At 37.0% G+C, this 144,179-nt stretch overlaps 4 protein-coding genes across 8 annotated transcripts in view; all 4 read left to right on the forward strand.

Annotated features, from left to right (window-relative positions):
- Positions 1-57, forward strand: part of LOC127180225 (filamin-A-interacting protein 1) — a 17,213-nt gene extending 17,156 nt beyond the window's left edge. Inside the window, exon 6 of the mRNA XM_051134227.1 lies at positions 1-57. This exon is cut by the window's left edge and continues 939 nt beyond it. The gene's annotated coding sequence lies outside the window, so the exon portion shown is untranslated.
- A 2,082-nt stretch (positions 58-2,139) lies between these two features.
- Positions 2,140-13,014, forward strand: tmem30aa (transmembrane protein 30Aa). The gene is made up of 7 exons (XM_051133247.1): positions 2,140-2,611; positions 2,770-2,889; positions 7,353-7,460; positions 7,752-7,839; positions 8,939-9,085; positions 10,729-10,941; positions 12,003-13,014. Exons 1-7 carry the CDS (start codon positions 2,363-2,365, stop codon positions 12,194-12,196), a joined length of 1,119 nt encoding a protein of 372 aa, XP_050989204.1. The 5' UTR covers positions 2,140-2,362; the 3' UTR covers positions 12,197-13,014.
- A 2,016-nt stretch (positions 13,015-15,030) lies between these two features.
- LOC127179601 (cytochrome c oxidase subunit 7A2, mitochondrial) lies at positions 15,031-18,087 on the forward strand. The gene is made up of 4 exons (XM_051133248.1): positions 15,031-15,166; positions 15,717-15,806; positions 16,484-16,568; positions 17,876-18,087. The coding sequence occupies exons 1-4, from the start codon at positions 15,149-15,151 to the stop codon at positions 17,932-17,934; spliced, it is 252 nt and encodes an 83-aa protein (XP_050989205.1). The 5' UTR covers positions 15,031-15,148; the 3' UTR covers positions 17,935-18,087.
- A 1,586-nt stretch (positions 18,088-19,673) lies between these two features.
- col12a1a (collagen, type XII, alpha 1a) lies at positions 19,674-94,709 on the forward strand. 5 transcript variants are annotated; one of them, XM_051132909.1, is made up of 66 exons: positions 19,674-19,827; positions 20,455-20,560; positions 24,459-24,575; positions 24,665-24,805; positions 26,568-26,618; positions 27,376-27,639; positions 27,986-28,150; positions 28,234-28,407; positions 28,486-28,776; positions 29,080-29,682; positions 30,299-30,577; positions 30,666-30,938; positions 31,022-31,291; positions 36,595-36,864; positions 38,766-39,032; positions 39,154-39,346; positions 41,586-41,710; positions 44,128-44,277; positions 44,763-44,882; positions 45,831-45,995; positions 46,086-46,232; positions 48,971-49,113; positions 49,461-49,590; positions 51,808-51,953; positions 53,599-53,722; positions 53,843-53,979; positions 56,475-56,604; positions 56,724-56,863; positions 58,886-59,018; positions 59,131-59,151; positions 59,260-59,399; positions 60,910-61,039; positions 61,193-61,332; positions 62,659-62,788; positions 64,329-64,471; positions 67,027-67,156; positions 67,950-68,092; positions 68,248-68,377; positions 68,523-68,642; positions 68,740-68,886; positions 68,985-69,101; positions 70,619-70,771; positions 70,854-70,928; positions 71,509-71,648; positions 71,734-71,857; positions 71,989-72,132; positions 73,162-73,326; positions 73,417-73,455; positions 73,572-73,710; positions 75,059-75,201; positions 75,509-75,618; positions 79,809-79,967; positions 80,248-80,325; positions 81,912-81,998; positions 82,457-82,510; positions 82,700-82,795; positions 83,929-83,982; positions 84,534-84,587; positions 84,797-84,850; positions 85,892-85,963; positions 86,159-86,194; positions 86,315-86,381; positions 86,486-86,668; positions 87,037-87,114; positions 90,745-90,915; positions 93,934-94,709. In XM_051132909.1, the coding sequence occupies exons 2-66, from the start codon at positions 20,491-20,493 to the stop codon at positions 94,077-94,079; spliced, it is 9,330 nt and encodes a 3,109-aa protein (XP_050988866.1). In that variant the 5' UTR covers positions 19,674-19,827; positions 20,455-20,490; the 3' UTR covers positions 94,080-94,709. The 5 variants fall into 5 exon arrangements, with proteins under 5 accessions (XP_050988866.1, XP_050988861.1, XP_050988862.1 ...); XM_051132904.1 differs by lacking the exons at positions 51,808-51,953; positions 53,599-53,722 and having other exon boundaries at positions 93,931-94,709; XM_051132905.1 differs by lacking the exons at positions 51,808-51,953; positions 53,599-53,722.
- Positions 94,710-144,179: the final 49,470 nt, after the last annotated feature.

Here is a 144,179-nt window from a genome sequence, read left to right on the forward strand (position 1 = left end):
TTTCTGTGTGTAACTATTGTTGTGAACTTGCATTGATAAGAGCCTCAGTGATCTGTAATGGACAAGATTTTTATTACTGTTTCTAAGTAAAAATGTTTGCTTTCAGATAAGTCAAAATGTCTCTTTTTCCATTTTCTAGACAAAATATATATGTGTGTGTGTATATATGTCAGCACACAGGGCAGCCGTGGCCTAATGGTTAGGGAGTCGGGTGCTGTAACCGAAATGTTGCAGGTTTGAGTCCCAGGTTTGGCAGGGATGGAAGGTGGGGGGAGTGAACAACCAGTGCTCTCTCCACCCTCAATACCATGACTAAGGTGTGTCCCTTGAGCAAGGCACTGAACCCCCAACTGCTCCCTGGGTGCTGCAGCGATAGCAATGTGGCTGCCCACTTCTCCGTTTGTGTGTTCACCATACTTGGCCACACGTCACATCCTTTCCTATATATATATTGCATGGACTTTACTAGACCCCTGAAGGTGTGATGTTAGCAGCAGATCCTTTAAGTTGCGAGGTGGTGCCTCCATGGTTTGGACTTGTTTGTTCAGCACATCCCACAGATGTTCAGTGGATTGAGATCTGGGGAATTTGTTCAGTTCAACACCTCAAACTCGTTGTTGTGCTCCTTAAACTATTCCTGAACCATTTTTGTTTTGTGGCATGGTGCATTGTCCTGCTGAAAGAGGCCACAGCCACCAGGGAATACCGTTTCCATGCACCAATGCTTAGGTTGTTGGTACGTGTCAAAGTAACATCCACATGGATGGCAGGTCCCAAGGTTTCCCAGCAGAACATTGCCCAAAGCATCACACTGCCTCTGCCAGCTTGCCTTCTTCTCATAGTGCATCCTGGTGCCAGGTGTTCCTCAGGTATGCAATGCATACACACACCAGGCCATTCACATGATGTGAAAGAAAATGTGATTTATCAGACCAGACGTCCTTCCATTGCTCTGTGGTCCAGTTCTGATGCTCACAAATCCACCATTGGCACTTTCTGCAGTGTACAGGGGTCAGCATGGGCTCCCTGACTGCTCTGCAGCTATGCAGCCCCATACACAACAAACTTCGATCCACCATGTGTTATGACACCTTTCCATCAGAACCTTCTTGAGCAATTTGAGCTGCAGTAGCTCATCTGTTGGATCGGACCACACAAGCCAGCCTTCGCTCCCCACATACATCAGTGAGCCTTGGCCGCCCATGACCCTGTCGGCAGTTCACCACTGTTCCTTCCTTGAGCCACTTAGACACTGACCACTGCAGACTGGTTACAGCCCCACTAGAGCTGTAGTATTGGAGATGCTCTGATCCAGTCGTCTAGCCATCACAATTTAGTTCTTGTCAAACACAATCAAATCCTTGCCCATTTTTCCTGCTTCTAACACATCAGCTTTGAGGACAAAGTGTTCATTTGCTGCCTAATATATCCCACCCACTAACAGGTGCTGTGATGAAGAGATAATCAGTGTTATTACTGTCAGTGGTCATAATATTATGCCTGAACAGTGTATATATATACATAGTTTGGTCGAACTGTGAAGGCTACTGAATATAGGTAAGGTCCATAAATTGTAAGCAATTCTAATCATGCTGATCCTAGTTGTTTCAAATCATGTAAACAAGTTCATGAATCTTTAAATCAAATGTCTTTCAATTATCACCATCATTCCCTTAAAAAGTGTATGAGGTATTAAAGAAATTACAATTTACAAATATAAATTACTATGTAGCACCCAAAAAGCCAGCAGAGGGTACATGTGAAGTACTACAGTTGTAAAATGTTCTTACTCCTCTGTAATTTTCTGTGTAATTATACAGCAGTAGGCTATGTTAAAAAAAAGGAACATTTAAAAGATGAAAAAGAAGAATTAGGGAGAATCAAATTATGAATGATTTTTTTTTTTTTTAGTATTGTGTGAGTAATATGTAATCAGTACAAAAGTAACTGTAATCCCTGATTACAATTATTTTAAGATGTAATATAATCTAATTACATACATTTTATTTTTGGACGTAATCCGAATTATATGTAAACGGTTAGCTGCTAATGCTGATTTGAAACTTTATATCTGGACAAGACGATTATTGCAGAAATGACGCGTTGGGGGAGGGGTGTCGTTTGTTGACGTCATGACGTCGCTTTCAGTCTACTGGCTGCTGTACTTCCTTGTTTACCGTCTTGTCCATGGCCAACAGAGCTACCGAAATAATCAGTATTGGTGTTAATGGCGCTGTCATAATGCGGTAAACACAAGCGATAGCAGCGAAATAATACTCACAACTGTAAATCAAGGCGACATATTTGAAGTTGTTGTGTATTGTGCTCGCTATCCGCGCGGCTTCAGGAGGATTAAAGAGCGATGATGGCGTCCAGCTATAACGCGAAGGATGAGGATGGCCATCATCCGGGATCGGTGGGCTCCGGCGGCCCGGGCGCCGTCAAGAGCAAGAAGCCCGATAACACGGCATTTAAACAGCAACGTTTGCCCGCCTGGCAGCCCATTCTGACCGCGGGCACCGTCCTGCCTGCCTTCTTCATGATCGGACTCATCTTCATCCCCATCGGCATCGGACTCCTCGTCACCTCTAACAACATCAAAGAGTTTGAGGTACGTACCGTCACCATAGCAACATCATATTACGTTAATGTGCGTGTTATGCACTGATCTGTAATAGATATATACATTATGTATATCAGTGGTGTCATCATGTATAGATGATGGCATGATGTTTTGTGGTACTGTAACTCGTGTCGGTTCTGTTGTAGATCGACTACACTGGTGTTGACATGTTCAGTCCGTGTTTCAACTGCTCGCAGAACTACAGCTGGAACAGCACTAGTGCATGTACCTGCTCTGTGCCCTTCACCCTAGACCAGCCTTTTGAGGTAAATTACCCTTTTCCTCATTGTCAGACATTCAACAAGCACACTAGAAAGAATTTCAGTACAAATCTTATGACTAGATGAAGAACCCAGTTAGACTGGTAACTAAAAGATCAAAACTGAATGTCTGGTGACCACCTGAGCAGCACTAACAGCAACCAAAAACCATTTTTTTCTGTGATATTGGTAGACTCGTTCAAATAAACAGAGATGGCAAAAGTAAACACACCCTTCACTTAAATAGAAGTACAGATACTCATGTTTAAAAATACTCTTGTAAAAGTAGAAGTACTGACTACACTTTTTTACTCAAGTTAAAGTAAAGAAGTATGAGCTCTGACATGTACTTAATCAAAAGTACCCATTACTACTACCTGTTTTAGTGTCATACTAATAACTGGACCTCACATCGTATTGACACAATACAAAATAACGTATATTTAAAATTTTGTTAGCTAATGAATGTATCAAGGCTGAACAACCACTATGTAGAACAGGGTGGAACTCATTTCCATTTTCCTTTTCAGTCTCTTCATTTTCCATGATATCTCTCTGCATCTCACTGTGTGTGTTTATTTTTTTCCACTAATTTTCTTGTACCTGTCCCTTTTCCCATCAGCCATCTATGAACAGAAATGTCTCCACCTTCTTGCAAAACAACTACCTCATTGTATTTGGTTTGCAATAACATAAGTTTATTTTAGGTCAACTTAAAGGATCACATTATGACCATGTATTGTTTTGTCTTAAAATTACTTAAATACTGTAGATTTAATAAAAATATGTTTTCTGTATTGCCTAAATGTCAAAATTAGTACAATAATAATTACATCATGACAATATGTTTACAGAAAAAATTCTAACACTGAACGTTATTGCATTATTCATATTAGTCATATTAGCCAAAATTAACCATGTTTTTTTTTTTTATTTATTTACAGATTAATTTACTACAAATTTCATCCTTCAATACTTAAGTTCAGTAACAAAGTATTTGTACTTAGTTACTTCCCATCTCTGCAAATAAACTGTGATCTTCATGTTCTTTAGCAGTGTTTCTTTAACTTCATTTCTACTGCCATAAGTGATGGCAAGCCATCCTTTTTCATGAATACAAAAGCAGCCTTAAACCACTTCCTCCACTGTGCTTTACAGTTGAGATTAGGTTCCTATTTTTTATGCAGTGTGTGGTTTTTGTCACTATTAATTTAAACTTCCACTACTGTTCAAGTTGAGGGGTAAGTTCTTTTTTTTTTTTTTTTATTTCTTTTTTTTTTTTTTTATAATTTTTTTGTAAGTCTCTTATGTTCACCAAGTCTGGATTTATTTTATTTTATTATTAGAAACAGTAATATTGGGAATAATATTACAATTTAAAAAATGTTTTCTGTGTGCGTTATATGCAGCATTTTATTCCTGTAATGCAATGCTGAATTTTCAGCATCATTACGCTAGTCTTCAGTGTCCTTTAGAAGTCATTCTAATATGCTGATTTACTGCTCAAGACACATTTATTATTAGTATGAATGTTGAAAACAGTTTTTGCTGATTCAATTTTTATGAAATCCTTAAGTTTTCAGGATTCTTTTATGAATAGAAAGTTTAAAAGAATTATATATATTTTTTTTTGTAATATTATAAATGTCCTTACTGTCACTTTTGATCAACTTAATGCATCATTGCTAAATTTAAGTACTGATTTCCTTCCAAAACTCATACTAACCCCAAACTTTTTAACTTGTGTAACTTTTAATGTGGTGAAATATTTAATTTGGCATTAATGAAAATCAGTTTGGTATTGCTTGTTTAGCCAAAATAACATTAAAAATATATCTTCCCAAAAATGTTTGAGCTGTAAAAAGATGTGAAACTTTTGTATTGTTGCACAGTGGATTGTGAAAATTACACAGTACTTTATTTGATATGCAAAACCCTCATTTCAATGCAAAAATAAAACAATTACAAATAAAAAAATAAAAAAAATAGAAATGACAGTATGCTTTAATGTATGTTTCATTCCTGTTTTTTTCCACACTTCGTCTTGTGATATGCCCTGAGGTCATCACAGACCAACTTGGAGTCTGTTTTGGGCATTTCTTGTCTATACTGTTAAAACAGAGGCGGCTCTTTATGGTTGGATATATTTAGGGGCCAAGCACCAGAGGTGCGGTGGCACCTATTGTATCCGTTGGCGTTATTATTATTCCGCTTCTTCTTCTTCTTCTTCCTCTTCCGCCGCAAGTCTATGGCAGCCCATAGAACCGCTTGCTGGAAAGTTGTATAATTTTGCACACTGATAGAGGACAGTCCCAACATTAACCATAGCAAGTTTGGAGTCTCTAACTCAAACTCTCTAGCGCCACCACTTGTCCAAACTTTCAAAAGATTTATGCTAATAACGTTTGAACCGTAAGGCACACAACAAAATTTTTTTTTTCCTCTGATTCCTTGGCTTATGCCGAGTGGAATGGACACCAAAATTCAAAAATCGTAAGGTTTAGTTTTTTCGCTATTCTCAATTGTTCGTAAAACCTACTTTTTCGAACTCGTCCTAGGCCGTTGCACCGATTGTCACAAAAATTGATCCAGATCATCTTCAGACCACGCTGGCAAAAAGTTATGGAATTCAAGTCGATTCGTCCAGCCGTTCACGAATAACACGCGAAAGAATTCTACGAAAAGCTAGCAAAAATCAATGTGAGGCTATATCTCCGTAATAGTTTGTCATATTGACACCAAACTTGGTGTGTCTTATAACAAGCATGACCTGAGCCTACCTGCAGTGTTTCGGTGCAGTGCCCCCTAGTGGTCAGGAGTCTGAATGATTTGTCCAAAAATCACAAAACTGGTCTCTTTAGATTCGGTGTGTCATACCGAGTCGAACCATATCCAATTTTCCCATGTCAGCCATTTTGGGTGTCGGCCATTTTGAATTTAGCTTTAAAATGCTGTATCTTGAGAACGGATTAGCGTATCGTTTCGACATTAATTACAAAAATGTTTGGCACCATGCCCTGAATGTACATAAAAATTTTGGGGCCAGCGCCACCTTGTGGTCAAAAGTTATAACGAAATTTCAAAAAATGCTAATAACTTTTGCGTACATTAGCCTATTGAAATGAAACTGATTTTGATAGATTCCTTCGGTCATGCTGAAAACACCGATACCAATTTTGCCAATTTTGGCTGAACTTCCTGTCCGCCATTTTGATTCATGTTGAAAACCTACTTTTTCGAACTCCTCCTAGACCGTTAGTCCAATTTTCACCAAATTTGACTCAGATCATCTTCCGACCATGCTAGCAAAAAGTTATGGATTTTGTGTCGATACACGAAACCGTTTTCGTTTAGTGCATCAACGAATTTACTGGAAAGATGCCAAATTGCATCCGAGTCTGTATCTCTGCAAAGCTTTGACATATTGACACCAAATTTTATATGTGTTATTGTCACCACACTCTGACCAAGCCACATCAATTTGGTAACAGTGCCACCTATGGGTCAGAAGTAATACGCCATTCACTAAACATTAATAATGAAATTTACAAAAATGCTAATAACTTCTGTTTACATTAGCCTATTGGAATGAAACTGATGCCAATAGATTCCTTGGGTCAAGTCGAGAACATTGATACCCATTATGCCGAAATTGGCCAAACTTCCTGTCCGCCATTTTGATTAATGTATAAAACCTACTTTTTCGAACTCCTCCCAGACTGTTAGTCCAATCTTCACCAAATTTGACTCAGATCATCTTCAGACTATGCTGGCAAAAAGTTATGAATTTCGTGTCGATATACAAAACCGTTTTCGTTTAGCGCATCAACAAATTTGCTGGAAAGATGCCAAACTACATCTGAGGCTGTATCTCTGCAAAGCTTTGACATAATGACGGCAAACTTTGTGTGTGTCATTGTCATTTCACACAGAACACGTCACATCAATTTGAAAACAGCACCACCTGTTGGTCAAAAGTGATAAGCCATTAAATTTTATTACGATTGGTTGTATTTATGATTTTTCAGCCATTTCAACTGATATTATCCTAAAATGGCTTAAGTTACTCACTGTTGTAGTCGGTCTGCTGCTCCTTGCCGTGCTTAACTCCTCATTCTGCCTCTTTTGTGCTTGGCCCCGCAATTGCTGCTTGCAGCTATATTTATCTGTAGTTCCATTAAGCTGCAATATTTACTTGGCCGGTGGACAGTTTATTGGGCAAATAAATAGTCTAAAGTTGCATTAGATCTCATGTATTATGCATTAGCATTTTAGAGGAGAGCTTATTGATCATGCTTTTAAGTAGGTTAAAATAGAGTTCTTTCCCACTCAAAAGTTAACAGGTTTCAGATCAATAATGTATGCACTGGCTGTGAACTTGCATCTATAAATAATAGAAATAGCCCTAGGACAAACATTTTGTGCCTTGTCACTGGATATTTTTTATGCTTATGTATTTTCTTTTTTAGAGTAATGTTTTTATGTACTATGGACTCTCCAACTTCTATCAAAACCATAGACGTTACGTCAAATCAAGAGATGACAGCCAGCTGAATGGAGATAAAAGCTCTTTACTGGTGAGTGGTTTGAGGTAGTGCCTTTGAGTAACATTATGAAAAACATGAGTAAAATTAAAACTTTTAAATATTGTTTATTTTGTTGTGTTTAAAGACTGATGGTGAACGTTATAAATATTTTTTTTTATAAAAAAGTTCCAATATTTAATGCCTTCATTTGCTTTCAGTTTCATTTAGAAGTTTTAATTTTTGTTCTAGCCTTGATGCCAATAATAATTTGTGAGAAACTTTCATGGAATAAAAGCATAGAATGTCATGTAGTTTTCAAGTGTTTAAGTCTTTGTTCTGCAGAACCCGAGTAAAGAGTGTGAACCTTATCGAACGAGTGATAAGAAGCCCATTGCTCCCTGTGGTGCCATTGCTAACAGTCTCTTCAATGGTAAGACAAATACTAACGCTTGTTGCCGGGTTCACTTGTAGAGTTTTCACACTGACATTAGATGTGTCCTATCTATCTAGTGTACAAATATCTACTTGCGGTGCGTTTAGGAGAGAATCTCAATGCGTAGCTGTTCAATGAAGGAATGATCTTGCGACACGACTGGTTGCATACATGTTGTACTGTTTACAACAGAGGAAAAGGGATGCTGTACACAATCTGGGCCACACAGAACAATATTTACTACAAATATTTAGTCAGAGTTCGACATAAATGAGGAGATGCATTTTTGAGCAGCGCTTTTAGAGGTGCGCGTATTGTGTGAACAGGTATGATTCTCTCTTGAACGTGCTTTGAAGAGCTATTCAGGAAATATTTTGTAAATAAAGACTCACATGGCTATATAACATTTGGACGAAACCACTGAAGTCACATGGGTTACTTTACAATGAATTTATGGCCTTTTTGGAGCTTGAAGGTTTTATAATTACCATAAACTCCACGGTTAATCAAAATAAAACAGAACTCCATCTCTGTATCTGCTCCGAGTTTTGGTCGCGTTAAAGTACATTTGGAAACGCAGCAAGCGCCAACTATGTTCCCAGACTTTTATTGTGAAATCAGTTGTAAAATAAAAAAAAAAAGGAAAGAAAGAAAAGAAATCAGTTATAAACCAGCTGCTGTCAACAAAAAGAGAAGCATTTCAGCATTTTTCTGTCAAAATCAATAAATATCATTCTGACAACCATAAATATTAGTATTGTAGTTTTACAGTTAAATAAAATTTGAGCCAAATCGTGCAGCCCTAGAAGCACAGCAAACCTGGAATTTTAAATTGGAGTTTTATCTGAAAAATATATAGTTTAGCCAATGGAATTCAGCTTGTTTGAGAGTTTAATACAAATGTATATCAGATATGAGTTGTATCAAAAGATTGAATTTGTGCATTAAACTTGCTGTGTAAAACTAACATGTACGATGTGAATGCCGTAGTCAGTTAATATGGGCCTCAAAATAAATACTCACTGCTTACACAAGCTATGTGAAACAGACCTAAGGTCGTTCTGACTGCTCTCTGTAATTTATTTCATAATTGTAGATACTTTGGAGCTGTTTTATATCCAACCAAACGGAAGCAGAATAGCTATTGATATGGTGAAGACGGGCATTGCTTGGTGGACTGACAAGCATGTGAAGTTCAGAAACCCAGGAGGAAACAACAACAACCTCTCCCATGTGTTCAGAGGTACATAAGGCTTAACCCTGTAAAGCCTACTGTATCATATTTGGTACATAAATTTCTTAAGCCTATAAATGATCAACATGATTAAAACCTTGCTGAAAAACGCAATCTACTACATACCTTCTGTCGTCTGATAGTTTAGACTTTTTTATTGAGTAAAAGGTCTTTTAGTATAATTATACAAATGTCCACCTTCAGCTCGTGCTTTACATGTCTTTTAGCTGTGAAATCCTTACTGATTTTTATAAAGTAAACACAATAACTTTGATTTTGTTGGTAATATCTCAAAATGAACATTTACTGGACTGAAGCAGCTTAGCGTAACTTGATTATCCAGACATAGTTTTTCAAAAAAAAAAATCATGTGAGTCTCAAATCTGATCAGCAGGCTTTTGAGAAATGTTTATTTGTTCATCTTTCAGTCATCATTGTAATGCATTGCATTACATGTATTGATTGTCAATCTAAGCATCTTATTAAAGGAGAAGTTCACTTCCAGAACAAAAATTTACAGATAATTTACTCACCCCCTTGTCATCTATTCAGGAATTATCTTCATGTAATGGACTTCAATGGTGCCCCCAAGTTTGAACTTCCAAAATGTAGTTTAAATGCGGCTTCAAATGGCTCTAAACGATCCCAGCCAAGGAAGAAGGGTCTTATCTAGCGAAACAATCAGTCATTTTCGAAACAAATTGACAATTTATATACTTTTTTTTAACTGCAAACGCTCGTCATGTGTAATTCTGCATGACCTCTGTTTTTTTCCAGTTCAATACGGTCAATACAGTTAGGGTATGTTGAAAAACTCCCATCTCCTTTTGTTCCCCAACTTTAAAATTGTCCTACGTCACTGCAGAAGTACAGACCCAGTGTTTACAAAGTCAGCATGCAAAGGCGATCAAATGTCCTTTACAAAAAAGTTTAACGTCAATTTTGACGTTAAAGTAGAAAACGAGACAAGAGTTTTTCGACATACCCTAACTGTACTGACCCGGATTACAGGTACTATGCATGCGCATCACAGAGACAAGACAAGACGAGCATTTGAGGTTAAAAAGTATATAAATTGTCAGTTTGTTTCGAAAATGATAAATCCTTTTGCTAGATAAGACACTTCTTCCTTGGCTGGGATTGTTTAGAGCCATTTGAAGCTGCATTTAAACTGCATTTAAACAAGTCCACTATATGGAGAAAATTCCTGACATGTTTTCCTCAAGAAACATAATTTCTTATTGAGTGAAGAAAGAAAGACATGAACATCTTGGATGACAAAGGGGTGAGTAAATTATCTGTACATTTTTGTTCTGGAAGTGAATTTCTCCTTTAAGACATACAATAGGGAGATAAAGAGTGATGACTGATGTTTTTTTAATCATTTAATGTAAGTGTCTGCTATACTGTTATGAAGATCTTATTGATTTACATTACAAGCTATCAGAATTTCAGAAAAAACTTACTTTTTGGCCTAAATTTGATTCAGTTGCATAATTCTGCTCAATTTGAGTCTCTGAATAAAATTAAGGTGTTTTTTTTTCTCCTTCATTATGAGCTCCATATTCTCACTTTATCATACTATATGAGCCAAAAAAGCCTGGTGTATTACATATGGTATTATTGCTAACTTTTGTTATTTGTGATCACAGAGACAAGTAAACCTGTAAACTGGCGCAAACCCGTTTATGAGCTGGACCCGTCTGATCCTGATAACAACGGTTTCATCAATGAGGATTTCATTGTGTGGATGAGAACTGCTGCTCTCCCCACTTTCAGAAAACTCTACCGCATCATTCAGAAGAAGAAGGACAACATGACCCCAACCTTACCGCCTGGAAACTACAGCCTCGAAGTGATCTACAGTATCCTTGAGAAATCTGCATAATGCATTGCCAAAAAGAAGACTTAAAAAAATGAAAATTTTGTCATCATTTACTCACTCTCATTAGGGCCTGAGCCCAAAGGGGCGAATTTTCAAAATGCTTTAAATTCAGCATCTTCATTTTACTCTATTTGCTTCAAACTTCATCAGAATAATGTCAAAACACGGCCGATGAGAATCTGTAAAGCGGTCGTTGATACATTAAAGGCTGTTGCTATGGCATGGATTTTTGAAAAAATATAGCTGTGAATTAATGAATACTACTCCTACAAAAAACATTGAATTCACACCAGACTTTATCAACATGATGCCAACATACTGAAAATGGTAAATTGCGACCAGATTTGTGATATCTTGAACGCTTTTGACATGGTGATTTATTAAAGTAAAAAAGATAACTGTAATTTTCTTATATCTTTAAAGTGCAGCATCCAAACTCTTTAAAACTTTTTACATACATAGAACTTCTCATTCTGAGGAAATATGCTGAGATTCACAAAAATCCTCTGTGAATAAAAGTAAAAAGTCTCTGCATGTCCTAATGGCCATGGATTCCAGCATGTGTGCCAATTTTCAAGAGTTTTTGAGCATGTTAAGGCCCCTAAAAACCCCAGAAGGTTTTCAGTTTTCCTAATTCTACCTGCGCTGCAATTGCGCTGACGGCTCGGGCCCATCATCGTCCGTCATCGCTATATTGTTGTTCTTGAACCTGTATGAATTTCTTTCTTCTGTCAAACACAAAAAAATATATTTTTAAGAATGTGATTATCTGGTCCCCATTGACTTCCACGGCATGGAAAAAAAATACCGTGTTAGTCAGTGGGGCATTCTGTTTGTCATTCTTCAAAATATCTTATTTTGTGTTTGACAGAAGAAAGAAATGAATACATGTTTAGAACAACATGAGGGTGAGTAACTGGTGAATTTTTATTTTTGCATAAACTATTCCTTCAAGTGTAAACATTTAAAAACTGTTTGTTTGAAATGGAAACAATGTCGGTTGAAATAAAATGACAAGATTCTTTAACGACGTGAACCCAGATTACCCTGTGCGCAGCTTCGATGGCCGCAAGCGCATGATCCTCAGCACGATTTCCTGGATGGGAGGGAAGAACCCTTTCCTGGGCATTGCCTACATCACAGTAGGATCCGTGTGTTTCTTCCTGGGAGTGGTGCTACTGATCATCCACCATAAATACGGCAACCGCAACAACAATGCTGACATTCCCAATTAACTAAGTAATTATCAGCACACCACAGTCTGTACACTGACATGAGATTACAGTCCGACTGTAGTATCTCGTGCTCCTGTACACACACAGGTGCCCAGAAGGACTACTTGCAAACTTATTGTGTATGCACTGGCAGTTTTCAATGATCTGTTTTAAGCATTTATTTCATCCATACCAAAGCTGTATATTTTATGATCTTTTCACATGAAGTATTTTAGAGTAACTGGATGATGGGTAGTTATACAGTACGACTGTATTTAAATGATACCTACCACAAAAAAAGTCCAGGTCATATTTTGTCCCATAATAATAAAATAGAATAAAAAATAATATATATATATATATATAAGCATACAGCATACAGACAGTAAAGCACTTTGTACTGACGTATATATAGTGCAAAATAAGAATTTTCATTTGATTTTGAGGTAAAAAATGTTTTTGTTGGACTTGAGATTCATCCATTTGGGTATTATTGCTGATGGTATGACACAATCACAACAGTCATGGATTTAATTTTTTTTTTTTAAGAATAAGAATGCAATATTTCTGATGGTTTGACACATGCATATCAGCAAGGATTGTGTTACTGTATTGAAATGCTAAACTGTGAGCATCTAGATATGCTTGAAGCTAATGTGTTCATTTATTATTTTCTTAGTTACTGCTTTGAAAAACTTGTTCTGTGCAATGTGTATTTAAAAAGGATATGTGTGTGTTTTCCAACTGATAAGAAATCCTTTATCCCGCTCATCTGTTGTTGAGTCATGTCATTTGCTCAAGAGTTGTGTGATAATAAACAACAAATGCATGAGTGCTGAGATGTGCTGTGGTGCTTTAAGGACTTACACCTGCCTCAGCACTAGAGATAAAGTGGATACAAATGAGCTGACAAATGGTGTCTGGCCTTTAGTTCACTGCAGGATAGATGGGAGTTTACTGGAAATGTTTTCTTTTTCCTCCTAGAAAACCCTTGATTTTCCACTGAAATGTAGTTTACACACCTGTCACTACTACTATTTTTAGAGTATCTCTAACTGCTCCTAATGTTGTACTACCCAAAAACTGTGGAAGGAACGACAAGGCAGATGTGGAGATGTTGGGTCTTGGGAACTTATTTTGTATTCAATCCATTGTTTTATAATTATACCTGGATGGGCCTAATGTGTCTATTTCTCATCTTTCATACAGCCTTTTTTGTGTGTTTGTAGTTTGATTTTAGGTGTAACCTCCTCAAATTCTTAAACCTTTCTGTTATGAGAGTATATACTAATATTTATCTCCTCTTTCACTGACATCAATCTTTACCAACACCAGTGCTGATCATAACTACCACAATTCATTCATACCATACTCCTAAATTTGCATTTTTTTGCTATATATAGTATAGTATTTGCTCCATATCCCAAACCTAGGAAATGTGTGCTATCAGGAGGAACACTTTTTAAAAACTGTTGTAACTTATTTATTTGTTTATTTGGTAGCCCTAGTGTAAAATACATTTGTGAAATGTATTCTTTCTATTTATATAGACAAAATGTATGCTGTTTAACATTAACACACACACGAATGAAACAGAAATCTCCCTATGGACCCATGAGTCATTAACTCTCAAGTATCCTTTGGGACAAATTTGGGCAAAATCATTTTTGTTGTGTGTGTGTGTGTGTTTTAAAACACCTTAATCTGAGCAGTATAAGACTTGGCTACTTTTCCTAAGTTTGCCACCTGAACACACACACAAAAAAAGTTAAGTGACAGAAAAAAACTCCTTAATTTGCACTTAATGGGCACACAAAGAAAACGAATGGGAAATACAATTCATATAATTCAAAGCATTTTTTTCCAATAAAAATCAATCAATCCAACACAATGCAGATCAAGCATAACACATAAATGAAGGAGTGTGCCTATACAACATTCTCAGTGTGGCAAACAGACACACACACAAACCCACATATAAAGCATAGCATGAGCTCATAACAGAATAAGACGACTTTTTTTTTCACTCACACATACAAAACCAGAGAACTGAATGAGCTTAGCCATTTTGCCACTGTTGATGATTCCAAACAAAAATGTCTGGAACAGGCTACTTGTTAGGTTTATTGTTTATTCTTACCTGTTTGGCACTTTTTACTTTTTGAGTTATTGAAATTTGATTTTGTATTTATTTATTTATTTTGTTAGAAATAAATGATTACTCTGTCTCCTACTTCGTCTTTTCCTTATAGCATGGTCAGATTTGTATGTAAGAATTTGGCATCTTTCTATAGTCTCAATCAACACAAATGTTTTTTGTTTGTTTTGTTTTGTTTTGTTTTTAATCCTACAGGTTTAGCTTGTGATTTAGGGGCTATTGATTTTTTTTTTATATATTTTTACATTTTTATACCATCATTAGTCACCAGATGTCACCAAAGCAACCAAAATTCTAGGATTTGGCTGTTTAAATTTACTGGAATTATTATTATTATTATTATTATTATTATTATATATTATATATATATATATATATATATATATATATAATATATATATATATATATATATAAAATATAACATAAACAATGGACATATTTTACATATATTACATTAAATATGATACTTTAAGACGTAAATTGCTAAAAAAAAAACATCAAAAATCACACAAAAAAAAAAGAATAAACGCAAAAATGGATAGTTTTTATTTTATCGAGGGCGGTGATATGACATCTATTTAAAAAAAATTGGGGTCACACGAAGGACAAATTAAGGGCTGCTGTACGAAGGATACTCGAGGGTTCAATAAAAGAACCGGACCTCCCAAACTGTTCTGTCCAGTAGGTGGCAGTAATGCGCCTCTTGCTGCTTATTCTGCGTCAGGCCTGAGCAGAAGAAGGAAGTGACATTTTCAAGTGTCCTTGTACTGGTGCGGCTTCCTGAACGTTGCGGACAGAAGGAGAAATTATCACCATGTTTAGGCACTTAAGGGTGAGTTTTAAAACTTTTATTTGTGTCTTCATTTCATTTATGTGAGGAAAGCGATTGATTTCGTTTTCACAACACAGCTTGTTTAGACTTTTACAAGAATTAGAAGCATCGTTAGCCTAGCAGCAGCTCTCATGACCTCCTGCTCCTTACAGAGGAATATCGAGTATTTCTGCAGATTTTACTTTAGCTGATATAAATTAGCTCTGTAAGGAATATACAAATACTTTATTAGTACGTTGATATGTAAAGTCATGTGATTAGTTTGACGAATGTCTTTCAAGGTCGATAAATCGGAGCTTCCTGGAAAGCGTTACATTATGTTGATGTTTATTGTTATTGTTGAATTTATTATATAAGTGAAGGTTGGATTTTGGTATTTGAGACCTTATGTCTGGCCTTACATATCAGCTTATAGAAGTCCACTGTGACCCAGATATATACAGGTTTGACGCTACACATTTATTTCTGAACTTTATATTGTTTTACCTTATGAACATGAAATTTCTTAAGCTCATAACTGTGCTTTTTATTCACCTTTTTTTTTTTGTAGACCCTGCAGCAGGTCTCCAGACGGACCCTTTCCAGTTCTGCACCCAGACAGCTGGAGAACAAAGTCCCACTCAAGCAGAAGTTGTTTCAAGTTAGTCCTCTAAACTAGTTCTGATCTAATCCAACTAGACTTTCAGCCAAAGATTTTACTGATTTTAGTTGCTACACTTTTTTTTTTTGTTTTGTTTTTTGTTTTTTATTTGTCCTCTTTGGCACTCGCTAATGGTAATGTTAAAGTTAAGATTGCAATTTGTTCCCAGGTTCTGGACTGATGGTCCAGTGTGGATGAACAGATAAGTACGAAATGATTCGCTAATAGGGTTCACTCGTATAGTAGGCTGTAATTACTAATCATTGCATGTGTTGTAATGCTGAAATAGTACAAAGTGTCAAATTAAACAAGTAGTGTTAAGCTTCACTTATTCTATAACTGCGATATCACTGGCTTTGATGCTGGCACATTCTGCTTACGGCAGTCTGGCGATAAATCGAGGGTGGCTGTTATATTGTGCAATGTGTATGATCAATTCTGAATGTTCAGTTTGGAGTAAAATTGACCAAAACAAGTGTTTTCTTAGAACATAGAGTTTGCATAGTTTGAGTACTTTTATTAAAAGAGATCTGTAGCGTTATTCTCACTTCCTAAAGCTGCAAATGCAGAATTTGGCTTTTCCTCTTTAATCTGTTTTTATGCTTTACACTTGTGGCCCCCCCCAAAAGCAAGTGCTGGTGTATCAAGTGCTAATATACCATTTCTGTTTCTTTCAGGAAGACAATGGCATGCCAGTTCATTTGAAGGGAGGCACTACAGATGCTCTCTTGTATAGGGCAACGATGGCTCTTACTGTCTTTGGTAAGCTATAGATGTGTGGCTTGCCATTTTGGCATTCACTTATGTTATTTTTGCTTAGTCTGCTTTTCTTTTTGTTTATGTGGAATCCCGTTTACAAGAGATTACAATCAGCGTGGTTCACAGTAGCCTGATGATTAATACCCTCAGTAAATAATATTACGTTACTAACCTTTTTTTGTTTTGTAAATACTTTGTAAATATAATAGAATCTCTTTAGCCCAGTGAAATCTGTTCCAAAATTCATCTGTTGTTTTATGTTTAAATGTTTCTGGATTCCTTTTTAATTGTTAAATTAAAATTTATTTATTAAGAAAGCATGTCTAATTGAAATTGAGACAAATTAATAATTTAATAATTTGTTAAAAGTGTGACAACAAAATTCCATTTTCAGTGTCCAATGAAATCTGTTTTAGTTTTCCCAAATTCTGGTTAATAGTGTAATGAATTCAATTAATGGTTTAATTAAATCTATTAATCAAAATTATTATTTATTATATTTATTATTTTGTTATTGTTTAGTGAGAATGTATTTTCTGTTTTATTTAAATTATTATTTATCATTATTTAAATAATATTTACTATTTAGGTTATTAGAAAATGTATTATCAAAAACTCTGGTAATCAAATAAAGGCATAAAATATTAACAGTTTAATAAATATTCTATAATGTGATTAACTAAAAATTCAACACTTACTTTTTTTGCCAAAAAAAGTGCTACTGGTAAAAATACAATACAATTTTATTATATTATTATATTGTATTATATTAATAATATAAGTGTATTATATCCCTTAAAGTTTTTTTTTATTATTGTTGTTGTTGTTGTTATTATTATTATTATTATTATTTTGTTATTAATGGAGAATGTTTTTGTGGATCCTGGCATACAGTTCATGCATGTTGTTTGCTATATTCCCAGTTATGTGATTTGACAATATTTACATCCAGATTTCAAACTGGCATGCTAATGACATAGTTGTCATTTACACAAATGGAGCAAAACAAATTACAAAAATCTAGATTTTTGAAAATAAAAAATGTTTATTCCTGTACTCGGCTGTGCAGCTAGTTCCTATAACTTAACTGTATTTGCATATTTGATTGAGAAAGGTGTGTTTAAAATGTGTAAATATTTCTGAATGTTTAACAGCAGTACAGTTGCTTATACTCATACATGGAAATATTTCTGAGGATCCCAGTCTTTAAGGGTGTATTTTGTACTTTCCAATTTAAAAATGTAGTGAATATGTAATTCTTTGGCTCTGTAAACAGCACTTTTATTGTCCCACCCCTCTTCTTTCCACAGGGTGCGGTTATGTGTTGTATGCATTGATCGATGCAGCGCTGCCCAAGAAGAAGGATTGAACATGCCCCTCCATTCATGTGTCTGGGTTGTAAAGATCTCTAATCCTCAGAATTATATATCCTGTCAGTTGTTTTCAGTACATTGGATTAATATTTATTGATTGTACTGTAAAGCGCAATCATTATGTAATAAAACGTTCCACTTTACTGGCAGCATGTGTTTTCCTCTCAATTGTATTTTCACTACATTTCATTAGATTTAAAATTGTTGAAGCGAAAGTAGCTACAGATCTTTTCTTCCATCCTATGACATGCATCCAAGTGAAACTGATTATCAATAAAAAAAAGATGTAGGGTGGGACTTGATTCTATACATTGGTTGTTGATTGGATGTTGAGATGGGGGCGTGGCACTCAAAAAAGGAGGCAAAATAACATGAGTTGGCTTATGTGTCCTGCTGCATTCATCGCCAGAGAAATGCCACTTTTAATCAGGTCCAGTTATGACACGGATTAAACATTACAAGTTTAAAATAAATAAATAAAATTAAACATGTACATGGATGAATCATTTACAATAAGATCTATAGTAGTCAACATTCGAAATGGATAAAGTTCATTAAAGTTGTCTTAAGACAAGAACAGGTATTGTTTTGGTTTTAGGTCAACTTTGATTAAAGGTTTTGATCCACTTCAAATGTTGACCACTATAAAATGTACATTTACGAAATAGGGTGAATTTTCATATCATGTTATATTTCAAACCAGAATCTAATCTTGATCACATTCATGACTTTTTCTTGATATGAAGCAAGAATGCTGAGAGTAAAACTGTCCTTATGTAGATGTATGAACTTCACAGTATGGTGGACAGTTGTTAAGCTATGCTATGTAGTGTATGGTAATTATGTTATGTTATATTATGTATATGAAATATAGTATTGTAGGATTTTCAACATTTTTTTTTAATGCTTAATAAAGTAGCTAATAGTAGGCCAACTTTTCTTTGGTAGTGTTAAAACGAACAAATTCAAAATTAATAAGTTAAAAGTAATGCATTTTGATAGTTTTATGTATAGTATTTATGAGAAAAACGGATCTGACCTGAAAAAAAAAAGGTTGTTGGAACGGGTTTCCTTCAGAAATTGCTAGTAAATTTCACAATGACAAAGAATCTCCCTCTACCGGTAGTTTACGACACATACCGTCAGCAGTAAAGTATGTACTTCTAGCACGCAGCTGTATTGTGTGGTTTGGTTTTCAGCCTGGCCGTCTGTCTGCACAGCGCTCTCATTATAATTAGCACGACTGTCCAACCAACAGAATGTGTGCGATTGCGCCAACGTTACAGATATATATTTGCATAAACACTTCATTTGATGTGTGGTGAGCTTCCATATTAACAAAGCGTTTAAGCGGTCACGTGGTTGGAGTGATACGACGACACCTCTCACACAATAAAACTATATCAACTTTTTGAAAATTTGTTCTCAAGGTATCTAAACACGAGGATTTCATTAGCCTACAAAACAGTTCTAGAAGATTACGCTAAATCGTTCTATTACGTAAATAAGTTAGCTACGCTTCACAAATGAGCATATTTCATTCATTCTAATAATTTTCCGAGTTAGAATTTTTTGCCAATCTTTTCCAAGCACAATCGAAGGCATATTTTATCTAATTTAATATCTGCATCCCACTGAAGTGCATTCTTCCACAGCAGTCCCGTATCTCTGATTTAAAAGTGGGGGCTCCATTCTTGAGGAATTTCGTAAGGGAGTAAAGTTGGGAACAACCCCCTATTTAGTGTCAGGTTGAGCTCAGATACCTCCCATTCTCTCAGAGGTTTTCCCTCACTGCCGGAGGAGCGAGAGGAGGCTCTCAGTCAGTCAGTCTGTCTGGAGGGGGACATCAGCCTTTACTTTCTGTTTGTGATACTGACGGACAATTACAGGTCTGAATATGATTTCTTTATTTCATTCAAACATTTCTAATGTGCTATTTATTAGAAATTTGTATGGGATTTTTAATTAACGTTTTCTGGGAATTATATAAACGTTACATAAATAGCTATTACTCGGCGAGTTTTAATGATTGAAATTTTGTAGTGAGTCTGAGGTGATTTATGTGAAATTTAGAAGATTTAATCACAATTCTGTAATTTATTAATGCATGTCTCTTTAGCTCTGCCACGTCTTTTGTTTTTAAAATGTTTAAGTTTTGATCAATTCAAGAGCTTTTAAACGTTTAGCAGAAATCACATCGATAGGTTGGTCTAATCTATAGGCTATTAATCAGATGAATGTTGGCATTTTCACTGGACTTGTATCAGACTCCACGTGGAGGCGCTCGTGAGCCGTCATGCGGATCACTCTCTCAACGAGAAGCAATTCTACATTTGAATTCTGTTATGTATCTAATTGCCGTTTATGTGTTCGGTTGTTAAAATGATTCACACGTATTTTGTACAAAATGCTAAGCACATCAACAATGCATTGGTATAATGATGCTGTTAATTAAAATAATGTGCAATGGCTATACAACAAATGATGATTTTCTCTCTTTCTCTCTCTCTTTGTAGATTAATTAATGAGCTGCTGACTGTGTCTGTGTAAACATGAAGATCAGGCTGTCTTTGGCTGCCGCTGCCCTCTTTATTATATTACTGAATTCAGTAGAGGCTGAAGGTATAGTCCATGCTGTCTGTCTCTCTTTTATATATATATTTTAATAAGGTTTTTTCTTTTTCTTTTTAATTGTAAAATATGTTTTTGTTCATTAATTGGACACCATACAGCCATTACTTTTAAATATCCCAACCTATATTCAACTGTATTACTATTTCTTATAAATCAATTTATATTTCTATATATTTATATATATATATATATATATATATATATATATATATATATATATATATATTATAGAAAGTAAGAATATATATATATATATATGTAATGTGTGATTCCAGTCTTACAAAAGAAAAATCTATTCATACTTAAAATGAAAAATTAGTCATGTAATCTGTAATTTGTTGCGAGGCATGCCTCAGCAGTTCTGCAGATATGCAGCATGAAACAAAGCAGTCTGGGATGATCATCACCTCTTCTATGAGTCAGTTATTGTCCAATGAATTACCATTAGTGCTGGTTAATTACAGGAGTGGAAATGAAAACATTGTTACAAAGGCATTATTTAAAAAAACAAAACAAAAAAAAAAACAGTAAACTGCAGACTTTTAACTTACTTGCTTTTTGCTGTAAATTACTATAGGATTTTGAACTGCTCAAAAGTGCAGTTATCATGCGTCAAAAGACATGCTACAAAATCACAGTGTGTACACAGTGTGTAGCTAGATCAGGGTTGCCAGGTCCTAGAAAAAAAATGATTCAGAACCTGCCCAAAAGGAATGAAAACAAGCCTAATTTTCCCCGCATCCAATCAGAGTTGACAGCTGCTGGATTCCCATGAAAAGCCTTAGAATTGACTTAGCTAAGCAGTTAAATGAACAATTTTACGACTAATTTATATGTAGTATGTGTAAGTAGTAAGTATGTGTATTAAATTTGTATTTTATATCTCTGAAGTTACTAAATATAGGTACTTAGATTTAATCGTTTTTTTTCCTTTAAAATGCATATTGTCCTTAATTCTTCTGTACAGTTCTTTATACATTAAATCTTCTCAGAATGTATTATCAACACAAACCTGGCAACACTGAGCTGGATAGGCACAGAAAATGTGCTTAAAATATAAAATACTTTTATTAAAAACTTTTTTATTTTATGCTTAACTAAATGGGTTCCAGAAGTAAAACGGATAAGCGTTTTCTACCGCATGATTTGAAGTTGTTTTAGTTTTAGATGGATCTGTAATTAAGGTCGCCACACAGCATCAGTTTAGCCCACCGACAGCTGTCTCTAGCGAAAGCGATGTGATGTGAGAACGTGAGGATGAAGTCTGATTCAACTGGAAAACCAAATGGAAACATTCGTTTTCTTTGTGTGTGCTGTAACAGAATGGAAAGATGTAACATGAGAGGGCTGAATTAGTCCTCAGACAGCACAAAGACAAAGAGCCCTTTTAGGTTTCCTGCAGCCGCTTGCGAAAACGCTGAGTTGCAATGCATATGGAAAGTTAATATGCAGTAATGTTTAATGTCAGCACATGTTGTGGAATTACTTTGGCATCTGTTCGGCTTCTCCGGGAGACTCCAACCTCTTTTCCGAGCTGCCTGGCAACGACGCTAGCCAGAAGGAATGCCTGACTGGCTGGAGGTTATTGACATGGGGCAGACTTTCTCTCCGGGGCATGGGAGAAGTGCTCTCCTGATGGGCCTCCTCATCCTGAAATTTCCAGAAACTCAACACGAGCAGACGTTTGTGTCACTTTCAGTATTAAACTGTCAACAGAGTCAACAAAGCTGTCACATTCCATTATTTAACAGTTCACTGAGCCGCTATTAAAGCTCACATCTTAAGTCAATGGTAGGTAGCATTTCACGCATCGGTTGTGCGCGCTGGTGCCGTGACACCTCCCGTAAGATGCCTCGTCTGTGAATCAGTGAAGACTCATGGGTTCGGCCTGTTCGGACACATGAAGGGAATCGGCCCAGACCGTTTGAGTTTGACGCGTCAGGTTGGTGAGCATTCTTTCTCCAGCAGGTCGTGTTGTTTGTCGTTTTCCTGGTGTGTTTCCTCCACCGTTTATTTTAAAATGATATTCTGCTGCTCTGGCCTCCATCCACGCACACTTCTTTCCACCCAAATCTTTCCTTCTTTTTCTTTACGCATGTGACGTTTTGCCACGTCCTCATTGTTCAGCTGGCCATCAAGTAGAAGTAAGAACAGTAGTGCATGGAAAAAGATGATCAAGGTTTCTACAAACGTTTCTGCTCTCATAGATGATAATAAATCTATAGCAGACACGGTGGATCTTCATTTCCTTGATGATGAAGAGCAGTAATACATGTACTAGTTTACAAATCCTTACAATACATTCTTAAAAATAACGGTTCCGATTAGAACCAAATTCTCTACTTCTTTATAAAAAAATCCGGTTCTGGTGGCTAAAAAACCGCTCAGAAACTAAAATAGTAATCTGAAGAACTTATCACGTAGTGTAACATCAACAACTTTTGTAATCTCCAAAGAACGACAAAGTTTGACCATTGAAGCACCTTTATTTTTAAGTGTACTAAACACTATTGTATACTCTTAAAAATGAAAGGTTCTTCATTGGCATCAATGGTTTCATGAAGAACCTGCGTTTCTTTTACACAAAAGGTTCTTTTAAGAACCGTTCACTGAAAGGTTCTTTGGGGAACCAAAAATGGTTCTTCTACGGCCATCTTGGAACCCTTATTTCTAAGAGTGTGATATCGCAAGCTGCACTGGTTAAATACACTAATTCATTTCTGTAATATTAAGCATGTTTAATATCATTTTATCATTTTGTTGTTTGCATTTTGGGTGGTATCTGCTTTTTTTCCTAAGCATTCTTTGCATTCAAGACATTATTCTGACAGCAGATATTTACATCAGTCATAAGCATTCATGCATGTAGATGTAAAATGGATGTTGGGTACCTAAGTGGACATCTCATCATCGTTAGATTGCCGCCTGCTGAAATGATCCACGATGGTTTGATGTAGGCTGCATGTCAATAATGTCTATGACAGAATATCATTTTGAAATACATTTGTTGTGTTGTCCTTTGTGTACATGGAAACAGTGTAATAAGTTGTTTACCTATGTACATATGCATGACACTTTGACAACCAGACGAATGCGGATCGATTTTCTACTCATATATGCGTGATTTTTATTTATTTTTTGTGCTGTACATTTTCCTTTACACTTCTCAATTAGGAGTGTTGTCTTGTCACGTTCACCTTCTGTATGAAAAGGAACTACACAAAAGTCTGTCACGACAAGTTGTGTATTCTTTTTATGAGATTTGCAATGGATACGTGCCTTACGTGTAAAACTTGTTAGTACTCAAGCCTAGTACTGGAATATATGTGTATATACAAAGCGTATATATAGCATATATGTATTTTTTTCTTTACTCCTGACAGAGCCATCTGGACATCTTTGACATCTTGAAAACTTGATTCCATTGTATAATCAATATCTTGGGAATGGAAACATTGTCTTGATTTGATTTATTTTTTGTCACCAGAGTTCTGTTTCCAGTGAACGGGCATGCCTTGTATTGATTGCATTCAGCATGTATTGGATGGTTGTCTGCACATGGATTGGCGATGACATTTGTTTGTGATAGGTCTTGAAATGTGTTTAGATCTTCTCTGCTTGAGCTGCAGACCATGAGATTCTGGGTTATGCAACTCAAGAAAAGGCCATTTGAACCGAAATGGCTTCCGTCACTCTCTCATGTTGTGTTTTGTCACCTTTACTCTTGGTTCTGTTTGTCTTGCCCAACAATAAACAACTAAACTTCAGACCTGAAGTGTTTGTCGTTGGGTTTGTTAAAATCATCTAATGTTTCTTCAAAATGTCTTATTCATTCAGATATGGCAGTCTCTCATTGGTCTTGACTCTGTTAACCTCTTGTTTGCAGTGGAGCCTCCTTCAGACTTGAAATTTAAAATCCTAAATGAAAACACAGTGCATATGTCATGGAGGAGGCCTCCGTCTCGGATACAGGGCTACAGAATACAAGTAATATCAGATACAGGTGAGTAATGTCAACAGCTGCACGTTTCACATCATCTGCATGTTTTTTGATCAGCTTTGAGTGACTTGATATGTCATTATCTGTTCCAGATGATTCTAAAGATTTCAGTCTTCCTGCCTCGGCCACAAACACATCAATCACGGATTTAACTCCAGATGTGGACTATTCGGTGTCAATCAATTCATATGATGGTGCGGAAGAAAGTATCCCTATCCTTGGACAAATAACAAGTAAGTGCATACCAGGCATCTTCAATGTCTTGTTCTTATTAGTTTTGTTTGCAAAGGCAAGCAACCGTCATGGCATTTGTTCATGTATTAAAGGAGAACTCCACTTCCAAAACAACAATTTACAAATAATTTACTCACTCCCTTGTCATCCAAGATGTTCATGTCTTTCTGTCTTCAGTCGTGAAGAAATTATGTTTTTTGAGGAAAGCATTTCAGGATTTTTGCCCCGATTTTGAACTTCCAAAATGTAGTTTAAATGCAGCTTCAAAGGGCTCTAAACGATCCCAGCCGAGGAAGAAGGGTCTTATCTAGTGAAACGATTGGTTATTTTTTCCGAAAAATTTAAATTGTATACTTTTCAAGCACAAAAGCTCTGGGATGCGTGTCCACAATGCTACGAATTAGTGATCGGTCGTTCTTTTGAACGAATCTTCAGTGTGACTCGGGAAGAATGAGTCGTCTCGGGGAGTGATTCATTCAGTCGTGCATGCACAACATCCTATTAGATTCTGTACTGGAATTAGTTCACCTATTTCGAGTCTTCGGTTTTTCGAGTCGTTCGTTCATCTTATGGGGCTGTCACGTGATAAACGAATGACTCGAACCCGAAGACTCGAGAGATGAACTAATCAATTCTTTTTCCGGCTCACACTTCATTGGTTAAGTTTATGGAGCTGTCACGTGATGAACGAATGACTCAAACCCGAAAATTTGTCAGATAAGAGGTGAGATGAGCTAATCATAGACTAAAGACCCAGGTAAACAATGAATTAATATTTTCTCTTTCTAGCATTATAGTTTTGTCTTGTTTGTAGTGTGATCAACGTTTGTGTAAGCAATAGATGTGTTAGGGACGTAACGCATAACATTTTAATTATATTTTGCTAAAATGAACGAAATGATTTGAAAAAAGATTTGTTCATTTTTCTGAACGAGACTCAAAGGTCTCAAAGGAGTCGGTAAAATGATCCGAACTTCCCATCACTACTACGAATCAAGTCTAAGTTCATTGTCTGTGTACTTCGGCTCAGAAAGGTAGAGAATGGCGAAAAACTCCATCTTATTTTCTCCTACAACTTCAGAATCATCTGAGATCATTGTACCTTTTTGTTTATAAACAGTGTTTGACTTACTTGCACTTTCTATCTTTGCGGGTTCACTTTGTAAACACTGGGTCTACAGTTCTGTGTGACCTTTCGACGTCATTCAGTAGTATGCAGCGTCATGAAGCGTCGTCCCAGAGCCTGTGCTACAGGAGCTTTTGTGCTTAAAAATTATACCATTTTTTATTTTCCGAAAAAATGACAGATCGTTTCGCTAGATAAGACACTTCTTCCTCGGCTGGGATCATTTAGAGCCCTTTGAAGCTGCATTTAAACTACATTTTGGAAGTTCAGAATTGGGGCACCAATGAAGTCCATTATGTGGAGAAAAATCCTGAAATGCTTTCCTCAAAAACCATAATTTCTTTATGACTGAAGACAGAAAGACATGAACATCTTGGATGACAAGGGGATGGGTAAATTATTTGTGAATTGTTGTTCTGGAAGTGGACTTCTCCTTTAAACCCTGGTGTGAAATACCTTTTCAACCACCACAACACACTACAATGGTGAAGTTTTGCATGGGCAAGCAGCATTGTGTGAAATTGCTACAAATGAGGTGTTGTTGATTGTTATTTTTGATAAATCCATTTGCCAAAAGGAATTGTAAGCTTGTGAGACATTGTGAGACATTGACCTGGCTTCTTCTCCTATTGCAGTTCAATCCAGCAACACAAGTGGAACAAGAAAGCCACCGTCAGAGGCTGTCAGTGAGTATATTCAATCAAACCATTTCTTCATCATTCCAGATGTTAGTTTTTCTTCTTGTCATCTATGAAATGGAATTTTATATGCAATGTATTAGATCACATTTTTCCTTTAAACTTCATTCGACCATTGTAGACTTGTTACTACTCGCAAAAAGAAAGATTGCTCAGGGCTGTGGTTGGCAGTGTAAAAATTGCCTTTAATTAAAAGCATTAAAATATAATCAGAGCTCATAAAACATTTTGCGTTGTACTGTTAGCAGTGGCTGTTATAACGCAGAGTAGGGCTCTGGGCCTTTTTAGCCTCATTCATTGACTCTTACCCACTCAGACATCACATTTTAAACTAGTGGAAAGGATTACAGTCCTGACCCAATTCTATTTCTTGTCAGTACCGGTGCCAAAACAAATCCAACTGAAATTCCAGAAAACCAGCTCTCAAGATGTACATTTCTCAGTAAAGTTTTGGCATCATGTCTAAAGTACAGAATTAAGTATATTGAAAGTTTCCATTGCTTTGAAAGCATCATTTTTGTTGGGAAATGTTGAAGGAAACATGCAGAAGAGTTAACATTTTTTTTCTAGGGGTCATTAAAAATTGTGAACTTGCATAAACAAATGCGTAAATAGACTGCTTTTGTAAACAACAGCATGTTTTGTCCATTAATGTGTCAAAACAAATATGTAAAATGACAAAGATTGTAGCAGATCCATAGCAGACTGTTACAATGCTTTCTCTAATGCCTCTTCACTCCCGCAGAGTGTTCAGTGAGTGCTGTCACGGACCTGGTTTTCCTGGTGGATGGCTCTTGGAGCGTGGGAAGAGAAAACTTTAAATTCATCCGGAGTTTTATTTGGGCCATGGCAGGAGCTTTTGACATTGGAGAGGATAAGACCAGAGTGGCTGTGGTACAGTACAGCTCAGATACCAGGACAGAGTTCAACCTGAACCAGTATTACAGACGGCCTGATGTCCTACGAGCCATTAAAAATCTGCCCTACAAGGGTGGTAATACCATGACAGGTGTGTAAAAGAGTTAAGATTTACTATACAATAATTAGGACTTGTTTCTGTATTAACATCCTTGTTGGTCCTGGAACAACCCTAGTCAACACTGATCATCTAATCAGAGTTTGGAGATTGTGAATGTTGTAAGGAATTGGGTTTGGCTTGGAGTGTGAACAGCATTCTTATCAATCTCTCATGCGGTAACATGTAGGTAATGTAGGAAACCCCCCCCCCCCTTCTTGGCAAAATTGCTCACAAAATTATACCTCACCTAATTTTCAAACATGAAAAGAGTACCAACCTTTCCAAAATAATCATCCACATGAATAAATTTGTATCTTGGTTTCTTACACTCAACCAGGTGATGCAATGGACTATTTGGTAAAAAACACCTTCACTGAGGCGGCTGGATCCAGGAAAAGCTTCCCAAAAATAGCCATGGTCATCACAGATGGAAAGTCACAAGACCCAGTAGGAGAGTATGCCGAACGGCTGAGGAACATTGGAGTAGAGATCTTTGTTCTGGGTATGTGTCTAAACATCTGTTTAACATGTTTCTGATCCAAAACTGTATTGAAGCCTATTTCAAGCCACAGTTTATGTCTTCAGGTATCAAAGGAGCAGATGAGGATGAGTTGAAGGAGATGGCCTCCACTCCTCACAACAAGCATATCTATAACGTTCCAAACTTCGACATGATCAATCAGGTGCAGAAGGAGCTCATCACTCAGGTGTGCTCTGGTGTGGAGGAGCAGCTAAATGTCCTTACAAGTGGAGAGGAAGGTACTGACCATGCACACATGATCTAGCTAAATTCACGGAAGATTTATAAATCATAAACATCTATTCTTTTTTCACTAGTTGTTGAACCAGCTTCAGACCTCAGAGTAACTGATGTCTCCTCCAAATCCATGAGAATTGCATGGGATGCGTCTCCTGGTGACATCACAGGCTATAAGCTCCAGGTGTTCCCCATCATTTCTGGCGCCAAGAAGCAGGAGCTCTACACAGGGCCCACATTCTCCGTGGCCAATGTCAGAGACCTGTCTCCTGAGACAGAGTATGAGATCAGTCTGTTTGCCCTTAAAGGTCTGACCCCTAGTAAGCCGCTAGTTGTCACCGAGAAAACGCAGCCTGTGAAGGTGTCTACAGGTAAGATGCTAACAACTAATTTCATGCATGATTCCAATTATTCCAACAAGGTGTGAAGGTGTGAAAGAGATTTGAGCGCAAATTATTTCTTGATCAAGAATGCAGTGGTAACTGTTCATGGATCACCTTCTTGTGGGAATCGAATCAGCAACCTTCTGGTTGCCAGCCCAAATCTGTAAACTATTGCAATAATCATAGTGTATTCCAGACATTTCATAGTTCCACCCTATCCATAGTTTATCTGTGTACTCTCAAAGTGCAATTTGTAAAAAATAACTACATCTTGTGTTTTGTCCACTGTAGAGTGCTCCCTAGAGGTTGAGGTCCAAGCTGATATTGTCCTTCTGGTTGATGGCTCGTACAGTATAGGACTGGCTAACTTTGCTAAAGTTAGATCCTTTCTTGAAGTGCTTGTCAGTTCTTTTGACATCGGACCCAACAAAGTGCAGATCAGCTTGGTTCAGTACAGCAGGGATCCTCACACCGAGTTTGCCCTGAACAAGCACCATGACATTGCAGCTGTGCTCAAGGCAGTCAGCACCTTCCCCTACCGTGGAGGCTCCACCAACACTGGCAAGGCCATGACCTACGTAAGGGAAAAGATCTTCGTTCCATCCCGTGGCGCTCGTGGTAACGTGCCCCGAGTCATGGTGCTCATCACAGATGGCAAGTCTTCGGATTCTTTCAAAGACCCTGCGAACAAACTAAGAGATACAGAAGTGGAGATTTTCGCAGTGGGAGTCAAGGACGCCGTGCGCTCCGAGCTGGAGGCAATTGCCAATGCTCCTGCTGATAACCATGTGTTTGAGGTGGAAGACTTTGACTCTTTTCAGCGCATCTCTAAGGAACTAACCACATCCATCTGCCTAAGAATTGAGCAGGAGCTCCATAACATCAAGAAAAGAAGTATGTTTCACCTTTTTTTGTGTCTAATTTCTGTTCATGTTTATGTGAGTGAGATGTATGGATAGCTTACCATGTAAGCGACCAAATAGGACATGTTCCTGGAGCAACAGCCTTGATGGACCTGGAATAACATTCTTATCAACCAATAGCATTTTAGGAATGAAGAAAGTGTTAAGGTTATAGCTGGGGTTAGGGATTTGAACAACAGTCTTATCAGCCTGTCTATTCCCTCTGATAAGCTGCTTACTCTGGGAAGTTAGTTAAGCATAGGGTTCAGACTATGTTTGTTTGATGGGAATGTTGTTCCAGGATCAACAGAAGATGATCCAAGAACACACCCTGCTTGGGACGGCCACTGATATGGTTTCATAACACAAATAGTTATGGAAATACTAGGTTCTGGAAACAGGGCAGATTAGACATACTAAACATTAAGAACAAAAAATGATCAACATCACATATTTATTGTGTTTATTCATGTCTTCTCCTGGAGCAAATTCGCAAGCAAGACCAAACTTAAAGCATAGAAAGACAGATTATAAACTTTAAAGAAAATATACATTGTAAAAAAACTTTTTTTTGCTTTTAACTTACAGTGCTGTATTCTATCATACAGGTTTGGTTCCACCAAAGTCGCTAAGTTTCTCTGAGGTCACCTCCAGAAGCTTCAGGACGTCATGGACTTCTGATGGAGAGGATGTTATCTCTTTTCTGGTCCGTTTCAGACCAGCGGCTGACATAACTGGAGACTACATCTCTTTGGTGGTTCCTCATGACACCAGCAGTACGATTTTGCCCAATCTCACACCCCTGACCACCTATGAGGTTAATGTCATCGCCCAGTATGATAAAGGAGACAGTTTTCCTTTGATAGGCGAGGAGACGACTTTAGAAGGTATTTAATCATAGTCAAAGTTGTTTATCACTGACATATACAGCTTTTTTGCATATGACTGCTAACATACACCTCTCTTACAATTCAGAATTAGGCTCTGTCCGTAACCTTGTGGTGAGCGACGAGACCGTAGACAGCTTCCGCGTGTCGTGGAAAGCTGCTCCAGGAACAGTGCTGAGGTACAGACTGTTGTATGAGCCTGTGGGTGGAGGAGATAAACTGGAAGCAGAGACTGATGGGAGTCAGGTCACCACTGTGCTCTACGAACTGCTACCCGTCACAACCTACCGTGTCACAGTGTACGCTGAATATGCCAGTGGAATGGGTCCCTCCATGGACACCGAGGGCACCACCAAAGAAGGTCAGCACTGTTGGAAGTTTTGTTCTTTTCCCTTGAAATTCTAAAACAAGTAAATGAATCCCATATTTGTTATTCTCTCTCAGTTCGGGGCTCTCCACGTGACCTGAGGGTCTTCAACGAGACCGTGTCCAGCATGAGGGTCTCATGGCGGGCCGCTCCAGGCAATGTGCTTCAGTATAATGTGGCCTACAAACCTGACGGTGGGGAAAAGAAAGAACTGTTTGTTAAGGGAGACACAACAACTGCTTTGCTGAAAAATCTGTTGCCGGACACCGAGTATGAGCTGTTCGTTAGTGCCCGTTACACCTCTGGCCTCGGAGCGCCGCTTATGGGAACAGGCACCACTCTGGAAGGTAAGGAGACTTGAGGTTTACATTTGAAGCTTGTGCTATCTACAAAGCAATTTATCCGTCTTCAGTACACTGGAAATAGATGGGTGATGGATGGTTTATGACACCCAGATAGCAGTCTGCACCAGTGATTGACCTACACTACTTTTTCAATCATAGATAACTTATAGGCAGTTTGGCTACTGTGAGAATGTCAAATTCTGATAATTCCCAAATATTTTCAGATATAGAACTTTATGGCAAAGTGTTCAAGGAAAGCTGTTCATTTCGATGTTTTTTAGACGGGGCCCTCTGCTACCCTAATTGTCTCTTCGCACGTTTCTGTATCACACTCTTAACAGAGAACAGATGTACTTGAAAGACATTCGGTGTTGTCTGTCAGTGTGAAGTGCACTCCGTAATTTTGGGAACCAAATGGATGACCTTTTAGATGTCATCTAATGACAGATCTCACTGTGTAGATTCCCCGACGCTCTGGGTTTATGCATTTGGCGTGTGGGAAGCAGATGAATTAGCTGAGCTTGTGAAAATGTCCTCACTCATGCTTGGCATTGCAAGAAGAGTGAATGGAAACAAAACCTCAGAAGATGTTGGTTTGGAGAAATCTTTTCTAGTGTCTAACCATGGTCTAGCAATCAGAATTTGGGGTTTTTAACTTAAATCATACAGTGTATAGTTTTGTCCTACTTTTCCAAAGTTACTCATTTAAAAACCACATCATGTCAATATATAGATTACATACTGTTTTGATGCTGTGCAAGATTTTAAGTGATTGCTAGTTATTTGTGTCCTATTACTGTACGTCTAATAAGAGTGGTCTCAGACCACTAGGAGCCAGTTTTCGTCCACATAAAAAACGCTTCCTTTTTTGCTTTCGCAAAACGTAAAGCACATGTCTCTCTCAATATTCTCTTGATGGAAAGCATGTCAGAACTACCATTAACTTGTGGGCTTGTTTAATGTTAGCCACTGCCAAACAATTTCATTCAAAGTTTTTAGCCTTAACGTATCTGCCATAAATGCCCAATACATCCTGAACGTCTTTCTTTGGATGTATTTCAAGCAGTGTCATATTAAAATTACCGATTACAGCATCCAACCGGAACAACTAATGACTGTCCTCCGCTCATTATACAAAATCACATATTTCAGAAGCTTGTCATTATGTATGCTGACTCATACCACCTTCCAACAAAGAGCTAAAGGAAAAATGTGACTAATTTTTGGCTGATGACAAGGCGTTTCCAAACTGAGCTGTGTTAAACTTCATATCCTGGAGCATAACACAGCTTTCTTTGTTTTAGTTGCCCCTAGCCTCCAGAAAAGTGCACTGTGGGGCCAAACCCAGTCAAGGCATTTAGGAAGTGACCTTAAACAAGAACTTTAGAAACCGATCAGCTCATTATGAGGATGAGAATCCTCTTCAGCCGACTGAACTAAACTGTTAAAAATGCCATCACAGTTGATGAATTCATATCTTCTTAATGCAAAAAATGTAAACTTGTTTTTCTAAATCCGCCAGTTTTCTCCAGGGGTCTTTTAACATCTGGTGAAAGTGGTTGCAGTCAGCATGAGTTTTGTCTCATGATTTTTGTGGAAAATGGGCTTGGGCTGCAGAATCATTGCCAGCACCAGTTTATGTCTCTTATCCAAAACTTCTGCCCTGTTTTACTGAAAACGAGTTGAATTCCGTGAGAAGAGAGTGGACAGACCTCATTTTCTCATTAGGTACTGTCCACTTGGATCCCAGGCAAATTTTGCAAAGCTTAATCAGAGTGCTATTTGAAATTATCCAAGTGTAAGTCACGCTAGATTATTTGAGAAGTTTTCGTCAGCTTTGTATGGCAGTTACTTAAAATCACGTTCAGGATGTTCAGTACCAGTGTGTTCTCAGTTTGTGGCCACCCCGTTGGTTTATTACCTCTTAAAGATTGATTTCTCAGATGTGTCATTCTTTATTCCACTCAGTCTGTGACAGAGTTTGCTTTTTCTGACTGTGGGCACGGGTGAGAAGAACTAGAAATTAGATCCAGGGCCTGAATTGGATAAAGTCTACATGAAGCAGCTACAAAGAGGAAATCAGTGGAAAGTGGTGCTAAATTGTTCATGATGTAGTTAATTCTCTGTTTAGCTAAAGTTGGCACTCATGATCAGGGGCTCAAGGTTTGGCTGGTTTGATGCAGCCCCTGCTCTTAAAAACTGCGACTACACAAAGAAAATGTAGCAACATATAACATGCTTATATACTATAGTATACTACAGTATACAGTAGTCAACATTTGAAGTGGATCAAAACTTTTCATCAAAGTTGCCCTAAAACCAAAACAATACCTGTTCTTGTCTTAGGACAACTTTGAGGAACTTTTTTGATCCACTTCAAATGTTGACTACTATATACCCTGCTGAAAAATCCAGCATTGCTAGTTACCAGCATAAGGTATGTTTTGCATGCGGTGACCAGCATTGGATGCTTGTTGCTGGTCCACAAACTTTTATACCAGCCTGGACCAGCACTACACCAGCACTAAACAACATAAACCAGCTCTATACCAGCCTGGACCAGCTTGGAATCCATGCTGGTTTATGGTGGATTTTTCAGCAGGGTATTTTGCCAGTAGTTGATTGTTTAGGAGGGCTATTGTTTGTGATGTCCCTCAGTCCTGACTGAGAATGAATATGCCTGTAATATGCATGAGAGGTCAATCAGAGCGGGAAAGTTCATGTTTTCTGACCCTGTTCCCCACTGCCTCCTGCCTACCCTGGAATTGTTCTATTGAAATAAACACAAAAAAATCACTTAATATGCACGAGGTGGTCAGACCTTTGGGGAATAGGCATTGGAAAATTTGTCTTGTTTGCAGGAACTCCAAACTTTTCCAACGTGAAATAATTCAGGATGATAGTCACATTAGTGCTAGAACTCCTGTTCCCAGTTAACATCAACATTTTGCTTGGATGGAGCACTAAAACAAGGATCAAAGAAGGAAAAACAGCATATGTGAAGGTCCAAAAGAAGCCTGGTTTTAATCTGGCCTCAACACATAACAGTATCAGGACAGCATTAATAAACGCATGCACGATATCGCACTGTTGCATCTCTGTTTAGCGGCTACATTTTCTGTCATTGCAAAACCACGAGTGAATAATCATTAATAGCATGTGCTTTCTGAGTAAACGTGCGCTGCAGTGCCTGGCATTGGCAATTTGTCTGCATTTTAATAATCAAAAGCAGCCTGCAGAAGACATTAACATATGATCTGCTCTCTTCTGCGCTCTGTCAGTAAAATCAGACCTCTATGCTGGATGTAGAAACAACTTCAGATCCAGACAAGCTGGCACATAGTCCTGAATTCTATGTCTGTTTCATCTTGAATTAGTTACTGGAGTTCGCTAAGGCATGCATCATTGTTGGCTAAGTGATTTGAACACATCCTTAAACTATTAACTGCTAAACTTCAGTCCATAACTTGGTGCTACAAATACAATTGTGTGTGTTGCTGCTTTACTAAGCAATCAGGTTTTTCACCTGGTGGGTATGAAAATGACTGAACCATTCAACATCTCAGCTTTTACACAGGCAACCACTGCTCTCAAATTAATTGGAACATCAAAAAATCTAGCTTCTTTTCTTATTGTCCCTCCCAACTACATTTTTTTTTATCCTTTTTTGAATTGGCAACTGTCTAAAATATTCCAACATAAAAAGCCCTGTACAGACGTTTAAGAAGAATTTGACTTTGGAGCGCTCTCTGGAAAGAAATTGGAACATATTTTCTTCAGCAGATATCCTGTCATTTGCAGTCCCTATCCTCCCAGGCCTATGAGATATCTAGCCCCCTTTTGAGCTATGACGCAGAGCCTGGTAATTGCACTTTGACTTGGGCTGTTGTTTCAGACTGACAAATGGCCCGTTTGGCTTGTTTTAGACCAGCAGAGCTCAATGTGTGGGAGACAGGTGACTATCCTAAAGTCAGGAGAACATGATGATGGGTGGTGAGAGAAAAAGGTGTTACTGTGGAAGTTTCACACTGCAGTTTATTCTAGCTGACTATGCTGTCAGCATGCCGCCATTTCCATATCATTTCAAGTCCCTGTCCTCTCTTCTGCTGAGAGAAAGAAAGAGTGTGAGAAGATAGGTAGGTGGTATGGCACAGATCAAAAAAACGAGCTACATCTGCAGTTTTAGCAGTCTGTGTTTAATGGATCAGGTTTCGTGTTCAATGGAAAGTAGATGTGATGACAGATGTGTGGCAGCAGGGAGAGAGATTATTTTTGCAGAGCTGTTTTCCAGGGTACGCGTTACTGACAGAGTAAATCAAAGCAATCACGAGCTACCGGCGTCTAAGACAGACTAGTGGAGATTAGATAAATGCTCATTGAATGGAGTAGTTCACTCAAAAGTCTTTCTTCTGTGGAATACTGAAGAAGAACTTTAGCAGAATGTGCAAGCTGCTCCTTTATTGAAAGTAAACAGTGGCCAGGCCCATCAACTTAACCCTAACCCAACAGTCCAGTTTCAAATCAAATCCAAAATGTACTATTGTAAAATTATGACAAGCTGTTTTTTTTTTTGATAACCTAAAAAAATCCCATCTTCAGTATGTTTGCTGGTCTTATTTGGTCTAATCAATCTCCAAGCCTGCCCTAGAAAGTTTATCTCCCTGCTGAAAATCCAGCCTTGCTGGTCACCAGCATAAAGTATGTTTTGCATGCTGGGGCCAGCATGGGATGCTGTTTTTTGGTTTGCTTGTCCCAAGTATGGGAAGCAGGAGAACCAGCTACTCCATCTCAGTTTTGCTTGAGAACTGCTGGTCCATCAGTTACAAAAGAACTATACCAGCTCTAACCAGCATAAACCAGCCTGGACCAACATGGAATTCATGCTGGTTTATGCTGAATTTTTCATCAGGGCTCTCAGCCTGACTAGCTGTCAGAAACCCTTTAAAACCATCAAGGCACACCTGTCTAACAGGCTTGGCCAGACTGGGATACAAGTTAACCAATGTAGCCTGGTTAAACCCACCTACAGTATTTTGTTGGACATAGCTGGTCTAATTAGTATCTAAGCCTGACCAAACTGGCTTTAACTGGATCAGGAGATTGGCAAGTGTGTTATCCAGTATGAAAAGGTGTCAGAAACCTTTAAAACATGGCTGCCTAGCCAGCTTGGCCAGGCTGGGTGACCAGTTAACCAGTGTAGCCTGTTTTAAGGGAAGTGTGGTGAATCTGTTACCAAACTTAATGAGTTTTTGCGTGTAACATGATCTGTTTTTAAAGCTTGTGTGTCTTTTTTCTCAATCATTTAGAGCTTGGTTCACCTACGAATCTGGTTACTTCCGATGTCACTGAGAGCAGTTTTGTAGCATCCTGGACCGCCGCCCCTGGCAATGTACGCCTTTATCGGGTCACCTGGAAATCCCTCTTTTCGGAGGAAGCTGGCGAGAAAAGTGTCCGTGGGGACACAACCACCACTGTTCTGGACGGGCTGTCACCAGAGACCCGCTACAAGGTTTCTGTCTATGCTGCCTACAGCAGTAAGGAGGGGGAACCGCTGCATGGAGAGGAGACCACAGATGGTAAGTCCATTCCCGCCTGCGTAATGAATCCAGCATATGACCAAACTCTCTTTACCTCACTCTGTTTGTCTGAGGTGGGCCTTTCGTTCTAAGGTAACCTACCCCAGAGAGGGAAAAAAAAAACTTGATATGATGTATATAATGTCAGAATATTCCAGTGACATGCACATAAACCTGAATAATCTGCCCAACCAATCTGGGGTGCGTTTCCCGAAAGCTACTATGGTCGTAAGTTCCGTCGTTACCAATAGATTTCAATGGAACTAACTACCATAGTTAGCTTACGATGCTTTTGGGAAACGCACCCCTGAACCAGCGTGCACAAAGTTCAAAATGAAACTCAACACAATTCAGCTACTAGCAAATAAAGTAATATATGTAGAAGCCACATAACTTTGTTCAGTCATTTTTTGAGGACATGAATGATGCCTTACTCATGAATGAAGACTTACCACATTTTTTAGCTGAAAGAACAAAAATCCCACAGATTTACAGCCAAGCCATGACTAGAGACCAGAATATCATACAGACCAGTGAGCAACTGCTTAGCAGTCACTACAGGTGTGGTCACACTGACCTTAGCTCATCAAAATTTCAGAAGAAATCCAGTAATTTTCAACAGGAATCTGTAAGTGAGGGTGAAGCAAATTTTACTCATGTTAAAGCTGTTCACGTGAATCAACAGATAGCGTCATTTGAAACTGACTTCTGAGTGAGTGACTTCATACATTGCTAGAAAATTTACACAAAGGCACTTTTTTGTTTGCTAAATTTTGCTGAGATTTTGAAACGACACTGCATCTTTGGAACACCCAGGTAATCATATTGAAATATGCAATTTGAACATCTTGGCACCCACTCTCAACACCCTACCAAGTTTTGCATTTTGAGGCAAGCATCACTTATATTTTCTTCAGAAAATGTTAAAATCAATTCTCAAGTTTCAAGTTTAGTGTCAAAATCAAGTTTAGTGTCTGCTTTAAAACTCTGCAACATAATGACATGGTCTCTGCAATATGTTGGAAACAAAAGCTCTTAAGCAGAAATGTCTCAGTGTTCATTCTGATGTGGAAAAAGTGAAAGACTGACTTCCATTTCCTTTCATAAGCTCAACACCAAATGGGGGCAGAACGTCATTGCCGTGGGTTTGCGTCATTGCCACCGTTTCCTCTGAAATACCTTTGCTGTGGGCTATTGTAGCATATGGCTAATTTAATGATTTACACATGCTCTCTATTATCAAGGGATGCAGGATTTCAACACACTCTCCAGCACTTACTGCATCCTCCTATTTAATGGAGCAACTCACTCCAGTTTAGAACTGGTTAAGCGTGCTGTAAATTTGTAATTGGTTATCCTGCTGTCTGGCTGTTTATTTATTGTCTGTCATCTATAAAGTCCAGCAGTTGAGCCGAAACCAGTCTTCTGGCTCAGGTGGCTACATTTTATGTCTGCCATCACTCTACTCCTTACCTCCTTCAATATCAGCACTAATACAGGGTGTCCTTTTGGATCAGGGATTCTTTGAAAACTTGGAAATGTTGTTTTCCACCCATAAAAATCCCAGTTTGTAAAAGGTCTCTCCATCTGAAAATGTTCCGTAGGACAATTAAAGTGGACAATTCATTCCTTTCCCTCTTGTGTAAAAACACTCTAGTCACGGCATAAAAAGAGAACATTGCACAGAGCATTGCAAAGCGTCTGCGTTATGCATGACGTACAACCATTTCGGCATGTCTGGTTTCACCCGGTTTGGAGATCCGCGAACTATGTCGGATCAAGACTATCTTGGCAGACAAACTTTCTTTATTCAGATGGTTTGGTTTTCCCGACCCCCAGGAAATGTGGTGGAATCAGTCCAACATTTATTGGACATTGTGTTTCATTTATCTCCCCAACAGTGTCGGCTGCTGCCAGAGTTCTTATGGTTTCAGAAGAAACAGAGAGGACCATGCGGGTGACATGGCAACCAGCTCCTGGCAATGTTGTCAACTACAGGGTGACATATAAACCTCAGGGTGATACACGCCAGTTGGCCTCCAAAGCACCAGGAGGCACTAACACTTTAGTCCTGAGACGGCTGCAGCCCCAGACCACTTATGATATCACAGTCATTCCCGTCTACAAGTTTGGTGATGGTAGAGCAAGACAAGGAGTAGGAACCACATGTAAGTTAATAGCAGATATTTGACAACTTCACTTGAGAAGTTTTTTAGGTTTAAGCTGTTTGACTGTGAACGTGTTCGTGCTCTTTGTTGTCTAATTTGACACTTTTTATTATCTCTGCAGTGTCTCTATATAAAGCTCCCAGAAACCTGCAAACTTCAGAGCCCACTAAAACCAGTTTTAGGGTGACCTGGGATCCTGCTCCTGGGGATGTGAAGGGCTACAAGGTCACCTTCCATCCCACTGGGGAGGACATGGACCTGGGAGAGTTACTAGTAGGCCCCTATGACAACACAGTGGTTCTGGAGGAGCTAAGGTACGAGACGCCAATGCAGACACATGAAAAATGTAACACACTGTTACACATCTGTTAAACACTGAAGATAGGGCCTATAAACACCTTTAATGTGAATGTGAAATGGGCAACATGTACCTTCTTAAAACATGTTAATGGTAGTTTTCAGTCATGAAGACCTGTAGGGCAAAATATGCAACATCGACACTGTTATTGAACTGAACTGAATCAACATTGAACTAAACTGAGCTGAATAATGACACCGTTGTCTTCTGTAGAGCTGCTTATAGCATTATGTGTGTGATAATTGATAAATTAATGCAGTGATATTAAAAGATCAAATTGCAGTTAATCACAAAATATGAATGCAATACGCTAAATTGCACATTAAGTGCATTTTCTTTATAATGGTTATCTATGGGAAGGCACTCTTTTTTTATATTCTGGGTTCATCTGCTTGCCTGTACATATTGGGCCTCATTTATCAATCTAATGTAGAAACGAGTGCAGATCTGGGTGCACAAATCAACTTACGAAACATTTGTATGCTGCCAATGCCGTCGTACAAATGATTGTACTTGATAAATGTGGCGGCTAAAAACAATCGTCATTTAAATATCACACCCCGATTTAGGAGCCTTGCCCCTAGAGTTTACGACACGGAGAAACGAACCCCGAGAAAGAGAAAACACCTTTTAACCTTATATTTGCAAACAATAGCATTAATTTATACAGTATGTATATTAAATACCAATAAATATAACAAAACATTTATAAACATTATAGCCTATTTAGTTCTCCTTAATCCACAAGAAACCTTTCAAACTGAACGGTATTACAGAACATGAATGAAAAATGAGTAGCTATAAAATGTTATATTAAAAGTAAAACACAAATTAGGCTAGTGAATACAGAATACAAATGTCAAGCTAAAATGAATAAATGAGTAAAGCGAAACTAAACAGCATTGGGCTCACAAGCCTCTCGTCGACATCCAAATGTTTCCATTCTTTGCCATGTAACATTTAGTTGCTTAACTATTGTCCATGATGTTGTTGAAATGCAAAATAAAAAATAAAATAACAATATTTAGACATAAACAAAAAATTATTATCCATGATGTAAACAAGTCTTTATACTTCACTTGTGTTCCAATATTCACGTAAATCATCCTTCACATGTGTAAAAATGTTTATTTTGGCGCTGTATGCTGATTTTACAGCGGACCTTTTAAATTGAGCAGTGTAACTTTTATGTTTGCTTGCCTGCATTTTAGTTTGATTAATGGCTAAAATGTGAAGTTAGCAATGCTGAAATTTGCGTGTTTGCGCATGAGGTGCCTGCGCGATTAGTTACATTTAATAAAGTAAATATATAACAAATAAAATGCATTAAGAGTGTCACAAAACGAAAGTGGCCTAGACTTGTCGCAGAGTTTTTTTTTTTTCCTTTTGTTAATCTGTTAATTATTTAAGAGAAATATATTTTGTAGGCTAGCCCTATTTATTTTATTCCTTTTATAATTTCTGTTTTTCTCCGTTCAGCGAAATGTGGCAGGTGGGTGATGTGACGATGACGATATGAATCCTCATGGTCTGTTGTTTATGCGCATATAAATCTAGGACCCTAAAAATCTAAAAAAAGCTTTGTTTGTCGGTCAGGAAAATAATCTAAATGAACAAAATGCTGTTATTATACAATGCTCCGAAATTCTCTATGCTGCACGCACATTCAGGCTAACTCAAAAACTTGCGTACACAAGCTCAGACCTGACGTGAGATTTGATCATAGACGCCACTCACATCCATATTGATGAATCCCAAGTTTTGTGTAGAAACGACCGTACGTTCGTTTCATAAATGAGGGCCATTATGTTTTATTAATAAGGTGTATACTCAATTTGGTTTTCTCATTTCACTGTCTTAAAGCATTAAGCCACATTAAGCATTTCATTATAATAGTTTTCTAAAGGAAAATATTTAACATGCAATTTAGAATGCTGTTTTTGTATTCTGAGTGCTTGCATGTATATAGTATGCATTACCAATATCACATATACTAAATTTAGTCTTTTAAAATCAAAGTCTTAGTATATGAGTAAAAAATAGCTAGTGGACAGTAGAGAAAGCCTTGTTTTGCCCTCCAGGTGGCCGTTCCTGTAAGGGTGTGATGTCATGTGAAAACCATTGCATTGTGATCTATAAGCCTTTTAAGGTTGATAGATGAGATTGTTGACTGATTTGTGCTGCTCTCATCTCAGGGCCGGTACTAAGTATTCAGTGAGTGTGTTTGGTATGTTTGATGGAGGAGAGAGTATGCCGCTGGCTGGAGAGGAGAAGACCACCCTCTCTGACGCCCCTGATTTTCCAGCCTTTGAAACTCCAGGTAAGATTAATAAAAACCTACTCTCACTCTGACTCAGGTTCTTCACCCCTCCCAAATAAACCAGTCAGATCTCATGTTACTGCAGAGTATTCAGCTCAATATGTAGAAAGTTACTTGAGTTCCAAAACATTTAGCATGCACCATTCATTTTGTAACATAAGATATATGGAACAAATCGGTAGCGTCTGCTGTGCATTTAGCGAGTCCATTTATAACAATGCATAATTTCCTTGTCAGTTTTGAATCGGAATAGTAGGCCGCAGTCTGGTGCTTTGAGTAATGGCAAATACCTTTCAGCACAGCTAATTGTGTTGTGAAAGAGCAGACAGGGTGACTGCACCACATGGTAGCCATGTCTCTGCCGTCGCATGGAAGGACTCTTGAATTTCAAGAGCGAGAAAGATTATCTGCTCACAATTACTAATGCTTTACAACTTGGTTAGGAAAAAAGTGACATACAAAATGAAGGCTTTGCACATGATCGACTGACCCTGGTCTGGAATGTTGCTCCTAATTGGAAACAGATCCGATGGTGAGGGTCGGCCGACACCAGCAGGAGAGGGAAAGGCAAACATTCCCAGACAAGAGCTCTGAGGTGTAATGCGCAGCTTGTCATTTGCATGCGAAAGGCACTAACAAAAAAGTACATCAGTGACAATAATGTGTTTTTTTGGCTTATTCTATGGAAATATTGGTGCATGGTTTACACTGGTTCCAAAAGTCATAGTTAAAATACAGGATGTATAAGTTAACAATGAGGTTCTATTAACCTTAGTTATCTGCATTAGTTAACTTTTAAATTGACTACCTATTAATACGCTATTAAAAGCAAAAGTTGTATCTGTGTTTTTATCTGTTTGTAACAGTTTTTTTTTTCTTTAATTGTTTTAAATCTCAGCATCTTCAGGTTATTTTCAGTGATAAATTAGATTCTTGATGACAGATCTTCAATATTGTCTATAACATTTTGGCTCAACTATGTGTAAACATATACACTAGCATTCAAAAGTAATTTTTTTTTTTTGGAATTAAATTAATATTTCTATTCAGCAAAGACACATTAAATTGATCAAAAGTAACATTAAAGACATTTATCATTTTACAAAAGATTTTTATTTAAAAAAATCTGTTCTTTTGAACTTTCTATTTATCAAAGAATCTTGTTCATAGTTTACATTTTAAGCAGCAAAAACTGCTTTCAACATAATTAGAAATGGAAGGATCATGTGACACTGAAAACTGCAGTAACAATGCTGAAAATTCAGTTTTGTGTCACAGGATTAAAATATATTGTAGTAGAAAACAGTAAATTGTAATAATTGTAAAAAGAATTGTGAAAATATTTCATAATATTACTGTTTTACTGTATTTTTGATCAAATAAAGGGTTAGTGAGCATAAGAGACCTCTTCCAAAAACATTTTAAAAATCCTACTGACCCAAACTGAGCAGCCTGGACGTGTTTTAGGAAGCCCACCTATACTGCGTCTGTACTGTGGTAGATCCTTTCAGTTATTCACTGACATTTATTATTCAAGAGAACATTTCACAGTGGCTTTCTAATAATGTGGAGAGGGAAGATTACTGACTCTTGATTGCACTCATTAGCTTGTTAAAGGTGAAGTGTTTAATTTAAAGCATATTTAAGTTGTCTCATACTTTAGTTTTGCTTGCAGATTTTGTGTGTGCAATGCATTGACCAATATACATCTGTGTTTGCTTACTTGCCTAAAGTATGTTCCTGGCTTTAGTGTTTAAGGCACTAGCAGTCGTAACTTAAATGTGAGAATTCCACATTACAATTGAGGATAAGCACCTGTTTGTCTAATAAATCTCTTTTAAAGCCTTAGATAATTTGTTTTATTGCTACTAAGAAATTCCCACACAGGTATGTGTCTTGATAACACATTTCATAAACATAATAACCTCAGCATTTTAAAATATTAGCTGATCATATCCACTGAATGTTATCCATCAATGCTTTTTTTCATTCTTGAGGGAATGACCCATAAATCAGACAATTATGCAACATGTTCTCTTTAAGCAGGGCCAGACGGGCAGGACTTTCCCTCTCTTTTCTCTTTATTCAGGTGTCTGGGAAGACAGCAAGATGGGACACAGACAAAGACATCTCTTACAGAAATGGAATTTATCGTTTAAAAGATGTTATTTAAAATAATATGTAAAAAATGTGTTTCAAAATACCAAATAAAGAGTTTTGTCATGCTTTGCATGACTGTGTGAATGTTTTGTGTGTCCAAGTCCAAACTCTTGAGTCTGAATGTCTAAATTCTGATCCTTCGTCACAAATCACAATCCATTTCCATGTTTACATCTAATTAATACTTGTTTTAATTATTATTATTATTACTTTTATGATAAATAACTGACTGATTGAATTGTTCCCTGGTCAAACAGAAGTAAAGTGCAAAACCACAGCCCAGGCTGATATTATCCTGCTTGTTGATGGATCTTGGAGCATTGGTCGTCTGAACTTCAAGACCATAAGGGCTTTCATTGGTCGCATGGTGGGTTCCTTTGACATCGGGCCAGATCGTGTCCAGATTGGTAAGAGAAATTTACCCCGAATCCCATATTAGTGAGAAGACCCAGAATAGTGCCATGCATAGGAAAGAGAAATCACAAAATCGCCTAGTCTCTTGAGTTCTCTCCAGTATAATGTTTTTTTTTTTTTGGTTGTTTCTCCTGAGAAAATTACTTGCTTGTGTGCTATAGAGTTTCAGAAGAATGTTTCAAACTTTGAGTAATCCAAGACACTACATTGTGCAATCAAAAGTCAGATCTCAGTATAACCTCATTAGTTCTCTTAAAATTTCTCTTAAAAGTCTATGATCTGCAATGCACATGTATCTCGTAGCCCTGTACTCTCACTGTATGCCAAATGTTCACTCATTTGTTTTTCATTAATGTTTTATTTCTCTTCAAACATTTTAGGATAAATATCTGAGAGAAAATACTATGATAGAGAAGCATCTGAGCATTGGCATCTTCTTCTGGGTGTAATTATGAATGCTGAATTTGTCCATTTATAGGTCTGGCACAATATAGCGGAGACCCTAAGACTGAATGGCACCTAAACTCCCACAAAACCAGAAAAGAGCTGCTGGATGCTGTGGCCAATCTACCCTACAAAGGAGGAAACACTCTGACTGGTGAGTCATATTTTATTCTCATCTAAATTGTCAGACTAAACACTTCATTTGTGGTGCAATTCTAAAGTTTGTATGGAAAGTTTATATTCTGCTTGTCATGTTGTCACTTAGAAAAAAAGAACAGTTTCTTTTTTAGAGAATATTTAAAGGGGTCATCTGATGCAAAACTCACTTTTACATGTTGTTTAAACATAAATGTGTGTTGGCAGTGTGTGTACACAACCACCCTATTATGATAAAAATCCACCCAGTGGTTTTAAGAAATATCCCCTTTTTCAAATCAAGCCATTCTCAGCTTTCTCCCACACCGACAAAGGCAGCTCCCACGATAGGTGATTGACATGACCGTCTTACCTTAGACCAGCCCTGACTGAGCTGTAACAATCCGGCCATTGTGTCGACTCCGGTGCAGGGGAAGACAAGAATATCTCCGATTGAGCGATTGAGGTGTTCTGTTACTGGATGTAATAATGATCATAGCAGTCATCATTTACTTCCGACATCTGAGTCGCTGAAGATGCAGAGGATTAACGTAACTTTCATTTTAAAAGGAAATGCACCCGGCGATTTACATAAATGCGTCTATGTTCGCACAAATCTGCTGATGCAGCTTGAACATCATTTGAACATGATTTTTCGACAAAAATTATGTCTGGGTAATCAAGTAAAGCTAAGCTGCTTTGGTGCAGTAAATGTTCATCTTGAAATATTACTAACAATATCAAATTAATTTTTATGTTTACTTTATAAAAATCAAAAATACTTCACAGCAAAAAACACATGAAGCACGAGATGAAGGTACCGTTTGTACAATTATACTAAAAGACCTTTGACTAACAGAAGGCATGTAGTAGACAAAAAGTTTTTTTCAAGTTTTTATCATGTTGATCATTTAGAGGCCTTATTGTATATTTAGACTAAAATTTCTCATATTCTCTGATTCCACAGGCCTTGCTTTAAACTACATCCTTCAGAACAATTTCAAGGCTAATGTTGGAATGCGTCCAAACTCTCGGAAGATCGGTGTCCTGGTTACTGATGGCAAGTCTCAGGATGACATTGTGGTCAACTCTCAGAACCTACGCGACCAGGGCATTGAGCTGTACGCCATTGGTGAGAACTGGTTTCTGCTTACAGTCATAAAGACTTGCTCTGATATGAATGGTCAGTGTAAGACACTCTAGCTTTGGTTTTGATCTCCAGGTGTAAAGAACGCAGATGAGAATGAGCTGAGAACCATCGCTTCCGACCCCGATGACATCCACATGTACAATGTGGCTGACTTCTCCTTCCTGCTGGACATCGTAGACGACCTGACAAACAACCTGTGTAACAGTGTCAAGGGTCCAGGTATTACTGAGATCATGCTCTCTAAGACAATGAGGCTGAAAGATACAGTATATAGTATACAGTAAGGTGGCATATAAGTGCTCCTAAAGTTGCGTTAAGGTGTCTTTTAGACAGGCTGATCAGAGGTGGCATAAATGCTTTTGCACTAAAATTACAGCTGCAAACTTTAAAACTAGATGTTGATGTTGGTCAGAACAGGCACAATTTATTCTGGCATTTATTCTGCATTACATTGTTATTCAGAATTTTAGAACAGCCTTAATTCAGCTTTGTAAAGAATCTGTTTCATAAGAACGTCTTATCATTTTTTGATTAAAAAGTATGAAGACCAGGTCTACAAGTAGGCTTTAGGTGATTAACAGTTCATGGTTGCAGTTTTCCAGCCAGGTGTAGCATAGTTCATTAGAGCGCAACAGACAAAAAATCTCATACACAGAGAAAGTTTTATATTTTTATAAAGCTTTCAACAAAGACCTACCGTAAGATCTGAGATTATTGTGTGATGGTATTGTTGATATTTCATAGTGCTCTTTAGACATTCTGCTTACTAGTAAAGTAATTTTGGAATGCCACCTAACTTTTATTAGTTATTAGTATTATTAGTTTTTAGGGTTATGGTTAGTATAAGCTGATATGTAGATGCAAAATTACTTATAGTCAATAGAATGCCTGTTGTAGGAGCATCAAAATAAAGTGTTAGCAGATGTTAAGCAGACAGTCTACTAATGCACTAATGACAGCTAATTGACATGCATTTGCATCAAGTTACTTATTGTTGGTAGAATGTCTAAAGTGGACTTTTCAAATCCTTAAAAATCCTTATGCTAATACTATATGCTATTTAACTGTGGTGAATTGTGGCTAAAATGCAGTGTCATTATGTTGATGGGGCGTGCTGATGGGGCACTATCAACAGCTACGTCCTAAAAGTTTCAAGAATTAGTCCTTCCTGTTCTCTTCCTTTTTTTTCCTTTTTACAAAATTGAATCCCTAAGGCTTTGACCTTTGCATGAAGAAACTTTGACACTCTGAAACCTGATCCAGGCACAGACAGACGTTCCAAACTCAACCCAACCAAAAACAAAACAAACAAACAAAAAAGTAGGTTAGAAGCACTCCAGTCTAGAAATGCCCCTAACTGTCAGAAACTGAAACAAGATGTGATGCTGTTAATACTCTAATGCACATTGAACTTTTGACTCATTAGTATTATCTTTTGCCATTTCAAGACACATTAGAGCACTGTTTGGGCTGCTACAGTGTTATAGCTCATGTAATCTCTTAAGCAAATTCTTCTCCTCTTCTTTCAGTGTAGCAAAGTAAAATATGAGACATGTTTCCCTGGGAAAATTTAAAGAGTTCTGCCATGAACCAAAACAACCAGCTCCAAGATGATCATAATATTACAAACTTTCAAATTGGATTTGAAGCAAAAATGTATTTGACAATCAAAGAAAAAGGACAAAGGTGTCCAGAAAATCATGAAAAAACTCTGATATAGACTCTCAGAGCTACAGTCTCATGAAGGATTGTAAATGTAATTGGGAAAAAAAATGGTACAATACAACAACATTGACTTACAAAAAATAAAGGTGCTTTAAATGGTTCTTCACAGCGATGCCATAGAAGAACCATTTTTGGATCCACAAAGAAACATTCATTCAAAGGTTCTTTAAAGAACCATCTCTTTTTTACCTTTTTATAATCTGAAGAATGTTTCGGATCTGTAGAAATCTGTAATCTGTGGAATTCTTCAGATGTTAAAGGTTCTTTATGGAGCCATTTAAACCAAAAAAGGTTCTCATCGTGAAGCACCTTTATTATTAAGAGTGTAACACTGATTAAAAATGTAAACACTTACATAAACATTTTATTTTATCTTTGATAAAATGTTCAGATACACACAAATAAAAGATGATTGAAAGTAGCACAGCCAACTCCGCTGTACGTTATATGCAATGCTTTATGAGTGATTTTTCTTTTCTTTAATTTTTTTTCTTTTCAGTAGACTGTGTGCTTAATATCTGCTGACATTTTATTTGAGTGGTCCCCCTACAGACATTCTGCTATTCATACATAACTTTGCAAGTTGAATGTCAACTTATTCTACCAACCCTAAACCTAAACCTTCCCTAACAATCTACTAGTTCTCTAATGAGAGTTAGTAGACATTTAGTTGCAAATTAATGAGAATTAGTTGACATCAAAATAAAGTGGGTCACAGTTTATTTTAAGGTCCAATTCTCGCTATTAACAAACCATTAATTTTGTCTTTTGCCTACTAATTTGCTGCTTATTAGTAGTAATGTAGTTGTTAAGTTTAGGTATCAGGTAGGATTAGGGATGTAGAATATGGTTATGCAGAATATTTGCTTTATAAGTACTAATAAATAACCAATATGTTATGAAACATACATGCTAATAAGCAGCTAGTTATTAGTGGGAATTGTTCCCTATACTAAAGTGTTACCATAAAGTGTAACCACTATGAAAATAGAGTGTAACCGAAATACAAATATTCAAAATCATAATACTAATTGAACACATCACTGTATGCACTCTACAACTCAAAATAACTCTAAAATTATTAAGAACTGAAAACTTTATTTTGTTCACAGAATTGCAGGACAGTGTTTACCAAATTCATATTTGCTCAGAAACAACCCTGATGTGAGTCTAATGTTGGAGTACGTCAAGGGTCAAAGGTTAAACTCTAATCACCATCATTATCATCACAGGAGGAGGCCCCGAGCCACCCACTGATCTAACGACCTCAGAAGTGACCCATTACTCCTTCCGTGTCACCTGGGTCGGCCCTGAAGGACCAGTGGAGAAGTACAGAATAGAGTATGTGAGCACCGCAGGAGGTGAAATACAAACGGTATGCACACGTCATACAGTATGTTTGAAAAAGCATCACTATTACTATTGCTCATTGTTAGGGATAGGGATTTAAAGCAACCCGAATTGTAAATATTAAACTTTAGTGTGCAACTCATCTAAAAGTATTTATGCAATGCACACTAACAGCAAAAAAGAGCAAAGAAAGGCAAAGTAGGGCTTGATGCATTTCATGTTGAGCCAAAACTAGATTTTTTCAGAAGTCTGTAAGTCCGGAAACAATTTGGAAAGGCTAACTTTCATGTGACCTAGAAATGATTAATTTGTTTTCTTTGCAAACACAGTTGTGTCCTATTCTTGTGAGTTCTCACTTTTGCTCTGTTGCAGTTGCTTGTCGACGGGGCAGTGACGACTGTGGTCTTAGAGGGTCTCACTCCGCTGACAGAGTACATGGTGAGGGTTTACTCAGTTGTGGGAGAGGAGAGCAGTGACCCCCTCAAAGGCTCAGATACGACATGTAAGTGTGCATTTATCCACAATTCACTCATCACCTGAACAGCAGAGCCAAATCCTCAACGATATGTATCAGGACACTGACAAAACATTGCAAAATTCAAAATGATTTTCACAATGGACAAATGTAATTGTTATTTTAGAAGTACTCTGCCCTCCAAAAGTTTGGAAACACCCCTGGCAAAGTGTGGTTTTGGACGATATCAGCATAAATCCTTATCATTTTTTGGTGCAAATACATTAAAGTAAGTTGACATTATCATTGAAGAGCAGCAATAATAATTTTCATTTTGATTACATAATAATGGCAATATATACATGTCAAAGTCAGACATGCCCCTTTGCCAGCTGTGATGCCTGGGTACTGGTTTAAACTTGGCCCAGGTTTTTAAAAGATTTTTGGGTCAGCACACCTTAATAGCTTTAGAATACAATGAATTTAGGCCCAGATTATGCAGAGCTGTAATAGCTGCTAATGGTGATAGTTTGATGAATATTATAGTTTTTTCTATGTATAAACTGTTTATGTAATAAAATATGTTTTTGTAGTTTGTGTTGTCCCTTGTCAGTGCAAAATTATCACAAATTAAAAAGGATTCATGCTAATATTGTCTAAAAACACACTTAGGGCAGTATACATATTAATGAGGATATGGTTCTGCACTTCTGTATACCATGGTAATAAACATTTATTGCATTAATACCTTGTTTTTTGGACATTTTACATGGTAAGACTATGATACTCTTAAAGGTACCTTGGAGTACCATGGAAATACCATGGTATCTGAATACAGTAACATTTAATACCAGTGGTATTACAGTCTCACACCATTGTTGTGCCATGGTACTGCCACAGTACTATTTTGCAAAGACACTTTTATAAGTATTGTATGATACAATACTTGGGTGAATCTCACAAAATCATGTCAAATAAATAAATAATAAATTAATATTTCATTCAGCATTTTCATTCAGCTAGGATGCATTAAATTGATCAAAAGTGACAGTAAATACATTTATAATGGCAAGTTTAAATCATTTTAAAAGTGTTTAAATTCCTTGTTTTTATTGTTGTGATTATTAATATTTTTATATGATTATTATAATTCCTTTTATGTAAAGCACTTTGAATTACCATTGTGTATAAAATGTGCTATATAAATAAACTTGCCTTGCCTAATGTTACAACAGATTGCTATTTCCAACAAATGCTGTTCTTTTAGACTTTCTATTCACCAGAGAATCCTGAAAAATAACATATATCATGGTTTCTACAAAAAAAAAAAAAAAAAAAAAAAAATGTAGCAGCACAACCTTTTTCAACATTGATAGCAAATCAACATATTAGAATCTTTTCTGAAGGACACTGAAGACTGAAGTAATGATGCTGAAAATACAGCTTTGACAGGAATAAGTTACATTTTAAATAATTACATTTTAAATAATAATAAATTACACAGAAAAATGTTTTAAACAGTATTACTGTTTTTACTGTATTTTTGATCAAATAAATGCAGCCTTGTTAAGCATAAGAGACTTCTTTCAAAAACATTACCAAATCTTACCTATCACAAACTTGGTGTGGTATGTATAATGTGTCAATACAAAACAATAATGGTACTGAAAATGCTTTTCATTTTTATTTTCAAAGTGCGTTTTTCTATCAATTTTTTTTTAATCCAATTCAGGTTTTGTGAGATTCCCTCTGTAAAGTGAAATATTGATATTTAAGTATAATCTTTGCTGTTTAACAAACCAAGATTTTCAGATGTTTAGCCAGTTACTGAGAAAGTGCAAATAAAATGCTATGCAATGTGTATGTGCTAATATTGCATGTACATGTAATTTTTTTTTTTAATTAACATTATGACTTAACCCTAACATCATCATTCCTTTCACAGCGCTCTGAAAGCAACTGTGTTTTTATACGGCATGATGCTGCTTTGCATCGCAAAGTGTCATTGTATTATTTCATTTGTCATCTATGTGTTGACATTTGCATATTTGTTTGTCTGTCCATCTGTCAATCATTTCCATCACGTGAGTATTCCATGATCATTCTCATCCAACCATTGTCCCTCATGGTGTTCCATTCCATCTTGTCACACATCCATCATTCTACCTGGAATGCTTCCATGTTCGAGCTTCAATCCGCTTAGATGGATAGTCAGGGATCAAATTACGTAAAAGAAAGAGAGAAAAGTCATGTTCCTCTCTGTAGTGCCTCTCAGTGCTGTGAGGAACATGAACATCTACAAAGTGCGCTCCACCACCATGAATGTGAGATGGGATGAGGTCGAAGAGGCCACAGGCTACATGCTTCTCTACAACGCCCTTAATGCCACTGAACCCTCTGTGGAACAGGAGGTATGGTGATGCCACACATATCAACCACTGCCCAGTCTGCTGTCCCATCTCATCTAATTAGTTAGCCTTTTGGAAAGTCCAATCTTGAAGCTGACTATTTAGAAAATAAATGCAAAACATGCTAATAATTTTCATCAGGACTTACTGGAAGAGACAAAATGTTCTAATGGAACCCCAGTGGTACTATGCAGCTCAAATCTGTCAACAACTATGACATACTGTAGCAGATAGAGGAAATGGAAAACAGTTTTGGAGATATTGTAGATACCGCAGGTGGTATGTCTACATTTATTGGGTTCAAAAACGCCCTTTACATTGCAGCTTTTGGAAAATAACAGCTCATTAGCGCTTTGGGGCTTGTTAGCACATTTCCTCTTTCAAGTATTTCAAGATCCAGAGGCCTCGACGTCACTTCTGGCTTGAATCTGATGTCCACAGGGCTTGTCTGAGAGAGCAGATGTTTCAAAATCTTTCTTCCTATTTTTTTTTTTTTTTGATTAGGAAAAAATAAATAAATGTGTAAAAAATTGCTTAGAGTTTTTGTTATAGTTGATAGAAAGTCAAAATGTCTTCAATGCAAAAAATATTTTCTTATTCTTATTTTTCCTTGCTCTGTTTTTCTTATGTTTGTCTAGTTTTCTAGGACAGTCTATTTAAACATTCACTATAAAAAAAAGAGTAGCTGCCTTAAATTTTTAAGTGCAATCAACTTTTTAAGTCAACTGTTTAAGTAATTTCAACTTAAATTACACCTAACTGGCTTAAAAATAAGTTAAACTTTGTACAAGTAAGAAATTAAGGTTGAAAATTGCTCAACTTATTTTGATGAATTCAAGTAATGTAAAAACACATGTTGTCATAACTTATTGGTCATATATGTTTTTGCAGTGTTTATGAGAAGCTAAATGAAGTCTTGTTATATAAAAAAAAATGTCTCAGAATTAAGTGAGTTTGTTTAAAACAAGAGAGAAAAAATATACATCTCTTGATTTTATATATATTTATAATATAGTTATTTTGTGACTTAAGTAAGTGTATCATGATTTTGGAACATTTAGATATTTGTTCTGGAAAACAAGACAAAAATACTGAGTAAGAAAATCATTTTTGCACTGTTGGGATAATAAAATAGATATAATATCTCAGTCAAGACTAAAATAATAATTTAAAGGATTTATAGATTTTTTTTAAAGGAATTTGTGCTAAAAATGTCCTGCTGAAAAGACCAGCAAATGTTGTGTTTTGGATGCTAATCCCCCGCAGTTCTGCATGTCTTCTTGAATCACTTAACATCAACATGAAATCAAAAAGAACCTTATTTACTTTTTGATCATGATTCTTTATGGTATTCTAAACTTTGTGAAACTTTTAAACCTTTGTTGACTCGATTTTCATTTTGGTCGACATCATCATGGCTGCGAGAGCCTAGTGTTATTTTAGTAATTACTGACAGTTATTTGTTTGTTTGTACATTTATTTAATAGTAATAACTATGGTTTAACATCCATTCATAAACTATCTTGGAATTTCATTTCTATCTTGGTCCAACCTGGTCTTTTCAGCAGTGGCAAAAATAAGTTTTCCAACATGTTCCCTTGAACAATTCCACCATCCCTTTCATTTGTGATGTGGTTGACTTTCACAGATGCGTGTGAAAGGAACAGTTACTGACGTCCAGCTGAAGAAACTCCGTCCCAACACGGCCTACAGCGTTTCCATCTTCGCCCTGTTTGGCAATTACGCCAGTGACCCTCTCTCTGATCGGGGGGGTGACCCGTAGGTGGCAGTAGGGCTTTCTTCCCCCCAGCAGGGATGTTTAGCACACCTATCTGATTCTCATCGTTTGTCTGTTTTTTTTTGTTTTTTTTGTATCTCTCCCTTATCTGTAGTGCCTATTCCTCCATCCGGTGAGTTGAGGATCACAGATGTTACCCACAGCACCATGCAGCTGGACTGGGATGCTGCGCCTGGCGCCGTTCGGAAATACATCATCACTTATAAGCCAGAGGAGGGAGAGTTGAAAGAGGTAAGGTCAAACTCTTCGGTAAAGTTCGCTCATTGTAACATTGAAATAAGCCATTCATGTATTTTGTAATGATATGAATGAGCATCTGAAATGAAAATGTCATTGTAACTTGCAACTGACTGTTTGTAGAGAAGTTACAATGGCATTTTCTTTTCATTTTACCTTTGTATAATGCCTAAAAGTAGTTTTCATAAGTGCAAGCTCTTCCTTGCAAACAGGGAAAACAGTGTAACCACTGTATTTCTGTTCTTCCAAAATCACCACCTGCTGTCAGAGATTTGAATTTTCATCCAGCCCATCTGCTGTTTTGTTCAGACCAATTGTATATTAAATACAAAATCATAAGTCAAAAGTTTAAATCATAGTTTTTAATGATTTTACAGCATTGCTACCTAAACAACATGTAGTTCTATTCTAATATCAGAATGATCCTAATCGATTTCATCTGCTGATTCCAATATATAACCACTGAAAGCAGAAAGTTTTCAAAGCAAATACAGTCACAATAGGCTTTTGGAGGGCTGATAGTAAAAGTAATTTGCTCATGTGATATTTACTTTTTTTGGATGAGCATATCACACCGATCACAATGAAATGGTCTGTGCCATCCACGTGTTGAGCAGTGCTGCGTTTGGGATTCATTTTGTGGACAGTTTATCAGCTGTTGAACAGCAATCGTGTTGTTAAACGTGCAAAGCCTTCCTGTGTCACTATGGAGGCCTTCCTGTGGAAAGATTCCTGTCTGTTTACACAATGCGTCCAGGCAGAAAACCAAGTAAGAGACTCATGTTGATGGATTTGGGACCTTTTAACATATCAGCAATTACGTTGCACAAGTCAGTGGAGACGGCAGCTGCCGAGAGAGTACAGCTGCTCTCCAGAGCTTCGGTTACGGCGATCATCTACCAAAGATTGCGAGAACAGACGGATGATAAAAAAAAGCTGGAGTTTTGAGTGGCACACAGCAATCCGGTGCTTTGGGATTTGTATTTTACGGGTGGGATTTTTTTCCAATGATTTTTTTTTTTTTTTTTTTTTTTTTTTTTTTTAACTCTCAGTGGCTGTTTTGGCCTCAGCATTGCTCCACATCCTGAGGCATTAATCATGACTAAGTTCAGCTCATAACTCTTCGTTCTGGGATAAAAAGATGAAACAAACATGCACACAAATGCGGGTCCAGGTGGATGGAAGCCTGAGAAACCCGACAGATGGCGGCAGCTCCTGTTACCTGACAAATGATTATGATACGCCACTGGATCAAAGATCAGATCTAATTCTGCAGGAACTTAAAGTGCTTGCATATCTATTGAGGCTGCATTGTTTCTCTCAACGTCAACCCCTCTCTAGCAAAAAATGCATCACATCACCATCTGGTTTTAGGTAGGACAGTCTGGTTTTGAAATACCATCATTCCTAAATGATTCAACGTTTTTGGTGAGTCAGTGATTCAATAAGGCATTCGTAAAGACAGATGCTAAATTTGAAACTGCACACTAGTATACTGCTCTTACTGTTTTTTAGCATATCTTTCTATGCCATAAATAGCAAGAGTTTCGAAATCAGCAAGTCATTTCTGAATTAATCACAATTGGTTGAATGAGAAAATCAATCCCTCCCTCCCCTGAGTCCCTCCTTAAGACAGTGACTTGTCACCCATCTGCGTGTGTTTTTAGTTACATATTTAAATTATCACTTCATAGTTCCATATTCAGTATATTTTATATTTAACATGAATTTCACCAACATTATTTATGCAATTGTAACAGCAGTGTAAATGCATTTGTGGCATCTCTGAGCTGCATTAAACAGTCTGCATAAATACATCTAAATGCCACTTCAGATGCAGTTTGTGTGCTGCTTCTGGATTTTGTTAATATTGACATCAACAGCTCTAAAGTGTCTTGTTCAAATCGCATTTACTGAATATGTGAAATATGATGCATACATTTAAACAAATTGTTGTAGGGTTTACTTTGAAACCGTTTTTACTAAGAAATTGCTAATAATTTCACTAATAATTGCATAAAAGGCCAGTAACACACTGGATTAAACATGACATTTTTAAATAGACAAATTATAATCTGTGCACAATTTTTGTTTCCAATTTTACTTAAAAAAACACACACACGCAATGTAGTATGTGATTACATGTAATCTAGATTACATAATGTTTTAAAATACTCACAATCAGATGACAGTTACATTTTAATTGATTACTTGATTATTACATGTTATTAACACAGTGGCAGTAGATTGTTAATAATTTATTGATTAAAAGTAATCTAAAAGTAATCAATAAGTAGTCAGATTACATTACCTAAACTGTGTAATCTAATATACTATGTTACTGAGTACACTTTGCACCAAGTTCTTTGGAAACAGATTATAATTTGTAAGTAACCTACCAATCTACCCATCTGCAAGGTAACTGCCAGTGCTAACCAGCCAAAACTTTACCTCCTGTCCATAACTGCACTTCTTATGTTTCAATTTAGCTTGAAGTTAACGGAGATGTAACATCTAGAGGACTGGATAATCTCATTTCCCAAACGGAATATGATGTGGCTGTGACTCCCGTGTATGATTCTGGGACTGGAAACCCAATGCTTAACCAAGCCACTACAGGTAACAAGCCCAGGATCCTTTATCTATTAATAACCTCTGTAAAAATGAAATAACACTGCTAAATGTTTCAAGTGTTTGATTGTAACCTGAAACTCAATCCATCATCCCTTTTGTTCTAGATGTTGTCCCTGCTCCAAAGAACTTGAGGTTCTCTCAAGTGACCCAGACAAGTTTCAGAGCTCACTGGGAACACGGCGCTCCTGATGTCTCCCTCTACCGTGTCGGCTGGACCAAGAGTGGAGAGAACAACTTTCAATATGTAAGACATCAGAGACTAAACTTGAGGTCTGATTCATCAAGTCGAAATACTATAGACTTGAGTCTGACTGTGCATTTACTCTTCTTCCCATAAAATCATAAATATTACATGTATAAATTACACTCAGAAGTATTTGAGTAATAGTACTTTTAAGTGTTGTTTTGAGGAATCTGTACTTTACTTGCGAAATATATTTGTACTTTAACTTGGCTACATTTACAAAGTAAAAATAATACTTTTTACTCCATTTCAATTTTACGTAGACTTAAAAGTACAAAGTACATGTTATATGACGTGTTTTTTCAAGTTATTTAAAAACAGAAACAGTATTTTTCTTTATCCTAATGTAACTTCGAAAGACAGGGGTGAGTAAATCATAACAGACTGTTCATTTTGGGGTGAACTAGTCTTCTCAGACACAGAGTTAGTCTAAACTTCAGCAATATAATGATTAATAATAATAATCATAATAGCCATTGCTGTTGATAGATGAACTTGAGTCAAGTGTGAACATGGTTCATGATTAGGCTTGATTATTTGTCTAAAAATCACTGTTTTCAAATCTCAGGTGTATGTAAAATAATCTGCTTCTAATGTATTTTTAACAGTTTTGAAAAATACTATAAAATACATAAAATATATACAAACTGAACATTTCTTCAGAAATCAATTCAAAACGCTAAAGAAATTTTTAAAAAGTTTAATTTCTTAACTTTTGAATTATTAATTACAAATAAATGTGGATACTGATTTTAAGTATAATTGAGATACTATTGTAGTTTTGATTCATATTTTGAATTTTTTTTCTTTTTCAATTTCATTTTAATTAGAAAGTTTTAGTAATTCTGTTGTCTGCCATTTTATTATTATTTTCAAAATTTAAGAGTAGTATACTGCTCTTACTGTTTTTTAGCATATCTTTCTATGCCATAAATAGCAAGAGTTTCGAAATCAGCAAGTCATTTCTGAATTAATCACAATTGGTTGAATGAGAAAATCAATCCCTCCCTCCCCTGAGTCCCTCCTTAAGACAGTGACTTGTCACCCATCTGCGTGTGTTTTTAGTTACATATTTAAATTATCACTTCATAGTTCCATATTCAGTATATTTTATATTTAACATGAATTTCACCAACATTATTTATGCAATTGTAACAGCAGTGTAAATGCATTTGTGGCATCTCTGAGCTGCATTAAACAGTCTGCATAAATACATCTAAATGCCACTTCAGATGCAGTTTGTGTGCTGCTTCTGGATTTTGTTAATATTGACATCAACAGCTCTAAAGTGTCTTGTTCAAATCGCATTTACTGAATATGTGAAATATGATGCATACATTTAAACAAATTGTTGTAGGGTTTACTTTGAAACCGTTTTTACTAAGAAATTGCTAATAATTTCACTAATAATTGCATAAAAGGCCAGTAACACACTGGATTAAACATGACATTTTTAAATAGACAAATTATAATCTGTGCACAATTTTTGTTTCCAATTTTACTTAAAAAAACACACACACGCAATGTAGTATGTGATTACATGTAATCTAGATTACATAATGTTTTAAAATACTCACAATCAGATTACAGTTACATTTTAATTGATTACTTGATTATTACATGTTATTAACACAATGGCAGTAGATTGTTAATAATTTATTGATTAAAAGTAATCTAAAAGTAATCAATAAGTAGTCAGATTACATTACCTAAACTGTGTATATCTAATATACTATGTTACTGAGTACACACAGTAACATATACTATGTTACTGTTGTCTGCCATTTTATTATTATTTTCAAAATTTATCTATATAGTTAAGTTTTGGTTTTTAGTTTGTTTAGTTTTAGTTTAGTTCTTTAGTTCTATTTTTTTTTTTTTTTTTTTATATAGTACTTTAACTTGTACTTCAAGGTTCTCAGTACTTTTTACACCTGTGCATGTAATAGTGATTGTTAATATTTAGCAGTAGTATTATTTATCTCAGTATTGGTAAACAGCTAATACCGCTGTCGTCTTCAGGATATCCTGAACAGTGAAGACACCACACTCCTTCTGGAGAACCTGGAGCCAGACACCCTCTATGATGTTTCTGTTACTGCTATTTACCCTGATGAATCTGAGAGTGAAGATCTTCTGGGCAGCCAACGCACATGTAAGAAACCTCAAAATCCAGATGATAAACTGTTTCCTTTTACTGCACTTCAGACGGCACATGTGTATTTGACAAACTCTCACTCTTTCTCTTTGTGCTCTTCTGATTGCAGTGTCTAAGGTTATTACACCCGGTGAGTCTGTTATTTTTAAGATACGTGACGTTTGAAAATTTGGATTCCGTACGGATATAAGGATATGTTCGTAACCAAAAGTGATATATCAAATGTTGTTTCTTATAGCTCCTAGTGGACCTCCTCAAAACCTCCAGGTGTTCAATGCAACTACCACCTCCCTCACTGCCAAATGGGATCACGCTCCTGGGCGAGTGCAGAACTACAGGATCACCTACGTACCGGTTGCAGGAGGAAGATCACAATCTGTAAAGAACATTTTAACATTTTTTATGTTTATATTATATGACAGACTGATGACATTATTACAGGTGATGTGTAGCATTTCCATTAGCACCACCAAACAAATCACAGATGTTTCCCAAACACAAAAACTAATCTATATTCAATTTATCCAGCATTAATTCATTTGGAAAACACAGGGATTTTGACTGCTTCCAGTTGTGATTTGAGTGATGTTTTGGACTCTGACATTGTTTTGAATCAGGAATTGTACACATCACCTTTAATTTATTGATTCAGTGCAAAACAAAGTATAATTCATGTAATGAATCTGTTGGTTTCATCTTGTTAATGCAAGTACTGTATAGAAATGCCTAGTATTCCTAGGTAAAGAGTCTTCAAGAGTTTACCATTAGGATGAAGACTTTTATCCATTGGAGATAGATTAGGATAATTATGGTTATAAAAGCGCTGATACTTGTTGGTAGTTATAATCATAATGCTGATGAGCATTTTTATCAACATCAAGTATATATGTCAAAAATATATATCACTCTTCACAGTTTATTACCATTTTAATCACCTTTTTGCTGTGAGCTAGTTTTAAATGGTCCTATGTGGCATGTGCATTGTTGAAAGTACAGATATATCATATAGCCTTTTTTTTTATTTAAATAATTAGTCAGTTAATGCAGTTGTAAAAACAGCTTATTAAATTGTAATAATATTTCGCAATATTCCCAAAAAAGTCTTACCGACCCCAGACTTTTAAACATATTTCTGTTAACTTAGATCTGCAATTTGCATTATTTCCTTACATTAATGTCATCGATTTAAAGCACAGGAATAGATTTAAACGTAATGATTCATTGTTTTATTGTCATTATATTTCATATGAATTGCAGCACTGGCTGGGAATATCTGAATGCACATTTAATATTCCCTACAGGTTGCTGTTTTTTTCAGTGGCGAGTTCTGCTTTAGCTGGTCCAGCTAAGAGCGGCCAATCTTAGGACGTTTAAGATGTTTTTGTCTATTATATTATTTTCCATGTTTTCATGGTATCTGAATGGGTGCAGAGGTGTTGTTTTTCTATACTAAAGTCATTTTCCAGCCTCTGTTTTCTTCATCAAGAAGGCAGATTTACACTGGCAACAGTTATAGGAATAACAGCATAAAACTGCACGCTGTTTTCCTCCACTGAAAAACAGTTCTATCTGCAGTGATGTGATGTGCCGTTCACGACATTATCCAGCAGTGCTGAGGATTGCTTAAGCTTATTCAAAGGAATATTTTGCGCTAAAGAAAGACATACTGTTGATCACCACAGTAAACGATTTTGACTTATCCAACAATTGAAATCATGTGAAAATGAAAATCTAATTTAGAGTAATGTAAATGCATGAGTGCTGAGGAGTCAAAATAATGATGATAATGATTTTGTGGTTCTCAGCATTACGTCACAGATACAGCTACAGACACAAATAGTGGAGCTGATCCTTTGACTCATTTAACACTTCATTCTCTCTGTCACAGACACAAGTTGGAGGGAAGAAAAACACAGTTATTCTGCAGAAACTGACTCCAGACACTCCCTACTACATCACTGTTGCTGCACTCTACGCGAGTGGAGATGCCAAAGACATTTCTGGCCAAGGAAAGACATGTATGTGACCAGCATGTGACTTTACCACATTCATAGGACCTGTTGGTTACCCAGCTACATTAATGCATTTTTAAAATAGTATGTGAATTATATAAATGAGGTCATTGTTGACATGCTGAATAGAGTTTTAACATCTTTAATATGTTCCCATAGTACCACTGGGCAGTGTGAGAAACCTTCAGGTCACGGACCCCACGGTCAGCACTCTGAATGTACGCTGGGAGCCGGCTGAGGGGAGCGTGCGGCAATACAGGATTTACTATCAGACCGTCACAGGGGGCCCAGAAGACATGGTACGTCCCATGGCACCTCTTAAGTCTTATATTACGTTCCGGGTCAATTTGACCCGTGTTTTTGAGCCGTCTAATGTACTGGTAACCCAAGGATGTTTTTTTCTTGAAGTTGTTTGACCATTTCTCATTTCGAGTCATTAACTTGACTGCAAAGTTTTGAGGTGTTGTGGAATGTGCGTTCAAAATTTCTTTTTACGATCGTGATGTTTGGTTGTTTGACATGGGGCAGGTGCACCAACCCGAAATTGAGAAAAAGTTATTTTGTTATGTCAGTTTTTCAACTGCCCTCTGAGGGTATTTACATTTACATTTATGCATTTGACAAACCCCTTTATTAGAAGAAATGTGCGCTACATTGAAGGGGTATATTTGTATCCGTTTATGCATGTGTATTTAGCGGGAAATCAAAACCATGATCTTGGCGTTGTTGGCACAAACTCTACTGTTTGACCTTCAAGAAAGCAAAAAAAAAAAAAGAAGTTACGTTTAAAGTAAAAAAAAAAAAAAAATTAAAATACTGTTTATAATTTTGACATTTTGTGAAAAACAAATATTTAAAAAATAGTTGGTTACGCTTTATTTTGTTAGTTCACTTTAGACATTCTACTAACTATAAGTAACTTTGCAACTACATGTCAAGTAATTCTCATTCATTTGCAACTACATGTCTACTAACTCTCAGAGCAGACTATTAGGTTAGGTTTAGGGTTAGTAGAATAAGTTGCCATATACCTGAAAAGTTTCTTATAGTCAGTATTTTGAATGTTGTGGACCCATCAAAATAAAGTGTTAGAAGATATTAAGCAGACAGTCTACTAATGCTCTAATGACTGCTAGTTGACATGTAGTTGCTTCTATTAGTAGAATGTCTAAAGACTATCAAAATAAAATGTTACCAATTAGTTTTAAGAATCATATGTTCTCATTACTTCGTAACTGTGAAAAGTACTAATGTTAAATGTTCGCTGTTTTTACCTGTTTTACTTTGGGTCAGATTGACCCGGAACACTGAATTTTAATATTATACAAGGGTTAGGCATGGTTCTCAGTTGGTTTTGCTTTAAGTTTTAATGACGCAAAAATTCCATAGATGTACACTGAAAGCCAGATTATCACAGAGACTTATATTTTGGCTCTTTTGACTTGGACCAGTAAGCAACCACTTAGACAAGTACTTAGAAACTTAGACAAGTACTTAGAAATTTACTAAAGTACACATAGAACACTTCAGCAACCACATAGCCACACTCTTTCAACCATCCTAAGCATTGAGTGATTTTGCAGAGAATAGAAGATGAAAATCTTTTATTCTTTTAATGTTCTCAGGTCCAGGTTCCTGGAAGCACCACCAGTACAGTTCTGAAGAACCTGCTGTCTGATACGGAGTACACAGTAACAGTGGTGCCAGTATACGCTCCTGGAGAGGGCAAGCGCATGTCGGAGAATGGAAAAACCTGTGAGTTGATGCATCCCTTTTTTATTTAAGCATTACTGGAAAGCAACGAATTCCCATACTCGTCCATCATATACTCCCCAGCAACAGGACCCCTTCTGCCAAAGTTTTTTATTCCAGAAAGTGCAAAGTGCAGTTTTCTGGCTTTAGCATTAAAATTTCACACTTATAAATAGAATCTCAGAGACTTGCCCAAAGATTGAATCAGCTTTATTGGATTGATCACTAAAGGAGGAATGCCGATGTGCTGGCAACCCCATAAATGTGACTCCAGTCTGGGCTTAATGAGCCTGCTTTATGGGGTGTAATGACTGGAGATGCTGGTGCAAGGCCTACAAACGATCTATTCCACCAAATGGAAACCCAGGGAGGTGCAAGGACATAAAAGAACCCTTATTTACTGCTGTCAGCTCAATGCTTCTCATTCAGAGTGAAACTAACAGGTTTTTGTTGCCGCTGTCATTGTTTTTCCCCCAGGGTGTAATGTGGTGGTTTGCTTCCCATCATCTTTAGTTTTCTGTGTGTGGCTATGCCACGTTGCTGCAAGTGTTTGTTTTGGTTTAAATCTCATATCAGGGATTCTAAAGCCAGTTCTGCTTTTTGTTTTCATGCACCATATTGTCATGAATAATGACGTGTTATTGAAAGCTGTGCGCATTTACTGTTAAGACAACACACCCCAGGTGAATAGGGTAAAACATTTATATAACAGATATCGTCTTACTTTCCCAGTTGATTGATTGAAGACTTGCAAAAAAAAAAAAAAAATTATGCAAGTTTTCAAATTTATGCATTATCTAAATAAATATGCACTAATTTGCATATAGGCCAGAACAGAAATTTGAACACGTGATAGAGTTTTATTTTGCTGGCATTTTAGAGTCAAAGGTTTTGGATATCTAATGTTAAGTCAGTAATTACTGCCAACAACTAGAAAAAACAAAATGTTACCCTGTTTTTAGGAATAAAATGTTGTAAAAGATCAGGTGAATGGTATATACACAAACCCCTCTGGAACAAACTACAGATGCAAACAGATGAAGTGCAATAAAATAAACACTATTCTTCCTACTAATTCTGAAACAACACTTGAAAACGAAAGCCAAATAATCCACAATCTCAAAATTAATCAGTGTATAAAAAAGTCTCAGTTTACTGTAGAAAAACATTGCAGCTGAAATCGAATAAAAGCTAAACATATTTCTTTCTTTTGATTTTAGGGTGAAATATACCCTGGGCATGCCCCAAAGCTGCCATATTTCTTAGGACTAACACAAAAGCTGGGCTAAGTTTAAAGGCCATTTTTAATCAAAAATGACACGTCTCTCTTCACCCTTTTGAAATGTTGTAATTTGTTTCTAATGTGGTTGACATTGAAACTACTATTGCTTTTAGACTAGTACGCCGCATTACGTAGGAAATCCTGTTTTTCGAGGTCTTGTAAATAGTTGTAAATTTCTTTACCTCTTTAACCACTCTAACCACTCACCCCTTTTACTGTCTTTGTTTTTTATGGTGCTGCTCCCGCTCATGTCTGAAACAGTGGTGCGGACCCCTGCCAAGAACATCCGGGTTTACAACCCCACCACAAACACCCTGAACGTGCGCTGGGAGCCGGCCTCCGGTGAAGTGCTGCAGTACCGCGTCGCCTACTCCCCCCTCTCTGGAACCCGTCCCACTCAATCCGTAAGTCCTCGTCGTTAGGCTCGCGTGAGAGGTTGGACAGGAAATGCTGCCTGTGACAAATGTCAGTCTCTCATCCTTTTGAGTGTGATGGTCTGTTTGCAATCTGACCCTCTGCAAAGATGTTTGTGTTCCTAATGTCGTGAAACCTCATTCTCACATGAACTTCATTGCCTGAGAGGGATTTTTACAAAGGTCAGAAATCCATAAATGACTTTTATTGTCATCAGATCCTTGTGTAAGGAAAGCAGCTGTGGGAAATCTTCGCCCAAACCTGTTTTATTTCAGCACTGAGGAAAACAGAGTTTAAACATTTGATCTTATGTCTTAAAAGAACTAGCGTCTTATCTGCGAACACAAAGGCTTTGTTGAATATCGTTACGGACGCACAACCTTTTCCAATATTATGGCCAGTTTTCCAAATTCTCTGGCTTTCATTTTAACCTCTGATCTGCAATGATTTTTTAAAACCTTTTTCCACTGGAGCCTTGAAAAACTCCAGAAGTGCAATCAATCATCCACTGGCCTCATTCTTTAAAATAAAGGATAGTGTTGTCAAGAATGCAAAAAGGGGTTTCCCATGTCGTTATTGGCAAGTCGGTGACCCCCCTGACCTGGCGTTGTGAAGAGTAGTGAAAGGAGATGATTGCACGACACTGTCAGCACATCATTCACTCCAATTACTACAACTGCTACACTATTAACACATCAAAGGAATGTTTCCACTGCACTGGCTGAGTAAGTGATCACTAATGGTTGGGTTGGAAGTCAGTAGTGACACAAACATCAGTAAGTGCTCAGAGGTCATCTGAAGAAAAACAGACAAACTTCTTTCTCAGGGTGTAATATATCAGAGATTTCAAAGGCAGCAGTTTTGATGTATGTAATCAAGAGTTTAAACATATCATTTTGCAACGTTTTCCTTAATATTAAACATTACTCTAAAAGTCACATTACTGTAATGAAAAAAATCTTATTTTTATTACCATAATGCTAAACAAACAAATAAATAAATGGTATTTTTAATGCAACACTGTAGTATTTGTCATAAAACATGGCTGGACAGAACAGTTATCTTTGCAAGCTTTACAGAATAAGAATCTGATAAGAATAAATGGATTTCTGATAAACAGTACAATTTTTAGTAACGTGCTCATTTAGTTGTATTTTTATTGCCTCCACTGTGAACTGAATCCTTATGTAAATGAATTAACATTGAACGGTAACACTTTATTTTAAAGGATTACTCCACTTCCAGAATAAAAATGTCCTGATAATTTACTCGTCCTCATGTCATCCGAGATGTTCATGTCTTTCTTTCTTCAGTTGCAAGGAAATTACGTTTTTTGAGGAAAACATTCCAGGATTTTTCTCCATATAGTGGACTTTCACTATAGTTTCAGTGCGGCTTCAAAGGGCTCTAAACAATCCCAGCTGAGGAATAAGGGTCTTATCTAGCGAAACGATTGGTTATTTTCTAAAAAAAATTATATACTTTCTCTCCTCCAATTTCAAAATTGCCCTATATCGCAGCAGAAGTACAGACTCAGTGTTTACAAAGTGTATGTGCAAAGAAAAAAAATGTAAAACAGAAATGTAGGACGATTTTGAAGTTGGAGAAGAAAATGAGATGGGAGTTTTTCGGCATACCCTAACTGTATTGAACCGGAGTGCACAGAGCACACATGTGCATTGCAGAGCTAGACAAGACACGCATTTGTGGTTACATTTTATTTTAGGAAAATGACCAATCGTTTCACTAGATAAGACCATTATTGCTCGGCTGGGATCATGTAGAGCCCTTTGAAGCTGCACTGAAACTGCATTTTTAACTTTTAATCCATTAAAGACCACTAAAGTCCACTTTATAGGGAATAATCCTGGAATGTTTTCCTCAAAAAAATTAATTTCTTTTAGACTGAGGAAAGAAAGGCATAAATATCTTGGATGACATGGGGGTAAGTAAATTATCAGGAAATTTTTATTCTAGAAGTGGAGTAATCCTTCAAGGGCCAATTCTCACTATCAAGTAGTTGTTTGTTAGCATACATATTACTAGCAAACTGGCTGTTTATTAGTACTTATAAAGCACATATAAATGCTTCATTCTGCATGATCATATTTTGGATCCCTCAATCCACCCCATACCTAAATTTAACAACTACCTTACTAACTACCAGTAAACATCAAATTAGGAGTTTATTGAGGCAAAAGTCATAGTTAATAGTTATATTAGTTAATAGTGAGAATTGGTCCCCAAAACAAAGCGTGACTAATTAAGCAATAAACAAATGTAAGCGTTCTGCCAGATGATCCTAAAATAAGCTTAAATTTTGTTAAAAACATATATAATATAATATAATATAAAAATAGCAGTGCAATATATTTGTTAGATTTTGTTTTTGATTTTGTGTTGAAATGTGACCTGCATATGTTCTTTGTGAGCTTCACTCATTAATCATTGTAAAAGTATTTGAAGCATCATAAATGTCGCTAGTTAACAAAGACAGCCTGTGTGTCCCTGGTGGTTAATTATTACTTTTTTTATTGTTTGTTAGGTGCTCGTTCCAGGGAACACCCACACTGCCCTGCTGGAGCAGCTCGATTCAGACACAGACTACGCTGTGAGTGTGGTGGCTCTGTATGCTGACGGTGAAGGCTCCTCTGTGTCTGATAATGGAAAAACACGTGAGTCTGACTGCAGGACGCCTCCATCAGAGCTCCTTTGTTATGTGGTCATGGCTCATTCTCAGGACACTGTAGCATTTGTGCAATAAAATGTCAGGATTTATATTTATTTATTACAGTGTCAGATCCGCTTCAAGTTCAGCAGTGGCAGCTTTTAAAGTAACAGCAGCCAAAATATCCTAATAACAAGCTGCTGTGATATCTGAGAATCAAAAAACAAAATAAATCAATAACTTCTGTAATGTTAAGTTTTATCGTTTATTCAATTTAGATTGTAGTGTTTGGTAACTTTGTTAAATTTGGCTAGATTTTTTTGCTGAAGGGCACAGGTAGCTATATGACAGTTATTATAATGGGTTTATGTGAAGATTGTTGTAAGTTCACTTAAATGACAAGTGAAATAAATGTTAAATTGAATGGCTATAGTCAGTGGTTAAATATTAGGGAGAAATTCATAGAGAGTTGGTAACAGTGATACTTGGCTTCAGTCATAAAAAAAAAAGATGGCATTAAACAAATATCAGAAATATACTTCCTTTATGTTGTTTCTACATTATTTTGAAGATTGAATGTGAAATTATTGCAATATAAAGTATAATTAAAAATTGTAATGTTGGGTGGGATTCATTTCAGAAAAAAATAAGGGATTAATTCCCTTTTTTTTCCAGTAGACCTGTATTCAGTATACTAGATAATTGTATCAGTAGTAACTTATAGGGGCGCAAATGTCACACAACTGGTCTTTACTTCCAGAAATATGATTTTGAGAGAATATCTGTTCTCTTGATTGCAGTGCCCCGCAGCGGCCCCAGGAACCTGCGGGTATATGATCCGACCACCAGCACGCTGTCCGTCATCTGGGAGCATGCAGAAGGACCCGTGCTGCAGTACCGCATTGGCTATGCACCCACCACTGGAGATCCCATTGAGGAGTTTGTAAGTGGTGTTGAATTTTATAGTAGTGATTATGAAGGACAGCAGCATTATATGTTAACATCAGGTATTTATAATCATGATTTTACGAGCCCATGGACGTTATTTGACTGAATGCATGATAGGAAACTGATCTTGTCCTGCTATTTTTCACATAGACAAGTGTCCCTGGCAACAGAAACTCTATCATCTTACAAAATCTGCAACCAGACACTCCTTACAACATCAACGTAGAGGCCATTTATCAAGATGGGCCTGGAGGACGACTCTCTGGAGATGGAAAAACATGTAAGGACAGTTACACAATCACATTACAGCTTCAGATAGATAGACAGATAGATACGTTGACTGTAATAAAGAAACTGTGCTGGAAGTAAGTGCATGCTGGAAAAATGTCTTGGCTCCGGTTTAATGTTTCTTTCTTCTCCTTCAGTGGGTCTCCTGGAGCCTCGTAACCTGCGTGTTTCAGACGAGTGGTACACTCGTTTCCGTGTGTCCTGGGATCCTGTACCTGCACGCGTTAATGGTTATAATCTGGTCTACAATCCAGTGGGTAAGAGACCGTTTTAGATGAGTTTACCATGTTTCATAATCTGGACATCCTGTTGTAGGGCATGCTGACACTAGATCTGTTTGGCGTGTTGTTCCAGGCACAGATAACACCATGGAAGTGTTTGTTGGAGATGTTACCACACACGTCCTGCATAACCTCCAGCCTGGCACCACATATGACCTTAAGGTTTTCGCTCAGTATGATGCAGGCGTGAGCGGTGCTTTGACCGGAGAGGGAACCACATGTGCGTGCTTGTTTCTTTGCCTGAGAAATTGTACGGACGTGTTATGAGATTGTTTTAAAATGCCTGTTTTAACTGTGGAATGCTGTTTGCCTTTGCAGTGTACCTTAATGTGACCGACCTCACCACATATAACGTCGGCTACGACTCCTTCTGCATCAGATGGACACCTCATCGAGCCGCCACCTCTTACAGGCTAAAACTCAATCCTTTCAATCGTAAGTTAATAGAATATGAAAAGAGGCAAGTTCATTAAACATAAATGCTGCATTTTATTCACGTTCCCCCTTCAGGTGTTATACACTTTAAAATATTCAGGCCTAAATTTAGGATTGATATATTAGAGTATATACAGTAATGCACAAATAAACAGGTCAGATTTCTGTAATAGTACTAATAAATGTAATGTGTTTAAATAAACAATAATCAGGTATATATATTTATTATAAATAAACCCAATAAGTTTCAATCTAACGTAAACTATGGAACATAAAACAACATGAGGGTGAGTAAATTATGACAGAATTTAAATTTTTGTGGTGAACTATCCCTTTAATGTTTTTGTTTTTATTATTATTATTTTTTTTAATGAAATGATACTCTAAATAAGAAACTTAATCTGCTAGTTCTGCTAAGTCTAAATCCATTCATTCATTCGATTCATTCAAATGGCTGATTAATTCAGGAATTAAGTAAATGGCTAAGTTAAGTAAACTGTCCTTTAAATCATTAGTTCACACAATTAGTTCAAAACGCAGATTCATTCAGAAACTAAACAGTGCTGTGTTGCTCGGAGACGTGCAACAATTCTGCTATAGCTTCACAGGCAATATGTTCTCTTCAAAAACACATAATATTGTGTTTGAAATATAACGTAATATCAACTTCTTATTTTCTGAACTGTTGTATAAAGTCTCATTTGAGCTTGTGATAGATCGGGACAAAATCAGCATTCTCTTGCTGCCCATATTGTGTGATATGTGATACATAAATATATGCACCAATATATACATTTGCACCAATTTCTTGAATTTTAGGGCGTAATTGCATTATTGGAGTTGCCCTGCATCATGTTTGTCAACAGTCAACTATATGAAATATAATATGATGCGCAGGTCTGGGGGCGGGGCCAGCATGTTAACTGTATTAAAATATTTTAATTGCATTATTTTTCATAACTAATTAATTAAGTTAATGCGTTAAACTGATAGCCCTAATTTTAACCATGTTCATACTTTAGAACTGAATAAATGTAATTTATTTTAGATTAATGCTGATTCTAAACTATTTGATTTTTTGTGTTTTAGTTGCACTGATATCCTGGTATAGTTTTTGTTAATATTTTTTATATTTTATTTTAATTTTAATTTAATTTTTAATTTAATTTAATTTAACTTTAACATGTCTTATAGTTATATGTTATGTAGTTTTTATTTAGTTTTAGCTATTTAGTCTTAGTTAAAAGAACTTATTTTCAGTGGTTTTAGTTCGAATTTTAATGAATAATAAGAAATGTATTTGAAAATATGTTTTTTTTATCACAAAATGTTTTTTTTAATCTTTTTTATTTAATTGGTTTAGTTTGTTACATGTTTTTGTTCAATTTAAGTGCATGATCATTTTAAATGCAATTCAAATACATAAACCTTAAATTTACACCTAAATATTTTTGAGTGTATGCGCAGGTTGACATTACGGTAGTTTGTATAAGCTTACGCTTCTCTCTTATCATTAGCGGCTAACCGTGGGGCTCAAGAGGTCACTATCACCGCCGCTGAGAGCCAGTACTGTTTTGACGGGCTGACGCCGGACGCGCTGTACAACGCCACAGTCTACACACAGACCCCCAACCAGGAAGGGCCCGGAGTCAGTGTCAAAGAGCGCACATGTAAGTCACGACGCATTCAGATGAATTCAGTCCCACACCTTTGATCGCTGTTTCACTCATAGTTCCTTTGTCTGTTCTGTAGTGGTAAAGCCCACCGTAGCCCCAACAAAACCTCCAGCTCCTCCACCACCACCCACCATCCCGGCTGCACTCGAGGGTAAAGATGCAAGATTTTTTACTTTTTCAAAATGCTTTTTTAATCTTTATTTTTTATATATTAATACAGATAATAGAAATGAATACTTTTATTCAGCAAGGATGTGTTAAACTGATCAACAGTGACAGCAAATATATTTATAATGTTAGATTTCTATTTCAAATAAATGCTGAAAAAGTATGTCATTTTTTCAATATTAAACAGGGAAAACCTGTTCTCAGTACAGTTCAATAATAAATGGTTCTTGAGCAACAAATCAGCATATTAGAATGATTTTTGAAGGATCAAGTGACACTGGAAGACTGGAGCAATGATGCTGAAAATTTACCTTGGATCACAGAAATAAATTCCGTTTTACTGAAGAAAAGTTATCTTAAATTGTAATGATATTTCAAAATATAACTGTTTCATTTATTGTATTTTTGATCAAATGAGTGCATTTAGTTTAGCATTTAAAGAAAGAAATTTGGCTCTGATACTTTTTGACTGAAATTTCAGTAACTAAAAGAAGATTTGACAGGAATGATATGGTGTATTACTATACCTGTAGTACTTATTACATTTTGTTTTATAATGCCAGTTTGCAAAGGAGCCAAGGCTGATCTGGTTTTCCTGATCGACGGTTCGTGGAGCATTGGAGATGAGAGCTTCGCTAAAGTGCGCCAGTTTGTGTTCAGCATGATCGGAGCATTTGATGTCATCAGTCATAATGGCATGCAGGTAACTGACCTGTCTATAGTCATGTGCACATCTGCCTGACCTTGCTGTAATTCATATGCTCTTTTTTCTCATTCTGTGAAAACAGGTGTCTTTTGTACAGTACAGCGATGAAGCTAAAACAGAGTTCAAACTGAACACCTACCACGACAAGGGAATGGTGCTGTCCGCCCTTCAGATGGTCAGTTACAGAGGAGGAAACACGAAAACAGGTTTGTAAAACATTTTTTTTTTTTTGTTCCTAGGATTCAGTTTTCTGATTTTTATACCCCAGCTAAATGTGTCAAAAGAAGAAACAAAATGGCTATGAAATTATACTTTTTAATGCTTGTGAATGCTTTAGGTGCTGCGCTGAAGCATATCGGAGATAAAGTGTTCACATCAGACAGTGGTATGAGAAGAACCGTTCCCAAGGTTCTGGTTGTAGTAACTGATGGACGTTCTCAAGATGATGTGAAGAAGAGTGCTATTAAACTACAGCATGCAGGTAACACTGAGCTCAAATATTACGCTTTTATTTTGCTTGAAAATTAGTTTTGAAAATGGAAATTGTTTCCCAGACAGGGTATCTGCAGAGTTTAAAACTTTTTAAGACCTGCACAATACCATGTGTTCATAGAGAGAGAATCCATACAATCTCAAAATAAACCAAGTATCTCAGATTATTAAATCAGAGCAACTTCAATTTTAAAACACTCCAAACATGTTTCATTTAATATATGCATATGCAATGAAATTGGTTTATGTGCTAATATGTGACTCTGGACCACAAATCCAATCATAAGTAGCACAGGTATATTTGTAGCAGTAGCCAACAATATAATGTATGGGTCAAAATGGGAACAATCTTTCTTTTATGCCAAAAATCGTTAGGATATTATGTAAAGATCATGTTTCATGAAGATATTTTGAAAATTTCCTTCAAATTTCCCTCAAATTCCAGATTTTCAAATAGTTGTATCTCAGCCAGATATTGTCCTCTCCTAACAAACCATACATCAATGGAAAGCTGATGTATAAAATATAAAGAAAGAAAAATGATGTATAAATCTCAATTTCAAAAAAAATTTTTTGTGGTTTTGTGGGCCAGGGTCAATGCATTCAAACAGCAGTTGCTTGCCATAAATGCACAATATTTATTGATTTATTGACCTGTTTTGAAGTTTGTGGGCCTGCAGAAAGCACAATAGCTCTAAGTTTTTACTTTGAAACATGCAACACACACATTCATTTAATTAAATCGTCGCCTTTTGAAGTGTAATAATCATATTAGGCTGTATTGCGGTTCCTGATTCCAGACCCCTCATTTGTATTAAAACAAACATTAATTATGACACATTGGAGATCTCAGTGGTCATGGAAATAGACTTTATTTTCTTTATGCAACATATAATTGTTAGTTTTTGGGTGAAATACGACCCGTTCTTGACAGGTTTTGACAGGCGATATATTTCAAGTTACTACAGACAAGTCACCCTACAAGCTCCCTAAAGCCTCAGTGTTGTCTTTTCCACAGGCTACAGTGTGTTTGTGGTGGGTGTCGCAGACGTAGACACCGCTGAACTGAGGAACATTGGAAGCAAGCCCAGCGAGAGACACGTCTTCATCGTTGATGACTTCGATGCATTTACTAAGATCCAAGACAACCTCATTACGTTCATCTGTGAAACGGCAACATCCAGTAGGACGTCGTTCTTTGCAGCCTGCATTGCGTTGGTCACTTTATCGCTGACATGATAAAAGTAAAGCTATTTCCTGTATTCTTTTACAGCTTGTCCTTTGATTTACCTCGACGGATTCACATCACCAGGTCAGAGCTTGACTGAAGTCCATATCCGAAGACTTTCTATCATCATAGTCTTATTTTCCTCTGCCATTGTAAACTGTTATGCATCTCTTGATTGATATTTTGATGAAAACTTACAGGCTTCAGGATGCTGGAAGCTTTTAACATCACTGACAAGACGTTTGCTGGCATGAACGGCATCTCCATGGAATCTGGCTCCTTCAACAGTTACATCGCATACAGACTCCATAAGGACGCATTCATTTCCCAGCCCACGAAGTAGGTTGAAGTGCAGTACATGTGTTTTGCATGTTTTCTGAGCTGCTCCCCTATAGACTGTAATGGAATTCAAGCGATCGCAATTATTTTAACCATTTTCAGAGCTTGCAGGCTCTGAAGCCTCTTTAGGAGCATTGCATCTTGTTTGTTGTTGCAGCTTGTGTGAATGAGGTGTCAGATCGCAGAAATTTCCAGTGTGAACTCATAAAAACATTCTCATGATTGACCTTCTCGAAGAAGGGAAAAATAAATTCATCCTCTGCTACTTTTGAGAAGAAAATTATGTATTTTAAAGAGTTTTATTTGGCCTGCCTGAAAAAGCAAAAGCCAATGCCAGCTGTTGCTTTGGTGGTAGACATTCATCTCAGAAAATGATGCTTTTTTTATAGTATCTGTTTATAGTTTTTATATATACAGTATATTAAACTTTTTTTTTTTATTAAAGATCTGTACATTTTAGTGGTCACCAGCATCAGAAAGTCAGAGTTATTATCATTAATTAAAAATATTAAAACAATTTTAGTTATTAAAATCAAGTTGAAATACAATAGAATCTAAATATTAGGGGAAAAAAAGAAAACTTAAAATAAATAACTGGAAAAGAACTGAAATAAGTTTAAGTTGAAAATTACTAACTGTAAATAAAAAAGATAAAAGATAAAAACGAAAACTGAAAGTATAAAAATAAAAGCTCATTCAAAACAGTAATAAACTGATAATAGTATATTAATAATATTAAAATAACACTGCATAAACTTACTTACTTATTACATTTAATTCATTTATTTATTATTTAGTAATGACGGTGTTATTTGCACAAAAGTAATGCAAATTATTACTTAATGACAGATTATTACATATTGGTGGAAAGTTCGGTTTTTAAGTTTCTTTGTCTGGTTTTTTCAGGTTCTTCTGATTGTAGCAGCTCACATTGAGCCAACTAAAGATCTGTTTTGAAGGTCTCTGGCCAGAGCATGCTTGATTAATTTTACTTTAATGATTTGTATTTGTGCGTGGGTAAGCAGCTGTTCAAATGGAAACATTTTGAGCACCAGAAGAGGAAAATACTTCAATATGTTGCCATTACTCAAGGCTGCAAGTCTGTTTGCATTTTTCTCTGAGGACGCTACATGAATCTGTTCTGCACTTTTTGATTTATGTTCCTTCACTGCACAACAAAATCATTTGTATAAAACTTTTAATTATTTAACACATGAAAAATATTCCAACAAAACCCATCATGTGCAGGTCATATTTTGCATCATGACATGATTTTATGAAAATTAAGGCTGTGGGGTGTCTGATGAAGTGCTTTGCATTGATAAATGAGCTATATTTTTCTTTAAAGGGAAATCCATCCAGATGGTCTTCCTCCCTCCTACACTCTGATTCTCCTCTTCCGTCTCCTCCCCGACACCGGCAAGGATGCTTTTGATATATGGCAGATATCAGATAAGAACAACAACCCTGAGGTCGGGCTCACCATTGACCGTAAGCACCATTTTCAATTTCCATGTCTCGAGTGTGTTTGTGTATGTGCGTGCAGTAAACCTTGTGGTGTCTGCTAAAGCTTATTTAGAAACAGAAACCCTCTAAATGGTTTCCAGGTTTCAGTCTGGCAGTGATTTATAGCAGTAATTGCTCAGAAATGCAAAGTCAGCCCTTTTAGTGCATCAAGGTCAAATTAAATTGAAAATCCTTTGTTTTGTTGTTGTTACTGTTGTTGTTGTTGTTTCATATTTGCCCAGGAAATCAGTGCAGAGCCATCTGTAAGTTTGTGGGTTTTTTTTTTTCTCAGCCTCCAGTAGAATCATCTCCTTCTACAATAAGGACACCAGAGGCGAAATTCAGAAAGTCTCATTTGATAACGACCATGTGAAGAAAGTTTTCCACGGCAGTTTCCACAAGGTAGAATGATTTTCTTACTTCTTACTTCTACTTGTTCTTAAAAATGAAGGTTCCAAAATGGTCAATTTTCGGAACTTTTCATTGAGCAGTTCTTAAACGAACAATTTCAAAAATCTAAAGAAGCTTTTTCCACTATTAAGAACCTTTTGTCCAATGAAAAGGTTCTATGGATGTTAAAATGTCTTAATGGAACCATCAATGCCAATGAAGAACCTTTATTTTTACATTTTATTTTAACATTAAATTCATAAAACTGCAAAAAATGCTTCCTTGAGATACAGTATGAGATGTCAGTCGTTGAACTGTATCTCCTATATCTTGACCGAGTTGTGAATATAAATCGACTGATGGAGTTGAACTTGAACCGTCCTTTTAGAAGTACTGCCAGATACAGCATATAAAAAAAGAGGTTGGCTTTCTTTAGACGAATATTAATCCCTGCGAAGTAGTAAAGTTTGTTTGCTACAGCATAACGATTTTGGAAGACATGGTTTGTGTTATAACTCTTGGCTGATAAACTAAAGACACGGTTTTACTTCTTGGAGCTCATTGAAAGATTTGCCACTGTTGATTTTGCCTTTGCTTTTGAATTGAGATGTTTAACGGCCCATATGGTGCATGCAGCACTTTCGCCTGTGCACCCACCAGCCATCATTCTAGTTGCAGGTTTGTGTGAAAGCAGCTCCACACTGCTCATGGTGATGTCGTTCACAAGAGCTGGAAACATCAATCATCACTATTATGTTGTAAAAGAAGACGTTAATGATGTTATTTTTATATAAAGGGGTTTGCTTTCTCTGAGGTTATTCTAAGCCTCTTTAAAGCTAAACATGTCATCATTTTGTCATGTTTGTCCTAATTGACCGCTGGCATAGTTTAATTGCTAATGCAGAAAATGTCTGACAACCAGGGGACTGTTATTTATACTAGCTGGGATTTGGCAGTTTTGGTCTGGTAAGTGCATGCTGGCAAATCAGATTTCAAGATGTGCTAATTTTATAACCACACATGAAAGATTTTCCCAGTCTCTGTGGGAAATTCGAAAGCACAGCTTGAGCAGTCGGGGTGAATCTCAAGAAGACCACCAGAAAGTCGAAGAAAAGTAATTATGATGCTTAAAGAAAATGAAGCCTATTTCCACCCAACTCTAATTACTGTAATACTAAAAATGAAAAGAAAAAAGCTGTCTATACTTTATTACCATATTATAATAATTGAAATCATCAGTAATAATAATCATTATCAAAATTTTCAAACAGTCTTTTTTTCTTCTTCTTGAGATTCACCCATTGACATCATTACTATGACTTCACTGACAAAGTGATGTAATACAGTCTGGATTGTGACTGTGGGCCAATTTGTGGTTCAGGTTTCATGAAAAATCATTGCTTTGCTGTTGCTTACTGTATGTTAAGCAACCACTGACATGCTGGAGACGTGAACACAAAACAACGATTCTTAGTTAAGGTGGTGATTAGCTGACCACCTTGGTTACAAGATTACAGACTGGTTACATGAAAAGGAAACCTTTCGGTTTTAGAAAACCTTGCTTTGGAGAGTTGTTTAAAGTGAAAGACTTTTTCTCTTTTTTCCCTCTCAGGTTGGTTTGTGCTTACTAAGGCAAACATCACTATTACTATTGCTCATACTTTGGGCTAGGGATTTGAACCAACCCTAACCATAAATTTTAAACTGCACTTTTTACCTCATCATGCACCATTTGCACTATTCAAATCATTCAAATCATGCGATTTATTTCTTTCTAAGTAACTGGACTTATCGGGCAATCAAATGCACAATAAAATGCACAACTGGAACGTCAAAAAAATAATATTGCTTATAGAAAACAAAGCCTATTTGATTCCTTGTTTAGCTTAAATGTTATTGACCAGAATCTTGCCACTGCCAATTTAGATGAACACACATGGCCTCATGGATTTGTAGTTGATTGTTTTTTGTATTAGTTAGTAAACATAATAATCGTAAACAAGCCATTATTATCGAAATTAAGACATGAGTGTAGACAAAAGTCTGTACACTGTTCCAGTATAATGTTTAACAAGAGTGAGCCTAGGGAAATGAAAACAGCTATTAAAGGGATTCTGTGGTCAACCGCGAAATACCACACAGAACAGTGGCCCTTTCTTTTCATTTTTATTTGATTGTTTTTATAAAATTCCACAGATTATGAAATAAGAAACACAAATTAATCCACAAATAAAAGTTTTCCGATTTAGATTTCAAGGTCATGTCATGAGAATGGTTTGGAAGCACAGCTCACATGAAGCTCACAGGAGACACAAAACTCATTATTGCTTTTTAGCTTTAAGGTAGGGTCAGATTTACCATTGCACATCAAATGTTTGAGAGCAAAATCCAGTCATCTCTATAGGAATTTGCACATCAGGAGTTTCATGTGAGGGTGAAAAAGTTTCCCACATAGATTCTGCTTATGTTCAAGTTAGTCACACAAATTTGATGAATCGAACATTATGGTTGACATTTATCTTTGTGTGGCAGAATTTCCCAACAAAAAAGCTGCTTGGTTTAAAAGCGACCTTTGTCTAAGCATACATGCAATGCTACACTTTTGACAAAACTTAAGGGCCAAAAAAGCAACATTTTTGATAATGTGACCACACATTAAACGTATTAGCAAGCTTAAAACCTGACTCTTCGGTCAGTGTAAAATTCATAGCACACACAAATATTGGCCATATCTGAAAAATACTTATAATATAATGCTTATAATACTTATAAATACTAATAATATAAAAATAATATATTTTTTATATAATAAGTATTTGATAAATTATGGCTACTTTTAATACTAAATGTAATATAAGTATATTTATAAACAATATATTTATTGTCTGTTTGCCATCTTTTTTTTTTTTTTTTTTCTTCACACAGATCAACTTCACACTGTAAAGAACAGTCATGTTTCATGCCAGTTTGCATTTTGCAGCATTTCAAATGCAGTTTGGTTAGCTGCCTATGTAGATAGAAGATATCAAGGCAGCTCCCAAGAGTTTGAAAGAGGCAGAAAGTAAAATTAAAAAATTGTACTTTGAAACCACTTCCTGTTTAAAATGTGAATTTGCTCATTGAATTCATGCAGTTGAGGAAATGGTGGGGGGAAGATGGCCTGCCAAACATGCAGCTATGAAATGGAGGCCGATAGATATGATGAAAGTCTGACAGGACAAGAGGGAAAGACCAGAGCAGAGCAAAACGAAACCACATGGTGGGCATATTCACACACCCACGGTAGCCAGAATGGGAGGATTCGAGAAAGTGTGAGCTCACAGTACAACCGAACGAGACAAAAGCACTGTTCTTGAGCTCTGTCTGTTATGACATTTACCCCTTTATCAAAAATGGTCTCTCTGCAAGTCCCTGCTATGTTTTGAATTGATAACTGTTGCATTTTCAGCTTCCCACGAGCTTTTGAACACACTATTTGGATAAGCTTCTAAAGCTTTCCGTCTAAAGCCAAAACTTCAGACCCCTTCTGCTTGTGGGAAGCCAAATGCTGGTCGCCAAAGATGTTGACGGTATTGTGGCAAGAAATATGACCTTGCCTTTGGAGTGCTGATCTACAAAGTATGAATATCAGATGTATGAGCTGGTCAGACTTTTTGACTGAACAAGCAAACTCAAGTTGGGGGAATGAGCGCATTAGACGGTCAGCCGCAGAATGACATAATAGCAACATGTGGCAACGCTACATAAAGAAAACGTTGTATTCCTTCTAGGAAAAGGATGGAAAAAGCATTTCGGTGGTTGCATCCGCATGTAGCGTCTCACGGTGAATGCGAAGGGGAAATTACAGTTGGTAAACCAGTTAATATTATGTGCTGACATGAAGATTTGTATTTGTGTTCGACGACTGGCATGTCTTTACATAATGAACTAATTAAACTCATTATAGTTGGCCAGCAACTGTTATTGGAAGAATTGAGAGCGTAACTCTAAACATAGTTTACAGGCCATAGGGTTAATGTTTTCTGGGATCATGGGAAAGGTTTTGGAAAAGATGGGTTTTCATATTTTTGTCAATCAGGCAGTTTCATGAATCCCCTTCATTAAGATTTATGAAGCAAGCCAAGATGTCCAGAGTGCTGAGTAATAATTTAACTGATTCTTGGATTGCACCGCTTTGCACTAATGCCTTTTTATTGTTGCAGCTTCACATTTCTATTTCACCGAAAAACGTCAAACTCAACATTGACTGCCAAGAGGTGGCTGAGAAACAGATCAAAGAGGCCAACAACATATCCACAGATGGCTATGAAGTCCTTGGAAAAATGGCAAAGTCTGGTGGTTCAAAGAAGCAGTCAGCCACAGTAAGTACAGATTGCTCATTCCCTTCAATACGCCAAAAGATCTAAACAAGCACTCAATGATTAATCCAAGGAATCTACAGTGCCGCTCCCTTTGTCCCCTCATACTCAATCAAGTGCATGTCCTCCCACCCATTCATGCCCGAACGGATCCGATTCTGTCCGTATTGCTTTTAACTCACCGTTGGGTGCATGTGGGCATGTTTTAGTTTTTTTTTCAAGACCCGGCGCTCAATGCGAGCCATCTGTAACATCCGTTTGTGTTCCCATTTCTCTCCCTCAGTTCCAGCTCCAGATGTTCGATATTGTCTGCAGTTTGGGCTGGACAAGTCGAGACAAATGTTGTGATATTCCAGCAATGGTAAGTAGAGATTGTATATGGATTGTCATCTTACGGGGAGTGTTTCTTAACTCTTTTGAGTTGTCGTCAACTGTTTGGTCAGTACATTGAAAGCTTTTAGTGAAAGCACACTTTACCTGTGCTGAGAAAATCAAACTGAGTTTTGCAGACTTCAAAAGATGTTTGTAATCAGAGAAGGGACACTATCCAGACCCTAAATACAGCTGTCAAGCTTTTGAGCAATTCCCAGTTGTGTTTCGATGTGACTTCCTTTTTTCACGGCGATTGCCCTTTTCCTCAATGTATCTTTAGGGAGTCTCTTTGTAGCAATATGTCACTGTCTTGTTCTAAAGCACCGAAAGGGCTCTCAGTTCACAGGTTCACCTTCCTCAAATAGCATAACACATTAACACATGTTTCAGATGATGTTAGTGATGAGTAAATTAAAGCATAGCATCATGTAATCTGTATGATACTATGTTTATATGTGACCCTGGACCACAAAACCAGTCATATCTGTAGCAATAGCAAACAATACATTGTATGGGTCAAAATTATCATTTTTTCTTTTATGCCAAAAATCATTAGGATATTAAGTAAAGATCGTGTGCCATGAAGATATTTTGGAAATTTCCTACCGTAAATATATCAAAACCTAAGTTTTGATTACTAATATGCATTGCTGAGAACTTAATTTGTACAACTTTAAAGGGGATTTTCTCAATATTTAAATTTTTTTGCACCCTCAGTTTCCAGATTTTTTTATTCAGCTTTAACATACATTTGTTAAGTTTCGAAAAATTACCTTTATCACTGGTTTTGTGGTCCAGGGTCACATGTAGATGGACAGTACGATTAAAACAATATAATAAACACAAAGATGTCCATAAATTTGCTGAATTTACTTACTTTAAATGCAAAGTCAAAAAGTACATTTTTTTCAACAGTTGACCATAATGAAATTTGACCTTTATATTAATGATAATATGGTAAATAATTTGCTAAATATAGTAAAAATAGCTGAACTGGGTAATATGGTAATAAACATCAAAAATGACAAATTATACATTTCTAGTAAAGTTTGCAAAGAAATGACAAGCAACATGTTTTTACAAACCTGTAAGACTTTCTGTCTTCCATTGTACATATAGCATTTGTCCTTACACGAATTAAAGGGCTTAGCCAAACCCGTTCATTAGAAGGGAGTGTGCACATACTTATGGCCATGGAGAGTAGCTGAAGGGCAGGTAGATATACACCATTGTGTTCCTCCTTTGGCCAGTGCACCATTTTGTTTTTATCTTTACTGAAACTTACCTGTCAAAGTAAAAATCAGTGCCACAGCCAAAAAAAATAGCGTAGCAACATTTTAGGTTTAACAGATGGAACTTGAATTTATGGTAATAAAAAAGTATAGTTCAGTAAATAAAACAAAGTTAATATACCAAACTATTGAAGGCAGCTTACCATTAACTAATTAACAGGTTTTACTTTCAAAAGGACATCATTGCAGCAGATGTCTTTATTATTGCCGTTCTTTTTCATTTTTAAGGCTGTTTGGTTTTTAACATTTTCAGGAGGTTTGATTTATATCTCCATTTCTGTAGAGAGATGAAGCCAAATGTCCCGCTCTTCCTCACTCCTGCACATGTGCTCAGGACAGCGTTGGTCCTCCAGGCCCAGCGGGCCCTCCGGTAAGATCATTAGAGTCCCATGACATTTCCTCTAAAGTCTCTGAAGTCATCACGCTACTGCTGCAAATCTCGCTTCTCATGATGAGGACGAAAAGATGGAGAGTTCAGGGACGGTGGGATATTTTCCCCAAAGCCCCAGTGCTGTCATTTCAGTCCTGCTCTTTACATTAAGCACAGGAATATGATTATGGGGGCTCTTCTCTCCACACCATTATGCATGGATTGAACATCTGGGATTAGCGATGGTTAACAGCACAGCGTGAGCTAATGACTAGTGACTTACTCATGGACTTAAGGGATATGCTTAAAAAAGCCTTAAGAAAGCCAAAGTGAAGACCGTTGGGTAGACCTCAGACGTGTGAACTTGGAAACATCTCTCTCTTTAGAGCCATTTGACAGTTTGTCTTATAAAATAATGAATCCACTGAAATTCTTTTCTTTGATCTTTGTGTTTCCAGGGCGGCCCTGGTACAAAAGGCCCACGAGGTGAAAGAGGAGAGTCTGGCCCCACGGTAAGCTTATCTTACATCTCTAGTTTCTCAGTGACCTGCTGATGAATGCCAAATGCTCAGATACCAAAGTAGATGTTGAACAGGTTTCTCCATCAATACCATCGAGGAACCATTTATCTCAGCACTTCTTCCTAGAGTGCCAAAACTGCATAATTTAACAGGGTTTAAACCCACTCATTGCAATTGCAGGGTTCAATGGGCCCACGTGGGGAGCAGGGTCCACCAGGACAAATGGGACCACCAGGCCCACAGGGTCCTAATGGATTGTCTATTCCTGGTGAACCAGTAAGTAAAGCACAAAACTGTTCATTGCCATCTGTGAATTTTTTTATAGATAGAAAGATAAATAGATATGTGACCCTGGACCACAAATCTGAAAGGTGAATAAGCTTTCCATTAATGTATGGTTTATTAGGATAGGACAATATTTTGTTGAGATACAACTATTTGAAAATCTAGAATCTGAGGATGCAAAAAAATCAAAATAATGAGAAAATCGCCTTTAAAGTTGTCCAAATGAAGTTCTTAGCAATGCAGAAATTAAGTTTTGATACATTTATGGTAGGAAATTTACAAAATATCTTGATGGAACATGATCTTGACTTAATATCCTAATGATTTTTGGCACAAAAGAAAAATGAATCAATTTGACCCATACAATGTGTTAATTTTTTTCTTCATTTATAAAGCACTTTCAGCACCCACTGTATAGTGCGGGTGTATTTTCGGCTATTTCTACAAATATACCCGTGCTACTTAAGACTGTTTTTGTGGTCCAGGGTCACATATAGATATATATACCAAAATGGGTAAAATTTAAGATGAAATGAAAACTGGAAATATAAAAAATAAAAGCAAATTCAATCAAATATTACTAAATGCTTTTATTAGAATACAAATAATACTGAAATAACACTATTTTAAATATCAGATGCATATCTTCAAGAACATGTTTTTATTCCTCCTCAGGAGGTCCAAATAAATAGATGATTTTTGCAGTTTGAAAATGCACAATGTTCTACAAATATGGCAGTATTTTTATAGACAGATTTGAATCTCAAATTAACACATTTAAAGGGGACGGTTCAGTAATTTAATGTGTTTAAAACTATGTATGTTCTATTTTTTATGTGTATTTCTCTGAGTTTTGCTTTTAAACAAGTTATGAGACTCTATTCATGGGAAGTGTCTTCTATTTCACTTTCTTGGGACATTAAAATCCCAAACCTGTCTGGCTGCATTGCTGTATAGTACGGGTGTAATTTATGACTAAAAGCTTCAGACCCATTTATTTAACGGAGCCAGCGCTCACTCGCCCCCTCACCCCTCATCCACATACGGTTGAGATGTAAATTCCATTCAATGTCATGTAACAGCGGAATGAGTGTGAAAGCTTGCTTCATTTCTTCCGTTTTCAGGGGAGGCCTGGACCTAAGGGAGACCCTGGTGACCCAGGTTTACCTGGCCAGCGGGTAAGAGCTTTTTTGTTTGAGCTGTTTTTAAGTGCTTTGTAAAATCCATGGTAAATTCTGGTGTAATGGATTCTGGAATGTTTCCACAGTGTGGGATGAGAAGATTTAATGTGTTTATCAGATAAATGGCTTTATGATTACATTCATGCTTAAAAAACAATCAGCAAACACAACTCACATCCTGTTAAACGCGTCCTCAGACGGCTTTACAGCAGGTTAAGAAAACAGAGCAGAGTAATTGCTAACACCTTCATCATAACGTCATTTAATTTTTAAATTCCAAAAGAAATACACAGACAGAAACACAAATGTCACTACTTATTGCTGTAGTTTTACATTGCAAGAAGTTTATTTATATATATATTCATATGGTTTAGTAGAACTTTCCTTCTCTTCTATGGAAAGGTTGAATTTAGTCATATCCTGACAATATTTGAAACTGCTCATGTTTGATCCGCAAACAGCTGAATGGTTGTATGCTACAAAAAACTGCATTTTGAAACAGCCAGCAGTGTGACAAATGACATTAAGTGTTTTTTCCTTCTTCCAAGGGCCCTGTTGGCGCTGCAGGTCCACTCGGCCCTGTTGGACCTTCTGGAGCAAGGGTAAGATTTGTTGCAGCTTGAACTGGTTTGAAAGTACATGTTTTCAGTTTTATCTGGCTTGTCTCTTTTGTCTTGTCAGATATATTCAGTGGGTTGTATTAGGCCCATCTTAAGGGCATTTTTGAACTTTTTCCAGAGTGAATGAATCTTTGCTAATGCTGTTAGCTTTGCATATTGTGTAGTTCATGATGGCATATGTTTTTGTTCAGGGTCCACCAGGAAATGAAGGCCCGTCTGGACCAAGAGGTCCAGTGGGACCAATGGTATGTAATGTGGAAGCTTTTGAATATCTGATGAGTGTGAGACTGTCATGTAGCCTTAGAAGTCAGCTAAAGTATGTGCAGTACAGCACATGTATCAGATTTCCTGTTTTTCCTTAACAAATTATATTGGAAAAGACATTTACACTTTTCAATATGGCTTTAATATCCAACTGCTTTTTGAGGTAACACTTCATTTTATGGAGACGTAGTTGCACATATTATTAATTCTGCATACATACAAGCAACTAACCCTAAACCAAACCTAAACATTACCTGCATAGGAAGTACATGTATTTAATATTATTCAGTAATCATTAGTGTAATTACACAATAACAGCATCACCTTAGAATGAAGTGTAGGCAATTGATGTTTTAAGAGTAATAAATGTTTGGAAAAAAATAAAAAATTGAAATATATATATACATACACATAAATAAATAAATAAATAAATAAATAAATAAATAAATAAATAAATAAATAACGTTAAGTTTTAACTATACATTATAATTTAAGGCTACCTTACTGCTGGTTTTCTGTGTTAGTGATTGTGAATGAGCTGATATTGTGAGTTCAGGTTATGTATGTATGTATATATATATATATATATATATATATATATATATATTTTAGATTTATATATTTACATTTATTTATAATGATTATAATTATATAGTTTTTCATATATATAAATATAAATTATATATATATATATATATATATACACATACATACATTTAAATATATTTTTTCATATATATGCATAAAAATGACAAAACACACAATTACTAAAACAAAAATAAATAAATAAATAAATACATAAAGATAAGTTTTAACTATAAATATAAACTATAACAATATCTCAGTGATACAAAGATAATGTTGCTGATTATTTGAAGGCTACCTTACTGCTGTTTTTTTGTGTTAGTGATTGTGAATGAGCTGATATTGTGAGTTCAGGCTATTTATCGGTAGATAAATGGTAACTATATTTTATAATAGTAATTATACTCAGTAATGCTTAAAGAGATTAATATTTTTAGGGACCACCAGGATCACCTGGAATGCCAGGAATTACAGGAAAACCAGGAAAAACTGGAGACACTGGCCTTCCGGTATGTAAATCTGACTCATTTTAAATATCAAAAGACTTGTTCTAAGAACATTTAGATTAATTAAGAAATGTATACATTTCAGTAGCGAATGAATAAATATGCCATTCAGCATGACCAAACCCTTGGTTACGCGTTATAGGTAGTTATACTGATTGAGTGATTTCTACCTCATCTTTTCTCATCTGTCAATTCCAGGGACATGTTGGCATGAAAGGAGAGAAGGGTGAAAGGGTATGTGTTGCTTTCATGCAATTTTTTTAATCAACAAAACAGCAAATTGCAGCTGGAAAAAAATTGCTTTTGCATGAGCAAGAACAATCTAATTTATTCTGTCATCTGTCTGTTTTCCAGGGAGATACTGCGTCACAGAATATGATGCGCTCTGTAGCAAGACAAGTTTGTGAACAACTAGTCAGCAGTAAGACACTTCAAAATAATGACAAAAATATGTCTTCCAGTGATCACTGCACCACTGCAAACTGCAGTTTTGTGTATGTTAAAACATGTTTCATTTGCTTGTAGGACAAATGAGCAGAATCGATATGATGCTGAACCAGATCCCCAGCAACTACAGGAGTAACAGTCCTGGTCCTTCTGGACCTCCAGGCCCACCTGGCAACCAGGGATCCCGTGGAGAGCCAGGTCAGCCCGGACCCAACGGGTTCCCAGGAAACCCAGGTTTGCCAGGGCCTCCAGGAGAAAGAGGTATGCAGTTATCCTCACAAGGGATGAAATCTTTTTAAAGATGGCAAACTAAGCAGACTTTTTTATGATGGATGGAAAAGTGGACCAAAAATCCCATAGACTTACACTGAAGGAGAACAGAGTGCCATAGAGACTTGAGGGTTGGATCTTTTGGCTTGGGCTAGTAAGAAACCACCTTGAATGTATTTGTGTATTTATAGGTTTAATTAAATTTGCCTCAGAAACTAAAACAAATCTTTGATGCACATAATTGTAATAGACTGTCTGCCATTAAAATCATCCTCATGTATATACTCTGTGTTTGACGTTACTGCCAATCAGTCACATATGGTTTACATTTTTTTATGCGTTTACCCTTAACATCCTAGGATTGCCCGGAGATAAGGGTGAAAGAGGAAGTCCAGGCATTGGCACTCGAGGACAGAGAGGATTACCTGGACCACCTGGTATGTCTGCATGTAACCTAATGCCACCTCAACACAACCGGTCCATTTCACAGCTAATTATAGTCCGGGTTTGTACACACACTTGCCTTTTCAAGGCTTTTAAACCCAGTCTATCCAAAAGCTCCTGATTAATGGAACCAATTGTAATTATCATTAACATCTATTTAACAGCTGTGATTTCTATGTTGTTATTCCTTATCACCGTGTTTTTCATTCTGGGACTATTTAGGCATGATAGATGAACTTTAGTGCAAAATGATGAATCATTAAGACATGAATGGCCTGTTACACAACTGCTGCCATTAGTTTTTCCAAACGATCAGGAACAGCTTTTTCCCCTGGATTGTTTGGATAGGTTGGCTCAAATGTGTGCTAACCCCTCATCAAACCGTGTTGTGACAGTTGGGATTAAGAGAGCCTTAAGCGATTGAAAAAGAAGTCAGTAGATGTTTTTGCCTCAATAGACCTGTAGCAATATTCAGACAAATCATTTTTCAAAAATAATTAGGGTGTTTTCCTGTCTTGTGCTGTTTATGTGTGCTTTTAGCCTTTCCAAAGAATACCAAAGAATTGAGATCCACTTGCTGGATTCACGGAAATCTGAATTTAAAAAACCTCCTAATTTGCTGCTTATTAATAGTTAGTAAGGTAGTTCTTAAGTTAAAGGATCTAAAATATAGTCATGCAGAATAAGACATTAAGGTCCGTGCAAAATAAACAACTCTTTTTTCGAGTCATTTCGTTAATTTTAGCAAAATCAGCATCACGTGACAGCCCCATAAGATGAACGAACGACTCGAAAAACCCGAAGACTCGAAACAGGTGAACTAATTCCCGTACAGAACCGAAAAAAATCACTCCCCGAGATGACACGTTCTTCGCGAGTCACATTAAAGATTCGTTCAAAATGAACAAATCCTTCAAGAACGACCCGTGGACGTGCATCGGAGAGCCTGTGCTACGCGAGCTTTGGTGCTTAAAAAGTATACAAATTTTTATTTTCGAAAAAAAATTAACGATCGTTTCTCTACATAAGACCCTTCTTCCTTGGCTGGGATTGTTTAAAGCCCTTTGAAGCTGCATTTAAACTACATTTGGGAAGCTCGAAATCAGGGGCACAATTGAAGTCCATTAAATGAAGAAAAATCCTGAAATGTTTTTCTCAAAGACCATAATTTCTTTACAACTTAAGACAGAAAGACATGAACATCTTGGATGACAAGGGGGTGAGTAAATTATTTGTAAATTGTTGTTCTGGAAGTGGACTTCTCCTTTAAGTCCTTGAATTTGAGGGTTTTGGACCTGGAAAGTCCTTGAAAGGTACTTGAATTTGAAGTTAACCAAAGTGTGGGAACCCTGTTAGTAAGGTAGTTGTTAAGTTCAGGTATTGGGTAGGATTAGGGATGTAGAATATGTGCTTTATAAGTACTAATAAACAGCCAACATGTTAATAATAAGCATGCTAATAAGTAACTAGTTAATAGTGTAAATTGTTCCCTGTACTACAGTGTTACTTAATTTTCTTCTAAAGAATGTTTGTGAAAGAATTTGGTTCCATTATCAGTGGAACATCTGCGTTCTTCAGTCAAAGTGGTTGGAACACTGCATTGCACGCATATATTAGCAGCAGAGTCACGGTCGGGCCAATCACCATGATTATTTCCTCTTGGCTCTGCCTGAATCAATGGTTAAAGTGATTTGTTCTTACTACTTAGTTAAAATCTGAAAGATCTCATGAATTGAGTCCAGACATTTGTGGGTAGTTAATTCAATAAGAATTGTTGTCTAAACATTGGCTATTTATTCTGGCTCAGAATGACCAAAAAGGAATCATTAACAGAACAGATAAATGAAATCAGATCTGGGTAAGTTCTCTTATGGTTACTGTCCACTACGCTACCATGCCACGTCTTTTCTTCTGAAATTTGTTGCTTTTTAAGTCAAGTCACATTTATTTATATAGTGCTTTATACAAAGCAGCTTCAATGTTGCAAAGGTTAACAATGACACAGCGTTGCAAAACTCATTATGAAACAACTTAAATGTCAATGTTAAGCAGCTTTAGAGAAGACAATAATGCAGAAATTTAGTTCAATGTTGATTCAATTCAATGTCAGTGTTGCAAAGTTATTTAAGAAGTGAATTCAGTTTAGCTGTAAGACAATACAGAAGACAGTTTAAGTTTAATTCAGTTCAATGTTGATTCATTTCAATAACAGCGTCCATGTTGTGAAGTTCATCATTTATGAAATAAATTCAGTTCATCAGCTCGACAGAAAACAGATGTGTTATTATTCAGCTCAATTCAGTTCTAGCTTTGTTCTCACCCGTATTCTCATAGCATCAATGCAGTCAAGTCAATAATATGTCTAAATGTTCGTAAATATTAACCCTTTAACTGTGTTGAAATGAAAACATTTTATAATAAGATTTTGATGTACATTTTCAGTGGTAATGCAGTGTCTGATTTTAAAATGCCTTTCAAAGGATGAATTTTGAACTGATATATAATTTCTTATGATTTCTAAAGTGTGATAGGGAAAAAGGCAACGAAGAAAGTCTTTTGTGACAAAGGTCAGAAAGGTCAGTTATGATGTAGAAGTTGCACTCTTGAAATATATTAATCTATTAATTTTTCTACATAATTTGTAACACAAAAATATGGTAAAATATCTGTTTAGGAGTCGTAGACCTTTCCAACAATGTATAGTTTGTCATGATTAGATTAGTATTTATTTGTAATATGGTGAACTAAACTTAGGCATCCCACTGGGGGGATAGTGACAGTTAAAGGGTTAATTGCCTTTTTTGACTATTAATGACCAATGCAGAAGTTGTGACAGAAGCTACAACAATAATAATCTGCAACCACAGGATACACGATAGCCTGGAAGCAATTCTGTTTCCAGTAAACAAGGCACTTCCATTATCAGAAGAAGCAAAGCTGGCCAAAGTGGTAGTTTCCGTGCTGAGCCATGATCACAAGGCCGAAGTAATCCAGTTATTATTGGAGAGAATTTGTACAGACATGTTTCGTGTCCTGAGCACACTCACTCTCAATATGCTCAACCCAGCATAACACAAAGGGTCTGAATGAATTATTAGCTCCATGGTGACTACAACAACACTCAACAAAGTTCAACAAACATAATTCTGCACTTTCTCCAGGGGATGCGTTTAATTACTATCCGGTCTGCTAATGTAAAACCACGCATTTCCAGGAGCTAAAACTATAAAGAAATGGAAACATCTCCCTCGTGCGAACAATGCCAAGACCTCTCTGTGAATAAAATACACAGCGATCATATACGTACAGTAGGAGGAAGCTTGCGGTGACTCACTGTTTGTAGTTTGACTTGTGTTTTCTGTGGAGGTTTTATTGGCAACACATGTGCTGACTTCAGAGTGCACGAGAGCAAGAGTCGAGGGACAGCATTCCAGTTTGGTTTATACCGTCTAGACAGAAAAGGGTTTGAGGGGGGGGGTGATTTACCCCTTCTTCCTTTTAATTAAACAGTCCAAATATTTAAATTACAGTGTTCGAAATCAGTTTTCCCCTTCCACATCCAGTGGAAACCTAGAGGCGAAGGGCGCTTTCTTACACCTCCTCTGCCTGCTTTTTTTTCCCAGGGCCACCAGGGCAGTCTCAGATAGGACCCCCTGGTCCCACAGGCGCAGCAGGACCTCGTGGCCCACCAGGGCGCCAGGGTGGACCCGGAGTCAGAGGACCACCTGGACCTCCAGGATACTGTGACTCCTCTCAGTGTGTAGGCATCCCTTACAACGGGCAGGGTTACCCAGGTAAGCACAGTACGGTCTAGTCCTAGTACTAGTCTTGAGCTCTGTCCCAAAACCTGAGAGCTGTCTTGTTGAGGTGTGCTGAGCTTCTTAGGCAACATTCTAAATAAAACAGAACTCGCAAATGATTTAAAAACAACAAATTGCTTCTGATGGAATCTGACATTAGCATGTTGCTAAGCTAACACGGTGACACTCTAATAAGCATTACAGCACAATGCACACACAAGTACTGGGTAAAACAGTGAACATTACCAAACTTTTTTATCATTGCTTTTCGCTTTGCTGAAATATAACGTAAATTAGCAGAAGATTAACAATGCGTTATTATTTTTATTTGTAACATATTTACATATAGGCATATTAATAGAGACATACTTCATTGCCCATATGTTAATTGAAGATATAGTAGGGATGCAGAGATATCGCTGATTATTCAGAATGATATATGCCGATACCAATAGTCTGGATTTCTTAAAAGTAAAAAACATCTCTCCCAAATAATGCTGTAAACTTAACAGGAAACCCTCTCATTTGGTACATTACCATAATATTAATATTAAGCCCAAACTATTATATTTAATTGTTATTTATTTTCAGATCTAAAAGTCACACTCTTTTATTGGCTGATTACTGATCAGTACATTGATGCATTCCCAATTAATAGCAACATTAATAATTCAAATTTATTTATTTATTTATTTTGCTCAATTAGCCTAAATGTTTAAATTATGCACTGAAAATAATTTTTACCAAAAAAAAAAAAAAATTAAGGTCTCAGCTTGAGACCCTGCATCCTCATATGAGGACATTATATTTTAGTAAATTTCTCTGAGACTGTACATGCCACAGTTTTAAATCTGGATGTCCTGTACAGAGCATATTCAGGGGTTTTCAGAGATACTAAATGTTTGGATGTTTCACCATGACCACTCCCTCTCTTTGGTCTTCAAAAATTTAGTGACACCCTTATGGAAATATGATCATATTTTGTAATTATTATTTATTATTTAAATCTGACTAATTGCCTGTCATAAATCAACATCTCAGGAAAATGTAATGGGGTTTCAAATCAAAATATGATTTTCTGTTACGAAACAGTTCTGTTACAGTCATCATATGAGGACACTGGGGCTAAAAGCATATTACGCATCTTGGGAGACACAACAAATGAATAGGGAAAGAAATTATATTTCAGTATTCCTATGAATAGTATATATTATGATGAAAATCTTGCCAATTATTACTCCCATTATTGCACTTTTAATATGCAATGTTTATAGATACATTGTATATAATGAGAAAACCGTTTATGGCCATTTTACACACAATTTGCACAATGAAAAATGGTAAATAAAATCATTCTGTTATAACATAGTTGAGCCTCATCTTTATACAAAGTTTGGTAAAAAAAAAAAAAAAAAAAATCCTGAAAACTAAAAATGTATTGGTGATAAAAAAAAAAAATCAGTTATTTTTGCCTGTGCATGTTCTTTCGTGTCTAATTTTTAGTCTCAGGAGGGCACTTTTTTAACTGTTCCTGCTCTAATTTGTTGTTAATATATTAAACATAAATGGTCCCTTTAGTAAAAACTTGTTTTCATGAAAGATTTATTCAAACATTAAAGAAGTTAACAAGTAAACATATAAGAGCGCTTGACATTTATTGTATGACTTTAATAGACTTTTTTTTTTTTACTACACAAACCAAAAAACTAGAACGTGTCCACAAATCCCTTATTACAAATAAACAAAACAACCTTTGATGTTCAGCATAATACATTATCACAGATTCACAAAATTAGATGTTAACCTCAAAAATGCTTGGACTGACTAAACCACAGAAATGTTGATATTCAGATGAAGTGACAAAATGAATATCTATTGATTAAACGTTTTGATGTGAGATTTTGACAAATCAAAGTCTTATAGAAGAAGCGTAATGCTGTCTAGCTAGGCAGCTCAGCAGGGTTTGGAACAGAGCTCTGTAGTAAGTGGCTAATCAATGATTGCTGTGTCTTTGCTTAACAGTATTGCTAATGAATGAAGAACTGCATGTTTATAGTTTTGTTTTACACTTGAAGGTAGTCATTTTGCCACTGAGGTGAACTAACACGATCTTTAACCCATTTCAGGTTTTGCATAGTTTGCTATCTAGACTGCCTGATCATGAGCTAATAAGGATAACCACCATGGATATGATTGCTGAATATTTGCTGGCCAACTAAAAAAAAAAAAAAAAAAAACAAAACAAAACAAAAAAAAAAAAAAAAAAAACAAACCAAAGAAAGGACTTGGACTGCCACTAACACCAGCTGAGTGCTACTATATCATACTGGAGCCAGTGATGGTTATGTACCCGTGGCCTGTTTGCATCTAGAACAGCAAGAAAGAGCTTCATTTTGCTGAGAACGCATGTGAAACTACTAACAATGGGCGTTTAGGTTAACAGTGTTCAACAGGGGAAGCTCTGTATGAGGGTGAGATGACTGTAAATAAACTAATTGTGCCTTGTAAATGTTAATCGATGACGCAGTGGGCTAAAGTTAACAGGTTAACAGCAGTCATCAAGCTTGCGCCTGATAACTTGCTTCTTGCTGACGTTTCGTTTTAATTTGTGGTTTTCATCTTTGATGATAAATGTAGGCAACGCTCAGGTTAAAAATGCAGTGTGTGCCATTCATATATGCAAGTTTTCAGTATGTTTGCAGAGTGCTATGGTTCTCTTTTCATTTTTTTGATATTGTGATTTATAGAATTGTATGATACCTCACAGCAAGTTTTCACAAATGCGTTCTTTTTATACACGTATGTTAGATTAGCGATAGTTTAAGGGGGGAGAAATCTAACGCAAGGTTGTGGACAACCGCCAAATGGGTTTAGTTTTTGGTTAACATAGGAGTTTTTGTATATCTTTTTTTTTTTCTATTATTATTAACACTATGTATGAATGAAGAGTTGAAATGACATGTTGGAACCCAAAAGCACGTGCTCAGCTGGCCAAATAATATCTCCAAGCAGGCCCCTACCAGCCAGAACCTGAAACCTACGTAGTGCCCATACCAGCCCAGCCGTCGGAAGATATCGAGACACAGTCACCAGGTTTACGAAACCAGCGTGGAAAAAGATCGCTATCAAGAAAAGAAGCTAAAAGAATAGAAACATAGAGTGAACGTGTATCTTCTGTACTGTCAAAAACTGCATTTAAGTCCAGATCAAGCCTCGTTCATATGCACATTTAACTCGGTCGAGTGGAGAGGCTGATATGCAACTCTCATTTCCTCATAAGAAACCTGTGTGCTTGCCAGTGGTTCCACAATGTGTCTTTGCTTGTAACATAACTGCATTTTGTATTTGTAGAAACTCCATGTTCTAGAAACACTATGAACTGGTTCCTTGCACCAGTTTGCAAAGTGTAAACGTGCTTGCTGCAGTGCAACGTGTTGTTGTTCTTTCTCTCTCAAGGAAAATGGCAAACGGTTCAACTTCCCTTCATTCTTAGACCTGGCTTTCGTTTTGTTATCCTAAATCGAATATTTATCTGTTGTATACCAGCTCGCACCAAAAGAAGAATTGCATGCCTGTGTTGTATATTTAGAAAGGACGTTTACAATCAGAATATAGTTGTTTTTCCAATGATATCAGTTGAAATGCAGTTGGAATTTGTTGCAAGTCTATGGACATAGAATAGATTTTTTCATGTCTGAATTGCACATTGTGAATTCCACAGCCTTATGTTCTTATTTATTTCTGAATCAGAAGAGGCATTTTTCAATAAAACTACTGAAAATGTTTAATTGCTCTTGTCATGTGTTCTCTCATTAGTAAACTGCATGTAAAATTGCATTCAGTTTCGAAATTCAGGATGCGGAAATGTGAATTAAATTTTCTGATTCACATTAATTATCAGTGTTCATGTCAAGGATCAGAAGTTCTGTGTACATTTTCAATATAATAAGTAGATACACTGAAAAAAAAACACTTTTCTTTATGGGTTAAATCAGGTACAAATAGCTCTTTGAGGTAACGGTTGCAGGTTAACACTTTTTACAGTGTAATAAAGCACTTCAGGCAACCTCTAGACAGCAGTGGAGCTTTGGTTTCCAAAAAAAAAAACAAAATGTGGAGGACTTCAGATGTTCTTGTAAATGCCAAAGACGTTCATTAAGATAAGTTTTGTTCTGCTACATTGGAACTGTACAACTAATCATTGTAAGAAATCACCATTTGTACTCTAGGATTTATTTCACACATTAAAGGCACACAGTCATTATTTGATATCTGAAAGGAGGATATTTTGAGAAGGTTCTCCACAAACATTGCACTGCTCATCTATTTGAGTGGATATGAAAACTTTTCGATCAAAGGAACATTGAGGAGCAAGTTGCCAAATGTCTGGAATGCTGGATTATACAACCCTCAATTTCTGATTATATGCTTGTTTAGACTGTTAAACGGAGAACATTGCATTTCAGTATTTTTCCTTCAAAATGTAACTCTTTGATGCTGCTTCCAAATGTTTTTTATTCATTTAGAGAGTGAAATGCTACATCCGAACCACCATGGGTGGTAAACAATTCCATTTTACTGACCTCTTCATCTTTTTTTTTTTTTTTAACATAAAAGTTTTTTCCAGCGTCTAGAATATCAACCTATTTTTATTTTTTTTTTTAATTCAAGGAATGGTTAACAGCCATCAGTCACTGAAAAGTCTTTTTATAACCAGCCTATAACAACGCAACAGGAGTTTATAGGAAACAGGCCTCTGTTCCTGAGAATTAATCCACATTTCCTTCACAGTTAACATTTTTTCATACAGTTTCATCAGAAACTCTAGAAACATCCTCGGTTTGTTGGCTTGTTCTAGCAGCTGTGAAGCCCCTCAAGGGGTCTCCTGTTTTCATGGTGTTTCCTCAAATACATGTGCTCTCAATTAGAGCTGATTGTTTTATGTGGGTTGTTTTTCTCCATCTTAAGCCTAAAACCTAAAACGAAAAAAAAAAAAAAAAAAAAAAAAAAAATCCTTTAAATGCATTAGCCACGAACAGACTATACCTCTGTGCACTTCCTCATCTCTTTCATCTGTTTCAAAGGAAAGCGGTCAGCTTTGATCGTTTCACCTACTGCGTTTTTCATTCTGTCTAAATCATAAAATAAAAACAGAGTATATCACGTTAGTGCATAATTACAGCACTTTCAAACCCAGATAGGAAATGTTTAGTCATTCAGTAGATTGTGTCATAGAAGATGATTATCAAATGAATTTTTCAGTTACTACAGCACGGTTTATGCATCCACATTATAGTAATATACACCCCGTAATTGTGTGTTTAGGTTGCAGGATAATTGCAGGGTTCTGTGTTCAAATGCAGAGCAACATGCATGTGTAACACATCTTTAGGCTAAACATCTACAGTCATGAAACTATAGTTCTTTCATTCCAATCTGCAAACAATCACATCATTTACTACATGGCACAAGCTGGTTAGCTTCTGCTGATTCTGCAGCCAGTGACAATCAATGGTTTTCCTCTGAAACCATCCACCTTCCCCAACACCGCCTGTCTAGATCTGCATTGGGACTTATGCCTTTTCCTGCAGCAGCAGCAGCAGCATGTGATGTAGATCTACTCCACCAAGACCAGATACATTATCATTGTTATGTCCATTGCTATGCTAAAACTATTAAAACTTAAAACATATACAAAAGTCATCATGAATGAAATGTGTTATTAACACATATTATCATGTTTATCTTTTGACATGAAAACTGGACTGTATTCATGTTAGGGGATCTTTGTTTGAAACAATGGCTCAGATAGAGAACAGCCTGGTGAAACATCTATCATAACATACACTCAAAAAAAAAAAAAAAAAAAAAAAAAAAAAATGGTTGCCAGAATTTTACCATAAAAATGCAACATTTTAGGTTTTACAGATTTATGTTAAATTTACATTGTAAAACTGTATTTCATTAACTGATATTATGTTAAAACCAACTTACTGAAGAACTGAAGTGTGTTTTGTACCATTATAATACACTGACAACCACCAAAACCAGGTGGTTTTCACATGATAAACCAAAGCTCATCACAAGCAGCTTTTCCACAAGATAAGAAAGAAAATATTAAAATATATAGAAGGTGCACAATGACATTCACACAAACACTAAACGCCATCATAGTAACACACATAATGTTGAAATAATGCAATAAACATTCATTTAACAACATTGGATGCAACAAAAAAAACAAAAAAACATAAAATGCAAAATGCTATGCAGGGAATTCTTGGAATGTCAATTTACCTTTTTTTCACTGTGAATTATGCATTCTTTTTTTACGTTTAAAAGCTGTATATTACTGTAAAATTACAATGTAATGTCCAATTCAGTTTTTCACCGTATATACTAGGGGAACCGTCAACCAATTACAGATTTTCTCAGTCGATTTGACACATTTCTCTAAACTCAGGTCACTGTTCTCAAAACAGTTAACACAGTGAGCTGAACACTTTGTAATTGTCATAAGCAGATAGTATGTTTTCATTAGTTTCATTCAAATTATAAATCATGCAAATAATTTTCTCAAAACAATGTGCGCAAAACACTCAAATGTTTTCACAATAGTTAATGCAACCAACCAATACTTCAAAATATCTGAAAAGGTCTAATGGGTAAGAGGTGTAATGAGAAAGAAGATAAAGAGTACAGGTAACAGGTACAGAGATGAGCAGAGAGGAGAATGTGAGATTGAGGAGACAAGAAAGAGAGGGAGAATAGAGTTACTATGTCAAAACAAACAAACAAACAAACAAACAAAAACACTTATAATGTGTGGTACTATGATTGTTTTTGATAGTACTGATTTTTAGTCCTCCAGAGACAACTTGTATGTCATTTACTGTAAATGTCCAAACATTTTTCTAAATTGAAGTTTGAGATCATTCAGGTGGATAATCAAGATTACTTTGAATGGAAGATGAGCATTATTGACATGGTGGCCCAGAACAACACCACCAGCCACAAAGAAAGAGGCCTGTGGAGATGCTGAGACAGGAGCTTATCAAGCATGGATTCAGCCTTCACTCTTAAAAATAAAGGTGCTTTAAAAGGTTCTTTACAGCAATGCCATAGAAGAACCATTTGTGGTTCCACAAAGAACCATTCAGTCAAAGGTTCTTTACAGTTTTTTTCAATTGCTAACAAGCATTTACCAATACTTAAAGTACTTTTTCTAAACTCTTAACACAGCAACACACCTACATCACTACATCAATTAGCCAAATAGTTCATTTTGTGGCCAAAACCACATCTTGTTAAATTAATACAAACTCTACATTTCAAAATGCTGAATATTCTTTTCTACATATACTAACTCTTTCAAAACACACCAAACCCGATTCAAAATTGAGTCATTCAGTCAAAACATTACCACTGGTTTCTATCCAATAGAAACATATTGTCAATCATAGCACAGTGACTCTCAAAATACTAACAGTTGATGGCTTTACAAAAACTGCATTGCTTGTCATGTTTCAGTTCTACCTGCATATAATAGACAATATAAAAATTCATAGTTTTTCTGTAATTTAGCCTTCAGTTTACCTTTAACTGAAACCCATTTAACATTTTAAGTGCTGAATGTGTTTGTTCTTGGCAACATACTATCTAAAACTGAATAAGTCATTACTTTTTAGAATGGTGCCCCCATGATAGCTGATACCAGTGATCAAAAAAAAATCCAACATAACCTTTGGTGACTATGCAAACTTGTTTCCGTCACAGAATAATAATAATAATAAAAAAATAAAATAAAATAATAAAAACAGTAAATGTAACCTTTTGATCTCACAATTCAGACTTCTATTATTGGAATTGTGAATTTACATCTTGCAATTCAGACTTTATCAGAATTGTGAGATAAAAAAACACATCACAATTTACCCTTTATATTACATGGCAGAAATAAGCTTTCATAGGTTCCACACTGTGTGAGGGAAAAACAAACAAACAAACGAATAAACACAAAAATGCACAGTCCAACACATTCTTACTCCTTTCCCCCTCCTCTTCTCCCATTTTTCTAATCCAACTACTCCTCTCCCTCTGCCAGGCATTATTTTCTCTCTCTGATTCTTTGTGTTGTTCTGCATCCACAAAATCAATTCAAAGAGGTCTTTTTTACTCTATGTTGTTGATGTAATGGAAAGAGAGAACTGAGAATGGAACCAGCTTTTCTAAATATTTCAGTTATCTTGTTACTAGGTGCTTATCAGTTGTTACAATATTTTATATAGAGAGACTTATACTTTCCAATAGCTGTTGTTGTTGCAGAAGTAGACGCTTTATACTATATTTAAAGTTTGGAACATTAGATCCTCATTTCTGACATGCTGTGTTTAAGCATTTGTAAATAAGACTAAAAAGATCCATGATTTTGGTTTTGGGTAAGCTTGTATGAAAAGAAAATGTAAGCATTTTAGAAACATGGTAACTGACTGCATATTGTGTGAAAACAACACAAATTGTGTTAATGGTATAGTCACAACAGACGGATGTTGTGCTAATTGTGTTTAGAGTTTTGAAAATGTGACTAGAGATTGAACAAAAGGATGTTAGCAACTGAAAAAAACTGTAATGAACCATCCTTTTTTTACCTTTTTATAATCTGAAGAACCTTTTGTGAAACAGAAAGGTTCTTCAGATGTTAAAGGTTCTTTATGGAATCATTGAGACAAAATAGGTTCATCTATGGCATCATGAAGCAATTTACTTTTAATAAATGCATTACTAGAAAAATTGCACAGCTTCATTTTGCAGTAAAATTGAACTGTTTGATTAAGATAATTTTGTGTTTGGATTGCTGTGCTAATTGTTTTGAGAAAAAGTACACTGCATTGGAGAAAAGTCTCAAATCGATTGAGAAAAACTGTAATAGGCTTTTACTGTTTTTACAGTGTAGTGAAATCTGTGTAAATTTAGATTACTTTAATAGATCAATAATTAGCAATGCAGAATGCACAGCTGCTTTTAAATGTCTACTTAATACACTTTGAAATGTGCAGATATAGCTAATCAGAAGCTCTAAAATTGTTAAATTATTAACATTGTATTTTCATGATGTACATAAAGATGTTCTTTTAAAATACATAGTTAGAGCTAAAGAAATGGCAAAAAGATTAAATGAATTATACAGATGTTTTATTATTTTGTCTTATTACTATTGTCAGCAATAACTATCATCACGCAGAATAAAGGGCCCTTCTCTTGAAAAAAAAAGAGGATATATTTACGAATAATTACAAATAAACAGTAAATGACATTGAATTAAAAATGAAATTTTAAAGTTGTAAGACTGAAATAGTATTTTCTTTAAAAACTCCAATAATCTCTGTAGTGTTTACAGTGTGTAACTTGAATTAATATTTAGGAGATTTGTGATCTAAAGGTTATTTTACAGTTTCTTTTTCCCTGTCTTTCTGTTTCAATAAAATATAACTTTTTTACACTGCAAATATGCAGATAGCTTTATGTTTTTCTAGTTTTAGCAGAATAGAATAGAATAAACCTCAGCTGCATGAATATAAATAACATCTGTTCAAATAAAATGGCACAGATAATGCATTCACAATCTAACGCATCTGCTGATGTTCTTCCAGTTTCTCTGAGGGATGAGCACTGCACATTAACATGCGACCAAAAAAGTATACTTTCTCTAGGTGGGAGTTCAGTCAGTTTACAAATTCATGTCACAAAAAGATATATAATATTCCCGGTGTGTTCGTGTGTAGGTTTGAAATATGAAGTTTAACCCTCAGCCAAGATTTAGAAAGAAAATATGTTCATCTATAACCACAAAGCCCTTTTGCATCACAGTTTATTTTAAGACAATCCTATGATCCTGTTTCTTGGCATGATAGTAACTTTCTTTCACTTTCCATTTGTTTAAAAAAGAAAAAAGAAAAGAAATACGCCAATAAACAAAGGAAATTGCCAATAAATGAATTAAAATCAGTGAATACACCCATAGAAGTTATGAGTGATTTCATGTCTCTGGAGATGTCATTCACAAAAATACCGCTGTGTGGGTTCAGTTCATTTGCCAGAAGGCTGATGTCAGTCCTGATTACCATCTTTCTCATGGCTCCATTTGAACAGATCACATCAGGCTGTGTCTCATCCCTGATTATGTGTACTGGGTGAGCAGCCGAAGAGAATGTGCTATTGCTTTTCTTGTAATAGGTCAGATTTCATGTGGCAGACAATAAAGTGAGTAAAAAATATCACAAACATTTATAATGACGAAATAGGGACCACGGTATCATAGATAAGTAATCAACACCCTAGCTGCTGCTTAGCAACAAACCAATAACCTAGCGACCCCCTGTTAACCACAACAAAGGCAAACACTGCTCACTTATTTTCTTCAGAAAATATACAAACATAGTTTTATTAAAATGACCTGTTAATGTTCAGCGGACATAACAAACACTTTCAATTGCACATCACATTTCACACAGCTCCGTCACTGTGGAACTTTTCAACTGTAGGGATAAAATAGAAACTGTGTGTTCATGCCATGGCTGTTTTGACCCAGCTGGCAGTCTGTGGAAAATTCCTTCGACTTTAATCATGGCACCATGGGTGAATCATGGAAAAGAGGGCACCATAATATCATCTCTGGGAATCTAAACAGCAGTTGATATATTTAGTTTTGACAGTGATTTAAATCATTTTTCTGCCTGATTAGACGGATATACAGTGCTGGGTAGTACGTGTAATCTGAAATACACAATCAGATTTGAAAAATTAAGTATGTGTAATTGTATTTTGTTACGTTTTAAAACACTCATAATCAGACTACAGTCACTTTTCATATCCATTCTCAATGCTCAACATGTAGAAAATAGCAACCCAAATCTATTATATTAAGGGGCCATTAACATATCGTGACTTTTGCATTATGACCCAAATAAAAATTTTCAGCGGAACATGTCATCTCAACAAGTAAGTAACATGTCTGCCACTTTTATTCTGACTAACTGAGAAAAAGAAGCATTACAAGAAATCATGCTATCGATGGTGATTAAATCCAACAATTACTTAGCTCATATCACATCAAACCGTGCAAATTATTATTATTGTTATGCTTTGTTCTCAAATTGTTAATGTTAACAACATCAGCATTTCATGGCAATGTGTATTTAGTGTGTATTAGCATTACCTGTAGATTTCAAATTCTGTACAGTCTAATCTCTAATACTATACCATCATACCATTTAAATTTCATATAAAGAAATTGGGTAACACTTTATTTTAAGGTGTCCATAATACAGAGTAATTACCTAATTAAGTACTGAGTAGTAGCCGTTGTACTTACATGAAATAAAATGTACTCACCATGTAACTAAGATATGGAACAATCTGTAATTACAGTTTGTAATTATGTAGATGTAATAGGCAGCTACTGTTACACATGTGTAACAGGCCGAGTCTGTTACACAGATACTTGTACATTTAAGTACAATCTTGATACATTTTATTAGTAACACTTTATTCTAAGGAGTAATTATATAATTAAGTACTTACTGGTAGCTGTTGTACTTACAACAAAAATGAAACAAAATGTACTTACAATGTAACTAAGTTACCATGTAACAGCCTGTAGTTACATATTGGAATTATGTAGATGTAATAGGCAGCTTTGGTTACACATATGTAACAGGCCGAGTCTGTTACACAGTAACCAAAAGACTGTAACATATGTGTTGCACACTTTATATGACATAATTAAAAATGTAAGTACACAGACATAAGCTACTTAAAATAAAGTGTATCAAGATTGTACTTAAGTGTACTTCATGTGTATCTATACTGTACACCTTATCCAGCTGCACCTCAGTTTGATTTGACCCAACAGTACACAGCTTAAATACATGTAATACCTTTCTAATTCCATTAAAATGACAGAATATTACACAAGCATAAGCTATTTAAAATGAAGTGTATCAAGACTGTACTTGAGTGTACAAGTAGCTGTGTAACAGACTCGGCCTGTTATATATGTGTAACAGTAGCTGTCTATTACATCTACATAATTACAAACTGTAACTACAGGCTGTTCCATAACTTAGTTACATGGTAAGTACATTTTGTTTCATGTAAGTACAACGGCAACTACTAAGTACTTAATTAGGTAATTACTCTATATTATGACACCTTAAAATAAAGTGTTACTAGAAACTGTTCTTTTAACCCAAAAAGTAAAAAAGGCCCTGCCGGTATTTATTATTGTTTGGCTGCATTCTTTTTTTTTTTTTTTCTGTAGACACTCTGCAGTCCAAAGTCTTTTGCTTTTGACTATGGGTGAATTTCCAGTTGTCTCTGATGTTTGTCATTTGGACCTTTCTGGATTACAATCCGCCATAAAAAAAGATAAATGATCAATTACTCCAGTTGCTGTGAGAAAAGGCTATAAATAATCTGCCACCTGCAGCACCTGCCTCACGTATGATATAGCCTGCTAGCCAGGGCTCCTTCTTTATGTATACAGACATGACATAATGACCCGAAGGCGAATGCCAGCAAGTTTGTATTTTCTCGTGGAAACCTAGCAGTACCACTCAGTAACACATTATTAGTTTACTGTTTACTGTTGTGAATCGAGCTGATATAGTTCTGAACGCTGCTGGTTATTTATTTGATCAAAAACTGATTTTGTAAAATTGTATAGCCATAATTTACTCACCATGATTCTTTTTCACACCATGTCATTTATAGCAGTAGAGTTGCTCCATACAATGAAAATTAATAGACACTATTCTAAATACATAACTGATCATTATTGCCTTATTGTGTGAAAAAATGTATAAAAAAAAAATAAAAAAATCTGTAGGCAGGGCCGGATTGGCTAATCGGGAGAACTGGGAGAATTCCCTGTGGGCCAGTCTGTTTTTCTGCGACGAGGGCCTAATGAAAATGCATATCAATAGCATGATATTCTGTTTCTATTTGGTGTGCTACTTATACGCAAAAATTGACTTTGGCGTGCATATAATGTGCACTTTTTGCGTACACATGATACCCGATGTCTTGGCTTGCAGATAGGCAGTTTTGGCATTCATATAATATGCGTATACTCCCACACCAATTTCAATTTCTGTGTATAACAGTACGCCAAATAGAAACAGAAACTCATGGAATTGATGCAGAACATGTAAGTAGAGAACTATGCACTATTGCAGTCTTATAGGTTTTAATTACAGTATATTAATATAGTCAGCGGTGAACTAAAGTGGGCCGGTCAAAGGCATGACACTCCAAGGCTGAAAATGAGTCCCACTCCGGCCCTCTCTGTAGGTACTGGTAATTTTTGACCAGGACATTATCACAAGTTTTCAGACATTTCCTTTAACCCTGAAACACAACACAGTGCAATGCATAATTCAATGTCTGGGTAAGCAGTAATAAATAAAATAGCATTAGTGAAAAATCAGTAAGATAAGATAAAATCTAAACAGCACGTTGGACCCTTCTTCTTCTTTTCTTTTCTTTTTTTTTACAGACTTTTCTTAGACATTTGACTCCAGTCATTAAATTCAACTTCATGGTCTAATATGTATATGTAAACCTCCTTCACTTATTGCATAACTGATATTGCTGTTCATATTAAGTTGATTTCTAAATAAATCTGCATATGCATTCTTCTGTGGTTGGGTTATCACCCTTATAAGGCAAGAATGATTCAGTGTGGTTTCGAGCTATTAAGTAGCAGAGCACTTGTTTAGACATTATATGCCTTTGGGGAGGCCTGCATCATTTATTTGAGAAACTTGTAGCTCATTGGTCAAGGACAAACATGGAAAACGTATTTCACTTTTTTGTGGGATTGTTTTACTTCCCATGAAAGATGTCACTAATATTACTGTTGAACACACTGTTCAACAATGTAACAAATTTAAATCCCAGGCATTTTCCCATATGCCATAAATGTGGTAATTAGGACTTGAATTGGTCTGTCTCTACAAGATTCATTGTTTAGTTTTACAAGACCACTGCCATCACTGTTATAGTCTCTATTTGTATAGTTTTAAAAGGCTGTTTAGGGGTCCAATGAAGATTCTCCACATTCCAACAAATAATGGATGGAGTAACAACAAATACAGTCATTAGCTATCTTATTCCTCAACGCTTCAATACAGCAAGTCAAACTGCTCTCCCACCGCTCAAAAATAACTTACTCAAAAGCTACAAATTCATTACAATGTAAAATTGGCCAGAACTACCATTATTTTTTATTCTGTAGAGGTGTCTTATTTGTCACCACGGTGCAGTGTCTTGTTAAATCAAGTGCATAAATGTGCTTTAAATGTCCCAGTACATTTCAGAGCAGCGGTATATCATTTCTAGTTCTCTGTTTGGTTATTAAAAATGATACACTTAAGTTTATCCCTCGTGCCCGCATGTCATGTACTAGGCTATGATAATCTATTTGTGCGCTGATAAGTCTGCAGCATAACAAAATCACCCATAACAGCTTCCCTCATCTGTGTGCCAAATGGAAAATGTCACGGTGTGGTTCTGTTAATGAGTCTGGTGTATGCTGGTCATTTTGTGGCTGCCACCCTATTGGTCAGCCTTTAAACGGTGATGGAGCTATGAGATAATTGAGGGAGTAATGGGAAGTCGATAACTAGGCCATGGCAAACGGTCAAACAACTCTCAAGGACTTTTCCATTTCTCCCCTTTCTTGTTGCGTTTTTCAATTCCACATCCAGAATCTGAACCATGCTGCTGGACGTTAGGAGGTCAGCACAAAGTTTTCCCTTGACAGTTTTTGGCCTTCTGTAAGTTGCATACTGCATGAGCTCAGTTTTTGGAGGGCTTTCACATACTGTAGCTGCTCCCAAGAAGTACAATTTACTGAATCACAATCTCAGAGGAAATGTGTTTTTATTCCTTTGGCATCATTCATAAAAGGGCATTTATTTCATGAGCCTATTGGTATGGCTTTATGGTATTGCTTATAGTCCATGGCAGCAGGTTCGTTTGCACAATGTTCTCCAAAAGTGATGATGGATCTGTTGATGGGATGAAGTTGGAACTTTAACATAATAAAGACACTGAAAAAAAGACATGTGCCCAGAGTAGTGCTGATTTTTGATTTTATCCTTATGAATTATGTCAGCATAGACATAATCTACATTATGTCATGTAGCAGATGACACAAATGGATTTTCCTGCCTTTTACATCGCCTCTGGTGCCATTAGCCAATCAGTGCTGTCAGCAGCCAAGGAAATACTCTGTCACATGGCATTTCTGGCTCATCTGATTGGCTCAAAACACAACTGAGCACCAATGAGCTGCAATTTTCAGTAAATAACGACATATGGCCGAGGCTTTGAGTCATTGGACTGCTTTACTGACACAGTTACAGGGTTTTCTAAGCTTTCTGAGGCATGGCCACTAAGTGTTTAAATAAGGCTTTAATAAGTCAGGTTTAATAGAGAGATTCCATGAGGTTTCGTTCACACATTTAAATTAGAAAGCCATAAACCTGCGGATATGGCTTGCAGCGTACAGTAAGCCAACTGGTTGTGACCCCAAACACAATTGCTTTGATTGTTTCACACAGTATAATTGAATCAGCTATAATACCTCCATCTGAACATTAGCCATCTTGGCCCCTGATCATGTTGTTTGGTCCACTAAGCCAAGTTTACAACTGAACCAATTTAGCACTGCACCCTGAGAGCTGTATTGCCTCCCTGTGTTGGCTGCACTGCTCAACTGAACGCTGACCGATTTCAAGGGTCTTTGTACAGTGTGTTTAGTGGCAATGACCTTTCTGAAGCCTTTTAAAAACCACTCAGAAGGAATGGAAAATGCACTGACAGTAAACTCTGTTCTAGCACAAAACCTTATGGCCATGTTATCAAACCTTTTGATACAGTAACACACTGTATAAATTATTTTACAAACATTATGGATTTTATGTGAGTTATGCAAGCTATGTAAGTGTATTTTCTAACATGCCAGTTATTGCCTGTATTACTGTAATTATTATTGTCGCTTGCATTGTTTGCTTTCGATTGAACTGACTGTTAAAACTACTAAATTGAAAGAAGATTTTCATGTTTTTTCAAATCAGATGTTTCAATATATACTACAATAATCTTATGTTTTGAAACAATTATTGAGAGGATGAAAATATGTGTGATTGTAATGAAAGCATGAGATCAGGTTTTGAAAGAATGACTAGTGGTATTGCAAATGTGATCAGTGTGGATTTTTGTACTAAGAGCTTTGAAAATATCCACAAGTTTCCTACGCCCCATAAGCGTCAAAAGTGGGAGCATCTTCTGGTAAACAAGCAGGACATGACACTCATTCATGCAACAGTTGACAGTAATGATGGGAAAATGAAGACTCGTGAAGCACTGACATTTTCCTCTGACTGTTTCGGGAAAAGATTCAAAGCCTCAAGTGTGTCGAAAACAGCGCAATCTGGTGGATAGTAAAAAAAAAAACGGCCAAAAGCCTGTGAAAGAAACACCGTTCACCACACATTCCACAGATCGACTCATTTACGTGCACAAATATAAGTCTAACAGTGTGTGTGGTTGTTTGTTAAATTTCTGTCTCTGATAAATTCATTTACCCATTAAACTGTGGCATTAAATGCTAGTACGAATATCTACCCTGCTGAAAAAAAACAACTAAAACCAGCCTAAGCTGATTGGCAGGTTTTAGCTGGTCAGCAGGCTGGTTTTAAAGGGGTTTTGGCCACTTCCAGGCTGATCTTAGCTGGTCAGGCTGGTAGACCAGCTAAAACGTCCCGGGTTATGTATGTAACCCTAGTTCTTCGAGGGAACTCGAGCTGGCCTGGAGTGGCAGGGAGGTCTAACCCGTAGAACCTCACAAAGGTAAGAGGCGTGGACCAGCCCGCAGCGTTGCAGATGTCCTGCAAGGGCACACCTGACAAAAAGGCCTTGGAGGCCGCTATACCGCGTGTCGAGTGAGCCTTGACTCCCAAAGGTGAGGGGAGATCAGAGGACTCATAGGTGACAGAGATGGCATCCATGATCCACCGACTTAGGGTCTGCTTAGAGGCAGGTTGACCCTTGTTAGAGGAAGCAAAACACACAAACAACAACCTCAGCTGAGAGACCGGAGGCTATGAGTTGTGCCCCCTCAAGAGCCACACCCACAGCTTCCACAACTCCGGACGGGGGTGAAGAATCGTGCCCCCCGCCTGTGAGAGGAGATCCCTCCTGACTGGAATTTCCCAAGGAGGGCCGTCGAGGAGAGAAATCAGGTCCGACAACCATACTCGGCCCGGCCAGAACGGGGCTACTAGCAGTAATGAGATGCCGTCCCGACGCACTCTCTCCAGAACTCCTGGGAGCAGAGCGACTGGGGGAAAGGCGTACAGACGAAGCCTTGGCCACGTCTGTACCATGCCATCCTATCCCAGGGGAGCTGGATGACTCAGAGAGAACCAAAGGGGACATTGCGAAGTCTCCTGAGTCGCAAATAGATCCACTTGAGCTTGACCAAACTGGGTCCTCGGGGTGGAGTTTCCATTCACCGGGCCCACAAGAGGATCTGGTGCGCCAGCCTGTTCAGGGGGCGTGACCACAGACCTCCTTGGTGATTGATGTAAGAGATCACTGCTGTGTTGTCGGTGCGCACCAGCACATGATGTAGAAGATGTAGTTCTTAATGGTTTACTGGGTAGAGCCGGGGCTTTCAGGGACGATGCAGCACCGGGAGACAGATAGCTTGCAAGCGTCTGTTCATCCCGGGGCATCGCCCTGTATCCATGTTCACCCGTGCCCACCACATTACTGTAGTTGGGCCAAGAAAGGTTTATTCCACGACCTCGACACCTCAGTGTGGAGATCGGGAAAGAACGGCAAGCCCCATTTGCGATCCCCTCGATTGCATCGCCACTTTGCTTCAGCAGAAGTGGGACCCGAGCTGCGAGGAACGCTGGTGAGAGCTTCCTTCTCAAAGACAGCCCTCCGCCAAGTAAGAAGGGTCTTATCTAGCATAACGGTTATTTTCATAAAAATAATACAATTCATATACTTTTTAATGTCAAACGCTCGTCTTGAAAATAACCGATCGTTTCGCTAGATAAGACCCTTCTTCCTTGGCTGGGATAGTTTACAACCGCATTTGGGATCGTTTGAAGCCGCATTTAAACTGCATTTTGCAAGTTCAAAATTAGGGCACCATATCAGTCTATTATATGGAGAAAAATGCTGAAATGTTTTCCTCAAAAAACACAATTTCTTTATGACTGAAGAAAGAAAGACATGAACATGTGGATGACAAGGGGGTGACTACATTATATGTGAATCTTTGTTTTGGAAGTGGACTTCTCCTTTAACCTGCCAATTAACCTGCCTTACAATTCCAGATGTTGGCATAATTTATGTAATAGTTTGTGATGTAATATGTCTCTCCTTGACTTGCTCTTTCAGCAGTCTTTTGCATGGTAGGTATTCATTTCCAAGATCAATTTTTATTTTTATTCATTTTTCTAAACCGTGTGACATTCTGATGATAAGTAGTAATAGAAAGTATAAAGTAGTAATGTTTTAATCATTAAATCTTGAATCTTACGCAACATGACATTCTTATGTCTAGCAAAACCATTTAAAAAAAGTTAAAATAGCCAAGAAGTGACAACATTTTTAATGGTTATCTTCGGCGGTGCTTTGTCAGACAGACACACAGCTGCTTTCATCATCATGAGTATGAGATAATGTCACATGGATGGCATAGGATTTCCTAAGACTCAGTGCCTGCTGTCAGTTCCCAGTGGAGACTCTCTCCTTACTTTCTCAGGGAAAGAATGACCATATATGAATGTTTTTTATCAGTGAGACTGATTCATCCAATAGCAATGACAAATCAAACTTGTTTCCTGCCAAAAATACGTTTTATTATAAAAAAAAGATAGTTAAACACAATCTTTGATGTTTGCTTGACAAATCCTTAAAAAGCCATTTAAGACAGACTGATAGATAGATAGATAGATAGATAGATAGATAGATAGATAGATAGATAGATAGATGTGGGCACAAAACAAGAAAACGGCTAGATTTTTGTGTTTTTTTGTGCTAGTTTTTGTGGCTTGAAAGCTGTAGGAGGATATTTTTGACCATCTTGTGGTCATCGGTCGCCTCCTGTGGGCACATAATGCAATCAACTGGACACTCTTTACTGTTTCTTCCCAAAAGAAAGCGACTCACTCTTCCTTCTTGGAAAAATTCAGCATCCAGACCTGAGACTTTAACATGTTTAGGCTACTTCAGCATCTCCTGTCTCGCGATCCCCAGTTACTCACTGGTGTGAAATGAACTCAGCTTCATGTTTACAGGAAACTGCCTCTGACCCCCCTCCATATGAATCTCTGTTAAACCTCTCCACATTTCCATTGACTTTTTTTTTATTCCCGTTCCTCCCACACATCCACAGTCACAGTCAGAAGAGATTTCCATCTCTTTTTACATTCTCCTTTCACCTCACAGTTCTTACCTCACTCCTCCTTAGGCCTTTGCCTATCTGCTGACACTACTGATTCACACTCTTGTACTCTTCCACATAGCTCTTCAAGCCTATCCGCAAATGAGAAACCAGCCAATCATTTTGTGGAAGTACATCTTTTTGCCACCCGTTATGCAACAGGCTGCCTCTCAGTACCTTTCTCTTCCCCATCTACAGCCCTCTTCTTCACCTCTGCACTGTCAACAATATATCCAACAGTGCCAATAGCATTTTTGTTGATTCTTGTTCCATGTTTTCAGTTTTGTTCCTGTCTGTCTCTTATTTTGTAATTAGGTTCATGATTTTTTTTTTTTACTTTGAAGTAGTTGTTTCATGTTTCCTATTCCTGTCATTGGTGATTGTTTCCAAGTGTTTTTTTTTTTTTTTTAATCAGTCTTGTTTCCCTGTTTGTTCGTGTGTGTATTTGTTTGCTTTAATCTTAGTCAGGCTTTGTTTTTTCAAAGCTGTAACTGCAGTTAGTCATAGCTCTTGGTTTAATTGTAGTTCATGGTCTTTTGTCTTGGATTCTTAGGTTTTGTTTGGTTAAATGAAAAGTTGTATTCAGATTCTGCTATCTGAGACTCACAACACCACCAGTGCCTTATAATGATTTTAGCAAAGGTATAGCAACAGAAGAATACATAAGAAGCATAACAAGCATAAGATCATCTGTTTTCAGCGGAAAAAGAGAAACATTCATGATTACTATGAAAAGCTGTTTGTTTATAATTTTACAGCACATTCTTAGACTTTCTATTACTCATTATTGCTTAATACTGTAAACAGTCTGGTTTATGTCTTGGTGATTTTATCTGGGAATCAGTGAATGTCTCACAGCTAAAACTGAAACCAAAAATGTCAAAGAGCTCTGTAAAATGACCATGTGGTGTAACGTTATTAATACATTAACCAACTGAACTTTCTAATCAAAGTACTATATACTAACATCAAAATGTATGACATCATAGAGATTTTATCCTTGAGAACAACTTTGAAGAAGATTAACATTGCTTAAAACACAAGAGTAAGAAATGCTTTGACAGATGAGATGTGAATCCAATAAACAGTTATGGTAATATATGGGTTGATTGTGTTCTTTAAGTAGTCTTGGGTTTACTTGGAATTAGGTGTAATCATCTATTTTCTGCTTCATTCTATGCATTCTATGAACCACACCATACACTGATCACTCACAACATTAAACCGCTGAAAGGTGAAGTTAATAACATTGATTATATCTTTACAATGGCACCTGTCAAGAGGGTAGGATGTATTAGACAGCAAGCGAACAGTCAGTTCTTAAATGAGCAAGCAAAATGATCTGAGTGACTTTCACAAAAACCAAATAGTGAAGACTCCAAAACAGCAAGTTTTGTGGCATATTCCCAATATGCAGTGGTTAGTACCTACCAAAAGTGGTAGGGTAAAGTTAGCCCATCTGGTCTGATCAGAAGAGCTACTGCAGTTTAAACAACTGAAAAACATAATGCTGAACAAGATAGAAAAGTGTCAGAACACAGACCCTTACCAAAAAGAAGGGGCCATCGGATGCCCATTTTCCACAAGTTGATATGATTCTTTAGGGTCTTAATGAAAAGTCTCTAATATACTTTAATTAAAAATTCTCAATGGTTTTGTAAAACAACACCCTTTTTACCTTGTCAAAATGAGCTCTGTAAAAATCATCTCATTCTAAGGGGTTGTTCCTTTAAATGCAAATGAGCTCTGCTCACCCCGCCCCTCTCTTCTCTCTGTGGAATGACGATCTTGTTTACTTTAGCCGCGTTTAGCCGCTAAACTTCCTAACTACCACGTTATGAGGAAAGGCGATTGCAAAGATTCATAAAAAAATGCTTATACTCACTTCTGCTGTAAGTGAAGCTGGATCATGAATGATTCGCGCGAACATAGACGGATATATGTAGATCGGGAGGCGCATTCCATTCACAAAAAAATTTAATCTACTGCATCTTCAGCTGCTCAGATGTCAGGAGTAAATGACGACCACTACTTCATTATTACATCCAGCAACACAATGCCTCAGTCGCTCAATCGGAGATATTCTTGTCTAACTTACATCCCTGCTCCGGCATTGAAACAAAGAGGGTGGCCTGTTACAACTGATCTAAGGTAAGACGTTCATGTTAATCAACTATTGTGGGAGCGGCCTCTGTGGGTGTGATGCCACAATGACAGGCATCTGAGAACGGCTCGATTTGAAAAAGGGGATATTATATTTACAGATTAATTAAAAACCACTGCATGGATTTTTATCATTATAGGGTAGATTTGTACATACACTGCCAACACACATTAATGTTCAAACAACATGAAAAAGTGAACTTAGCATCCGATGACCCCTTTAAGTATACTTAAGTAAAGTTCAATTATATTTTTAAGTATACTTTATGTAGTAAGTATACAAATATCAGTGTACTAGCAGAATACTTTTAAGTGTACTATTTCAATACTCCTTGCTAAATTGACTAAATTGGTCCACTTTCTAGTATATAAAAGTATACTTTTAAGTATACTTTAAGTATAACAGTAGTAAACTTTGAGTACACAGCTAGTTTACATCTATGTTTTCAGTTTGTACTGCAAGTATACTAAAAGTGAACTTTTAGGTATACTGATACTTAACTAATTAAATACTTTTTTATGCATTTTTAGTACACTTTAAAGTATAGTCTCAGTAAACTACTAGATTAGTAGTTTTATATTGCAAGTCATACGTTTTCTTTAAGTGAACTTTACATCATACTTTAAGTATACTACTATGTCCCTATTTAGGTATTAATTTGTATATATTTTGTTATATGAATATATGAACATACAAAACATCAAAAGAAAGAACAGGGAATCTGCTTGTAAACAAAGACATTTTATTATAGCTTCATGCATTCTTTTTTTTATAAACACTTGAATGTGGGTATGTTTCATAAATAAAAATGACTAAATAAATAAACAACATTTTGAACAAAAAACTAAAAAAAGACTTGATCAACACCCCAAAGCCTGACAGTCGTTATTATCTTTTCATGGGTGGACATTTTATTCCATAATGTTACACAGTTTTACATATGGTTTTGATGCTGTTTTATGTCTGACGATTGTGTTAGATCACATTTGGAAGCATCTGTTACTTCGGTTTCTTCTTTACTTGTGTTTTGGAACTTCTGTACAGAAGATGTGCAAAAGCGCACAGATTCTCAGAGCACAAGTACAGCTCAATTATACTTTGACTTTTTCTAAGTAAAAGTCAAAAATGTAATTTTAAGTATATTTCTGAGAAGTATAAAAGCACATTTTTGAGAAGTACATAAAGTAAACTGAAAGTATACTTTCCTATTTTTTTAGTTTAAAAGAAGTATACTAATAGCACACTTGAATAAAGTTCTTTTTCACAAGGGGAGTGCATCTGTTGCGTATGGGGCTGCACTGCAAATATTGTTCAAGAATAGTTTGAGGAACATGACAAAGAGTTCAAGGAGTTGCCTTGGCCGACTGAGTATATATGGGACGTGCTGGAGCAACAAATCCCGTCCATGGAGGCCTCACCTTGCAACCTGAAGGACATAAAGGATCTGCTGCTAATGTCTTGGTGCCAGAAACCACAGGACATGTTCAGAAGTCTTGTAGAGTCAACGCCTCGACACATCAGAGCTGTTTTGTCAGCACTAACACAATATTAGGTATCCGGTTTTATTGTTGTGGCTGATTATTATTATTATTTTTTTTTTATTTTTTTTTTAAATCAAAAATGGTTAAGGTTTTCAGGCAGCAGGATTAGTTTAACTTGTGCAAACGTGTGTCAGGTCACAAGTGAATACATAATTTTATGCTGAGCTAAATGCTCATTTCTTACTGTGAGAAATCTAATGGAAAACATTATAAATTACATATATAGTGTGTGCTCTGTAATCTGCAGTGGAAAACATTTTACACGTAACTCTCACAACCCAATGTGTTTGATATTAGAGGCCCCATCAAAACAGTTGAAACAGAAATGTGTAAAGAAACAAGAAATATTGTACACATTTGTACAGTGTTTCCCTCAGGGAGAAATGTTTGCATGCCAAGGCAACATCACTCAAACTTCTGATAGCACAGCTGAATGAGGTACTCCGAGGCAACAAGAGAAAAAGTTAGGAAACCAAGTACTGTAAGATGTGAAATAACATGAAAACCATGAACCAATACCAAAAGCAGGACTTAACATGACTTGGCATACTTGACATCACTGTAAAATTGAACTCAGTGTGATCTTGAAATCAAAAACAATGGGTCTCATTCATTAAGCGTGTGTATTGTGTGTAATGTTTTCACGAACAAATCGTGATTTGCCAATAACTTCCATATAAAATGTATGAACAACTGAAACCACACATACTGTATGCAAAAATAATCATATACCGGGGGTGGTTTTGGTTAGTTTGCTGTTTTAGGCTGTAAAGACCTTTTAAATAACTGAAATCATTTGGTGAAATAATATGAACATGCAGCTAGTTTAGCTGTGCATTTCCCTGAAAACGATTGCACCCATTAGAACATTCATCAACCACTCAGATTAAAGCATTCAACAGCCCTATAGTATAATGATAAATATATTTCAAAACATGTTTCTTAAGGTCATAAAAGAGTTTCTAATAGCGTTTCTAATAGCGTCTAATAGAGTTTCTTTAAAAATGACAGAATCCATAGTGTCCTACTATTGGCAACAAAGTCTTCAGACACTGTCAGTCAGACACACTGATGATTAATAATGCATTTAGAGGCTGTGGAACACAGATACAATAAGAGCCCTGTGAACTTCTAAACCAGTAATTATGTTGCAACCAGTTCCTGTTTCATGCATCAGGCTTGTGTCAGAGGGAGGTTTTCATTTTGTGGAAAAATAAAGTGCTCGATTTTAAAAGAGCAAAAGCTGTGGGGATGAGAGACTGACTGTGAGACATTCAGGCTATTTGTTTACGAACCACAGGGCTGCACTCCTTTCCTCGGGTCATGCTGTGTGACTCCAGACACTCTTGACATTCCCCCCGTCAAGCTCAGACTTCCACACTTAGAATCTCTCTCTTTGAACTTTTGAGTTATAGGAGCTCCCTCTACATCTCTAACACTGCAATATTGCTCATGGAAGGAAGTGTGCAAGCTAACAAGAGCATACAGCAGTGAGGACATCTCACAGACTTCCACTGTTTTCATATCAGGCTAATTGTACAGCGGCCATGCACAAAATGCAGCTAAATTCAGTTGTTAATTCACGTTTTAGTGCTTAATCCTGTTCTGTACAGACAACCGCATTATACATCCAAAATGACTCCCAACATAGGTAAATGTAGGTATTGTGCACAGAAGCAAGATGTTAAGAGTGTATTTAAATGTATCAGAGCTGTGGTGCAAGAAAGGAGGTTGACTCGGGTTTGCCAGATTTTGCTGAAAAAAAAAAAAGACTAATGAGTACAAGCCTATAGATCTTGTTGTGTTCAGCTTTGCATTTTCACAGCGAAGGTAAGGTCGTACAAATTTATGAATAACCCACTTGTTTTAAAATCTTCATTCACACTTTATTTTAAAGTCCAGTTCTTGCTAATAACAAACCATTAACTATGACTTTTGCCTCAATAAACTCCTAATAGTTGTTAAATCTGGGTATTGGGTAGGATTAAGGATGTTGAATATGGTCATGCAGAATATGTGCTTTATAAGCATGGTAACACTTATTCACTATTAACTATGACTTTTCCTTCAACAAATTCCTAATTTGCTGCTTATTAATAGTTAGTAAGATAGTTGTTAAGTTTAGGTATTGGGCAGGATTAGGAATGTAGAATATGATCATGTAGAATAAGGCATTAATATGTGCTTAATTAGTACTAGTAATTGGCTAATATTCTAGTAATATGCATGCTAATAAGCAGCTACTTAAGAAACCGTAAAATAAAGTGTTACCATAAGTACTAATTGACAGCCATATGTTAATAATAGGCATGCTAATAAGCAACTAGTTAATAGTGAGAATTGGTCCCTACACTAAAGTGTTACCAGATCTTCCTGGTCTACTGACATTTGTATAACATTCGCTTAATGCACGAAATAACTTTCGTTAACTTTTAAATAAGTAAATCCCTTTCACCTTCAATTGCTCTTCAACAGTGATTTTACAGGGCAACTGCACACTTGACTCATAAAGATATAATAAACTTAAATCCAAAAGCATTATCATGAAAGTAGACCACATATCAAATTATTGTGACTTGCACCTACCTGCTTTATTATCCCCATTAAATGGATCACTTTATGAGCCAAGTCCAAACAACAAGCCCAAAGACGCGTTGTGACGCGAAGTGTTGCTTATAATAAGTGGACATGGCAACATTTCAAGAGTAGGCTTGGCAAAGCAACCTTTCAAACATGAATGAAACATGACGGCTCTGTTGACGGTGGTTTAGTTAAAATCACAAAACATACTGAGTCTTTGGTCACCGTAACATTACTTTGGTCAAAAATAGCTCATACCAAAGATGTTAGTAATTATTTGGAAAAAAATAAAGTTGAATTTTCAACTCATTGTCATGACAAGATGCCAAAACATTTAAAGCGTCACTTTTACTAAAATGCCTATAACTCTTGAAAGGAATTAGATATATTCACCAAACTTGGTACAAATATGTATGAGTGCAGCAACTGGCCACTTAGTAGTGGTATATTGTGAAGGGGATAAAAAAAAAACATGATAATATGTATAACTACACAACTGTTAGTCTTATTGTCCTGAAAACTGGCATGGAGTGTGTCTTTGTCCAAGGTGCCGTGATTACCTATGGGGATGATCGCATATCCTTAAAAACATGGTCGCCATCCTTAAATGTCTCCTAACCCTTCCACTACCCCTCAACCAAGCCATCACACAAACCATAACTAGATTTGAAGATAAACATCATCTGACCCACTTATGAGGCCTTTTTACAAGTGTGGTCTGGCTCACAAATCTGTGCCTGACAGGTTTGACTGTATTAGTGAGAACATTTTTGAAGAGTGACAACATTTTGACCCTCACAAGAATGTCAAACCCACACACACGGAGAAAGTTTTTGCTTCTTCTACCACCAAGTGGTTTGCAATACAGTCTTGCAACACATTTCTGTATCTTCCTAACTTTTGTGGCCCTGTCACCAAACTTTACAAATCTGTAGAGGTCCTGGTGCTAATAAAGCAGTTTCATGTCAATTTTGACTTTGCTGGTTTTGCTGGGAACAATTTGGAAAGGGCTGCGAAACTCAGAAATTCACTTGCTCTGAATATCATCAATTTTGGAGAGAACAATTTTTTTTATGACACCTTCCAAGTGACTCATCTACATGTGGCTCAATAACTTAAGTAGAGAATAATTTTTCAGTGTGTTCAAACAGGGTGTCCAATCTCAAACTCGAACCTTTAGTGGAGCCAGAAGTTGACATGTCAGAACTCTTAACACAAAAAGAGCAGTGTTTTTAAACATGCCATAGAGCCACAGAGTTGACTTTTTTGGGAGTCAAACTACAAATAGATTTATAGTTGACTTAAATTGGAGAAAACATTTTAAAATTAAAAAAATTACATACTGTATTTTTAAATACCTTCAAATACATTTAGTCTATACAGTCTCTGTGGTCACTCTTTATAAATAGAATTCTAAATAAAGACAATCTGCATGTGAGTACGTAATTATCACTCCCAAACTCCAAATGTTCCAACTTTAAACACCATTTTGAAGTGTGTGCTAGTCTTTTATCAACTGCTGACAGTTTGGCTCTTGCAGCAAGCAGCCATTTTAGATGTGGTCTGCGACATGTGAGCTTGCAAAGATATAAAGCCTGAGCTGGAATAAGGAAAATGTTTGACAGAAGTGAATACAGATGGAAAAAGGGAGTTACAAAATCATGTAAGTGCTGCCATATGTTGGTGTAAAAGGGGTTTGGGTTACTCTATCAGACTGTCTGATCACAGTACCTTGTCTTGTATGTGATTGCATGAATATTTTAATACGGTCATGGGAAAACCTGCTGTATTGCGTCCGTGGCTGTTTTGCATTCTTCCATGTCAGCATTACCTGAAAGGTCACGGGCTAGCAGATAAATAGTTCCTCTGGCCCCTGGAGTTTTGATTCAGTGTGCTGCCATATGGAGATTGTTTTCAGATACTTCTGATTTTTAAAACAGATTTAACATAATCATTTAGCACACACAGTGCTAAACTTTTACAGAAACTTTTAAACAAATAGATCATCCAAAGACGACTCCTCGACTTGATCTTTCCTCAGAAGGCGATACAATGTGACTTTTTACATGGTATGCAACATAGCTTGACCGTTTCTCTCCTACTTTACTTACACTGAAATGGAAAAGAGCTGTCTTCTTTTGTGTTCCATGGAAGAAAGGAGGTCATGGCAGAATACTTCATGAAAAGGATTCAGTTTGCCTCAACTATTCATTTAAAAAGAAAGGTATCTGTGTTCTGTAACTTGTACATAGATTGTAAGGCCAAACCTGTCAGCTGGGTGTTATGAATCACTGAATACATTTAAACATTAAAAAAATTGAAGAGCACAAGCCATCTGCATGCCATGTCTGGTTTGTTTAAAAAAACACTTCCTTCGCCTCTATTTCTTAAGCATTTCATTGCAGATGTTGTGGTAAGGTATAGATTTCTTTCTTTGCAGTAGATTATCAGGGCATAGAACTGACCATTTTCCCTAATTTAGTGACTTGAAGGAACAAGATTGAAAAATTTCATGCAACTCAATCTTTTTTTTTTTTTTTTTTTTTTTTTTTGTTTAAGCCATAGAAGATTGAGGAAAGTCTTAGATTGAAGAACATTTTTATAATGTAAAGAATCTTTTTTCCACTTTGAAGAACATTTTGTGCTTTGAAGTTTGAAGTTTCTATGTAATTTAAAGGCTCTTCATGGAACAACTGATGCCAATAAAGTGTTCCAAGTTTTCAGGTGTAAAATAGACTAAAATTAATCACAATCCAGAGTTTCAAATGGAATGATAAAGTATTAACAGCCTCTGAACTGTTCAAAATGCTCAAAGTTAATAACTTCAGACTACTTTTTATGTACTTCTCAGAAATATACTTAAAATGACATTTAAGTATACTTTACTTACACTTAGTAAAAGTCTAAATATATTTGAGCAATATTGTTCTCTGAGAATCCATGTTTTCATTGTTATATGGTAGTGGGTGCTATTACACATCTTCTGTACAGAATGTCCAAAACACAAGTGAAGAAGAAACTAAAACAACAGATGCTTCCACATGTTTTTAACATCAGTCATAAAACAGCATCAAAACTGTAACATTATAGAATAAAATGTGACCCCTGAAGAGGTAATAATGACTGTCAAGCTTTAAGGTGTTCATCGACTCCATCTATGTTTTGATCATCACTCTGAATCCAGTTTTTTTTTTCAGCTTTTTGTTCAAAATGTTTATTTATTTTTTATTATTATTCATGAAACTTACCCACATTCAAGTGTTTATAAAAAGAATGCATGACGCTAGAATAAAATGTTTTTGTTTACAAGCAGATATGAAGTATGTTCAGATATTCATATAACAAAATCTACAAATTAATACCTAATAGTAGTATACTTAAAGTATGATGTGAAGTTCACTTAAAGAAAACTTACAAGTATACTTGCAGTATAAAACTACTAAACTAGTAGTTTACTGAGACTATACTTCAAAGTGTACTTGTCACACCCCTGGACTATTCCTATTGATTTTTCCTCATGTGCCCATATATGGTTGTTCCTGTCCTCATTGCCTCTGCTTGTTTTATCAGGCTGGACTGAACACCACCACACGAGCGCAGCACTTCAGGGAAGGTCCTCGAGAGAGCCTCGCCGCCTTTGTGGAGTGGGTGCTGGTGTCCTGCCAGTCTTCACTGACTGTGGACTTCACGGACGATGCCCCAGTCCTGACCCAGAGCCCAGCCAACCATCATGCCAATTCACGGAGCATAAGCCCGAGCTCACCACGGATGGAGAGACAGAGCCCATCACGTCCGACCAGGTGCGAGAGCCATCTACATCACACGCGACAGTGAAAGTTACAGTGGAGCGTGAGGGTGCTGAGGAAAGCCCCGCCCACTGCACCATCGCTGAGAGTGAGCGGAAACTGAATCCGGGACTGTGGTATTTTGAACAGGATTTGATCGATTTCAATGAGGGCATATACAGTATGCAGACATGCCCCCTTTAATCCCACTTTCGTCCAAACTATCAGTTTACCCTGAACCCTCTGTCTGCCCTGACCTTTCTGCCTTCCTGGATTTCCCACCCACTCTCCCTCTCTTGCCTCATCCACTCATCAATGCCTCAGCCACACCACCTCTGTCTCCTGACAGCCCTCACCCTCAGCCCACCATCTGTGCGGTGGGCTTGGCGCAGCTCTGCCAGTTTCCATCGGCGTTGTGGCTGGAGGATCCCTCTGCCTCCAGCCTCCGGGTCCTGGACTGCATCTCGGCCCTCTGACCCAGCGGCGCCGCCCCGGCTCCTGGCATCCTCATCTCCTCCGTGGCCCATTGGCCCACCAGCTTCACCGGGCTCCCTTGTCCCTCTGGCTCCGCCTTGGTCGGTCATCGACCCGCCATCGCCTCAGGACTCCACTCCTCCGGCTGCGCCTCGTCGCTCCGTCCCACCGGCTCCGTTGGGCTTCTCCCTCCCTCCAGCTCCACCTCAGTCCTCTGACACTCTGGCTCCACCGTGGACCTCCGGATCTCCGCCTCCACCTCGGTCCCTGAGCCTTGGACTCCGCCTTGGCCCTCCGGATCCTTTGTGTCGCCTGGACTCATCAGCTCTCTGTCTCTGCCTCGGGCTCTACCTCCACTTGCTCCGCCGCCGTCGTTCGCCCCCCTGGAATTGTCAGCCCTGCCTCCACCAAACTTCAACAGATATAAACTAGTTTTGTACTCAAAGTTTACTACTGTTATACTACAAGTATACTTAAATGTATACTTTTATATGCTAGAAAGTGGGCCAGTTTAGTCCCAAGAAGTACTAAAATAGTACACTTACAAGTATACTACTAGTACACTGACATTTTTATACTTACTACATTAAGTATGCTTAATAATATACTTGAACTTTACTTAAGTATACTTAATGAAATAAACTTGAAGTATACTTTCTTTTTGGTAAGGAGTGGACAGGCAGTGAATAACAACTTAAGTTTTCAGAAGGCTTAAAAAATAGCAGAAGATCATAGTTTTATGGACCATGTTTATGATACTTTCTTGATGCATCCTTAAAGCTTGAACGTTGCAGTTCCTATGGAGACTAATTGAATGGAAAAAAGTGATGTGTATGTTCCAGAAGTGAATAAAACAACATCCGACATATTTAAAATTATGATTTTAAAATGATCCGATTTTGCAATAAATTATTTTAGAGTATAATAAAAAAAAGGTTGTGTAGCAAATCCTGGTTTTATTTTCACTTGACAGATGAGGGTGGAAAAGGGTGACAAATGACGACATAACAGGTAGTTACAGGAATATAAAGTGAGTGGATAAACTTAAGAAAACAGAATACACCTTTACAGACACTTCCAGACAACTTATTCACTTTACAAAAATGTTTAAGCATATCTCAGATGAGTGTCAACTTCCTAGAACTGTAAAAATATCAAAATATTTCAACAGTTATAGTATCAGTAGTACTACAATGCTGTTTGTTCATATGTGGTTTTGAGCAGACTGAGTGTGAGTATTTTCACAGTATAAATGGATGGAGTTTTTCCACTAAGATCTGTCAGTGGGGAATGAGTGAAAGTCTGCCTGGATCACATCCACCAAAGGAAGATTCCAGATTAACGCTCTTGCCAATAATTTAATTCAGACCACATGTGCTGGACAGCAGAGAAAGGAAGCTTATGAGCGAGAGGGACAACATAAGTAAGACAGCTACTGCATTTCTTGCAAGTATGGAAGAAGACACATATCTTTGAAACACTCATTGCCTTCTTACACATTTAATTGTTTTATCGTGACATTTTCCCTGTGGAAGCCATCTATATTCACCCAAACAAGGGCTGAATGCTTGACAATGGACACTTCGCTTTATATTGTCTGGGTTAGAGAGTTCCCTGTGCGTTTGGAAAATGAATCAGTGATGACATCAATCGAGGAATAATCATGGAACGTTCTTGTGGCTCTGGACAGACAGAGAGTCACTGATAATCCCACTCGTTGTTGGTGTGGATTGAAGCACATTTGGGTTTTAACATCAGTATATCTCATGGCAATTGTGGGAATCTCTTCTTCAGGGTGGCCATGTCTCACAGAGTTCATTATTTTACTTTCTGAAGTGGTGGCATTAACCAATATTATTCATCATTTAAATTTTGGACGGTGGTGCTTTCATTGCAAGTCTAAGGCAAAATGAGTGGTTTGTGGGTAAACTAATGATGGATTTTTGTGCTTGTTGGTCTATTTAGAGGACAAAACGGTAGTCATTTAGCATGCTTTCAGTCCAATAAAAATGGTTCTTTTAAGAACTGTTCACTGATAGGTCATTTGGGGAATCAAAAATGGTTCTTCTATGGTAACACTGTGAAAATCTCCTTTTGGAACCTTTATCTTTAACAGTGTATGAATCATAGTTCTTGACTGCCAGTCATCTATCAGTGTTATTAATGTACCTCATTCCACTCTAATATAGACTTTCAGGTAGCAGCCAGACTAAATTAATGCAGTGTGAATACTGATGATTGAGAAATCACTATCAGTAAATTAATGGTGACAGAACATTGCAGACACCCTATAATTTAAAAGAATCATTGGATACATCTCATTATTCATATACTAGAAGTAACATATGCAAACAGGGATCCAGAAACTATTATATCTTTTTGCTTTTGACATATTTGGTATTTGGGAGAGGAGTCCATTTGTGCAGTGTTGTGCTGTAATAAGTGTGAATAGAGAGTAGAGTAGAGAGTAGAGAATAGAGGACTATTTTTCTAATGTCCTCTCTAAATGTTTCTATTTCAAAAAAATAAAAATAAAAAACAATCTGAGGCCTAAAATATATGGGCTGCAAACCACTCAATTCCACAACCAATCAGTAATCACACAGCCTTAAAAATATATATATATTTATAATAAATGTATAATGTGGTCATGATATTTATAAATGATCTTTGTCTATTTCAAGTTAAGTATCATTTGTTAAGTCTTCTTTTATATAGTCATAAGATATCATAAATAGGTTATATGGCAAATTTGCATTGACATAAACATTGAACACTGAGATATGAACAACCACTCACAAGATGTAGTAAGATTCTGCATAAATCTTAAATAAACAATATCAAGATATGAGATTTAGGTAACTTTAATCCATTATTACATAAGTGGAAATTAAATCATGTGCTATAAATGTGCTATAAATTATCCTACTCTTAAAGGTTATAACCACAAAGAGGTAAGTATTATAATGTATTATAACTGTTGTTCCAATTCTCCAAGAGATGATACAACAAATTACACGTTTTTGCTTGCACTATAAACACAGGCTTAATAGAAAACATGAACGAAAATGTTAAGTGGAAATTTATTGTTAAATGATTAAAAAATATTCTCTAAAAATCTTCACATATGGGTTGTACAAACAAATATGTGCTTATGCTCAATTGGTGTATGAGACCTACAGTTTGTGTTTGTTTTGTTTGGTCTGTTGCTGTATAAAGTATGTTCTGCACCATGGCTTCAGTTCTGGAGACACTTTTTTGTTTCTTCTATCAGGCAGGAGAAAGATAACAATAAACCATGGCTGACTTCAGTTTACAGTTTAGATTGGAAGAAAGAGGGAAATAATACTCTGTAACATTTACAAAGGCTTTCCCTAAATATCTCACTTATCACAGTGCACGCAAGGAAATGTGAGCTAAACATTTTATGGTGCCTAGATTTCCCGTGCTGTTATCATGCACAAAACTGGAAATAACAGTCTCTTTCCCTTCCTTGAGTTCTGAGAAGTAACACTCTGACTTGACTGTATCATGGGTTTCCATTTCTCTCCTCTGTTGTGATATTTCTCCTCCAGATGTATGGAATGCATGAAAGAATCCCTCCCACAGTTCGAGCCAAAAAATTAAAAAAATCCTAAAAATCCTGCAGTTGTACATCTGCTTTAAGACTGACCGCTTTGCTGTTTGTTTCTCAGTTTTAAAGTTAAAGATTAAAGTGAAAGCGCAAAGGGATGAAACGTATTACAGTTACAGTGTAGTTTTAGTTAGCTTTTAGTTTTTAGTATGTTTGAAAATAAGTCAAGTCAAATTCATTTGTATAGCGCTTTCACAGTACACCCTAACATAATGTGCAAAACTGGAATATCACATAAAACTTTTGCAAATAAAGCACTATCTCCATCCAATGTGTCACATCACTTCCTCACATCATTTCATAAACTGGCAACAAATATCAAAAAGAAATATAGCTGCAAGCAGGGGTTCAAGTGCTTTAGGTATTCAAGCACATAAAAAAAGACACTACATATTATTTAGCAAGCCTGTAACCACCTAAATCAATTATTAAAATGCATTTTTGTCAAATCCAGGTGATTTACTGTAGAAACATGATGTTTTTATAACATTTATGACTGTTATAGTGCTAGCTGTGGTCCGATCTCCCTGAAACTTTGCATGCTTGTTTAGAATTACCTGTTGCATGTGCTCAGTGGGTTTTGTGAAGTTTTGAGCTTTTGTTTATGCTTTATAGGATTTTGGGTATATTTGTACGGGCCCCTTTTCTAAAGTACCCCATTAAAGGGTAAATTTTAACATGTTTTTGATAATTATTGACCTGCAGAGTCCAAAGAATTGCACTGCTGTGTTTTTTTCCAGACTGAGCAAAAAACCTAGCTAGCAAAAGTAGGTTTTTCATATGTTCTTAATCATTTAAAAAATGGTGTGATTGACAGCAGTGGTTCTAGAGGCAAAGTTGTTTAGAACGAGGAGGTCTATCATACGATATGAATATTGTGTGTATGTGCAGCAAATCGTGCAATGTACAATTGTCTTTGCCCTCAAAAAAATGTGATACCGCCCCCCAGTGGCCGATTTCTTTCAAATTTCTCACAGACCTTTGGGGCTGTGAGTCAAACAGGCCCACTGAGTTTCATTCCGACCGGCCTCTGTTAACCTTGTCTAATAGGAGCTCAAACTTCATCGGCCAATGGTGGCCATGTTTTTTTGAGATACGCAAATGTCCCCATAGACACTTGTGGCACTTTGGATTAAGACCGTGCACAGCAATTTTCATGTTGATAGGACAAATGGACATTTTTATGTTTTTCCCTCTTATAGCGCCACCAAGTGGCCAATCTCTACGATATTTTATTCCGTTCAGGCATTATAGGCATTGTACTAAAAGTGGCCCTGCCCCCTTTGAACGTTTTGGCGTCCCTTTGCCACGGTAAGTCGAATGTTCAACTGTTTTTTGATAATTATTGATGTTCACTCTCCAGAGAATCTTTCTACACTGGTTTGGTTCCAATCGGGTGAAAAACCTAGGTCTAGTTTGTAAAAGTAGGTTTTGAATAAAAAAAGCGAAACACTTTTTTTTTCTTCAATTTTGTGATTGGTCCAGCATGGATAAGGATTCCAACCACATAAGACACTCGAGGCTGTGACTGACTGTTTAGGAGTTATGAGCGATTTCTTACTTTCGATCATTGTAGCGTCCCCAGCATCGCCAATTGCGGCGAGCCTCAGTCACGTTGTAGCCAGTGTGAGTACTACCATTCCTCCAAGTTTCAAGTCTCTACGACTTACAGTTTGGTCTGTACAATCAGTTTCAGCGCTATGCGCTTGAACCCCTACAAATGTAATTTGCTGCAATTGGAGAAGCAACTATGGGCCTTTTTTGTCTAGAGTAAGTTACTTTCGCACAGACGTGGTTATGTCATCTTGCACTTGGAGATGGAAGCTTGCTTTCAGCTCCAACAACATCATCAAGTTTGCTGATGACACAACGGTGGTAGGTCTCATCAGCAACAACAATGAAACACAGAGAGGAAGTGGCACAACTGGTTGAATGGTGTGGTGAAAACAACGCAATAATAAGTTAATTCAATAAGTTAGCTATGTATAGGTTTAAAAAATTGTTTCTACGTCTAGTATATGTATGTTTATATTTATGTTTATTTATGTAGCACCGTGGTCCTGCGAGACACAACTTGTTTCACTGTATGTCCACACATGTAGCAGAATGACAATAAAGCTCAACTTGACTTGACTTGGCTTTTTGTGAACACGAAAGCCATGAAAGACATTAAAGTTCTGGGAGGTAATTATACTGAACCACTTTGATGACAGATTTTAAAGAAATTTTAGAATGACCAAAACAACATTTCAGATGCTGTACAACAAAATCGGTCCACTGGTTGAAGCAAAATCTCTTTTAGCATATTAGAGCTGGACGATAATACAGTCTTCATTTTATGACAGTACAAAACAATCAAGCAGTTGAGAATCACTGAAGGATATAGCTATATGGCAATGCCAGTTTTATTCATATAGCACCAATAAATACAACCCAAGTTGTCCAATGTTTGTTACAAAAAGATAAACATGCATCACTAAAGAAATTAAAACAGCAAAACAGTAAGATATGCCATATCAAACAAATAGGTTTTTAGACTGGACTGAAAAACAGATACAGAGGGAGCTAGTCTGATGTAGTGCCAGTCCTCCCTATATACAAAGTAGGCCCCAAAACACCAGGGGGCCCCCTTCCTCTTAAAGATGATTTAAATATAGTATTATTTTAGATTTTGGCTACCAATAACTATGAAATCATGAATGGTCCTTTCCTTTAAAGTTGTGCACTTTATACATAACTTCCAAATCAGTTAAAGGGCACCTATTATGCAAAATCCACTTTTACATGGTGTTTGGACATAAACATGTGTTGGCAGTGTGTGAACACAACCACCAATGATAAAAGTCCACCCACTCCTTATTTTTTAATCCCCAAAACCTAACCAGTCTCATTAGGCATGCGGTTTTGATTCTCCAAGCAATGTAACATCACATTGTTTAGGCCCCGCCCACAGCCGCTGACTGACAGTCCTGCATTGCTATAGTTTCCGCCTTTAGTGAGTTGTCTTTGGTTGTACGCTGTCCACCATTTTCTCTGCACTCGAGGATGTGTAAAGAAAAAAGAATGGGAGCCAAAATGGATCCCTGAGGAACCCCACAACAAATTAGCATTACTAGAAAAGTGCTCTCCAGTGTTAACTGAAAAAACTTCTGATAGAAAAATAAGACTGAAACCAGTCCAAGGTGCTACCTTTAATGCCTGCACAGAGCTCCAAATGGGCAATAAGAGCAGCATGATCTACTGTATCGAATGCAGCAGTCATATCTAAAAGCAGAAGTTGCCAGAATCACAAGTTTCTAAAACATTCAGCAGTGCAGTTTGAGTAAAGTGATGTTTTCTAAAACCATACTGAAATTTTTCAAAAATCATGTTATCATCTAGAAAACTCTGCAACTGTTGGTGGACTATTTTCTGGTGGACAAAGTTGCAATATATATCTTGAGTGTGCGTGTTTAAACAACACAGAGTAGACACAGAGAATATGCATAATGTATACAAGCTCCCAAGAAAATCCTATAAAGAAACCACAGCTCAGTTTGCTCAGGCTCAGGGAATTGTCTGCAGAGGAAATGCTGTTGAATGCTGGTAATTTCACAAGATTTGGATGTAATTGTTTTTCCATAATTCAATGCTGTAAAATGGCCTGTGGGCTGAGTTGAAGTGGACACGCTCCAAGAAAAGCTGGAGCTGTTGTCAGACAAAAGATCTGGTTATTAATCACATACTCCACAGTGAAGTCTTTAAATCTACCTTGACCGACGCAACACCCAATAATGATGCTGTTCGAGTGTCATTGAAGTGTTATGTCCATAGTCAGCTAAAATACAGCTGAAATAACGATGAAATCTGCAGCATAATCAATTACACCAAGCAACCTCCAGCGCACAAAAAGCTGGAAAGGAATCCCTGCACAACCTCCCACTCTCATGACTTGGTGGTGTTTTCCCATGATGCACTCTGGAAGAGAAATCACCATAACCTTGTTTGTGGCTTTCAAGTCTGGAAATCAGTTTGGAGACTACACCGTACTTTTAAATCAAACATCCAGTGTTTAAAATGGTGTTTTTAGTATAAACACAGTAAAGTCTGAAAGTATTTATGAATAATAATGCTATCAGTGAAATGCGTCAGTCAAAAAAAGCAAAACATTTCATACCCAGGGATATTAGAAAATGTGAGATTTATGAGGTAGCTTTAAAGTTCAGAGCCATTTGGTTTAAAACTGTTCTCATTTATTGTCTGCAATAGTTCAAAAGAGATAAATAATAATGATTTTTGCCATGAATTTTCTCCTGTCTGCCTCTGTCAAAGCTGTTTATGAGAGCAGATGCCAATCTCTTGCTTTAGATTGCAATTGTGAATGGAAATTAGATGATATTCTGTCATAGATTTCCTCCGGTGTTCTATGTCCTCTTTTGTCTGCGTGCCAAAGTGGTAGGAAAGTTCCTTCAAAAAGTCTCCAAAAGCAACAAGAGCAGATGAGCTTTCCAGGTGATTTTGTGTTTAGCGGAAACAGCGGAGCTCAGGATCGTGGCAACTTGAACTAACACAGCGCTTGAGAGCCAAAGTGTCTGAGGTCGCCCATTACTCACAGAACACTTTTCAAGAGACAACCGATATATATTTGTGTGAAAACAGAACAAAGAGAAAGCTCGCCTGGGCTGACGTTGTTTGTGCAAAAGCTGTCATTTAAGATTTATCCATACATGATTACGTCTGCTGTCTCACTACATATATCATCATATGCTGTTATTACTGTTTTTCTGACTGTCAGTCATTTTAATATTAGAAAAATAAACTGCTGTCTAATGACTTACGATCAGCTACAGATGTTATTTTAAAATGGCTGAGGTAATATCTTAATCTTCCGTCTTTATATGTGAGTTTGGCATTGTTTTTCAAGGTATTTTTCTGTGTTGAAAGTAAATCTCAAACATTACGACTAACAGATTTATTTATGTGCCATTGTTACAGTAACTTAATTTAAATTTTAGCGTAGCAGTAGTTCAGGTGCATACAGTAGCTTTGCCACTAAATGTAGCTAAAGATTACACTGCTTTTTTTCTGGTAGACTTTATTGCATGTGATTCATTTTAGTGAATTAATTTGCTCAATATAATTTACTGTTTTTTAATAGAGTATTTTCATAATATGTTCTTATTTTCTAGCAAAAGATCATCACTATTTTTAAGTCAGTTATATCAATAAGAGCATTTTCTAGATGTATTATTTATATTTCAAGTAAATTTATCTGTTTCAGTGTGTCATCAACTGAGGTTCTTGTTTTGTCTCATTTAAGTACTACAAATACTAAACCACAAATACTAAATATCAATCATCTGATAGATACTATCTTTTAATTTTTAATAGACATTTCTCCTTTTCAATTTTGAGGTCAATTAAGTACTTTAATCATGAATAGCTTGTATCAAATCATCAATTTGTATTGATGAAGGTGTTGACTGTGTATTTAACTGACATTACATTCAAACATTTTCTTAAGATAGAAATTCTTTGATCCTTAATCTTTAAAAGCTGAACTGAGGTAACGTCACAAATTGCTCTGGTTTAAAGACAAACCTTTAATCAAATGATCATGTATTTGTTTATTTATTCATCCATGATGTCTTACACAAAAAGCATTTGTCTTGTTCTAGTGATGGGACAGATTCTAATACATTTAAATCATGTTCAGGACAGTGTTATTTATTAATTAATTTATTAATTCATTCATTACCTTCACTGAACAATTACTTTTAAAGCCATTCTCTTATTTTATTCAGTAAGTCAGAAATTAGGATCTTTTGAGAAACAACAGTAAATCAGATCTGGCAATCTGCTGTACAATTACCAATACCGTCTTGATGCTTGTGTTAAAGCCAGAATATTATCAATAAAAGCAAGTATGCAATCAGGATGTGCTGATGTAAGAAGTATGCTCTGGGCCAGTAATAAATGTGATGACACGATTATTGCGCTTTGCAGTAATTTCTGTGACACAGAAGTGCAAAAAAGTACAAAGTTGAGCAATAGACACTAACCAATCAAGGGTAGAAAACAAGCTGTCACAGATTACATTCTGAGGACACAGACATTTAGACTAGGGTTGATGATACAGACTAAAGAGTGGAGCCCCGGGGGAGCAGACTCAGACACAAGATCAGACTCAAGAACAAGGGCCGTCGAGATGCTTAGGAGACTATGGCCGGAGAAACAGATACAGAAACTTGGTCAGGCGAAACAGACAGAAGCACAGCCAGACAAGACAGACTTACATGCATGCAGACTCACACGAAAGAGCTGGAACAGCTGCAGTAGACTCAAGGGGGAACTGCAAGTGAGATCAGTGTTAAGTAAAACAGAGCTAGGGCGGTTTCTGGAACAGGCCATGGAATGGCCTCTGGTGCGGCAACCTACAAGACAGGCTTTCACGCTGAATCCAGCTTTCTCCTCCATCTTCTACTTTTACTTGAAAAATGGAAAAACTGACATTTCTGATAGAGAAGGAGTGTCCAATCCTGGTCCTGGAGGGCCACTATTCTGCATAGTTTAAATCCAGCCCCTATTAGGAAAAACTGACACTTTATAGAGCAGCAGTGTCCAATCCAGGTCCTGAAGGGCCATTATGCTGCAGATTTTAGATCCACTCCCAATTAAACACAACTGAACCAAGTTAATCAAGGTCTTTACTAGAATCTTCCAGGCACATAAGCTGGGACAAGCTACAGCTGCAGAATACTGGCCCTCCAGGAACAGGATTGTACACCCCTGTGATAGAAGAATACAGGATTATTCTTGAAGAGCTTTTCTGATTATGTGAGATGGTGTTAGGGGTTGTTGTTTGAGTCTATAGCAAGGCTGTCCAATCCTGGTCCTGGAGGGCCAATGTCTTGCAAAGTTTCGCTCCAACACACTTGACAGGAAGTTTCTAGTGAGTCTAAAGATTTTGACTAGTTGGTTCAGGTGAGTTTAAGTAGGGTTGGAGCTAAACTCTGAAGGCGAGTGGCCCTAGAGGAGCAGGTTTGGACACCCCTGATCTCCAGATCTCCATCAAACCTGAGAGGAATGCATGTACCAGGGGTGTCCAACCCTGGTTCTGGAACATCCTGCGGAGTTTAACTCCAACTTGTCCCAACATACCTAGATTCCAGTAATCATGAAGACCTTGATTACCTTGGTTCAGGCGTGTTTAGTTAGGATGGAGCTGAAATATGCAGGATAGTTGCCCTCCAAGTGCAGGATTGGACACCCCTGATGTGGAAAATCTCCATCAGACAGAGAACTCACGCTTTTAGCAACAACTCTGCTCCAGTACTCCCTGTACTCTTGCTTATCATCCATTTCAGGTCTTGGAGTCTCTACTAATGAACTGATGACTTGATTCAGGTGTGTTTTATTAGGAAGAGTTTGAAAATGTGTAGTGTTGGGGTGCCTCCATTAACACGGCTGGGAAAGAATGTTTTAGCATCTCAGTCATACGGCCTAACACTTTTTCATCAAGGTGTTAAAATTTCAAATATATTCAGTCACACCCACGCAGCTATTACAAAAGCTCATTAATTCAACCACTGGGTTCAGATTTTGGTCAGGCATTCTGTAAAGTAGGTAAGTCTCAGACAAGCTAAAGCTAAACACAGAGCAGCTTTTTTGAAGTGCATCTGACCATAAATGACAGAATGAAACTGGAAACAAAGACTCACCATGAAAACACATGAATTCACAGAAAATAATGAAGTGACAAAAATAACATTTAAAGGAACCAAGAGCAACACAGGGCTATTTATGCTAATGCTAATAACCAAAATTAAGCAGAAACTTGGTAAACTTCTTAATAACAGCACCCCAGATCACAAAACATATTGAACATTAATGGTTGTTGGTCCAAGCAGAGCTAGGGTAAATTCTGATTTGTTTACTAAAACAGTAATTGGTGTAATTCAGGGTTTTCAACTCTGATCCTCAGGGTCCAGTTTCTTGAGTTCCATCCCTAATCAAACACACCTGGACAAGCTAGTCAAGGGGAGCTTTTAAATACTCAAATTGATGCTTTCCTGTTCCCTCACTTCTCTGTCCTCCAGCCTGTGACCCGAAAATCAATCAAAGTTAGCCATCTTAAAGGACAGTTCTCTAATTGCACCGTGAGGAACAAGGAGTAAGGAAGCTTATAGAGTAGCTGATGATGCTTTGAAATGATGCTTGAGTGATCAAGAATATTTTAATGTACAAAAAAATCAAAGTTACGATTATCATGCGCATTTCGTCAGCAATGCCGGTTCTGTGATTAGTCGTAAATCTCCATCACGTGTTGTCAGATAGAGCGGCATTTACTACACAGAGCCGTAGTTCACTGACAAGCTATGCAATATCGTGTTCAAACTCAGAGGCTATACATATATTTTTTTGAACTCAATATTGTGTAGCTCGTCAGTGAACTACAGCTCTGTGTAGTAAAAGCTGCATTCCAACATTTTACCTGACCTGCATGTTTTTAGACTGTTGGGGAAACCAGGTTTTCCCAGGAAAACTCACACCAACACTGGACTTGAAACAGGGATCTTTTCGAGTTAAGGAGACCGTGCTACATGCCTGGTCATTTTAGCAGAAATCCCCTCTCGTTCCTCTCCATTCATGAATGATTTGACCAATCAGCCCACTGGGAATTCTGTTGCTTTTGTCCACATGGCCTATCTGCTACTTCCACCAGACAATGAAAAAACCTGCAAATAATTCATGTCAAATAATTAATATTTTATTTAGATAATAGATTTCCCCTTGAATTAGAACTGCATGTTGGACTTGTGACCTTAAGCAGCGATCATTCGAACACCTTAAGGCACCTGGGGTTCCTTAAGATCATTATGAAACTTGAAGTGACGAATAAGCCCATGATTGCTTTCAGCTGTATTTAAAAGACACTCATGTGCCTCTGTTAAACTATTGTGATCAAACATTTGGTTTTCATTAGAACTGTCTTCTGCACAAGGACGAGGAAAAAAAAAATAATAATGGCAGTCATTATGATCTGTCATTGCAGATTTTAGACATTGATAGTCATACCATGAATTCAATTAGTATTTCAACTAGTCTGGTTTTATTCAGCTCACATAAATTGTCTTTGAAAATAAGATTATATAATGAAGAAAGAAACACAATAGAACTAAATGTGCAAAAATATTAACAGAAAACTGAGACAACTGAAGCTTTAAAAACGTGAAACTACACGTGAACCGAAGTTATTTCAAAAGGTTTTTTAGGGGTCAAACACCTGAACAGTCCCCTGAACCAATTGGAGGTCTTGGTCTTGGAGCTAAACCCTCTAGTACAGTGGTTCTCAATTCCAGATACTTCGTTACTGTACTTAAGTAGATTTTTCTCTTACATTTTTATACAAATATCTGTACTTTCTACTTCTTACATTTTCAAACCAGGCTCGTTAGTTTAGTTTTAATCAGCATTTGGTGGATCACAATTCGATAACAAATCTATAATAAATCATGGATCAGTTAGTCTTAACTGGGAACGCAATTCGGCTCATGCGCACTCCGCATCTCGGCCAAACGGTTTCTATCAGAGTAATCATTGCAAGTGACTCGAGAATGTAGTAGAAGTGCTCGGGGGATAAAGGCAAAACTACTAACCTGTTCAGGACGTCAAGTGCAGGTCAGTTTCATCTGTAAACAGGCTGCTAAGAGCAGTTTAATGCTTAACTAAGTAAACAAAGACAAAACTAGAGCAGTAGTACTATAAACAAACCTAAACTAAATTACTATCTTCACTCAAAATTCTCGATGCTAAAGGACATCATTATTATCTACTGTAAAGTTATTAGTAATTTAGCAAACAAATGTTATAAAACATCATTTTGTAATACGTTCAGAGGGAGCTAAGGCAGACAACAACACAACCCTTACGAAAATTAAAACCAAAATTCATGGTTACTATAGTTAAACCATGGTAACCAAAAAATGAACCATGGTTTTGCTACACTAACCATAGTCTAACCATGAGATGTGTAGTAAAACTATGGTTATACAATGACATACAACGTCTCGGTTACAACTGTAACCCTCGTTCACTGAAGGAGGGAACAGAGACGTTACGTCAATACTGACGTATTTGGGGTCCCTCTGGAAAACCGCCACAATCATGAACCGTGTTATGTAGTTGAGGAACAAATGCTTACAGGCAAGCGTGTCAGGACAAATGAAGCTCAACACGTAACCTTCCCAACGCCCTGTAACCCAGATAACGAGCCCACAGGGGAGCCAGGTATCTTAAGCAACCGTTGGGGGGCGGAGCACAATGACGAATTTTAAAGCCATGTGGAGACTAGTACAATAAAATACCCTTTTTTTTTTTTCTAAAGATATTAGGGGGAACATGGTGAATAGCCGTGGAGAAATGCTAGAACATTATGCCACAACCTTCAGGGGCGAAGGAGACCCCCTGTCGGAGCACAGTCACGGACTACTCTGCTCTAATCTGGACTGGGGGGCAATGGAGGGCCCAGAGTTCACTAGGGGAACAACTGGGAGAAGCGCACAGATCCGTAAGGAATGGCGCAGCAAGCTGATACCAAGCTGTCCTCCCGCCAATTACCTGAGTTACCCGCAACACACGGGAGGACACAGCTCAGCGCAAGGAGAATCTTGCACAGTGATGGGTTTCGCCCGGCCCGCAGCTACAATGTCTGCTAGAGAAGTGCTGTGCACCACGCCTGGGAGGAGTACCCTTCATAGAGAGGACTCGACTCCAAGGGGGGCACAGCTCACCTCGGCACTAAGAAACCGAGGTGAGGCCCAATTTCCACCCAATACCCAACTTCTGTTTGAGAACAGCATTCCCCGTTTTTCTGCTGACCTGTAAGCAAACAAGAGCTGCTCAGAGCAACTAATGCTCCGGGTGCAGTCCAATAACGTGAATAAGGTCTCCAGCGGCAGACCTTGCAGGTCCACCACCCCCAAGTAGGACCCCAAATACGTCAGTATTGACGTAACGTCGTAGAGAATGACTGAAGGGGAATGACATATACATCGACTAAAAACATGGTTACTATACTTTTAAGAGAAAAATATGACTCATGATAATGCAATAACATGTTAAGTATTAGGATTTTTCTGTAAAGATATTGTCATGATGTAATCATTATTGTACTAATTTTGACATTTAGGCAATTTTGAAAATATAGTTTTGTTAAATCTATAGTATTTAAGCCATTTTAAGATAAAACAACCTGGTCATGATGTGATACTTTAAATTGAACTTAAATAAAATTGTAACATGCAAAGTGAGATGTAAAACAACTAACAAATTTTAAATGTAAGCTATTTTGTATTAATGTGTCCAGGTCCAGTTACCAGGACGACACTAAAACAGGTAGTAGTAATGGGTACTTTTTACTCAAGTACATGTCTGAGCCCATACTTCTTTACTTTAACTCAAGTAAAAAAGTGTAGTCAGTACTTTTACTTTTACCAGAGTATTTTTAAACATGAGTATCTGTACTTCTACTTGAGTGAAAGATGTGTGTACTTTTGCCATCTCTGATCATCAGCTCATTAGTTCAGTTCATGGATCTCTCTCCTAATGAGCTGATGATCTCAATCAGGTGTGTTAAATAAGGGAGACATGCAAAATGTGCAAAACAGGGGCCCCCAAGACCAGGATTAAGAACCACTGCTCTAGTACAATGGTTCTCAATTTCAGTCCTGGCATGCCACCGCTCTGCATAACTTACTAGAGTGTGAAGTGTGACATAATATACCTCTGTAAATAAATACAGTTTAAAGTCACGTCTCACATACTTTAATGCCCTTTGAATGGAATATGCTCCCTTCGAACTGGAATCATGGTGGAACATCCTGTGATGTCCACTTTGCAGGGCACTTGCAATCGAATAGAACAAACGTCTAAAGTGATAAAGAGATGCATACAAAATGTGCAGAGCAGTGGTATGTGAGGACTGGAATTGAGAACCACTGCTCTAGTGCCACCATCAGCTCAAATTTGCCTTTTCTTCTGCTTATAATGTTTGAGCTCTTTGGTCTAGAGACAGAATTTTTACCTTTTTACCTTTTAGTCAAGTAAAAAAAAAAAAAAAATAAATATATAATAATAATAGATTTTAATTCTGTATGCTAAATTGACAATTGCAACATTCAAAAAAGCAATCATTAATTTAACCTTACTGCAGTTCCAGTGAACTCATCCTTGTTTAAGCAGCACATTTTCCAAAGAGTCTTACATCATCTGATAGGAAGGCATGATGTGTTTCACTGTGGGTTTGCAGTAAAAACCCAAATTGGGTGAGAATGCTTTTTAAAGCTTGTGCTTAAATTTATTCCCCAAAAGTTCCTATATGCGTGATTCTGCACATGAACATCAGAGATTGTCAGAAGTTTAAGGAAGTTGCACATATTAATGGACTATCATATGATTAGTTAATTAATTAAGCTTGCCAATATAATCATGGATATGGCTCTGAGATTGTAATTATAGTAACTTCTAAAAATACTGTGAATGTCAGTTTATTGCAGCATTTTAGTTTGATTGATTTTAATGAAAATAACACACACACACACACAATGCAATCACGCTCCCTGCCTCAGACTTGTAGTAATTCTACTTGAAATACATATACTCTGCTTGCATGTGTCGTGTACTCATGGAGCGAGACGCTGAAAAACTGCACAATGCAATGGACTGCATTTACACACAGAACAATGACTAAAAAAATGTTTTAGGCAGAACACAAAAACATTCTGACCAGTTCAACCTAATGGATTCCTTTGGACAGAGAGACAGTGAAAAAATTAAAAGATTCGGAAATAAGCAATATATTGACTTTTAAAGTCAGCTTTATTCAATCCTTTTGTCTCTCCTAATAATGTAATGCCTATGAATTATCTTTATTTGGAAGTTTCATTCTGCATTTATTTATCAATTGTCTTAAATAAATACACACTGTAAAAATGAACATCTGCTACATTCCTTATTTTATTCATCCCATGACTGAAAGTATTTGTGTTTGCCTTTGTACGCATTTACCCCTAACCAAGTTATTTTTCAAGTCTTATAATGAAAATCACATGACAGATGCTTGTTCTTTGATGTTTCTCTCCCTCGTAAGAGTAGTGTAACAATCTACAACGATGCATGTATGGGATTAAATGAGGAAATCAGAAAGATTGTGAACATGTTGACATTTGCATTTAAACCTTTTGTAACATGTGGAAGCAAGGTGTACAATTTCTGGCATCACCAAATAAGACTGCAGAAATAATGACTTTTCTGAAAGTTTTCCTAAACATTTGTTTGGTCAGTTCGCTCAAACAGAGTGCATTTGGAAAATGCTACAAAACCACAATGTTTACTGATTACGGGAAATCAAACCATAAATGGCTTACTTATAGTTTTTTTCTTCTTCTTCTTCAAACCATTAATTGCAGCTTTTTCCTCAAACTCCTAATTTGCTGCTTATTAACAGTTAGTAAGATAGTTGTTAAGTTCAGGTATTGGGTAGGATTAGGGATGTAGAATATGGTCATGCAGGGGTGTGTTTCCCGTACAACAATGTAACTTACTGATTAACCTCCACAGTACGATGCATTGTTGTGGAAACGAACTAGCTAGTCACAACTGTTTCCCGAACACGGTCGCATCTCCGTTGTTTGAACCACATTAGTTCAACAATGTAGGGCCATTGTTAATGACATCACAGAGTAATATTTTATGCTATTTAACTTATTAGAGATCTCTAAAATGCAGCTATATTAAACTTGGCACCTGATGACTAATTTACTATTTTTTGTTCCATGTCATTTTGCTTTTTTGATGTTTGATTAATCGTAGGTTCCCTCTTACGTCATACTCTAGGGGTCCCGTAGGCATTTATGCGCATGCGCACTATTCAAAAACGTCACGCAGAGGAAGCTTAAAGATACATGGATTGAAATGCATTTATATTTAGATCAAGTGAAAGATATAGATTGTACTGTATTTTAGCTTGCTTACTGTGCCCAGTAGCATAATTTATTGAGCCCATATGTCTTACTAACAAGGATCTATGCTTCTAACCACAGGTCAAGAGCTGTAGTTCCAACCACGTAAGTTTGTGACGCTGTTTGCGAATGTTCGTTTGAACAATGGTTTCGGGAAAACACCAAATCATTGAACTATGTTGGTAACGACGGAACTTGCGACCATAGTTGGCTAACGATGCTTTTGGGAAACGCACCCCAGAATTGGTGTTTATAGGTAATAATAAACAGCCAATGCGTTAATAACAAGCATGCTAATAAGTAACTAGTTAATGGTTAAAATCGTTCCCTATACTAAAGTGTTACCATATTAATTTACAGTTCATTGACTTATTGTTATTCTACAAAGTGTCATCACGGCAAAAACTACATGTTCAGTTATTCACTTTTATTTTATATGTAAGGTAATAATTTATAATAATCGTCTTAATAAATGAAATTTAATTTCATTTAAAGTTAATAAAATCTTATTTATTTATTTATTATCTATCAGTTATGTATATTGGAGTGTTTTTACTTTTTTATTTTATTTATTAATATTAACTGCATTATTTTAGTGTTGTGTGATAGTGTTTTGTGTTTGTGTGGATAACACTATATTTGTTATTCTAGATTTGATGTTTTTACAGTTTTCAAAAGCACAAAAAGGTTTCCGAATGAACATTATAAAAATTATCCATTCACCAGAATCTGTGCAACCAAAGAAGTTTTTTATATAATCTTTTTACAATTACCTTTACTCCTTTACTACAAAAAAGAGAGACTTTTTTCTTGTTTTGAAATATTAATAGGAGGGCAGCAATAATTGCTTCACTAAATACACTGAAAGGGATGTTAAAGTCTGATCTTAACGCCAAACACAGAACAGCAGGGACTTCAGGTGTAATTTTTAGGATTATGTTACATCTTGAACTAATTTTAAAGCAACTTTGGGTTAATTTGCCTTGTTCAGGGTGTACAATGGCAGATGAATCACAGGAAATCTGAGCACTGGATCCCTGGTTAATTTATTTTAGATGACCCAACTAAAACTTCTGCCAACAACACCACAGTTTTGCACTGCTGATTTCATTAATATAATTAATAACGTGGAGTTTAACGTGAACTCAGCAAACATAATCAAACATCTGCTACAGAGATGCCATAAAGACACACAGCACTGCTTCCTTTATACTGACTGGGTCTTGTGCATAAGATGAACTGAAAGCTATGTAAACACTCTTAGCCTTTTGGAGTTAAATTAGCACTTATGCATTTTTTTAAGCCTGACACTTGCCTGTTCATCATGTACCCTTTTTTTGCCATCATTAGGCTTCATTCATTTAACATTGCACAACTGTTTTGACAGCAATGAAGGTAAATTATTGCACAAACATCATCATCATGAGCATATTTTTCAGTTTCACAAAAGACACTGCCATTTTGAACAATTAAACTTTTGTTCCAAATTAACAGTTAATTATCTCAGTGTTCTCATTTGTACTGCTGAAAGCCAAGGATAACCCAAGGGGAGAACACAGTGCTCTGGAAAACAACAGTGCTGATCATCAGAGGTACAGTAGGGGATAAATCTACTGCTTAATTAATCGCATAAATGAAACATTAATTACCAGAATGAATGCTGAAAAAGGTGAAACGACCAACATTTATTTCAAGTGCACTGTTACAGTACATTGGTAAAAAACAAAAAACAAACAAACAACAACAACAACAACAACAACAACAACAAAAAACAGCTTGTCTAAAAGCAAATAACACTCACGAAAGAAAAAATTCAAAGAAACCATTTTGTTTAAATAACTTTTTTTTGCTACATGCGCAAACATACTGGCTATAGCTTTACTGGCTGCAGTAAACATTAATATATATATATAAATATTACAGTTTAATATATCCCAGTCAACTCTCCTTAATGAGATGGAAACAAACCAAATTTTACTGAGATTGGTTTGGGGTGTGCTCAAATTTCAAATAAAATAATATTATCAAAAAAGAAAAGCATAATCAGGAATAAGGAATGATCGAAGCATCGGAGGTTGAGAGAGAAATTTAATAAAAATGCAAAAATAACAACCTAAGCACGAATGTCTTTCATTGATTCATGAGGAGCGAAATCCACCAAATGAGGTGCCTGATTGGATTTCGACACAAATTAAGTCCTGCTTTTTAGTGATTAGGCTTTTTTTGTGATTAAGCCTATGAACTGAGTGCTCTTTGTGACATGGACAGCACTAAAACCCTTATACAGGTGCATCTCAATAAAATTAGAATGTCGTGGAAAAATTCATTTATTCCAGTAATTCAACTCAAATTGTTCAACTTGTGTATTCAATAAATTCAGTGCACACAGACTGAAGTAGTTTAAGTCTTTGGTTCTTTTTAATTGTGATGATTTTGGCTCACATTTAACAAAAACCCACAAATTCAATCTCAACAAATTAGAATACTTCATAAGACCAATAAAAATATGTACTCAATACTTGTTAGGGGCTCCTTTTGTTTTAATTACTGCCTCAACTCGGTGTGGCATGGAGGTGATCAGTCTGTGGCACTGCTGAGGTGGTATGGAAGCCCAGGTTTCTTTGACAGTGGCCTTCAGTTCATCTGCATTTTTTGGTCTCTTGTTTCTCATTTTCCTCTTGATAATACCCCATACATTCTCTATGGGGTTCAGGTTTGGTGAGTTTGCTGGCCAGTCAAGCACACCAACACCATGGGCAATTAACCAACTTTTGGTGCTTTTGGCAGTGTGGGCAGGTGCCAAATCCTGCTGGAAAATGAAATCAGCATCTTTAAAAAGGTGGTCAGCAGAAGGAAGCATGAAGTGCTCTAAAATTTCTTGGTAAACGGGTGCAGTGACTTTGGTTTTCAAAAAACACAGTGGACCAACACCAGCAGACGACATTGCACCCCGAATTACCACAGACTGTGAAAACTTAACACTGGACTTCAAGCAACTTGGGCTAAGAGCCTCCCCACCCTTCCTCCAGACTCTAGGACCTTGTTTTCCAAATGAAACACAAAACTTGCTCTCATCTGAAAAGAGGACTTTGGACCACTGGGAACAGTCCATTTCTTCATCTCCTTAGCCCAGGTAAGACGCCTCTGATGTTGTCTGTGGCTCAGGAATTGGTGGGTTTTTGTTAAATGTGAGCCAAAATCATCACAATTAAAAGAACCAAAGACTTAAACTACTTCAGTCTGTGTGCACTGAATTTATTTAATACACGAGTTTCACAATTTGAGTTGAATTACTGAAATAAATGAACTTTTCCACGACATTCTAATTTATTGAGATGCACCTGCATATCTGCATAATCATAGGTTAGAGCACCCTCACTAATTTAAGTTTGCGTTTGCTTCAGCTGCAGAAACTGGAAACAGATTTCGATGCTCTCTGACAATCTGCATAATGAGTTGCGTTTGTTCGGTGAAGGTGGAAGAGAGCACTGTACATTCACTCGCACCACAAACAATTCCTGTCGGTACCAAGACTCAAACCCACAACCGTCGGGTTACAACTCTAACGCTCTAACCATTAGGCCACAACTGTCCCCTCATCTGATATCAGAAACAGTCAAAATTCAGATAAGTGCATGCGCCAAAAAAAAAAAAAAAAAGAAAAGTTAAAGTCTGAATGTGGAAGCTTTAAAATAAATGAAATACAAAGTCCCTTTAAGGCAAGTCATTTCACTCGCTGGCCATCTTTGAAACACCTCTCGGACAGGCAAGTGCAGCTCCTATCTCTTTGAATGGGGAAACATCAAATTCTCCAAAACTGTTCACCAAGCTTATGATTAAATTTCATATTTCAAATCACCAATGAAATCGTCTAGGTTACATACGTAACCCTCATTCCCTGAACATTGGCGAGTGGTATTTGCATGCCGAACCACTCCTCCGTACACACGGATATATAAGAGGGCGGTGTGCAACCACTCATTCAGGTTTTTGCTGAGGAGCCGAGCCACAGCCCGGCGTCAGCACGACGTCAGGTCGTGGCAGGGGATGTAACGTCTCCGTTCCCTCCTTCAGGGAACGAGGGTTACGTATGTAACCTAGACGTTCCCCCTCAGTCGTTTCACTACGACGTTACATATAGGAACAGACCCATGGAACAGGCCACGAACCAGACGGCACGTTACGCAACACACCGGAGTGCTGACAGGCGGGCGTGTCAGCAGACGGATATGAGCGTAACCTTCCCAACGCCCTGGAGGGCCAATAGGGGGGCCCCACAGGGATGCCAGTTGTACTGAAGCAGGAGTTGGGGGGGGCGGAGCACATGAAATCTCTACATGTGGAACAAAAGAAATTCAATATATCCATAGATTTTAGGGATATATGAGGGAAACATCGGCCTTCTGGCTGACCGTGGAAAAATACTGAAACATGTTGCCACAACCTACTGGGCGAAGAAGACCCAGCCGGAGCACAGTCAAGCACTACTCCGCACTAGACCTGACTGCGGGGCATGGAGGACCCAGGTTCGCCGGAGGGAACAACTGAGGGAAATAGCGCACGGATCCATTAGGAATGGCGCAGCAAGCCGACACCAGCCGGACTCCCGCTCACCTGATGTCTAAGTTAAGACACGGGAGGACACGGCCTCTACGCGAAGGTTGTAGAACCTGGCGAAGGTATTAGGTGTCGCCCAACCCGCAGCTCTACAGATATCTGCTAGTGAGGCGCCATGAGCCAACGCATAGGATGAGGCAACACTCCGTGTGGAGTGGGCCCGAACACCTAAGGGGCATGGCTCTCCCTGGTTTTGGTACGACAGGGAGATGGCTTCTACCACCCAATGGGCCAACCTCTGTTTGGAGACAGCATTCCCTTTCTGCTGACCTCCAAAGCAGACGAAGAGCTGCTCGGTGCGCCTGAAGTGCCGAGTGCGGTCCACGTATATACGCAGAGCGTGAACTGGACACAGCAGCGCAGAGGCTGGGTCTGCCTTCTCCAGGGGCAGAGCTTGCAGGTTCACCACCTGATCGCGGAAAGGCGTGGTGGGAACCTTGGGCACATAACTGGGCCGGGGTCTCAGAATGACGTGAGAATCGCCGGGCCCGAATCCCAGGCACATTTCGTCAACAGAGAAAGCTTGTAGGTCCCCTACCCTCTTGATGGAGGCCAGTGCGGTCAGGAGCGCTGTCTTAAGTGACAGATATTTTAGCTCAACCGACGCAAGTGGCTCAAATGGGGCCTCCCGCAGGCCCTGGAGGGCGACGGAGAGGTCCCAAGAGGGTATGGGGTGCGGTCTGGGGGGATTAACCCTTCTCGCACCCCTCAGGAAGAAGGTCTCTCCTCAAGGGGATTTTCCAGGGAGGGGCTGCCGCGAGGGAAATGAGTTCTGGAAACCAGGTCCGGGTGGGCCAGTATGGCGCAACCAGCAGAACCTGCTCCTCATCCTCCCTGATCTTGCACAGTGTCTGTGCAAGGAGGCTCACTGGGGAAAAGGCGTACTTGGGCCCCGGAGGCCAGCTGTGTCCCAGTGCGTCCCTGCCGAGGGG

Source organism: Labeo rohita, chromosome 17 (genome assembly GCF_022985175.1).
Source record: "Labeo rohita strain BAU-BD-2019 chromosome 17, IGBB_LRoh.1.0, whole genome shotgun sequence".
NCBI lineage: Eukaryota > Metazoa > Chordata > Actinopteri > Cypriniformes > Cyprinidae > Labeo > Labeo rohita.

What these genes read in the sequence shown, in the direction of transcription:
- LOC127179601 (XM_051133248.1), top strand. An exon ending in TCAAGCAGAAGTTGTTTCAA is followed by an intron (nt 15,807 to 16,483) that starts GTTAGTCCTCTA and finishes TGTTTCTTTCAG; the next exon opens with GAAGACAATGGCATGCCAGT. An exon ending in GATGGCTCTTACTGTCTTTG is followed by an intron (nt 16,569 to 17,875) that starts GTAAGCTATAGA and finishes TTCTTTCCACAG; the next exon opens with GGTGCGGTTATGTGTTGTAT.
- col12a1a (XM_051132909.1), top strand. Translation starts at nt 20,491, where the DNA reads ATGAAGATCAGGCTGTCTTTGGCTGCCGCTGCCCTCTTTATTATATTA. An exon ending in CCATAACATCAAGAAAAGAA is followed by an intron (nt 29,683 to 30,298) that starts GTATGTTTCACC and finishes TCTATCATACAG; the next exon opens with GTTTGGTTCCACCAAAGTCG. An exon ending in TCTGGGCAGCCAACGCACAT is followed by an intron (nt 59,019 to 59,130) that starts GTAAGAAACCTC and finishes TTCTGATTGCAG; the next exon opens with TGTCTAAGGTTATTACACCC.
- tmem30aa (XM_051133247.1), top strand. Translation starts at nt 2,363, where the DNA reads ATGATGGCGTCCAGCTATAACGCGAAGGATGAGGATGGCCATCATCCG. An exon ending in TGCTAACAGTCTCTTCAATG is followed by an intron (nt 7,840 to 8,938) that starts GTAAGACAAATA and finishes TCATAATTGTAG; the next exon opens with ATACTTTGGAGCTGTTTTAT. An exon ending in CCTCTCCCATGTGTTCAGAG is followed by an intron (nt 9,086 to 10,728) that starts GTACATAAGGCT and finishes TTGTGATCACAG; the next exon opens with AGACAAGTAAACCTGTAAAC.